Here is a 144179-nt window from a genome sequence, read left to right as displayed (position 1 = left end):
TTCAGATTATGCCTTTTAATGAAAGGTTGATTTGGGACACATAGCCTTCTAATTGTTGTCGCTTTCCTTGGGATGAAAGGACGTTTTAAAAAACAAACAGCAGCTTGCAGGCAGACTTGTAAAAAGTCCAAATGGCATTCTGAAATAATATTATAGTATAAAAGGAGGCCTTGCCTCCCTGTTGTGGTTGTCCTGTGTTAAATGATGCGTTTAACTTCCCATTCAGCTGCTTGGCAGGAGGGAGATGTCAAAGTAATTTTCACCTAACAGAAAGCCCCTGTTCAGAAGTCAGCCCAGTGTAGAGCAGCATTATTATGGGATGTTTTCCACCTGAGTTCTGGCATTCATCTCTTTTAGGTCCATATTGTATTTGTCAAGTCACTGAAAATCTATACCGTGTGGGGTCCCAGGCTCTTGAAATTGCAACTGAAGTTTGAGCTACTTTTTCACCTTGTTTTAAAAAACGAAAAGTTACAATATTTATAAACCACATTTCAAGTATAATGGGTCTCAAATCAGTTCATGATAATAAATTCAGATTTATGGGCAGATGGTATTGCCTTCACAATGATAGCTCTGGAATACCAGGCATCATCAATGGGAAAGAACAGAATCATGTGGCTCTTTCTTCAGTTCCCCTCAAAGGAAGTGGTGGCAAAGGAAAATCCTTTGGGAAAATGTTTTTGAGAGTACTCTTCCCAGTCCAACAGATGTTCCTGCTGCCACTGCTGCTGCTTGGGCAAATGGCATCAACAACTCCCATTCCTTAGAACTCTCAGGGGAAATGGCTGTGGGGGGTATCGATTGGTCAGAGATTGTTTGTTTAAAGCATTTTTGCCCTGTTTATTAGCCAAAAAGTTTCCCAGAACAGCTTACATATCAACAACAACAAGATAGTTCCTGCTGTCATGCTTACAAAAATCTAAACAACATGCAGGGATGTATGAATTAAATGAATGAATGAATGAAAATTTTATTACGGTCATCTGACCAGTATAAATAAATAAATAAATAAATAAATAAATAAAGACTTACAATTACAAATTATACAGTTTCCTAAGATACAGTTATTAAAACAAATAATATATTTAAATATTAAGTAATTACCTCTTTAAATTAAAATTAGATTAAAATAATCAAATTGTTCTTGATAAAAATCAAGGCATAGCAATTATTTAAGATATATATGTATTTATACTTCAACTATTCTAAGTACAATTTCCTGAAAACTATCTGTCAATACTGAGGATCGCATTTCTAGCTTTCAATACTGCTGTTGTAAATTTTGCCACCAGAAGTGTGGTCCTCGGAGAATTATCATTCAATAGATAGTCCAACTGGTCCATTTCAGATTTATACAAAATAAAATTTAAAAGTGGCATAATTATTTGTTGTCTCAGTTGATGATAAAATGGACATCGTAACAATACATGTGCATTAGTCTCAACCTCACCCTTTCCACAAGGACATAAACGGTCTGCATAAGGTATTTTATTAAAACGACCCTCAAGCAAAGCAGAAGGAAGAACATTCAGTCTAATAAGGGTAAATGCTTTTCTATGTTTATAAAAAGATAAATTGGAATAATACAGCATTGAGTCAAAAAATCTTGGATTATGTCTATATTTCCTCGCTTGAGTTAAATGTATTTGGAAATCTATGTCCTTAATACGCTGACGAATATTCGACTGTGCAGTTTCTAGGTCCATCGTTAATATAGTGTGGGAAGAAAAACCAAGTTCTTGCAATTTATTTTGGATTAACGTGTCCCATTTGTATTTATAGTTATCTTTTAAAATATGCAGCGCAAGGCCATTTGGTTCTAATATAAGTTTTAACCAATAGTTTATCCTGAAAAACCAAATTCTTGATTCTAACGTCTGGAACCCTGATTCTAAATGAATGACACAGCTTGGGATACAAGATGGAATAGCCATGATAGTTCTTAAAAAGGAATTCTGAATTGACTCCAATTCATTAAATTTATCACAAGTAGTAGTTAATATTCCATAAGTAAGTTGTGGAATAATTTTAGCTTTAAAAACCTTAAGGGCTGGAATTGGAAGTTGGCCACCTTTAGAAAAAAAGAAGAAGAATAGTGCTTTGGTGGGGTTTTTTGCATTAAGCAAAAGTGAGTTAAAATGAAAACGATAACTGCCTGAAGCTTGAAAGATGAAGCCTAAATATTTAATAGAATTTACGTGTTCAATTAATCGTCCATCTATATACCATCTGTGTTTAGATCTTTTTTTAGTAAATATCATAACTTTCGTTTTTTGATAATTAATTTCCAAAAGTTCAGATGAACAGTATGTTGAGCTAAGCCTGTTAAAGCTGTGCGTGTACCAGTACACCCAGTAGTTCCAGTTCGAATAAATAGAGACGCACCACCAGGAATCTTGTAAGATGAATCCTTTACTGATTCAATAGAAGCGAAGCAGTAGTCACAAAACACTCTAACTCCAAACGCCTTCACTTTCGATATACACCCCCCACACCCAGAGAAGTTCTCTCAAGGACTTTATAGCCTTGGCAGTTCTTTGCCAGCTGCAGCCTTTGGCTCCTGCACGGCCTTGAGCTCCTCCGTGTGTTTTAACCCTATACATGTCTTTGGGGAAACTTCTGTTGCACATCAAAACTACCAACAGTCCTCCACCTTTCCACAAAGACATACATTACAAGCATTTATACATGTGTTTCATGTGCTTATACAATGTTACATTCTTTACATAGTTTGCTTCATTTTAATATCACACATACCCATTTTGGTAATCAAGTTGTTGAATGTTTCCTCATTCAGAGGCTTAGTCAACACATCGGCTAGCATGTCTTTCGTGTTTCTATAGATCAGTTTTACAAACTGTTGCTGTACACATTCCCTTATGTGATGATATCGCACGCTTACATGTTTGGTATGTTTATTATTGGCTTCTGACACTGCTAGGTGTATACACGTTTGATTATCTTCATATACATGTATCGGTGTCTGTATTTCTATGTGTGTTTCTCCCATTAATAGTTCAAACCACCGTATATCGTTACATGCCATTGAAAGGCTTATGTACTCAGCCTCCGAGCTAGAGATAGCCACGACTGATTGTTTCCTGCTATACCAGTCTATTAATGACCCGTGAAACGTTATGAGCACGCCAGATGTTGACCTACGGCTGGACTGGTCGCCAGCATGGTCTGCATCTACATAACATTCCAAGTTGCCTTCTTGAATTACAGACAGAGCTAGCCCTTTATTTGTCGAGCCTTTTAGATACCTCAGCACCCATTTAATCCCATTCCAGTCGTGTTCCATGGGCTTTTCTACTTTTCTACTTAATATGCTGACAGCATTCGATATGTCGGGGCGCGTTGCCTTCGCTAAATACTGTAGCTTGCCCACAACGTGTCTATACTGTTCTGGCTCTTTACATACTTTCTCTTCCGTTTCGTGCTGAAAAGACACTGTCATGGGTGTCTTGACCTCTCGTTTAAATCTTCACCAGAGTTGGCTGTGGAGACCTTGTCCAAGTGCCTGGAATCTGTGAGTGGATGGATGGGAAGGAACAAGCTGAAGTTGAACCCCGATAAGACCGAGGTGCTACTCGTGGGGGATAAGAGAAGGTTGGGAGATGTTGACCTGAAGTTCAATGGGGTGAGTTTACCCCTGAAGGACCAGGTCCGCAGCCTCGGGGTTGTACTTGATTCCAGGCTGTCCATGGAGGCTCAGATTTTGGCAGTGAGCCGGGCAGCCTGGTATCAACTACACCTCATACGAAGGCTGCAACCCTACCTTCCTGTTCATCAGCTCCCACTGGTAGTACATGCCCTGGTCACCTCTCGATTAGATTACTGTAATGCGCTCTACGTGGGGTTACCCTTGAAAACGGTTTGGAAACTACAACTTATACAAAACGCGGCGGCTCGACTACTTACGAATAGTCGCCGCCGAGATCACATCACACCAGTGTTATTCGATCTACACTGGCTTCCAGTTGTTTTCCGGGCCCAATTCAAGGTGTTGGTATTAACCTTTAAATCCCTATATGGTCTCGGCCCAGTTTATCTAAAGGAGCGCCTTCAACGCCACCAATTATGCTGCCCGACAAGATCAGTCACACAGGGCCTTCTCTCAATCCCGCCAACAAAAACAGCTAGATTGGCAGGAACTAGAGAGAGGGCTTTCTCAGTGGCGGCCCCCACCCTTTGGAACTCCCTCCCACAAGATCTACGGCACGCCTCTTCCCTAAATGTATTCCATAAAGCCTTAAAGACCTGGCTCTTTCAACAGGCCTTTGGGATTTCCGGAGAGGGTTAACTTTTATGATTGAAATGCCTCCTACCCTGCACTAGTATTGTTATCGCCCCTGTATCGCTGTACTGTTCATATATTGTATTATTATATTTTACTGTATGGTGTTTTAACTGTTTACATGTATGTCGCCTAGAGTGGCCATCGGCCAGATAGGCGACACATAAATTAAATTTTATTATTTTATTATTATTATTATATTGCAGTCAGTCATACCACAACTGGCTAACAACTGCAATATTTTACCCTCCTGATGTATCATAAAACTGCCATCATCACCACGAATTACATTTGTTTCTAAGTAATTCTGTACTGGGCCTAAACATTTTGTGTCCACATGTTGTTGCAAGTTATCAGAGAAAAGCACTTCCTCTCCCTCATCTGTGTGTATATACAAAATATCATCCACGTAAACAAGGCAGTACGAGGTCTTTGTTTCGTGTTGTTTAACGTACACACAGGAATCAGCGATACATCGTTTGAACCCCATGGCCTTTAATACCTCATCTAGTTTTATATTCCAGCATCTCGCGCTTTGTTTGAGCCCATATATTGACTTATGTAACCTACAAACCAGCCCTGGTTGTGTTACACATCCTGGAGGGGGTTCCATGTAAATCTCTTCCTGCAATGACCCATGTAGGAACGCTGTTTTGATATCATAATGATGTACTCGCATCCCCTTTATGGCTGCAACCTTCAGTAGGAGTCTAATCGACTCGTGTCTAATCACTGGGGCGAATATTGCATCATAGTCTGTACCGTGTCTTTGCAGAAAACCCTTAGCAACTAAACGCGCCCTGTATCTTAACACTTCCCCTGTGCTTGCCCTTTTTCGTTTGAAGACCCATTTACGGCCTATTGCTGTCCTCCCAGCAGGCAGCTTTTCCCATGTCCAGGTGTTGTTACATGCCATGGCATCTAATTCCTCTTCCATAGCCTCCTGCCATTTGGCTTGTTCAGCTTCAGACATCTGACGGATCTCGTTTATGTTTACTGGGTCTTTTTCTATTGCATCCCTAGCGCAACGTGGGAAAGCCATATGCACAGCCATCACAGACTGTCTCTGTGAAAGTGCAATGTTCCCATTTTTAATCCTTTGTGCTTCCATTCTCTGAGTACACTTAGCTATGCTCAACTTAACTCGAAAGAGAGATTGCCTGAGCATCCCTTCTATGATTATTTTGCTTCCTCTACTTATCTCACATGTCATGTTTTGAAATGTCACTGTATATCCCATAGCATTAAGTTTAGATACTGACATAATATTACATTCTATTTCTGGTGCATATAACACATCTGTCATTACAGTGTTCAAAACACATAATTTCACTGTGCCTCTGCCCAATACCTTTCTGCGTGTTCCGTCCACCAACACCACGTCCTCTGTTGTTGGAACCAAAGTATAAAATAATGTTCTGTCCTTTAATAAACTATGTGTTGATCCCGAATCAATCACCCATTCACTAGAGTCAATATTTACACAGTTTCTGTCTTTTCTTTCTTTTCTTTCTTTTGTGTCAGCACTCACCAACTGTATCTGCGATTGCCTTCTCCTTTGCCTTGTTCGTTGTAAATCACAGTCTCTTTGAAGATGTGTAAAAGACCCACAGCTATAGCACGCTTTCATTCCATAAGACTTAGCGCTCCACTCAGTCCTTTCGATTCTCCTCTCTGGCTTATTTCTTTTCTCCTGTTCGATCGATTCCTGACGTCTTTCCCATTCCTGTATCAATTTTCCTGATACATATTGTTCTGTCAATCCTACATCAGGCATCGCCTCCAAGGAGCTTATTACATTGTCCCATGATGCATTCAAAGTTGATAGGATAATATATACTTTTTGTAACGGAGTGTGTACAACGTCTCTTTCCTGCAACTCAGCAAAAATCTTGGAAATAGTCATCAAATGTTCAGACATGGTCACATTGACCGTTAGCCTCAGTTGATATAGCTTTCTAGCCAGATTTATTTTGCTACTTGCCATTTTCCAAATGTGTGTTTCATGCAAAGCAGTCCAAGCCAGTTTCGCTGTTTGTTTATCTTGAATTAGCAATAGTTGTGAATCACTGACAGCCAGAATGATGTACGACTGAGCTCTTTCATCCAGTCTCAGCCACTGTGAGGGAGGCGGATCGGATGGGGTATCCTGCATTACGACCTGCCATAAATCCTCATTAGTGAGAAAAGCCTGTATCCTTAACCGCCAACTCAAGTAATTAGTCTCATTAAGTCGTTCTAGCGGCATTCCTGTCGAAAGTGATACTGCCATGCTGACCGACACTCTTTCACTGTGTCTTACTGGAAATGTTATCTGTCTGCTTCCTTCTACGACTCCACACACCAGCCATGAAGTCCGGCTTGCTTCCGCTGGTACCCGATGCTCTCCTTACTGGTTTCAACTGGAATTATACTGGGTAGTCTGGGCCCATAACCCTTGTTGAGCTAACCCTGTTAAAGCTGTGCGTGTACCAGTACACCCAGTAGTTCCAGTTCGAATAAATAGAGACGCACCACCAGGAATTTTGTAAAATGAATCCTTTACTGATTCAATAGAAGCGAAGCAGTAGTCACAAAACACTCTAACTCCAAACGCCTTCACTTTCGATATACACCCCCCACACCCAGAGAAGTTCTCTCAAGGACTTTATATCCTTGGCAGTTCTTTGCCAGCTGCAGCCTTCAGCTCCTGCACAGCCTTGAGCTCCTCTGTGTGTTTTAACCCTATACATGTCTTTGGGGAAACTTCTGTTGCACATCATAACTACCAACAGCTATTCCTGTCATTAGACGCTTTAGGCCAATAGGCGTTTTAGATAGGAGGACTAAATCATCCATGCAGGGATGTAGTAATCCAGGGGTGATGGGGTTCATGGACCCCTTATTTTGGGGGGAGCTAGGTCCCTCTGTACAAGCCAATTGGCATGAAAGGGGAGGATGTTAGCCATGAAAAGGAGTCTTCTTACTTGGCAAACAACATGCTTCCTAGTCCTTTCGTGCTGATTGAAACCAATCAGAGTCAAAGGAGGTGAGTCTATCACTGAGAAGACTCTTCTCTGTAGCTAATACACTCCTCCCCTTTCATGCTGATTGGCTCCTAGGGTGAGAAGTGATCTTCATGGCAAAGTACCTTGCTCTCCCAAACTCTAGTCCCACACTTGGCTTCATTGCAAAATTCTTAAAATCAAAGGGTTTCTGGAAACATTTAGCCCCCAGAAAGAGAGACTGGAGGGGAGGCTATCCACACAGCTATTTTATTCTGGTTCTATCATTCTGTAATTACAGAAGAGATGGTGAATCCTGGGAGTGTGGCTCTGAGGGGCTATGGTGTAACTGTCATGAAGAGACCCTGCACTTCTGAATTTGCCACTACATTAATGAAACAACATGACACAGAAGGAGAAGAGGAAAAAACAAACTCAGGCAACAGTTCATACAGATACAAAGTTCCTAAAAGGACCAGCTGGGATGGAAATAGTTCATAGAGAGAAGAAGTCAGAAGAATTTGGTGTCTCACAGAGCCAGTGGAGTAGCCCTGCTTCCCTTCTTTCCCTCTTCTGCAGTCTGGTGGAATAGTCACAGGCGGCTGAGATAGGTAACCACTCAGTGAAGCAGGTCTTTGGCAGAGCCAGTGGTATTGCCCTGCTGCAGTCTGATGGAATAGCTGCTGTCAAGTGACAATTGAAAGGAGAAGAAGCCCAACGCAGATGTATAAAGTCCTCATTCCAAACCTCTTACTGATGCTGTTGGTGGCAAAGGGGAATTGGAGGCGTGCGGGTTGTGTTTTTCAGCATGCTGTCCCCAGCCCAACAGTTGTTCCTGCTGCCATCACTGCTGTGAATTATAGAAGTTCCCAGTATAGAAATACTGCTCATTGTTTCTATAGGATTTGACAGCTGGTACCAGCAATGTCAGAGACGCTCCCTAGAAATGTAAATAACAGGAATCTACATTTCCCTGTTGCTCTGTCGGTGCACAGAAGACTAGCGGGAAAGGGAAATTAAGCACAGGAATGAGGCAAACAATTCCATTGCACTCCACTCTCTTCTGTTGCAGAATATTTCTGATCCACCCACCCCTAACTGCATCAAGCATCCCTGGTATTATCACACATATAATGCAGGAAATGACTTGTCTATACCCAATGAACTACAGTGGCATGGTATGGTAAAGGAAAGGGTGGCCTAAACAAAATGAAAAAAGTTATGGCATTTGTACCAAAATGCATTTGATATGTGTAAGCTGAGACATCGGAAGTGGCTTTATACTAGTTCAGTCTACTTGGGCATATAGCTCAGTATTGCCTACACTGACTGGCAGTAGATCTCTTGGATTTCAGATAGGGTTCCCAACCCTAACTCGAGATTATGTGTGTTGAATCTCAGACATTCTGCATGCAAAGCAGATGCTCTAGCATTGAGTCATGCCCCTTCCCCACTGAACCTTATAGCCTTTCCCCAGCATACATAATACTGTCAGTATGTGGAAGCTGGCTTCAACACAATTAGCAGATAAAACTTTTTATTCCTGTTTAATTGTAAGCATGTCTGCCTGTCATTCTGACACTTTGTAATTACTGTGCGGATCTGAGTAAATAATCGTGATGGCCACTGAAGACATTTGCCTCATTAGAGTTTTTAATAAAATCTTAGATGGTGAAGAAGAAGGCAAATTGATCAGAGGTTAACCTATAAAATAATGATAACCTGAAGGTAATTATTGAAGATAAGGAAGGGCTCACGTAAGATCACATAAGCTCCCTGCAGAGGCTTAACTGTATGTTATAAAAGGCTCCACGAGCTAGAGGGAGCCCCAGCTGACGAAGCGTCAAGGCCCCAGCTGACAAAGCGTCAAGGCGAGTTAAGCAGCAGAGTGAAAAGAGGGTAAGTAGCTCCCATTTATTCCATTATTTAATTGAAGTAAAACAGCTCAGAGCAATAACTAATAAGGGCAGCCCAAGGTCACCCTGAGCTAGGAGCCAAATCCTGAAAGAACCTATATCTTAGGAGACAGATCCTAGGAGAAGGAAGCCTATAGAAAGCTAGTTTTCAACACCACCCTAGCAGGAAAGCTTCAGGGGACACTGTAAACAAGGCTAAATTCCAGTCAGAGAGAAGGGGGAAAAGGAAACTCCACCGATACATACAGGGAGAGAGTCAGCTCAGTCCTTGCTAAAAAGGGCAGCTTCAGCCTTCCTGAAACACAACCACAAGCTCTGTTTCCCTAGGTTAAAGAAAGGTCAGGCTGTTCTAGGTGGGAAAACAACAAACACAAAAGACTTGCCTGGAAGGCGCAGCCCCTTGCTGAGATTAAAAGCAGCCAAAAGCTTAAACAGCCCAACCCCTCACTCAGGAAGGAAGCCTGAGAGAATACTAAAGAGTTAAGCCCCAGCTGATAGCCATCAGCCTCAAGTAACACATCATTGGCTGGCAGCAGTAGCTGGGAGGAACCAGCCACACATATAAAGTCAGAGCACCCTAGCGAGGGAGCCTGCTCCACGAGCTAGAGGGAGCCCCAGCTGACGAAGCGTCAAGGCGAGTTAAGCAGCAGAGCGAGTTCGGCAGCAGGGCGAGTTCGGCAGCAGGGCGAGGAGGCCAGGGCCCCCCACTCTGCCCGTCTGTTCCCTGACCTCAACTAAACCGCAGTCTCCAACCCATTGACGTAATAAACCTTAAACAAAACTATGCAGGTAAGAAGCCAGCAGGGGTGTGAGGGCTTTCCAGTGTTTTGCACCGCCTGCAGCATGTACGACTATCTGCCTGTTGGACAGAAGTCGTGGGTGTGCTCTCGGTGCAATGAGCTCCTGGCTCTCCAGGAACGACATCATTTCCTGGATGCCAAGGTGGCGGACCTGGGAAAGCTGAGAGAGGCAGAGAGGTGTGTGGAGGAGGCCTTCAGGGATGTTATAGCTGTGTCCCACTCCAACAATGATAGCTCTCCTGCTATCATGGACAACGATGGTCTCGGGGAAGGAGAGCATCCAGCTGAGGAAGAGGGAAACGATCCCTTAGAAGGGACCCATTCCTTGGGGGATGAGCAGCTATCCTCTCGTGCCGAGGATATATCTCCAGGGGGTGGAGGGATCCTTGTAGTGGGTGATTCGATCATTAGGAACATAGACAGTGGGGTGTGTGATGGGCGTGTAGACCGCAAGGTGTTTTGCCTGCCTGGTGCGAAGGTTGCGGATATCGCCTGTCGTTTAGATAGTTTGGTAGACAGTGCTGGGAAGGAGTCAGTGGTCGTGGTGCACGTTGGCACCAACGACATGGGGAAATGCAGCCGTGAGGTCCTGGAAGCAAAATTTAGGTTGCTAGGTAGGATGCTGAAAGCCAGGACCTCCAAGGTGGCTTTCTCTGAAATGCTACCGGTTCCACGCGCAGGACCAGCCAGACAGGCCCAGCTTCGCAGTCTCAATGCGTGGATGAGACGATGGTGTCGGGTGGAAGGGTTTGGATTTGTTAGGCACTGGGGAACATTTTGGGACAAGCCGGGCCTGTACAAAAGGGATGGGCTCCACTTGAACCAGAATGGAACCAGACTGCTGGCACTTAAAATTAAAAAGGTGGCAGAGCAGCTTTTAAACTGACTGAGGGGGGAAACCCGACAGGAGCTGAGAAAGGTCCGGTTTGGAATAAACCTCCCCCCTGGGATAAAGACCAAAGAAATGATGAAATTTTAAAAGGGGTAGGCCTAGAAGTAGGCATTGTGAGACCAGGGGCACAGCATATAAATTCAGAAGAGCAAAATTACCACAGGCCAAACCACAAGTGCCAAAGACACTTGAAGAGAGACACTGCTTACAAGTGCCTGTACGCTAATGCTAGGAGCCTCCGAACCAAGATGGGAGAACTGGAGTGCTTGGTCTTAGAGGAGAGCATTGATATAGTGAGCATAACGGAGACCTGGTGGAATGGAGAAAACCAGTGGGATACGGTTATCCCTGGATATAAACTATATCGGAAGGACAGGGAAGGACGTATTGGTGGCGGAGTCGCTCTATACGTGAAAGAAGGCATTGAATCCAGCAAGCTCGAAACCCCAAAAGAGGCAGACTCCTCCACAGAATCATTGTGGGTGGTGATACCATGCCCCAGGAGGGACTTAATACTGGGAACGATCTATCGTCCCCCTGATCAAAATGGTCAGGGAGACCTGGAGATGAGATATGAAATTGAGGAAGCATCCAAACTAGGAAATGTGGTAGTAATGGGTGACTTCAACTACCCGGACATAGACTGGCTGCATATGTGTTCCAGTCATGACAAAGAAGCAAAGTTTCTAGATATTCTAAATGACTATTCCCTAGACCAGTTGGTCATGGAACCGACCAGAGGGACGGCAACCCTGGACTTAATCCTCAGTGGGGACCGGGACCTGGTGCAAGATGTAAGTGTTGTTGAACCGATTGGGAGCAGTGACCACAGTGCTATTAAATTAAACATACATGTAACTGGCCAATTGCCAAGAAAATCCAACACGGTCACATTTGACTTCAAAAGAGGAAACTTCACAAAAATGAGGGGATTGGTAAAAAGAAAGCTGAAAAACAAAGTCCAGAGGGTCACATCACTCGAAAATGCTTGGAAGTTGTTTAAAAACACTATATTAGAAGCTCAACTGGAGTGCATACCGCAGATCAGAAAAGGTACCGCCAGGGCCAAGAAGATGCCAGCATGGTTAACGAGCAAAGTCAAGGAAGCTCTTAGAGGCAAAAAGTCTTCCTTCAAAAAATGGAAGTCTTGTCCAAATGAAGAAAATAAAAAAGAACACAAACTCTGGCAAAAGAAATGCAAGAAGACAATAAGGGATGCTAAAAAAGAATTTGAGGAGCACATTGCTAAGAACATAAAAACCAACAACAAAAAATTCTATAAATACATTCAAAGCAGGAGACCATCTAGGGAGACAATTGGACCCTTGGATGATAAGGGAGTCAAAGGTGTACTAAAGAACGATCAGGAGATTGCAGAGAAGCTAAATGAATTCTTTGCATCTGTCTTCACAGTGGAAGATATAGGGCAGATCCCTGAACCTGAACTAACATTTGCAGGAAGGGATTCTGAGGAACTGAGACAAATAGTGGTAACGAGAGAGGAAGTTCTAAGCTTAATGGACAATATAAAAACTGACAAATCACCGGGCCCGGATGGCATCCACCCGAGAGTTCTCAAAGAACTCAAATGTGAAATTGCTGATCTGCTAACTAAAATATGTAACTTGTCCCTTGGGTCCTCCTCCGTGCCTGAGGACTGGAAAGTGGCAAATGTAACGCCAATCTTCAAAAAGGGATCCAGAGGGGATCCCGGAAATTACAGGCCAGTTAGCTTAACTTCTGTCCCTGGAAAACTGGTAGAAAGTATTATTAAAGCTAGATTAACTAAGCACATAGAAGAACAAGCCTTGCTGAAGCACAGCCAGCATGGCTTCTGCAAGGGAAAGTCCTGTCTCAGTAACGTATTAGAATTCTTTGAGAGTGTCAACAAGCATATAGATAGAGGTGATCCAGTGGACATAGTGTACTTAGACTTTCAAAAAGCGTTTGACAAGGTACCTCACCAAAGGCTTCTGAGGAAGCTTAGCAGTCATGGAATAAGAGGAGAGGTCCTCTTGTGGATAAGGAATTGGTTAAGAAGCAGAAAGCAGAGAGTAGGAATAAAAGGACAGTTCTCCCAATGGAGGGCTGTAGAAAGTGGAGTCCCTCAAGGATCGGTATTGGGACCTGTACTTTTCAACTTGTTCATTAATGACCTAGAATTAGGAGTGAGCAGTGAAGTGGCCAAGTTTGCTGATGACACTAAATTGTTCAGGGTTGTTAAAACAAAAAGGGATTGCGAAGAGCTCCAAAAAGACCTCTCCAAACTGAGTGAATGGGCAGAAAAATGGCAAATGCAATTCAATATAAACAAGTGTAAAATTATGCATAGTGGAGCAAAAAATCTGAATTTCACATATACGCTCATGGGGTCTGAACTGGCGGTGACCGACCAGGAGAGAGACCTCGGGGTTGTAGTGGACAGCACGATGAAAATGTCGACCCAGTGTGCGGCAGCTGTGAAAAAGGCAAATTCCATGCTAGCGATAATTAGGAAAGGTATTGAAAATAAAACAGCTGATATCATAATGCCGTTGTATAAATCTATGGTGCGGCCGCATTTGGAATACTGTGTACAGTTCTGGTCGCCTCATCTCAAAAAGGATATTATAGAGTTGGAAAAGGTTCAGAAGAGGGCAACCAGAATGATCAAGGGGATGGAGTGACTCCCTTACGAGGAAAGGTTGCAGCATTTGGGGCTTTTTAGTTTAGAGAAAAGGCGGGTCAGAGGAGACATGATAGAAGTGTATAAAATTATGCATGGCATTGAGAAAGTGGATAGAGATAAGTTCTTCTCCCTCTCTCATAATACTAGAACTCGTGGACATTCAAAGAAGCTGAATGTTGGAAGATTCAGGACAGACAAAAGGAAGTACTTCTTTACTCAGCGCATAGTTAAACTATGGAATTTGCTCCCACAAGATGCAGAAATGGCCACCAGCTTGGATGGCTTTAAAAGAAGATTAGACAAATTCATGGAGGACAGGGCTATCAATGGCTACTAGCTGTGATGGCTGTGCTCTGCCACCCTAGTCAGAGGCAGCATGCTTCTGAAAACCAGTTGCCGGAAGCCTCAGGAGGGGAGAGTGTTCTTGCACTCGGGTCCTGCTTGCGGGCTTCCCCCAGGCACCTGGTTGGCCACTGTGAGAACAGGATGCTGGACTAGATGGGCCACTGGCCTGATCCAGCAGGCTCTTCTTATGTTCTTATGTTCTTAAATGTGAGCAGTGTGGGTGAGCAGTATTATGTTGACAGGGTCCACCTCCAACCCATGCTCATTCATTATATCCTCTCTGTGGAGAGCCCCTACATCAACCTCAGCTATCATGGCTTACGGTCAGGAAAGATGGGAGTTGGAGTCCAACAACATCTGGAAGATCACAGGTTCCCCATCCCTTCCCTACACTAGCTACATATGTTACAACAGATTCATTTAGGATGGGATGGACCCTGATGCCATAATACAACTGTCCCCTGTGCAGTAATTACACCCATTTACACCAGTGATGGTGAAAAAAGCCCTATACAGCTTGGGACAAGGATACCCAAAAGATCGTCTCACTTTGTATATACCCAGTTGATCACTGTGCTCTGCAAGGGAAGGCCTCCTACAGATACCATCTCATCAGGAGGTCCATTCTTCTCAACACATGAAGTGCACCTTCAGAGTTGTGGCACGTACTCTTTGGAATTCCCTTCCCTTAGATATCAGATGGGCGCCATCTCTGTTATCTTTTGGGCGCCTACTGAAGATCTTCCTCTTTCAAGAAGCCTTTTAAGCAGATACCTTTATCCCAGTCTGCATCTGTTTTTAAGATGTTTTGTTTTTAGGATGTTTTTATTGTTGTATCATTTATTGTTTGCCACCATGGAAGGAAGAGCAAGATATAAGTTTAATTAATGATCAATCAATCAATAAATAATCTACAAAGGAATTAGAATATTTGGATTTAAGGGTGCTTTCAGATGGAAGTTTATTGTGGTAGTTCTACTCATGCATACAGTTGTGATTGTGGTTGTTTGCAGCATCCACACATCAAAACCTTTGCCATTTGCTACCAGGCCAAGTTCAAGGTTCTAGTTTTGGTGCACAAAGCCCTATACAGCTTGGGACCAGGATACCTGAAAGATCGTCTTACCCCTTATATACCCAGTCAATCACTGTGCTCTGCAAGTGAGGGCCTCCTGCCGATACCATCTTATCAGGAGGTTCGTTCTGCACAATATAGGAAACGGACCTTTAGTGTGGCAGCACCTACCCTGTGGAATTCCCTCCCTTTGAATATTAGGCAGGCGCCATATCTGCTATCTTTTTGGCACCTTTTGAAGACTTTCCTCTTTCAACAAGCCTTTTAGGTTGAGACCTATCCCAGTCTGCGTCTGTGTTAGAATTGCTTAATATGTTTTTTAATAATGTTTTAACCCTTTTTAAAGTTGTTTTTTTTAATGTTTTTAACACTGTTTTGTTTTAATGTATTTTAAGATCTGTTTTTATGATGTTTTAAAGTGTTTTTAGCTCTTTGTTTGCCACCCTGGGCTCCTGCTGGGAGGAAGAGAGGAACCCAAATTAAATAATAATAATAACAATAATAAAAGCACCCATCTGGAAGCACCCTAAGTCAATTTGCCCTATTGAAAATATAGTATTATAGGGCTGTGCACTGCATTTGTAGAAATCACAAACCAAATCGGGCTGATTCTGGCTGATTTGTATCCTGTCTAGATTGGGTTGAAGCAGCTACAAATCTTTACAGAGCAGATCAGTTGGTGCCGAATTGATTTGTAGAGATTTGTACAGATCTGTAGCTCAAAACATTCTCTAATGAACCCAGAAAGAGTGTCTCCGAAATGGGGCACTTACAATATCATATAAGAAGAACACAAGGGTGGGGAGAGAGGGAGGAAGGCTAGAAAGATATCACCCCACCCAACACTCGCCGTTCACAGTGCTTGGAAGAGATGAAGTCTTAAAATACAAAAAAATATTTTGTAAGTTCTTTCTCTTAGAAATGTTTGGTGGGGGTTGGGTGGCATTTGTTCAGCTTATGTATGCTTTCTGTTCTTTTCCAATCAATCCCAGTCCCATTCTTATTTACATATATAAAAAAGTTTGTTGACTGTTGTTTTTTATTTGATTTGATTCTCATTGCTAATAATTATTATTAAACCTTGTGGGCATATTTAGCCATAGCGTTATGATATTATTATTTTCCAGTTGTTACCCACAAACAAAAGCTTGTGGCTTTTATTACACTTTTATTATTATTATTATTATTATTATTATTATTATTATTATTAGCCAAATAGACAGACAGCCAAACCTTGTGGGCATATTAGCCAGCATTCTGTGTTAAGAATCATCAACATCATCATCATCATTTCCAATTGCTAACCACAGTGAATGTTATTAATATTAAACAGTATTTTTATTTTCCCCTCATTCACTACTGATGTTGGCAACCTGCTCCCTATATGACAGGGTATTTTTTTTAAAAAAAGTTTTTGGAGAAAGCATATTTTAAATGTGGCTAACGTGAACCCCCCCAGAGTTACTCAGCTGAAATTTTGCAGAGTTGATCCCCTCGATAGGGGCTACCATGTCTCCAAATTTCATGTCCCAATGTGCATGTTGCCTCCATGGTACTGCCAGCCCATTACTGCCTAATACTACTTACTCGTGTCTAGTATCTCAAACCTTTAAAAAAAAACTCATTTTTTTCAAAATATTGAAGAAAGCTGCAGGGGAAACATTAGAGCATGAGAATTGGCATAACTATAGGGGCTATCAAGTCACCTATGTGAAAAAAACAAAGCTGTTATGTCCATTTTGATTTTAAAACATTTTAAACTTTAAAGATGGTTAGCATGAAAAGCCCTGGAGCAATCCACCTACAGCCTGATGGGTTTAATCCCCTATATAGCAGCTACCATATCATGTCGCTATGTCAAGAAACAAGAAATTTGTCACCATTTTGGTTTTGCAATGTAAGCCAATGAGATTTCCAGACATTTGTAATATCCTGATTGTGATTCAAATCTGAATCAGGCCAGATTGGGTCCACATCTGTCCAGACTCGATTGGGCCTGATCTGTATTTACAAATCGGAGCCACAAATGGGGGATCCATGCACAGCCATTATTATTATTATTATTATTATTATTATTATTATTATTATTATTATTATTATTATTATTATTTGTAATTCCCCTCACTGGATCGTCACCTTGTAGTGGTGAGTGGGCTTGCGTGGTCCAATGAACCCTTTGAGTGATGCCGCCGGGAGTCATGTACTCCCAGCAGGGTCACCCGTGGCGGTAAGGTCAAGGGAGAGGAACCAGACAAAGAACAATCCAAGAAAGTCCTCAACGGCAGAACAGGCAGAGGATAACAATGTGTATGTTACAACGGGTGTGAAGGCAGATGAAGGCTGCAGCAGCTAAAAGACTTCCAATCGTCGTGGTATCCCATGCCATTGGATCAAAGCCTTTTTCTGTCAAGATTGTGTGTTGATCATCATGTGCTGATCTCCCCACATAAAACAAATTCACGCACAGGCGTCTTCCAAGCAAATCTATCTGGAAACCTATGTCCTCACTGTGGGAGGCTGTGTGGATCCAGAACTGGCCTCCACAGTCACTTATGGACCCACTGTTAAAGACCTTATCTTGGAAGACAATCTTACTTGGCCAAGAGTGATCACCAATGAATGAATGAATGAAATTATTATTTTATTATTATTTGCTTAAGCTTAACCCTTCAATGCAAATTCTGAACTACCCATTTCTTTTGATTTCTCCTGTGGTTCTGTCCACTTCTCCAATTGTAGGTACAATGATCTTGTATCTCTTGAGGTTTTCCAAACCTTAATGTTCCACAAAGCACATGACAGAGATGTTTCCAGGTAAGGAAAGAGACATTTTACTTCTTCATTTATTGCTATAAATGCATCCCCCAAGCATATTTTATAAAAGAGACTTGGATACTACAACTATCATTCACAAAATAATATGGCTCCTAAATTCAGAACAGTATCCAGTATTTTCAGTTCTGCCATCTTTTCCATGAAAATGAAAACATTAATTACAGGAGAACACAACTCAACCAAAATCTCCTATTTCCTAGAGAGTATTATTGCCAATGTGACAGTTGTACCCCTCAGGTGTAACACATACGCTTCTATAATTATTTCTGACTTTTATGTGTTCATATGCCCAATGTAATCCCTGGATTATGAATTTTAAAAGCCTTATTAAAATAAACCTAGTTCTGTACTCAAGCAGGTAACATAATTTTAATGCAAGTTTAAATCATTGTTTTATAGTTTGTTCAGCTGTGCTTTCTAGCATTCTACCTTGCTGATGTATGTGTGCATTCCGTAAAAAGAAAACGCCACTGACAAAAATTGTCTCTCTGCTATAAAGCTTGGCTATCTTTTATCAAAATGAGGGAACTAACTGGCATAATTCAGTTTATGCTAGAGGGACATACCGTACTGGACATCTAGAATGCCCGGCTAATCAATTCACCTACAATCTATCACTTGACAGTGATGGAAAATTCAATACATCTGGCGTGTTTTTGCCAACTTAACATTGGCCAAATTTTTCTTTAAAAATATGCCTCTAGGAATGAGCATTATTATCCAAAATAACAAGTTGTTATTAATGACCCTGACAAGTAATTCCTTCATTATATACAATTCCATTATATCATTTAATGACAGATAATATTTTAGGGTGAAGTATATAACTAGTATGGGATCCCACCTGATTTTTAAATGTATGTTTGTGATACCTCCGTAATGAGAATTAAGAGTTCTGCTCAAGCATTCTAGTCAGAGTTAACACCAACACATGAGCTGGACGCAGGGCAGTAGCAGAGCGGGAAGCAAGGTTGGAGGAAAAATGTGATTCAATTCACATTTTAAGGTGCACTCACCTAGTTTGCACTTTCCAAAACAAGTTGCAAACCAAAACACAGCCACCTTTGAAAATTCACGATCTCCAAATTTTGAAATTCAGTCCTCTAGCTAAGTAACATGTACAAAAATGCGTATACTAGGGTAAAGTGTGCATAATAATGCATATGTTTGTGACAATGATATATAAAAATGCATTCTATTAGGGAAAATTGCATACAAGCATGTGCCTCTTAGGAGAAATTGATAGTAAAATGTTAAATTTTCATGTAAACTTTTTTCTAAAAAAAATGCATACTAATGTGGAGAACTGAAGTTTTGATTGAAAAAAAATGAGAAACTGGAAGAACCTGAAATTGACATATTTGCTCATCCCTAGCCTCTGGTAATGAGAAAACAATCTTTTGCACTAAGCTCCTGCACTACCAGTTCTAGGGAGCAATCCAAACCCAACTTCTGCCAGAATGAGCAAATTAGGATTTAGCAGATATCCGATTCAGCCAGGGTTATGCCTGCGTACATCCCCAAACCCTAGCTCAGCCAGAGATGTGCAGCCATACGTCCCTCATCCTGGCTTAGCCGAGGCCAGCATAAGTCCCACAAAATGAGTGTTCAAGGGGAATGGCAGGAGTGGGGCTGGGCAGGGAGTACTTAACGCTGGATATTAATTCCATTTAGCTCTGTCATGTGACCTGGCAATCTGGCAGAATTTACACCAGCAAAAAGGGTGGTGTACGTCAAACTATTCGAAAGGCTTCATTTTCCTTTGGTGGGCTCACTTTTGAACAGGGTTTAGATGATCTGTTGTATTATACTCTGGCTTCCCATAGTTAGGCTTGGTCCCACAATCAATCAGTCCTCACCAAGATAAGGCTCCAGGGTTTCAAAAATACCCAAGGAAAGGGCTATGCAGAAATTGCCAGAGATTTATTTTAACAGTTCTTAGAGAACTATTACGAAGCAACGTAAGCACCACTGTTTCTTTGCTAATGAGCTCATTTAAGAACATGAGCAGCATATGTCACTGTTATGGTGGTATAATATAAAGTGCCCCCCAGTTAATCTGGAGGAGGGGTTCTCACCTTTAACTGCCCCTAGAGTTCCCTGTGCTTATTTAAACAAACACAATCAGCAAAGGAATGTGTTGACCGGTGGCTGACAATGAAGCCATTTAACCAGCAAAGAATTTTTGACACAGTACATTTTGTGATAACATCAGGCTAATTGCTTAAATGACCTGATCTTTTTGTACAGTTGAGTTCAGTTGGATTCACTTTAAAAGTACTGTATATTCTAGGGTAATATGTCCTGTTGAGGAGACAAGAAATTATTTGTCTCTAATATCAGATTTACTGAAACAAGGCTGGACAAAACTGCATACGTTATGCATACTGTAATAACCAGGACTGATGCCAAAAGAGGTTCCCAAGGAAATTATCTACATTGGCCAGAAGGCAATATCAAGCCACAAGATTGCATAATAGTTTATATTATTAAAGTTAATAAAACAATTTAAGTGTTTGATATTGTGGCCACCCAAAATAAAAAAAAAATCTTTCTTTCATTCTTTCTTTTAAAAAATCAGTGCTTGGAAAAGTTACTTTTTTGAACTACAACTCCCATCAGACCCAGCCAGCATGACCACTGGATTGGGCTGATGGGAGTTGTAGTTCAAAAAAGTAACTTTTCCAAGCTCTGAAAAAAATGAATGATCTAACTTCTCACAAGAGTAAATGTTCACAACCAAATATGCCAGATTTTTTGGAACAAACCATTTATGTCACCTTTGGTTTGGACTTTTTACCTGTGATTTATTCACAATATCCGCAAAACAGGATAGACTTATTATGCACAAGCATTTATTTTATTTTTTAAAGACATTTGTGCAATAAAATGGTAGTTTATTGTCTAATCCATTTTTATTCTAGATTTCCCTAGTTGCTATTTGCCAGTGTGAATACATGCCGAATTTACAACATGATTTACAAACCCCTTAAGCTGAAGAACTAAGAATTAAACCAGTTTAGTCCCACTGAAATTAACGACAATAAGAGTATATCTACACCATAGACTCAAATTGGTCAAGTGAACTCTTGGAACTATATGGAATTGGGGGGGAGGGGAGCTAGAGATCTCTTATAGAGCAAACTTGGCACCATCATCAAAGCACTTTGACTTAACTGACTTGTAGACTGAGCTTTGTAAACAAAGACTGCACTGAACACCTGGAAAGACTGAAATAGAAATCCTAGTCAATTCATGAAATTATCAGAAATCAACAGTTTTAACCATTAGTAAATACTAAATTGGATACCAATCCAGCCTATCCCCAGGAAGGGAATGGTTCTTATATTCTTCCCAGCATAATGGGTAGTTTGATGCAGCTGATCTTACAGCTGATCATTTCTGTGCAATATGGACCTTTGATTTTAGCTTTTAAAAATGACAATGACAATGGCTGCAATCCTACATACTATCAGGCTTCTTATTACCTTTCAAAATAATTTATTATTGTTTATAAGAGCACCTAACATGCAGTAGGCGCTGGGATAAATATTAGGGGTGCTATCTGTCATGCTCGGAGGTGAGCCATTGAAATAATGGATGTTATTATTATTATTTTTTAAAAAGGCTCAAAGTGACTTAACAACAAAATAAAATACAAACAGATAAAACCATTTCAAAATTAAATTAAAAACAATGTTGATGGTGCCAGGCATGTTTCCCTGGGGAGAGCATTCCACAGACAGAAGACCACCACTGAAAAAACCTGTGCCTGCATTGCTGTGCTCTGCGCCTCCCTGGAATTGAGGCACACTGCGAAGGATTTAATAATTGATTGCACTGGCTCTGCTCTGAGGATGACTAACGCTGGATATCACATTGAGAAGTGTGGTATATATATTCCATAAATAAATAAATAAATAAATAAAATCACACCTAAAAAATGAGGTGATCAAAAAATGCTCCACTAACCTCAACCCCTCCAGTGTCTGGGGACATTATACCTAGCATATGTGTTAATCTCACTGGGATATAATACCATCTGTCTCTGATTTCCTACATATTATTTTCATCTCTAAGACACTTAAATGTTCGCACCATTGTAATTTTCTTTCAGTATAACTCCCTACTGCAGATTTTTTTAAAAAAAAATAGTGAGAAGCACTTATAACTGTCCAGCGACACAGCCTGTTTATTTTGAGGTTTATCTAGCCAATACCAAAGTTTAGTCAAGATGCATTTTAAATTTTTACTTTTAAAAAAATCTTCAAAGCAGGAACCAGCAGATAGATGGAGGATTTTTATCTGTTTTTCATGGTCTTCTCTACTGCATTTAGAAATTAATTGTGAAAAGGTTTACACATTGCACAAGAAAAGCAGTTGCAATACTAGACCTGGATCATGACCCGGGCTAAGTATTTTATTGATTTTGAAACATTAAAACACTGACATTAAATAAAAAAAACATAAGAGTAAAATACATTGATTTTGATCCAATCCTGCAAAGAATAACTGATAGGGTCATAGAATTATAGAGTCAGAAGGGACCTTGGAGGTCATCTAATCCAACCTCTTTCTCAGTGCAGGATCTGCAATATAGGATGCAGTCACAGGATAATGGACATAAGGTTATCTAGCCTCAACTAAAATACTTGCAGTGAAGAAGAACCCACCATCTCCCAAGGCAGTCTGTTACACTTGCTTTGCACTTGCCTTTCAGCCACCAGCTCTTGCCACTGGGAAGTTTCTTCTCACAGTTTAGCCAAAATCTGCTTCCCTGCAGTTTCCTTGTTGTTCCCTGCAGTTTCTACTCATTGTTTCTAATAATTCCTTCTGGACTACCAGAGAACAAGCCTGCTACATCTTCTTCATGACAGCCCTTCAGAGATTTAAAGTCAATAACGTGACTTTTTCCCTTAATCTTCTCTTTTATAGGCTAAACACATTCTTCCTCATAGGGCTTGTTTCCAGACCCTGAAGCATTCTGGCTGTCATAGTTCATAACAGCAGATGTTTTAGCCCTCTTTGGCATGTGTGGATGGGTGTATAGAAAGGTACTGCACCAGCCCATTATATAGGGAATGAAAGGTCAACACACACTTCCCATTTCCTCCATCCTGCCTGTCCTCTCTGCTCAGTCAAGAAAGCTGCATTGATACAAGTTTACCTATGGAAGGAATCACTGAATCAAACCTGTTAGTCAATTCATTTTTTGTACAATATATTTGCATTTAGTAGCAGATCCTAGCTATTTATGTTATTTCATGTATCCATGTCTATGCAACTTTTTGACCATGCTTTAAAATAATTCTCATCCACATATGGGAGCGCATCTTCAATTACACATTTGTTTTTAACAGCTTCTTGCTGGGATTAAGAGTTATCCTAGGGAAACATAACACCTAACACACCCTTTTGTAACCCTGTGTGTCCTATTGCAGTGGTTCAGAGTTCTGCAACCCTACATGTCTTCAACTAGGCTTGCCCAGTAGATTGTCCATTAGATCTTAGCAAATGGTAATTTTTCTTTTATGTTTGGAGTTTCAATTTATGCCACTCTTTCCAAGCAGATAAGGAATATACAACTATGGATATATTAATACTTAATTTAGATAGTATAGCTTTTGGCAGAGAACAATATCAACCTTCAAGTTGTTGTTGTTGTTATTTACTGTATTTTTAGTTGCTTGTTACCTGAAGTCCTCCACACGACTTACAACATTTTTTTATATCAAGCTTTAAAACCAGACAATAAAACAACACCCTTGGCAGCATACTAATAACAGACAATCTATCAGTCTATCAAATGCCCGGGAAAAGATACATCTTTATCTTGCACCAAAAAGATGTCAATGAAGGCACCAGGCAGACCTCACTGGGGAGCATATTCCACAGATGGGGGGCCACAACTGAAAAGGCCATCTCCCTTGTCATCACCCTCTGAGCCTCCCAGAGAGGGGACCTGGAGAAGGGCCTCAGCAGAAGATCTAAGGGTCTGGGTAGGTTCATATCAGGAGAGGTGTTCCAAAAGATTTTGTGGTCCTGAACTGTAAAACGTTTTATAGGTCAAAACCATCACTTTGAATTGGGCATTACTGCATTTAACATGTTTTTTAAAATACAGATAGTCACCATGCTCTGCAATAAGAGCTCCTGGAAAAGGAACAACAAATGTAATAAATGTCATCCCACATTGCCCTTTTCACAAAATTACCTGTTGTCACATTAGCCATTGTAAAAAGTGTAAATCTCATTTTATGGAAGAGACCATTTTTAATAATAGAATGTTATCAAAACTAAAAACAAACTTAGCTTTTTAACATTGTTTAGTACAGGAAGATCTAGCCTGTTGGCATTCTAATAAACAATAGTCAGATGTTCTTAATTGTCATTTGTCAATAACTAATTGGCTAGTGCCTGTGCCAGCAACTTCAAAGTGCTGTTTAATATGTGTAAGAATTTCCAACTTAGTAACAGTTTTCTGTTGTCAGGTTGCTACAAAGCAGCTTCCAAAAGCCTTTGTATTATTATCCAGTAGCCTTCCAAAGATACAGAATCTGAATAAGGTGTTAACATCAACAGTTGCATGTTTTCTATATGCTCAGAGTAATTTTGTTTGGAAACAGAGGTGAATAATTGAAACTTCAAATGCAAAGAAAATAAATAGCCAAAAATCTTTATAATCTGACAAGATCCAATCGATAATCAGCCCCAGATAACTAAGGGGATGGAATCAGTCTAGTGAGGTCAGAGTTTAGGCAGGGATGGGGAACCTGTGACTTTCCAGATGTTGCTGGACTCCAACTCCCATAATCCCTGACCATTAGACAGGCTGGCTAAGGCTGTTCAGAGGTGGAGTCCAACATTTTGAGGGCCACAGATTCCTCACCCTTGGTATAGGTGGATACTGTACTCAACTCTCGGACTGTGCGCATACACACCAATCCAAGATGTGTATCCACCTTGTTGGGATTTCTGAGCTGAGGCGCACTGCCTGGGATGCAGCTGCTTAAGCATCCTATTGCTTAATTTTCATTTGTAAATTAAGTACAATTTGACCATTTATTTTAAGAGAACTAACACAAAGGATTTTCCATATCAGAAGCTAATTGCTTTGTAACGGAACATATTTTACCCTAAACAGCTTATCCTGTTATTAAATAAAAGACATAGCTCTGATTACACTCTAGAAATGAACTGCAGAAGACAGCAATTAAAAGAACTCAGTGTTTCATCTGTGCTCTGTCGGGTGGGATGTTGAATGTAAGAGTCAATAATCAGTCTTTAAAAGCAAATGTTTTATTCAAAGTGTAAGCAAGAATAAATGATTTATAGTGGTTACTTGCCAGACATCCTGTGCAAATCTAGCATGCTCAACCCCTTCCATCTCTGAGCCATTTTCTTAACCAGTCATTAATCCATAGCTTTCAGTTAGTTTCCTACAAGTCACAGGGAAGGGAGTGTATTAGAGAGAGAACAAAAATTGAAGAGAGTGAAATGCCTGGCATGCATTGGACTAGTGCAGGAAGCCATTAGACATTCAGTGACCAAAACTGTGAAGCAAACTAAGAAGGTCTTGATCCTGGAAGGTTTCCATTATTGATTTAATTAGTAGTTAACCCTAGAGATGCTCCAAGGGGCCAGATGGAGCCCAATCATGTCATGTAAGTGCCATTCATTTCTATGGGAAATGACAAGCAAAAATCAAAGGTAGACATGTTGGCCCATAAAAAAAACAACCCCAAATCCACATTAGGGCAATACCTTTATTAGGCCAAAATGTTGGAAAATAGTTTTCCAGAACTCTTTATCAGGTTAGAATACCATTTTGTCTACCAAGCAAGAATATAGTGGGAAGGGGGGGGAGGAAAAAAGTTGACTAATATTGAAGCCATAGGTAGAGTCTGTGTTTATTCAGTCTTAAGAAGGAATGTGGGAGGAGATAGAACGAGCCTTTACTAGGTGCTTTGCAGATTTCAGGTTGTACCTAAGGTTGCTGGGAAGACAGTATATACAATGGTTGCACCCCCATTTTTTAAAATAGAAATCCAGCTGTTCCTCAGATCTGGCTCTATCCTTATGTGAAACACACAGGTTCCTTGGTAGGTGGAAAGCAGAAAATGACTTTGGTACCTTACAGGATCACATATCTCATTGCAGCTCTTATCATTTTAGATATGTTGAACTGAGCTGCTGTTCATAAAGCAGCATCTTTTTTATGTCAAACATCTAACTTCATAAGATGGACATTTGGCCCCCCAGGAAATGGGTTAATTTAAGACAGAGAGGTTTGTGCATGAGGCCTTCAGGGACATTATAGCTGTGTCCCACTCCCAGGATGATAGCTCTCCTGCTATTATGGAGAATGAGGACCTTGGGGAAGGAGAGTGTCTATTTGAGGAAAAGGTAAATCATCCCTTAGAAGAGACCCATGCCTTGGGAGAGGAGCAGATATCCTCTTCTGCCAAGGATACTTCTCTGGGGGGTGGAGGGATCCTAGTAGTAGATGATTCGACTGTTAGGAACATAGATAATGTTAGGCACGCAGACTGTAGGGTGATTTGCCTGCCAAACACAAAGGTTACCGATGTTTCCCATTGTCTAGATAGCTTGGTAGATAACGCTGGATAGGAGTCAGTGGTTGTGCTGGGGAAGCGTCAGTGGTCGCGGTGCATGTTTGCACCAATGACATAGAGGACAAATGCAGTTGTGAGGTCCTAGAAGCAAAATTTAGGTTGCTGGGTAGGATGCTGAAAGCCAGGACCTCCAAGGTAGCTTTTTCTGAAATGCTACTGGTTTCACATGCAGGGCCAGGTAGGCAGGCACAGCTTTGTAGTCTCAATGCATGGATGAAACAATGGTGTTGAGCGGAGGGGTTTGGATTTGTTAGGCACTGGGGAACATTTTGGGACAAGCAAGGCCTGTAAAAAAGTGACAGGCTTCACTTGAATCAGGATGGAACCAGACTGCTGGTGCTTAAAATAAAAAAGGTGGCAGAGCAGCTTTTAAACTGATTAAGGAGGGTCCAGTTCGGAACAAATCTCCCCCCTGGGATAAAGACATAAAAAATGATAGAATTTAAACAGGGTAGGCCTTGAACTTGGCATTGTAAGTGCAGGGGCACAGGATAGCATTTCAAAGAAGTCAAAGTACCACAGGTCAAACCAAAAGTGCCAAAGACACGTGAAGAGAGACACTATATATAAGTGTTTATATGCTAATGCTAGAAGAGTCTGAGCCAAGATGGGACAACTGGAGTGCTTGGTCTTAGAGGACAGCAATGATATAGTGAGCATAACAAAAACCTGGTGGAACAGAAAACCAGTGGGACACAGTTAGCCCTGGATACAGGGCCGGATTATCCATTAGGTTTAGTAGGCTAAAGCCTAGGGGCCCGGAGCTCTTGGGGGCCCGTGCTGGGCTGCCCCGTCCTGCTGAGAGGTAGGTTTAAGGTGCTCGCATGGCCGCCGCAACTTTCCCAACAGAGCCAAAGAGCTGCCGGGAGGAACGCGGAGCCAAAGGCGGCCAACCAGCCAACGCTCCAGCTCCTCTCGCCACTGCCTCTTCTCTCGCAGGCACCAGGCGGACGCTCCCAACTCTCCTCCCAGGTAGGTGCCGGGCTTGGCATTGCTGCCGAGGAAGGTGTGTGTGTGTCGGGGTGTGTGTGCGTGTGACCAGCGTGCTCCTGAGAACGTGCAGAATTCCCGGTGCCTCCAGGGCTGCCGCTTGCTGTTGGCATGCTCACCCGCGAGGTCGCTAGCCCAGGAGCAGTCGGCTTGGAGGGAGCGACAGGTCTTTGGTTGCGCCCTCACCCCAAAAGCTGGTCCAAAGCTGTGGATTCGGGGCTGTGTGCTGGTGAGCAAGACTTTCCCTTAATTCGGGCTGGTCAGTGCCGCCGCCGCTGCCTTCCCTAACTCCACACCCCAAGTTCCTAGCCCCTATGAGGGCTGCTTCTCTTTGCATGGAGGAGGGTCCACCGCTCCCCCTGATTTGCGCATCTGCTCCTTAGGAGAAAGCCAAGATTGTTTCCTTCCTTCCTTCCTTCAAAGCAGAGATGCCCACCCCAACAACCCTTTGGACCCCCTCCAGTCTCTGGCCGAGGATGATGGCGCAAGGCGAGCCCCTCTTCTCTGGCCTCGAGTGGGGCATTCACGGCCCCCGGTTGGGTGTGTGTGAGGGAGGAAAGGAGAGCGCTCAGCCACTTCCCCAGGCATTGGGGGGGACAGATGGCTATGTCTACCCCCAAAACAACCCTAAACAAGCCCCAAGGCAGAACCCCCTTCTCTGCACCCCCCTTGCTCCTCAACTACCCCCCCATTTGGGCGACTTGTGTGTGCATGTTGGGGGGGTCTAGCTTTCCAGAAAATTACCTGTTTGCAGGCGGGAGCAGTTTTGTAGAGCCCCCCTCCCCAATTTTCCTGCTGCTCACTACGAAAGAGGAACTTCGGGTCTCTTCTTCCCCCGCCCCACCCCTGCTCTCAGCCCACGCAGTCTCCCTGCTCCTTATTCCCTCCACATAGCCCCAGCACTTGATGAATGGGATTTCCCTGGGGGTGACGAAATGGGAGGGGCAATGTGGGCCAGGCCGGCCTGTGGGGGCGATCCACCATGAAGGATGATAAACTGAACAATTTGGCATTGATGCACATCAAACCTACTATTCTCAGAAAAACAGGTTTTTTGCCAATTATTGAACAAATTGTTGAGAGAGAAACAAGAAAATGTTTTCAATAAAATGTGTTTTATTGTGTTTACCATAATATTAATACTAAAAACATTATTGAAAATAATAATTACTAGTAAAAGAGGTAAGCCATGCTAACAAAATAACATACAAGTCTGTTAATAAAACTATATATACCATCAGTCCATTACCATTGTAAAGGGTTTGAGAAAAATATTGTCTAAGAGGAGAAGGGCCCCCCAATCAGCCTAGGGGCCCTCATCAGCTTAATCCGGCCCTGCCTGGATATAAACTATATCGGAAGGGCAGGGAAGGATATATTTGAGGTGGTGTTGCTCTATACATGAAAGAGGGCATTGAATCCATCAAGCTAGAAACCCCACAGAATTGTTGTGAGTTATGATACCGGCCCCCAAGAGTAATTTAGTATTAGGGACGTTCTATTGATCCTCTGATCAAAATGCTCAGAAAGATCTTGAGATGAAAAATTAAATTGAGGAAGCATCCAAGCTAGGAAATATTGTAGTAATGAGTGACTTTAACTTCCCTGACATAGACTGGCTACGACAAAGAGGTAAAATTTCTAGATATCCTGAATGACTGTGCCCTAGAACAGTTGGTCGTGGAGCTGACCAGAAGGACAGTGACTCTGAAATTAATCTAAAGTGGTGCCCAAGACCTGGAGCAAGATGTGTTGTTGAACTAACTGGGAGCAGTGACCACAGTGCTACTAAATTAAATTAAACATACATGTAAATGGCCAACTGCTAAGAAAATCCAACACAGTCACATTTGACTTCAAAAGAGGAAACTTCCCAAAAATGAAGGGATTGGTAAAAAGCAAATTGGAAGGAAATGTCAAGAGGGTCAGATCACTCCAAAAAGCTTTGGAGTTGTTTAAAAACACAATATTAGAAGCTCAACAGGAGTAGGAAGGTACCACCAGGGCCAAGAGTATGCTGGTGTGGTTAACAATCAGAGTCAAAGAAGGTATTAGAGACAAGAAGCTTCCTTCAACAAATGGAAGTCTTGCACAAATAAAAAGAAAAAGGAACACAAATTTTGGCAGAAGAAATGCAAGAAGACAATAAGGGATGCTTAAAAATCTGAGGAGCACATTGCTAAAAACATAACAACCACCAACAAAAAATATTTAAATGCATTAAAAGGGAACACTGGTAGAAAGTATTGTTAAAGATAAAATAACCAAGCATATAGAAAAGTGAGACTTGCTGACACACAATCAGCATGGCTTCTGAAAGGGTAAGTCCTGTCTCACTAACCTAATAGAGTTCTTTGAGAGTGTCAACAAGCATATTAATAAAGGTGATCCAGTGGATATAATGTACTTGGACTTTCAAAAAGCTTTCATCAAGGTACCTTACCAAAGACTCCTGAGTAAGCTTAGCAGTCATGGAATAAGAGGAAGTCCTCTTGTGGATCAGGAGCTGGTTAGAAACAGAAAGCAGAGAGTGGGAATAAATGGACAGTTCTCCCAATGGAGGGGCATAGAAAGTAGAGTTCCCCAAGGATCAGTATTGGGACCTGTGCTTTTTAACTTATTCATAAACGATCTAGAGTTAGGAGTGAGGTGGCCAAGTTTACTGATGATACTAAATTGTTCAGGGTTGTTACAACAAAAAGGGATCATGAAGAGCTCCAAAAGAACCTCTCCAAATTGAGTGAATGGGCAGTAAAATGGCAAAAGCAATTCACTGTAAACAAGGATAAAGTTATTCATATTGGAGCAAGAAAATCTTACATTCACATATACACTCATTGGGCTGAACTGGCAGTGACTAACCAGGAATGAGACTTTGGGATCATAGTGGATAGCTCAATGAATATGTAGACCCAGTGTGCGGCACCTGTGAAAATGGAAAATTCCATGCAAGGAATCATTTGGAAAGGTATTGAAAATAAAATTGCTGATATCATAATGCTGTTATATAAATCTATAGTGCGATCACATTTGGAATACTGTGTACAGTTCTGGTCACCTCACTCAAAAAGGATATTGTAGAGCTGGAAAAGTTTTAGAACAGGACAACCAAAATGATCAAGGTGATGAAGCAACTCTCCTATGAAGAACGGTTGCAGCATTTGGGGCTTTTTAGTTTAGAGAAAAGGTGAGTAAGAGGTGACATGATAGAAGTGTATAAAATTATGCATGGCACGGAGAAAGCGGATAGAGACATTTTTTCCCCCTCTCTCATAAAACTGAGATTATCATACTTTGGGCACATAATGAGAAAACCTGATTCACTAGAAAAGACAATGATGCTGGGAAAAACAGAAGGGAGTAGAAAAAGAGGAAGGCCAAACAAGAGATGGATAAAGGAAGCCACAGACCTAAACTTACAAGATCTGAACAGGGTGGTTCACGACAGATTCTCTTGGAGGTCACTGATTCATAGGGTCGCCATAAGTCATAATCAACTTGAAGGCACATAACAACAACAACAACAACAACATAACAGTAAAATTTGTGGATATCCAATGAAGTTGAATATTGGAAGATTCAGGATAGACAAAAGAAAGTACTTCTTCACACAGTGCAAGTTCTTCCAAGAGAGGCAGTGATGGCCACTAAGTTGGATGGCTTTAAAAGCAGATTAGACAAATTCATGGAGGATAAAGCTATCAGTGGCTACTAGCCATGTTGGCAATGCTCTGCCTCCATAGTTGAAGACAGTATGCTTCCAAACACCAGTTGCCAGAAACCACAGGAGGGGCGAGTATTCTTTGCACTCAGTTCCTGCTTGTAGGCTTCCCATGGTCAACTGGTTGGCTACTGTGAGAACAGGATATTGGACTGGATGGACCATTGGCCTGATCCAGCAGGCTTTTCTTATGTTGTTATCTTTCCCCTGGTAGATAAAAAAGCCAATTCTGGATTGACAAGACCTGTCAAGAACATCACATCTATAATTTGCAGTGGGATTCATAAAAGTTACAGTACATATAAAATGTTGTTTACTATCCTTCTAAAACTCTGGAGTGAGAACTTTTTAGGTTGATTTTCTGCTTCCAGGACAATCATAGCACATCATAAGGAAAATAATGTCACCTTGGAAACCAAGTGTTGATTCCACATTTGGTGCATTGTAATTCTCTCGCTGACTCTCTAATGCAACTGAGTTGTGCTAAGAATTCAGCTGCTAGGGTGGGCAAATTTTTAATATTAAAAATTCCTGAAAGGTTTGGAACAGAGATTAGTGAAATGCATTAAACCAATATGAAATAAAAATAAATAAACTGATATCTTCAAAGTCCACCTTGCATATTTCTAGCCCCTGGCATCACACCTCATTTAGTTTCTCAATTACAGGCAAAGTGCTGTCAGCAATCTGGGTTTTTTTTATATAGCAGTAAGATGTGTTAAATTGTTAGCACAAATATGTGCAAATGATTAGCCACTATAGTATTTATCTGCTCACTGTACAGAAAAACATATCTAATGAAAATTAGAGAATCTAATTACAGGCAATGTAGTTAAGAGATCATTTTCTCCAGGGTAAAGCAAATGCACCTAAGTATAGCCCTTATTATGAAAGGTTTAATATCTGAATGAGTTTTGTGGGGCCACAGACTAAGAACCCAATCCATAAACTAGTTGAACTGAAATAACCAGTTTAAATTCAAGTTCTGGAGCTTGATATAGGCATCTTGTGCAAAATCAGTACCTATGATGTCTTATTGCATTACAAAGGAAAACACTTCTAGCTTGAGGTTTGATCCAGCAGGAGGTTTTGATGTGATGATGCTCCACTTTGCATGGCTTCACACCTGAGCCAGGCAACTGGCCACTTCTGACCAGAGCTTGGAAAAGTTACTTTTTTGAACTACAACTCCCATCAGCCCCAGCAAGCATGGCCACTGGATTGGGCTGATGGGAATTGTAGTTCAAAAAAGTAACTTTTCCAAGCTCTGCTTCTGACCTATGCTGGGTACATATACCTCTAAAGCGGTGGTTCTTAACCTGGGGTGCATACACCCCCGGGGGTGTAAGACATTTTTTCTAGGGGTGCGAGGCATTGTTCAAGAGATTTTGGAAAACTGTCATTTATCTGTCATTAAAATAAAATAAAATTGAAATAAAAAATGAACAGTATTGTTATGAGCATGGGGGTTGGAATGGATGATCCCTGTGGGTCCCCCTTTTCAGCCTCTGATTTGGAATCCTGTGCCTTAGAATGAAGAACTTGCTCTGCTGGTCAGATGAGTCTATCCTTTTTTAAGCTAATAGAGTGGCCAGGTAGGATAATGCATCTATCAGTTGTCCAGCAAGTGGTGAATGGGCCAGGAAGACCCTTTTGTCACTGAAACTCTTCAGGAGAGCCTTCCCCCCCCCTTCCTGGCAGCTAGCAGAAGTTTGTGCTTAGAGTGTTTTTAGAATGGTCTATGGCTGGGGCTGGAGGCAGGCAGAGAGGCTATCCCTCTGCACCATGGCTTTAGGATGCCTCCTGCAACCCAGATGGAAAAGCTGGATATTGGACTGCTGATGCCTTGAACCCCTCCATCCTAAGCTCAGGTTGGAATGTGTGGAAATAAATAAACCCTATTTCATAAAGACACCGCAGTCTCCACTGACCTTCTTCCCAAAGGAAACCAAACCCTGGATGAATGCAGGGACCCCAGAAATCTCACCGCTCGGAGATTGGGGAGGCATGCAACAGTATTTTTTTCAGGGGGTGCAGGAGCATATTTTGGAAATCCAAGGGGTGCTGGCAGTGGAAAAGGTTAAGAACCACTGCTCTAAAGGATCCTGCAGTTACTTATTTGAGCACAGCCAAGTGTCCTGATCATACAGAACCCTTACACATGAGTAGGTGCTTGAGCATTTGAGTTTCTCTGCTGACAACTTTGCCTAACATACGTTTGCTGCAGAAAGAAGACCTGATGGCAGGCATAAAATTTTGGGTCTGGTCCACTCTCATCACAGATATGCCCTACAGGAAAATAATGTGTCAACAGGGCTATACCCTGCTGGCCATGTTTCAGTTCTTTCCTGAATCTTGTGTCTGCATCTGGTCCCTGTTGCTCTAGACCTTCCTGCATTCATTCTAGTTTATCCTCCCTCTGTGTCTACATAAGTCTTTCCCAACCTGGTGTCATCCAGGTATTTTGAACTACAACTCCTATCATCCATGACCATTGGCCATGCCAGCTGCAACTGATGAGATTATTAGTCCAAAAGATTTGGAGGGTACAAAGCTGGGGAAGGCTGGTCTACATCCTGTTCCACACTATTGTCTACAATACAAAATAAAACCTATGTAATAGTCATTCCTTCTCCCCCAGGGAACTTTGAGAACTGTTATGATCTCTAACAAAATTCTCAGCATCCATTACAAATTTAAGTTCTTAGCATTTTTTGAGAAAAGCATAACTAGCACAAAACTGATAAACATTTGAAATGTAGATACAGTAGGGACCCGCATTACGGCGTTCTGCTTTAAGGCATTCCGCTGATGCGGTGCCTTTCATTTTCAATTTTAAAGGGTTTTTTCCCCCTTTTGCAACGTTTTGCGCCGTTTTCGTGTGACGTGGCCCACTAAAGTCAATGGGGTTCCGCTTTACGGCATTTTCTTCTTTACGACAGGGGTCCAGAATGGAACCCGCCATATAAGCGGGGCCCTACTGTACACCTATAAACTACAGGCATTGGCTAGTTCCTGAGTGTGCTCCTGCTTTCCTCTTACAAACAAACTCCATGGCTGCTGGCCTTGTTTTCACCTCTCACTTTTGGATCACACTTCTCTGCTGATTCCAAGCTGCCCCAGACTATGCCTTTTTTCTACTTCCAGATGTCGACCATCAACCCTGGTCTTGCAACCATAGCTATGGAAAATAAACAATGTCTGACTACACCTTGGTTTGTGATAGGTGCTGACTCCTATGATTCATAACTTCATTGCATCAAAGCTAGACTTTTTCAATGTGCTTTACATACACTGTCTTGAAGATTCAGTGAGCAAACCAATTCATCTTTAGGCTGTGGTCACATGCCAAGAGTGTATTCTACCAGTGCTCCTACATCTGCATTACCTCCCTATATTTTTCAAGACCAAGCACAGTTGTGCTATCAGGGCAGGATTTAAGGGCAGAGGTTGAGAGCCCCACTGAGCAGAATAAGCATAGGGATCCCCAAATGTGGCAGGGCTGGTTTACCACATTTTGAAGTATACAAGATAATACACATTACCATTTGAAGAGGTCTTCATTCCCATAAGACCATTAAGTCTGGAGTCTAAAATTATGTTACTGTACCACTTATCAAACCAGATTGTGGTGCATATCTGTGAACAGGGCTTGCCAGAGTTTTTATTAATAACAACCACCACCACCTAGGGGACTATATCACACAATGCATATTTAAATAAGCACTTTGTCTCAATGTACACATATTAAAACATATTTTATCCTAAAATGTGCATTATTGTGCATTGTGGTATTTTTTTGTAGCTGAGAACTCAGTCAAAAAATTTAGAGAGATGTGAAATCAAAAAATCATTACATTCCAATCTGCACATTAGTCTGGGAGGTGTGGATCTGATCAGTTCACGTTGGCATTAGCATAACTCGGATTTTTCAAGCATCCTCAATAGTGTCACACTTTGCTGAGAGCCCCCTCAAACCTGGAGTCAGCCTTAGATGTTGCTTTGATTTTGAAAGGTAACTAATAACTTGTGGTTGGTTGGTTGTTATAAAAAAAGAGAGAGTTATACATCAGGTTCAGACATCAAGTGCCTATAGAGATGGTATGATGTATTTTGTGCTTGTTTTATAAGTGTATTTGTAGTGTTGTTTTAAGCTGTTCACCGTCATATTTTTTTCTTAATGTTGGCAATATAGAAAATTTTGCAAATCAGTAAAAATTTAGGGAGTAATTTCCTCTTATGTTGGTGGAACACATACAAGAAACTGTTGACTTTGACAAAGAATGCACAGAATGTTTGGAACTGCCCGAAGCAGCAGCAGCAAACAAACAAACAAACAAAAAACCATAGATTTATATATCCTCAAGCTGCAGTAGCGGTGAGAAGGAAGATTTTTTTTCCAAATAAATAATGTGTGCATTCCAATCTCTGAGGGGTGAGAGATTTCAGGTATTCCAGCTCTTACCCAGGGTACAGTTTCCTAGGAATGAAAGGCACAGGAGACTAGTGTCTTTATGATATATGGTTTTATTTATATGGATATATACAATCTGAGCATCAGGTGGAAGGGCTCACAGCATTAACACCCCAACAGATCTTGCTCCCCCACTTAGGTTTCCAGGAAGGCTTGTCACGGGAGAGTGGTAAAAATATGTCTGAAACTTGTCCTGCTTTAATAAATAAGCCAGTAAAAAGATCAGAGATGCAGGCATGGGTTAATCAGACACCCACCCAGGAACTTCTGTGATTCTCCCCAATACAAATCCCAGATTTGGCATATCTCGAAGGCAGAGCTTGGAAGTAACTAGTTACAAGTAACGAATTACTTGTAATTAATTACTTTTTCGAGTAACGAGTGGGTAATTCCTTTACATTTTGATTGTAATAGAACTAGGAGTAATTTTACTACTTTTGTGGAGTAATTGTAATGTTTCCAGAATTACTTTTGGGCATTACTTGGGGGGGCAGGGGAAGTCTTCTGCCCCTCTGATTTGTGGATGAAAATCATGTGCCTCAAATTGGGCTTCTGTGCAGTATCGCTCTTTCCTAGATGGGTAGGAGGCGATGCAGGAGGCAGTGGAGAGTGAGACGGGGTGGAGTGGAGAAAACAATTGTTTTAAAAAATGGGTAGTGGTGGTGAAGAATGGAGTGGAGGGAAAAAGGATCCGGAGGTCAAGAACATGAATAAAGGAGGAGGAGGAGGCAGCAGCAGAATGGAGATAAAGAACTGTGGAGGTGAAAGATGACAGTGTGTGTGTGTGTGTGTGTGTGTGTGTGTGTGTGTGTGAGAGAGAGAGAGAGAGAGAGAGAGAGAGAGAGAGAGAGAGAGAATACTGTGTTTGCGCTTGGCACACAAAGTGGCCTCCACCACCCTCTCTGGCTACTGTGCTGCATTTGCAGTATTTTAACTTTTTTGCATCTCAGGGGAAAATGTTTGCTTGGGTGAGTGTCCCTTAGTTGGTGGCAGGGCAGGGTCCAGGAGGTAGTTAAGTGACAGAGATTATGCTGGCTGGCTGAGTGGGGGGGTTGCACTTGGTTTGACGAGCAAAGATCTGGGTAGTGGCCTCAGCCTCCCTCCCCACCACCCTTACCGGTGGAGAGACCACCATTGCTATCTTATGAATAAAAATAATTATTCTACTACCTCTGTATGTGTGTGTTTATTTTTACTGTTGTTTTAGGCTTCTTAGATGTGCAGCAGCCAAGTCCAGCACCTTGTAGGCTTTTTTTTAAAGTAACTGAAATGTAATTGTAGTGATTACTTTGGAGGAAAAGTAAAGTAATCAGTTACTTTCAGAGCGATTGTAATTGTAACGGTGATTACTACTTTTGGGCCATGTAACTGTAACTGTAATTTATTACTTTTTAAAAGTAATCTTCCAAGCTCTGCTCGAAGGTATTTAGCTGGAGCATATCTTACCTCGGGCATGATCTTTAATTGAGCCAGATTGCCTACTCCTCCCCCCGCCCGAAGGGTTGATGTATTAAGAAATATAAAAACAGCTTCAGCAGCTCCAGACATTACATGAAATAATGTGGTCTGGCTCAAGGTGGCAACTCTTTGGAAAGGCAGGAAACAGCTGGTGTTTAGTATGAGGCTAGCTTTGTGCAAAAAAACCCGCAAGATGAACTTTGTATAGCAGCAATAGCTTATTTGCACTCTAAGAAGTAAAACTTTTTTTAGATTTAGTGGTTTGACGGCTACTAGGTGGAAAACCAATGTCTTATTGATTATTATTTTTTATAGGAAAGCTGTTAGCCTTATGTTGTAACAAGGTATTATGTTCAGGTAGTTTTTAGATAGGAGAGAGGGGTATATAAGGAGCTTCTTATATTGTAAGGGGCTCGATCTCTAACTTGGTTGTGAGTTCGAGACCCAGGCTTGATAATGTATACTTTTATATTGTAAGACCTGATCAATGCTCTTTTAATCATTCTTAGGGAAAGTATTTTCTGTATTAGGGATAAATAAAATAGAGTTGTATTATTCATGGTTGTTCTTGCTGGCTCTTCAAAATAAGTTGTCTCTCCAATAATACTAAGAAAGATATTGGAGGCTCTTTTATAAGGCCTTGATTACTCACAAAGGGAACCATTGTTCTTAGGAACAGTAACGCAATTTGGGGTACAAGTTTCTGAAGAAGAGGTTACCACAACAGGCTCCCCAAAGCCATAGCTTGAGTTCTTATCACAGAGAGCAAGTCTAGCCTCTTTGTCTTTCCAGCTCCCAACTCCAGATCAAGACTAAAACAAAAGGCTAGCTCCTGGGCTATTGTTCTCTTACCTAGAAGATGATGTGGCCTCTAACCAGATGAGAGGGAACGCCTACCCCCTCCTGAAACAGGATTGCCAGCCAGTTGCTCTTATGGCAAGATAGCCAGATCTTTAGTCATACAGATAGGATGCTCAACAGACTTGGCTGGGCCCACCATCTTAACAAAGGGACTGGTTTAACCAGTTCAGTGCTACATACTTGAATCTTAACAATACAGGATTACAGGCTTGGGCTGCTTTCACACTGCACTTTATTCTGTTATTCTGACAATTTCTTACCTGGTAATTTGGCATTATATTTGATCTTCCACACGACGTACAAGCTGCAGAATTCTAGTGGAATGTAGTGCAAGTTTAACACTAATTTCCATGATAAATGATACCAGGAATAATCTGTTAGCAAGGCTGGGAACCCAGAAGACTGTGGGAGTTTTTTCGCTAGCTGCAGTCACTCAAGTGACAGGCATCCCAGCATGCAGTGCATTCCCACCCTTTAGTCGTGCAGATTTTGTGGGTTTTTTTGCCTGATGAGAATTGTACCAGTATTCCAGTATCGGCGCAGATAGCAGCAATATTTCCTACACACACACCTGTGTTGATACAACTAAAATAATTTTAAAAGTCAGATCCTAAAGGGAGAGGGCTTGCATAGCGATGGGACAAGATAGTAGATCTCATACACAGTGGGGAACAGTGTGCATGTATATAATGGGTGGGGAACAAAAGCAAGCTGTGTGAAAGACAGTTGTGTGAAATTCTGGTATATCACCTGAAAAAAACTGCTACTCCTTAAAGCAACAGGTACTGCAGTGTGAAAGGGATTTTAGAAATTAGGACAGAAGCGCTACCATTTAAATCTGTTAAACTAACGCAATAAGCCCCATGTGTGAAAGTACCTTAGAGAGGACCCACAGATATCATCCAAACTATGGATGCAATTACACTGAGCAAGGGTATCATAAGGGAAAGGAAAGAGCCTGCTGCTGATTAAAGAAAAAGTCACAAGAATAGGAAGTATAGCTGTCAATTTCTCCTTAGGAAAAATAACAAGACACAAAGTCCTGTTGGAAGGCTGAAGAAATATATGATCCCTCTCCCCTAACCCCCCCCACTATTCCTTGACTTGGCTTAAGAAAGAACAAAGACATTAAACAGGCTTGCTTGGATAAGCAGCTTTACTGTTCTTGTCCAAATTCATATTACTTAGCAGTACATTTCATCTGTCATAGGGGATTTGTAAGTGATTTACCGGAAAGGTTAAACAAAGAAAATACAGTCCAGGTACAGGAACAGAATCTAAATGAAAAGGTGGTCTGGTTATTATTTGGGATCTCAAGGCCATGCCTGAACTAGGGATGGAAAGATCTGTCAATGTCAGTTCTCTCATTTTCTCACTTTTCTAATGTTGAAATTCAGCTCTCTACATTTCTGCAGCAATCTGCAAACTTTTTTTTTTAAAAAAAATCCTCATGAAAATTCTCCACCATTTTAGTGTGAATTTCTCCAAATAAACACATTTTTGTAGGCAGTTTGGACAAAGGTACACATTTTTGCAAGCTATTTCTCATCATATAATGCATTGTTTGCATGTTATTTTCACTCATATATTGATTTTTATGCACACTTTCTGCTAATATATGCATTTTTATAAATATTGTTTAGTTGGCAAACTGCATCCCAAAATTCTAATAAATGCAAATTTTGAAGGATGCGAATTTCGAAGGATGGCTGTGTTTCTGTTCTCATATTGTTTCGAATTTGCGAATTTGATACATTCTGCTTGAAATGCGAACTGAATCAAAATTCCCACCCATCCCTAGTCTGAATAGTTGGGAATGGGATTGTAATATGAGATAAGTACTGTACTTGAAATCTCCAAAATGCTAGGTAAAGTCATGAATGCATTGTTACATGACCAATCCAAAACTTCCTGTGAGGTTTTCCAGCTACGCAGCTTGGCTCAATGGCTGGAGATGCTTAGAGTTACCTAGTCTTTCAAGAACCCTGGAATGAGCACTTTGCTCACTCTTAATCTCTACAGTGTATGTTGCACACAGCAATGGGTCATATCCAAAGTAGCATGATCAGGCCTCTGGTCATGCAACAAGGCTTCTCCTTCCTCTCCTCCTCCTGCAGGTGCCCCCAATATCTGCTCTGGAGGGCAGACTGGGGGGGGGGCTGGAGCGAGAGAAGGGAAATTGAAAACCCCACTGCACAAGCAGATTTGGGCAGTGTCCAGAGAACTGGTTAGAGAACCAGCCCCCAGGACTATGGCTTCCCACCCTCTGTAGATATCTTGGATCATTCACAGAAGTGAGCATAAATAGAATGTACAACAGTTAGAAAGGTTAATACGTTAAAAATTAAAATCAGAGCACACATACCAGCCTGCCAGACAAATATCACAAATAATTACAGCTGTTGCAAATATGGCAAGGAACATAACATAACAGAAAACCTTTGGCTGATGTGGGTGATCTGGACTGGGTGAAAATACCACTCTGCTGGTATTCAGCCAGTGGGACAGCAAGAAGTTAGAGGCCCACATAGATCTGCTGTTCCCAATGACAGTAGGAGCCAAAACAGGGAATTCTGTGAGCATTGAAAATGGTCTTGGATCTCCTGATCCAAAACCCCATTGTTCCTCTGACATGACCACAGAGCAGACTCCCAACCTGTAACTAGCATAGGGGTAATGGATTTTTAAAAACCCCACTGGGATTTTTTTTAAAAAAAGGGGGGGAAAGCCCAGCTCTTAGCTCCAATCCTCCTGGCCCAAGTGAGTGGCAGGGCTCTCTGGGTATGGCATTAACTCTCTCTCTAACCTTCTCTTCTGCATGCACACACTGATTGCTAAGCCCACTATGAAAATGTTATACCATGGAGAAATATCCATTACAAGCATGAAGACTGTAATTATTATAGTGTAATTTTAAATCAAACCTACCTGGTAGAAAGTGTAATTAGGACTTACTTATGAACAGAGACAGGATTGTGTTGCACAGGAAAATGCAAAACTACATCCTTTTTGTAGCAAATAACTGCAAGTCCTAAGGCTGCAATTACATTGCTACCCTATCTGTAGGAGCATAATCCCCTGCAAGAGAGAGAGAGAGAGAGAGAAGTGGGTTCAACATTACTCCTTCCTGGCTCTCCTCCTAGTAGTTTGGTCTTGGTGATGGTGGGGGGATGATTTCCATTGGGACTGCAATGCACAGGGAGCTTTAACCCTTCCCTCCCCTGCCACAAGCCCAAAGGAAATCCTCCCCCTTTAATTGCAATTTGAAGGGGGGGGAAACACCTCCCATGACTGGGAAGTGGGAAAGGAGATCAAGGACCACAGGTTTCTCATGATATAAATATTGGATTAGATCAATTTAAAATGCCATTATAGGAAGCATTTAGAAGATTTTCATTAGCAAGGATCCCTGCTGGAAATTTCTGCTACAGCGCACAATTACTGGAATGGATTTCCAGTAGGATGGCTTCGCTCTATATCAGTCTGCTTATGCTTATGCTTTAAGAGCAACCCACTGTTAGGGAAGGCTTATTTTCTGGGATACAGCATTCTCTGGGGTGGTGCTCCATTTGTGCAATGCCCTCCCTTTACAGGTATGTCAGGTGCCTCCACTGTCATTTTGCTGCTAAGTGACAATATAATGGTTTGCTCAGTCTTCTATGTTTTTATAAATGACTGCTTTTAGCTGTCTCCTCTCTTTAGCTGTCTTTGCTGGTATTTTTAAAGGATTTGTGATTTTGCTGTATGATGTTTGTATGTTATATACACTGCCCTGGTATTGATGGCTATATATCTTTTACACAAAATAAATGAATGAACATGCAGCCATGCACCTAGGGACCAGCATTCCTACAACATTTACAAGAGCATCCCCCTCTGGGCCCTGTTACAATATTTTATCTTGTACATTGGTGAAATATACAGGAGATACAATACTATCAGATCAGGTTTCCTCCCAGACCCCAGGACATTTTGCATCTGGTATACATATCCAGAGATAATTTTGTCCTATTTTAATAGAGGGCCCCTCTGATTTATGTTAATGAACTTTGAAACCAAATTAGGTCTTTTATTTCCTTAATTACATTGAGAAGAAAGGCAGCCAAATGAGCCATCATTAGCATCAGGCACAATTTCCTGGACTATTTTCCAAACTGTCTGTATGATATTTTATCCTCTTTGCAACCATGGAGCCAATAAATAAATTGTTCAGGGCAAAGATAAAGGGCACATTATTATTTAAATACAAATTGCTTTGAGGATGTGTCTTCCAACAGAAAGAAATCTTTGAGCCAGGGATTTGAAATTCTGCGCTAAAAATCTCAAGTTTTGCCATTGGGATACTGCAACTGAACAAATTATTTTTATTTTCTTTCTTTCTTTATGAATTGCACTCCACAGAGGTGTCAAGCTGATTTACATGAAAACAGCTAAAAATACCTTTTGAAACAGAACAGACTATGCATCTGAAGTGGACAGTGGAACCCCATCCAGAGCAGGCAACTAACCAACTCTTGGAACTTGAAACCACTCACCCACAGAGCCTCTGTCTTGCCAGGATTCAGACCTTAGCCCTCATCCAGCCCACCAGACAGTGGTCCAGGGCCTGTACAGCCACCCCCAATTCCGATGTTACAGAGAAACAGAGTTGGGTTTCACCAGTGTACTGAGCCTCGCCCCCAATGTCCTAACAGCTGTTCCCAATGGCCTCATATTGTAGATGTTAAATAGCACTGGAGACAATCTAGTTCCCCACAGCACTCCATAGTACAAGAGCCAGGGAGCCATGAAACAGTCATCCAATAGTAACTCCTGGAACTGGTTCCAGGCTATGGTCTGAAGGCACATACGGCTAGCTCCCTGCTGAACCTACGCAGGGTCAGGTCTGGTCAGTGCCTGGATGGGAGACTGCCTGGGAACCATATGTAAGCTGCCTTGGGTTTCTATCATGAAAAGAAAGGCAGGGTATAAATGTAATAAATAAATAATAATAACAAATAACTCTCCCTGGAGATAATACCAGAACCACTGCAGAACAATGCCTCTGATATCTATCTCTGATTGTAGGTCTAAGGATCTCATGGTCAATGGTATCAAAAGCTGATGAGAAATTGAGCAAAAGTAGCAGGATCATATTCCCCCTGACCTTCTTCCAATGAAAGTGATTCATCAGGGCAACCAAGGCTGATTCAGTCCCAAACTGAACCCAGATTGGAATGATCAGGCCTGAACCCAGTTTGAAATGGGTCTGTATCATTGGTTTCCTCTAACAATGCCTGCAACTGTACCACCATGACTTTCTTAAGTATCTTGCCCCCAAAGGGTGGTAGTTGTTAAATATCGTTATGCCCAGGATGTTTTTTTCCAAGAATAGCCACACTACTGCCTCTTTCAAGGCAGCAGGCACCACCTCCTCACACAAAGACACATGCACCACATCCTTGACTCACCCAGTCATGTCCTCATCCCTGCCTAGCTTTAATCAGTCATGGTTGGCAAGGCCCATTTGCATAACTATTTGACATCAATGATTTATTGTAGTCATAGAGCCTATAGCTTGTATTCAGTGGCAGCTGGTGGTCCATGTCAGTGGGGCAGTGGAATCGGCTCCAGTTTTAGTTGCTTTGGACAGCTCTTTGAAAGTTCGGACTAAACCCGGAGCGGATTCCACTGCCCCACTGACACGGAGCCACCAACCGCCACTGTTTGTATTTGTATTTTTTAGCATGAATTAAAGGGTTATGTCAAAATAACATATTCCTGGGGGAAACTACGTATATAACAGGTGACAGAAGGAGGAAGGGTACAGTGCAGAGAAACAAACATAAACTTGGTTCTTATAAAACCTAGGACTCTCTTCCATTTAAGAAGGGCTTTTTCAATTGTGGCCCCCACCCTGTGGAACTCCCAAATGATCTCCGCCATGCCCCTTCTATGATAAGTTTCCGCCGGGCCTTGAAGACCTGGCTCGTCAGGCAGGCTTTTCGGGTGGGCTAGATTTTATCTTCATTGTTTTTAGATTTTCAATGTCTAGGTATTATATGCCTATGTTGTACGTCGCCCAGAGTGGCTGGACAGCCAGCCAGATGGGCGACTAATAAATTCTATAAATAAATAAATAAGAAACAGTTGCATGCAGTAGCGCTCTCAAGCCATGACTTTGAGGTAGAATGCCAGGGACCCACCCAGCAGAATGAGCAGGAGAGCACCCAAATGCAGCAAGGCTGGTTTACTGTGCTTTGAAGGAAGTGAAGTAATGCACATTACCACATAAAGTGAGAGGTCTTCCCCTGCCCCCTCTGCATAATACCATTATTTCCACTGTCCAAAATTGCTTAATTACACCACTGAGCATATACCTATACTTTAGCACAGGGGTAGCCAACATGGTGCTAATGTTTGCTTGCTTGTTTGTTTGTAACATTTTTATACCACTTAATATAATAATGCATGGCTGGCCCAAGACATTTCGCTGTCTGAGGTAAGGGCAAGATGACACCTCTCCCAATTCCTCTTACAGAAATGGACTGGATTGGCAGTTGAATCTTGGGGGGAAATTATTATTTTTTCCTTTCTTGGCCCTGGCACCCATGGTTCCTGAAAGATTATTCCCTGCAAGGGAGGGGAGTTGCCCACCACAGCAGTAGAGGAAGGTTTTAGCAGCCATTAGAAACCCCAAGGTTTGCAGAATTACAAAAATATAATTTTATCCAAAAAAATTGAGCTGGGAACTTAAAATAGCCCAGTGAGGACTGAGCATATTCAGTGGTCACTGGATGCTGACTGTTCTTGGGGTATGTGTGTGAGGAAATGGAATCTTAGGAGACGACATGGCTGGCTGGCTGGCTGGAGCTGGAATCCGAACAGGAGCATTCCATACTGCAGCATTTTGTTGGGGGTTCCATTTGTACTCATATTCAATTGATATAAGTTTGCTCCGTAGATATATCTTTGTTCCGTAGCCTGTGATTCATTTCTGGTCTAGACCAGCAAAGCAAAGCTGAAAGGAATCTTTGGATCTGCTTTTTGTCATTGACTTAGTTAGAAAAGGAACTTGGGAGACACATAACTTGCTGAAAAAATATGTGGTGTTCTTTTGAATCAACCTCTAGGATAGTTGCATTCCTGTTGAATAAAAGAAAACAATTTCTCACACAGTTGCTATTGGTACCTGTCTGCAATATTGTTAACTGATTCAAATGCATTAGCCCTCCTTATCATATATTCTAGTTCTAACATAAAACAGATTCTGGGGATGAGCCCCAGTGAACTCTGACTCAAATTAACCTGTAAGAGGCATTCTGATGCTCTTCTTCATACATTTTCTTCTGCTAACACTGCAAGAAGTACCACAGGGAAAGCTATGTCAAAACAATGATCTGTATACATTTTGACAGTCATCCCAACTCTGTCTCCATCTGCACATACATTTAAAGCAGTATTATACAACTTTTAACAGTCATGACTCCCCCCATAACATCCTGGGAAGTGCAGTTGTAAAGGGTGCTGAGAGTTGTTAGGAGACTCCTATTTCCCACACAGAGCTACAATTCCAGAGTTTCCTGGGAAGAGAAGTTGATTGTTGAACCACTCTGGGAACTATAGTTCTGTAAGGAGAATAGGGGTCTCTTAACAACTCGAGCAGTAGCTGCAGTTTCTGGGCCAACCTCAAGGACAGCCCCATATAGAACACACTGCAGTAATCCATTCTAGAGATTACCAGTGCATTGACAACAGTGGTCAGCTTATCCCAGTCCAGAAACTGTCATAGCTGTCTTACCAAATAAAGCTGATAAAAGGCACTCCTAGCCACTGAGGTCACCTGGGGCTCTACTGAACCTGTTTCTTCATGGCAAGTATGACCCCATCCAAAGCAGGCAATATACCAATAATTTGTACTCTTGAACCACTTTTCCATAGTACTTCTGTCTTGCCAGGACTCATACTCAGTTTATTGACCCTCATCCTGCCCAGTCCAGGCACTGGTCCAGAGCTTACACAGCCTCTCCTAATTCAGATGTTATTTCATTTACAGTAGGGCCCCACTCATATGACGGGTTACGTTCCAGACCTCCGTCTAAAAGCGAAACCCTCTGAAAAGCGGAACTCCATCAATAAAATGGTGCCTGGCGCCCAAAAAAATGCGGAACAAGCGCCGTATGAGTGGGGCCTTACTCTAATTGAAAACTGCCATATTAGAGGAACGCCAAAAAGCAGGGCCCTACTGTATTTATTTAGAAAAAAATATAAACTACTTAGTCAAAGAACTCTCTAAGCAGTGTACATAATAAAATTGTAGATAATTATAGCTAAAATTCACACAGCTATTAAAAACAAGTATACATAAAATAACAATAATTATAACAGATTAAATCAGCGAAACCTAGAATGAATATAGGTAACTAAATAATATGTCTGGATAGGCTTGCTGAAATAAAAAGCCTTTCAGCAGTCAGCAGAACAACATAGTGAGGATGGATGCCTAATGTCAACAGGCAAGGAGCTGCCACACTAAAATATCGACTCCTCACAAATGTGGAACAACCATTATGTGGCACTTGTAAAAATGCAAGTTCCACAGATTGAAACAGAAATGTGGAGAAAAATAGAGCTGGGTATCATCAGTGTAATATAGAAAGCAAAATAAAAGAAGAAATAGTTATGCCTTTCTGTAGAGCATGGCATAATCACATGTTATTAATATCACCCAGAAGGTCTAACACACTCAGATTTCTTTTCAAAAGAGGAAGCTTCTCAAAAGAAGAAACTTCTCTAAAGTTAAAAGGAAGTTGAAAAGGAGAGTTCAGAGGGTCAGATGTTTGGAGGGTAGGGATGGGGAAGAATTTAAGTTCAGTTCACGTATAAAGCCGAATCTATCAAATCCACACTTTCCAATGCAATGTGAGAACCATAGCACAACCATCCTTCAAAATTCATACTTATCTGAATTTTGTGGTACAATTCTTTAACTAAATAATGTTTACAAAAATGCATATATTAGAAAACGTGTGCACGAAAATGGATGAGATAATGGATATAGTGAAAATAACCTAAAATTGCATTATATTAGGAGAAATTGCTTGCAGACATGTGTACATAGTTGGAATTGCATACAAAATGTGCTTATTAGGAGAAATTTGCGCTAAAAGGCTGAAGGACTGGCATAAGGATTTTTTTAAAAAAAAATACAAATTCTTGCAGAAATGTGGAGAACTGAATTTAAGATTGGAAAAATGAGAAACAGAGATAGCCATAATTAACTGATTTGCCCATTCCAGTTTCATCCTTCTCAGAAAGATTATAAGGATCAGCACTTGGGGAAGGAGTTCACCTTCACCAACCTGGTGCCCTCCAGATGCTTTGGACTACAAGTCCCACATTTTGGCTGACACTGATGGGACTTTTAGTCCAAAACATCTGGAGGGCACCAGGTTGGTGAAGGCCAGTATAGTATAGAGGGTTTAGAATTCAATTAATAAGACCAGTTGAAAGAACTATGCACAATTGGCTTAAAGAACATGCACACAACAGTAATCATCAGATACCTTGGAACATTTTAATATCAGTTTGTTACCTACGCCATGCATAGTTTTAAAATCCCCTGATTATGAAGTACTTCCTAACATTTCAACAGTGCTTCACAGCTAAGGCAAATTCATTGTTGTTCAACTAATGATGCTGGTTTGCAGAGTTAAAACTTAGGATGCGTACACACCATACCTTTAAAGCACATTCAAAGCACATTTTCTCCCTAAAGAACCCTGGAAAGTGTAGCTTACCCCTTAAAGATCTACAATTTCCCCAGCACCCTTAACAAACTACAGTTCCCAGGATTCTTAGGGGATAGGAATGTGCTTTGTACATGCTTTAAAAGTGTGGTGTGTATATAGCCTTAAATATGGCAAAGAGGTACAACTGCAGATATAATAAAATGTGTTTTTCTCAGAGTATGAATTATACAGCAACAAGAGTGGCTGTATACTATAGCCTGCATGGATATTTCGCATTCCGCAATGTTAAATTGAAAATACCCCCATGCTATTCTGATGCTTCTCAGAAGCTCATTTCAAAACAAAATGTTACAAAATGTATAGTCCTGAACTCAGAAACACTTGCTTAACAACCCTCTAAGTTTTCATGGGGTGATACACAAAACACTCAGGGAGAATCTAAAGTTCAGAGTGTAAAATAATAGGGGGGGAAACCCAGACCCCTGTTAGACTTTTTCTGTCAGTGGTCCCATAATTTGTTGAAATTAATTGAAAATCAGCCATGTTCACAGAGTACCTGTAATCCTATTACTGACCTTGCCCCATATTCTGACTTTCATCTTCTTCAGTTTAAAAGTTAAAAAAAATGCATGGCGGAGTTTTAATTAATTTAAGAAATTTAACATTGGACTCTATGATAGCACAAGCATACTCAGTAAGAACCAACTGTCAGTGTTCTAAAACCAGACTAACAGCTGTTTGGCTTGGCTAATCAGGTGGCCACACCAGACCTTTATTCCACTTTAAACAGTCATGGCTTCCCCCAGAAAATCCTGGAAAGTGTACTTTGTGAAGGATGCTCAGAGCTGTCAGGAGACTCCTACTCCCCTGACAGAGCTCCAGTGGCCAGAGTGGTTTAACAGTCAGCCCCTCTTCTGGGCATTGAAGCTCTGTGAGGGGAATAGGGTGTCTCCTAGCAACTCTCAGCACCCTTCACAAACTACACTTCCCAGGATCCTTTGGGGAATGTCATGACTGTTTAAAGTGGAATAAAGGTCTGGTGTGGATGTGGCCAGTGACAGCTTTGGTTTAAATTTGGGTGGGAGACTACATGTGCCTGCTGTAGAATAAAAAGGTGGGGAAACCCTGAAAAACAAGGATACTGTTCACAATGTTTTCCTTTTGGAAAGTAAAGGGACTTTCCCTCTGCCAGTGTGCCCACCCATCCAATCTGCTCCCCTCGCTCCTCCTCCCCTCCCTCCCCTTCTCCTTCCTCCCTACCCCTACCCTTCCTTCCCTTCTCTCCCCCTTTTCTGCCCCTCCCCCTGGTCAGTTTCACCTATCGTAAGCATAATTGTGCAGGAGTAAATTCCACTGAACTCAAAAAGCATGCACATGATCAAACCTGCCCTACCCTCCTCCTCCCTCCTATCCCCTCCCTCTTGCCCCTTCCCTCCTCCGTCTTCCACCTCTCCCACCCAGGCATAAAAGTGTACATGCAGGGTTTTTTTTAATTACTTGCAAAAATGGTATATTATACATTTTATCTTTCAAATAATGTTTGAACAGAAGTTTTTGAAAAGTGTACATGCTGCAGTGTTATACGTTTCTAATTAAGGAGTCAAACACGTTTAAATTTTACTGGAAGAGGACAGTTTCTTTGTCTTATTCATAACCTGTTTTGAAAATCTTCCCAATATGAAGCTTTTCCGGGACTAAAGCTGCAATGCTAATTCCAGATACCTAGGAGGTAACTGCACTGAATTCAGTAGAACATACTTTTGAGTAGATGTTGTTAGGATTGTGCTGAAAATCAATGGGACTTTTGAGTGAACATAGAAAAGAACTGTGCTGTAAATCTTTCTCTCCCTCTCTGATCCTTTTTTTTTATGCAGGTAGGCAGGGATTACTTTGGTGTCACTGCTTTTATTTGTCAGGAAACTAATACTTATTTTTTTAAAAAAAATGTTCTGCAATGGCCAACTGGTTTTGACAATAAACTGTTATATGGGGTGTATGTATTTTTACATCTCCACTGTGTGTGTGTGTATGGAGTCTTTCCAACAACCCTGTGAGGAAGGGTTGGAAACCAAGAAATAAAGCCATTTAAAATCCAATAACCATAAAACAAATATAAAACAGTTGAAAAACAGCTTAACATGGCATGATTCTGAATTTTGGATTGGGTGAGTGAAGTTCCTTATCACTGAATTGCAGTCCTGTGCATGCTTCCCTGTTTGAGTAAGCCCGATTGAATACATTGGGACTTGCTTCTGAGTTAACATGCATAGGATTGCACTTTGGGGTGGCCATGGTCCCCCTCTGTTATTTTCACCCTGAGGGGCAGATTAGGCTGAGAGATGGTACGTAGCCCATGGTCACCCAGTAAACTTTGTATCTTATTTCCATTTTAAAATTTAATTAAAATGATCTATATGCAGGCAAAGTTTATGAAGTAATGCAGATCCACCTAATACATTTAAAGCACATCCAAACCACATATAAAGCACATGACCTCCCCCAAAGAATCCTGGGAAGTATAGTTTCCTCTTCACAGTTATCATTCCCACCATCCTTAACAAACTACAGTTTGCAGAATTCTGTGGTGGGATTCATGTGCTTTAAATGTATTATGTGGATCTGCCCTAGTATGCTGTGTGTTCATTAGTGAAATTAAAAGAACTATTTTAAAAGATACTTTTTTAAACAGGGCTGTAGCTCAGTGGTAGGGCACATGCTTTGCATGCAAAGGTCCAAAATTCAATCTCTGGAAGAGACTATTACCTGGAATCCTGGAGAGCCAATGCTAATCCATGTCAGCAGTACTGAGCTAGATGGTACCAAATGGCCTGACTCAGTATAAAAAAGGAAAGAGACCCATGGGCCACAGTGACTCAGAAATTTATTTATATATTTTACTTACAACATTTATATACTGCTTTATTGTAAAGAAAAACCTCAAAGCGGTTAATAGAAGGAATTAAAACAATAAAATTATTGGCAAAAACAGTTAAAGACAGGTATTTAAAAACATTCAAAATAATAAAATCAACACTGAGTTAAAAATGGGGAAAAAATAGCTTCTACATACCTGGGTAGGCTTGCCTAAACAAAAATGTTTTTAGCAACTGCCAAAATGATTACACTGAAGCCACCTGCCTAATGGAAATAGGCAAGGAGTTCCAAAGCATAGGTACTGCCACACTAAAGGATCGATTTCTTACAAGACCAGAACAAGTACTATGTGGAACCCGTAACATGGAAAGAGCACCTTGAACTTGGCCTGGTAGCAAATCAGCAACCAGTGCAGATTTCAGAGCAGAGGTATTATGTGCTGATAGGGTCTCACTTATGTCCGCAATTGTGCCACAGCATTCTGCACTAACTGCAGCCCCCGGGTCAGGTTGTGCTGCATAGGGATTTCTGTGACCTTGGCTAACTGGCTGCCAGCATTTTTTAAGTTTTGGTTAGGAACCCTGACTGGTTGTGGGATGCTGAGTTTCTGTCTTACTCATAGGAATCTTGTTGTGGTTGGTATGGTATTGCATTTAGGAAATCATCACTGTCTTTTTCTTTTTCTATTTGCATTTCATTTACCTCTGACCTTAGGTCAGCTCAACCCCCTTAAAGCCACTGATGATGCACCTTGTTATTTGCATGATGGCTTGTTTCTTGCTGAATAGTGGTAAAAGAGAATTCACACACTGGGAAGTGTGGCTTCAATTGCTGTTGTTCCCAATCTATTGCCTATGAAGGTAGACCAAACCATATGTTTTTTCTCTCTGTCAGTTACTCACTGGAATTGGGTTGGCTGTCGAAGTGAGTTTATAGCAGCCCACAGAGTATGCAGGAAAGAGTAGAGAATCTTCTTAATTGTTTCTCATTTCTCAAACCTCTCTCTGCGGTGAAAGGTCAAGTCCATAAAGATGTTTGGAGCAGCCACGTTAAAAGGTAGGCAGGGTATTCAGGCAGGGGGTTGCCTGCCCTGCTTTGATATGGATATCATTGCAGAGGATCCCTAGTTGACTTACCAACAGCACAATTCTAAGAATATCTACACAGAAGTTAATCCTGTGGAGTTCTATGGGGCTTAGTCCCTTAGTAAGTGTGTTTAGAACTGCAGCCTTCAGGGGCATCTATCTTTACTCCTGAGTGCTCCCATCTAACATCTCCATAACACTAGGCTTTCTTCCTACAACGGCCTTCTAGTGAATGGCCTGAGGGCACTTACAACCTTCTTGCCAGAAGCAAGTAGCATAGATTAAATGTTCCTTACCCAGGATCTCTAAACAGATAAGAAGGAATGATCCCATCACTTCATCTGGACCTGGAAACATCCTCATTTAGCTAAGATTTCTATCTTAATTTCCAATCGGAATATTTTTTGTTTGAGTGGTATGCTCCAAACAAGTGTGGTTGATGCTTAATGTATCGTGCATAATGACATCACTAGGGCCTGCCCCTATGACATCACTAGGGCCCACCCCTGAAATCTCAGGATTTGGGATGCTTCTGACCTGGCAACCGCACTCCAGCCACATTTCAGATATTTTAGGGCAGAGGTTAGTCAGAGGATTAGGAGAGTTATATATCACCTCTATGTAAACTAATACACTAATTTCAGCTACAGTTCTTGTAATTCTCGTTTATTCTCAGAGCAGTATAACAGGTAAAGATTAGGTTGAACATAACAATGTTCTCAAGCCTGGTCACTCACCTTCAGTGGAGAACTTCCAGCCTATTGTTTCCCATGTAGAAGACTATAGTGTACCACCTGGGCCTTCATGCAACAATATTAATGTTGATAAAATCTTGGACATTAATCCAGTGGCAGTGATTACTGCTCTGTTGGTACTCATAGAAACTCAGAGGGCTGAGAGACTTTAACAATCAGTTATAATTATTACAGGGTAATGACCCATGGTAAGTAAAATAATAATACAGGTTCCATTAAAAATTTAGGAAATCCTAATATTTTGGGATAGAATGCATTTCTTTTTGCCTGTGTACATAACTCATGTAGTTGCATAATCATTGCACTGTTACAGGAAATGAATTCAGGATTGCACATTTCTATATTCAGATTGACATTTCGCTACTACAAAGTGGTAGTAAAGTTTGTAAATGAAATTTTATTTATAAAAAGAGGAGAAAAATCTGTCCAATGAAAGTTACAACATGGCTTTGTGTAGAAAAGGCCTGCTTAAATGAGATTATGTGTCTCTAATCACTTCCCAGTTGGTATTTTGTTTTAAAAAAACTAAGCTGTATTGATAAAGTGATTATTTTGACCATAGAGGCGTTCATCAAAGCAAACATTTTTCAGTGCTGCCATTCCAACTTCAGTCTGTCACAGGCACAGAAATGGGAACCTGGAGTAAAGAAGGAGAGACAGTCTGTTCTTCAAAACTTTCCACCCATACCCACCCCCTTCTCTTTTTCTGAGTGGGATGGCTCTCTTCAGAGAGAGAGAGAGAGATTGCAAAGGAGAATTAGAGGGAAAGCAAGGAATTGAAAGGAAGCTTCCTATGTGCACCATCTAACCAGAGACAGAAACAGCTAAGGTTGTGTATGAAATCAGGGGGACATCATGAGCTCTATTTTTCTGTTTTTCTGCAGCCAGAGAGAGATGTTATGTGGTTACTTATTCTACATATTCTTAGCTCTTGAAGTGAATGGTGAGTATGCTTACTATTTTCTGTGTTGAAATAGATAGGTGGGAAACGCCAATATTTCTTTTTGTTAGCCTGTGTGATTTGAAACAACAACCACACACACAAATTGCAATAATTCTCTGATGAATTCCTGATGTTTTGAGAGAGTAACATTTCAGATGTCTTAGAAATGCAAATCTTAGATGTGTTTGACAGTTGTTACACTCTAGCATGCCAATGCATAGCATCTTTTTAATGATCTGTGAGTGTACACTCAGCTCAGAATTCAAAAATCCCTGCTCTGATCTTAAATACAGCTTCATACTGACTGTGTAGCTGCATTCAGATTTGGGGGCTCTCCTTGAACTGTTAAATAGTACACTGTGGTACCTTTTGACTGGTTTGGTATTTAACCCTTTGCTTTTTTGAACTTTTTCATTGGCTGATTTTTTAATATTTTGTGTCTCAAAGTAATGTGTTGAAGCTTGCCATGGGATTTTTAAAAGCCCACTATTCTATCATGAGAAGTCATCGCAAATGGGAAAACAGGCAGAGTTTCTCATTGATCACTTTTGTGTAGCTTCATTGTCTTAAATTATGCTAGCAGGAAGGGTGCTTTACAGGTCCTCTGATGTACCTGTAATTGCTTTGGAGATTTGTGGGACAATTGTACTGCATGATAATATTAACTCCAGCTTATGTTTGGTATAGCAAATAACTGGTAAGTGTGATTGCAAGTGCATGTGGCTGAGACAGTATATCAAATTCTATAATACTCAGGTTTGCTTTTGAACAATATATTTTATTTCAGTTTTCCTAATGATAGATAGATAGATAGATAGATAGATAGATAGATAGATAGATAGATAGATAGATAGATAGATAGATAGATAGATAGATAGATAGATAGATAGATAGATAGATAGATAGATAGATAGATAGATAGATAGATAGATAGATAGATACTAATTTATAACTATGGTTGAAACACATATCTACTGGGGGGAAAGGATCCCTGCCCTAAACAGAAATTATGGTACAATGTAATGCAAAACAAGTTAGAAAGAACATTTTTTTCCAATGGTCCTTTGAAATTTTCTAAGTGACCTATGCCATCCATTCACTTGCTCAAAGGCACAGGTTGGATCCAAAAGTTCTCTTCCTCCAACACAAGGTCCATTACAGAAAGGTTCTAGTCATGATGAAGGAAGCCTTTGGATTCAACCCAGTGCTTCCCCAAAGACATCTACATAATCTTGTACACCATGACTATGATCCCTTAGATCCCTTGTCCTCTCATAAGGTGCACCAGTTGCTCCTCTCAGAATAGAAACCCACAGAGAAAAATATAGCCCATGGCCATTCATACTATAGTGTGACACAAGCAGAGAGGAGCAACTGGTACACCTTATGAGAGGACAAGGGATCTAAGGGATCATAGTCATGCTGTACAAGATTATGTAGATGTCTTTGGGGAAGCACTGGGATTCGATCCAAAGGTTTCCTTCATCACCACAGGAACCTTTCTGTAATGGACCTTGTGTAGGCACTGGTTTCTATTCTGTTGGGAATTACTGGTTATGAAGGAATGTGCAAAAGCTTGGACCTAAATTCTCTCTTTGTACATATCCAAAATGAGTAGACATTAGACAATATTACCTAATAAAGCTGAGGGGGGGAATAAAATTGTAACCCTCCCCCTCAAAAAAAAATCAGGATAGATGTTTTCTGATTTATGTCAGATTGTCATATTGAATGTGAATAAAGCATAACTTGGGTTTATTATTCAATACTTAAGAGAGCGTAATTCAAATACAAGGAGTACAGACCTCACTGTGACATTAATTTCACTGGTTTTCTGTTACAATCCTTGCATTGTCAAATATGTGTCAAATATGGAATCACACAATTCTACAGCAAGGTTGCTCTATCAGACCACTTCTCTTAAAGGATGGGACTTGAGAAATTTACGAGATGTTTTTGAGTTGGAAATGGCTAAACATGCCTTACATTTGTTTGTGTGTTTTAGTGCTGGGCTGAAACTTGCTTCACAGATTCATAGGTCCATGTATACTCTTCCAAATTGGGGATCTATTTTCTGCAGTCTTCAGAAGAAGGGAGAATTTCTTAGAAATTTGTGGAGGGGCTGTGCTTAACTTAGATCACATCCATACCATACGTTTAAAGCACTATTATATCACTTTAAAAAGCATGGCTTCCCTAAAGGATCCTGGGAACTGTAGTTTGTTAAGGATGCTGAGAATTGTTAGAGGGACCCTTATGCCCCTCACAGAGTGGTTTTACCAATCTGTCTTCCCAGGGAACTCTGGAAACAGTAGTTCTGTCGGGGGAATAGAGGTCTCCTAACAACTCTCAAAGACCCTCCATGGCACAGAGTGGTAAGCAGCGGCAATGCAGCCGAAGCTCTGCTCAAGGCCGGAGTTTGATTCCAACAGAAGGAGGAAGTCGAATCTCCGGTAAAAGGGGTCGAGGTCCACTCAGCCTTCCATCCATCCGTGGTCGGTAAAATGAGTACCCGGCATATGCTGGGGGGTAAAGAAAGGCCAGGGAAGGAACTGGCAATCCTACCCCATATATACGGTCTGCCTAGTAAACGTTGCAAGACGTCACCCTAAGAGTCGGAAACGACTCGCACTATAAGTGTGGGGACACCTTTACCTTTAACAACTCTCAGCACCCTTTACAAACTACAGCTCCCAGGATTCTTTGGGGAACCCATGACTGTTAAAGTGGCATAATAGTGTTTAAAATAGTGTTTTGTTTTAATGTTTTTAATGATGTTTTGTTTTAATATATTTTAATGCCTGTTTTTATGATGTTTTATAGTGTTTTTAGTATTCTTGTTTGCCACTCTGGGCTCCTGCTGGGAGGAAGGTCGGGATATAAATTTAAATAATAATAATATATGGTGCAGATGTGGCCTTATTTACTGTACAAGGTGGCTGAGGGGTTCTTTATTGTTCTTAGCACATTTAAGTAGATGTGTTGTGAGAGCATGCAGCACCCTCATGCAGTAAAATAAAGTAGGTGCAGCCTTTCCCCCACATTAAAAATAGGAAAACATTTAATTGAACTTCACTCACATCCTGCTCTCTTCAAGGACATGCTTGATTCACCCACACCCAGCCCTCAAATGGTAAAAAAAGGGAGGGTATTGAAGGTTCGGCCCAGCACTAATTTATTTAGTATAACCTGCCCTTCATTGCAATAATCTCAGGGTAGGGTACTGTAAAATCCAATTTTAAACACAACAACACAATGTTAATGCAGCATCTAAAACAATAAATTCAGTCAACTACCTTAAACTGCAGAGTGGACACTGAGCTAACGATTAATAAGCCGCAAATGCCTGAGAAAATGACAGCATATTAACTTGGCACTGAAACATGAAAATTGTACCTCAGAGAGGAGGTCATTCCATAATTGGGGAGCCACCACTGAGAAAAACTATGCTTCTTTACTTTGATTCTTTGTTGTGAATATGGAATGTGCCTAGGTGCTCTGTTAGGCCCCATCCACACTATGCATTTAAAGCAATAGCATCACAGTTTAAACAGTCCTGGCAACTGTACTTTGTTTAAGAATGCTGAGATTGCTTGACCCCTATTCCTCCCACAGTGCTACAGTTTTCTCCTAGGTCTCTGAGTGATTCACCCCAATCTCCTGGTTTCTGGTTGGTGGGGGCACAACAACGGGTCCAGATCTCCCTTCCCCAGAGAGATTTAGGCCCAGTGATGCACCCCCCCCAGCTTCAGAGCCAGTTGCATTCAATGGGTGAGCTGGCTGGAGGGCCCAACAATGGGTCCAAATCTCCCCTGGGGAGATTTAGGCCTGTTGATGTGCCCCTGACCTCGAAGCCTGCTGCATTTGATCAGAGGGGCAAGAGGAACTTTGAACCATCAAATGCAACTGGTCCAAGGCTGGGGGTGTGACAGCAGGCAAAAATCTCCATTTAGATTTTAGGCCCATTGACACACCCTCTGGCTTTGGAAGTGGCTGAATCCCATTGGGGGTGAGGAGAAGGAGGAAGTTCCTCCTCATTCCCTGATGGGATGCAGATGGCTCCAGGAATGGCCCCTGAACATCACTAGGGTCTGCCCTGTGACATCACTAAGGCCCACTCTGAAATCTCAGTGTTTGGAATGCTTTTGACCTGGCAACCCTGTTTAACAATCAATCCCTCTTTGGGAATTGTAGTTCTGTAAGGGCAATAGGGGTTGACTAAGCTCTCAGAACCCTTTACAGACTACAGTTAACAGGATTCTTTTTTTTTTTTTCAATAATTTTTATTCAGATTTTCATAAAACATACAAGACAAAATCATAAAACATTCAAAGACAAAAAACAAAATCAAAAATAGTTAAAGAAAAAGAAAAAAAGAAAAAAAAAAACAAAAATAAAAAATAAAGAGTAAAATATTGACTTCCCATTTGTCAAAGATCAAATCAGTTATAAGTCTATAATATATAACAATCCTGTCTCTTAAGTCATATTATAAAATCACTTTCCTCCAATAGTTATCTTACTTAATCATCAAATCTCATAAACATTACTTTATTCTTTCCACAAAAAGTCAAAGAGAGGTTTCAATTCTTTAAGAAATATATCTATCAATTTTTTTTTCCAGATAAGCATATCGATTAATCCATCTCATTACTAATTATGATAATCTTATTGTCATAACCATAGTCAAAATAAACATTTCAATTAATCCATCACATCAGAATCTGTTAGGTTCAGTAATTTCAGTAGCCATTGTTCTATTATCCCTATTAGTTCCATTTTCCATCTTCCATCTTCAGTAGTCTTGTTAAGTCCAATAATTTCAGTATCCAATCTTCCATTATCAGTATTCCATAATAATCTTGCTGTCAAAGCCATAGTCATATAGTAAGAGTCTGATGGGAATTACCTCTATCCCAAATATTTTCTTGCCATCCATTCTGAATAGGTTGCTGAAATACTGCTGTAAAATCATATCTCTGTTCTTTTTTTCAAAATACACTGGGTCATCTCTTGAAAGTTTTTCCATTGTCACATGGCTGCAGTTAATTCCATAGATTTTCTCTATATTGGGCTCCATCACATCATTCCAGTCCAGAAGATTATCCATGCCATTGATAACTTTATCTCTAGAATCTTCATTAATTTCTTCAGAGATAACATTGAGTTCCAAACAATAGATTTTATTTCTAAAGTCCATAGACTCCAAATCTTGTTCCTGTTCCACGTTTGTTCCAATCTCCGGGATCTCCTCTCTCACAGGGACCCCTGTTCCAGTCTCCAGGGTCTCCTCTCTCACAGGGACCCCTGTTCCAGTCTCCAGGGTATCCTCTCTCACAAGGACCCCTATGTCTTTAATCTCCTGTGTCTCCAAACAATAAATTTTGTTTCTAAAGTCCATAGACTCCAAATCTTTTTCCTGTTCCACGTTTGTTCCAATCTCCGGGGTCTCCTCTCTCACAGGGACCCCTTCCAGGGTCACCTCTCTCACAGGGACCCCTATATCTTTAATCTCCTGCTTCATTTTACTCAATTCAATTTTCAGCTCCTTACAACCCTGTCGCAGGTTTTGTTTCGTTATCTCAATCTCATCCATTATTTTCTGAAACATAGTTATTTCCAGCTTCTCAGCCACTTTCTTAATTGCCATTTTAAAAAAAAATATAGGAAAACCACTTCTTATTTCAGCAACAATTGGGTTAATACTCCAAACTTGGTGACATCACAGTATAAACAGAGCAGACAGCCTTATCTCTCCATGCTTAAGTAAACAAAATGCAGTTCCCAGGATCGAAACAATTAATGGCGGTCGTCAGAAAACAGATTCGTCAAAATAAAATAGACCAAAAAGAGAGTAGTCTCAGACAATATAATATTCTTCAAAATAAAAATCTGGAATAGAAATCCCTCTTCTGTGTATATCTTTAGAATGCAAATCCAGGACAGCTTTTTGCAACAAAAACAGAGATAAGCTATTAATTAGTGAGTAGCAGAGAGAAGTTATGGCTCCCCAGTGAGATGTCAAAAACCGATCAATCTGGCAAATCTCTTTTAAACAGCAACAATTTAAGTCAAGTAAAAGAAAAATATAGAAAGAAGGGTGCTTGCCTGTTAGTGCGTTCTCTCTTAGAAGATAAGATGAACGTTCGCTTTTCCAGATAGAGCTTGTTGTTAAAAATCCGTCCCACCTTCGTCGGCTGGACCTCGTCCCATAAATTAATGAGATCTGGTCGTCCCAACAAAAATAGGCTTTGAGGTTAATCTCTTCGTTTCTCCCTACCCGGGAGAAGTTTAATCAGTCAAAAAAAGAAAAAATCTGACTGATATATCTGAATAAGCTTCTTTTGAGGCAGGAGCCCGTCTCAAAAGCAGGCACAGGCTAAGTCACCCTTCCCGGAAGTCACAGTTAACAGGATTCTTCAGGAGAAGCCATGATTCTTTAAAGTGGTATGATACTGCTTTAAATGTATAGTGCAGATGGGACATCTGCCCCCTTTGCAACCCTGAACCCTTGAAATGGCAGTGGAACCTTTCAGGTATAACATCTATCACCAGATGCTGTGAAAAGTAATTTGCTTAAAAAATCTTAATACTCTACTTTTTTGGTAGCTCCTTCCTTTTCTGTTTAAATACTATGTGAACTCTTATTTCTTTTGAAATAAATTCAGGGGATTGTATCCAAATGTTCCCTTACTTTGTTGGGAGGAAAATTTCTTCCATCAGAGGCAACTCTAATCAATGAATCCAACCCATGTTTCTTTTTAACTGCAATGATGTGCTTTGATTGACCTACCTATGGCAACAGCGTTGGTTTATGCTTGTCTAAGTTCCCATGCAAACTGACTTCTAGTTAATATTGAACTTCTTTTTATAAGAGGATTTAAAGTATTCTCAAGACAGCCCAATGAAAAATGAAGGTTTTGTTCATGTTTACTTTTGGGAGAAATGAGCTGGGGTACAAGGTCAAAAACCTGCTTTCTGTCACAGTTTGCTTTTCATATTCTCTGTCTTGTCCAGACAATTTTACCCTTCAGCAATTTCCAGTATTGTTTTAGATGACTCAGCAAGCACATTTTTACCTTTACCAAATCTTGTTTTAGATTCTAAAGCTCCACAGAAGTTATCATTATTATAAAAGCGCCAACATGGATCAGAGTCACTTGTAAAGCTGATAGCTGAACGAAAAGGCTACAACTAGAGTGATATTAAAAGAAAAAGAAGGAAATTTAGCGTCTGTGCATGGAAATATACAGAAAGGTTCTGTTCCCTTAGGAAACGCATTTTTACTAAGGCAGGGATAAATTCTCCCCCCCTTTCCCAAAAACATTACCACCCTGCAAAAATGGGCTAGTTTTCTGCTGCTTTCTTGGATGTGAGGGGAGAAATTTCTCCAAAATTTTTAGGAGATAGTTATGTCTCCCAGATTGGGAACTAAGACAGAAAGGGGGGAGACTTGCGAAAGCCTCTTCCAAGTCTCATCCTCTTCCTTTAATCCCCCAATCTCAGAGAATTAAAAGGAAAGCACGGGAGACTTGGAAAAGGCTTTGAGCAAACAGGAGCGCAGGAGCTGTCTTAAAGCCTTTGCAAAAGGTTCTTTGAAGTAGATCATGTGACTGAACTGCTTCAAAAGACGCTTTTGCAGAGCACTTTAATCTCTGTTTAGCTGGCAAGTGGGGATTAAATCCTGCTGCTTTGGCTGCACAATCTTGTTCCCTGCTGAAAACAGGATCACAGAGACAAAGCAAGATTAAACCCCACCTCCTGCCCATCACAGATGTCACTAGTGATGCCAGCTGCTGGGCGGGTGGGCATAGTTTGGGGGAAATGGCCTCATGGACCAATGTAGACCCCCTGGGGGCCATGATTGGCCTGGAGGCTGGAGGCTCCCCACCCCTGCTATGGAGAGAATGGCATACTGCATTCTATCAGCCACACTTCCTGGAATATCCTGTGAGCAACACAACATGACGTGAAAGATACTGCACTGGTTTACTTCCATTCTATTTATGAACAGTGTTTTGTTTAAAAGTGTGCCAGAAGCAGAGAGAGAAGCAAAGCCATTTCCTACTGATTGCGGAAATACAAGCAAGAGTTGTGTCCCAGCTGTTTATTTCAAAAGTCAAAATCTTATTCCTGTGGTTTCCACCAGAACTATACCTCTGGAACAAAATAAAACAGTGACTACTAAAGTTGTGAATAAACACAATTGTAGAAAGAATACAAGGCATTACAAGAATAAACATCTCAAAGCCTACAGTCAACTATGGCTATAGTTGGATACTTCTGAACAGAATTGATTCAGCTAACCATTTTTCACTCATTAGTGCCACGTCTGCACCATACATTTAAAGCACTATTGTTCCACTTTAAACAGTCATGGCTTCCTCCAAAGAATCCTGGGATCTGCAGTTTGTGAAGGGTGCTGAGAGTTGTTAGGAGACCCCTGTGCTCCTCACAGAGCTACAGCAATCAATCCTTCTTCCTAGGGGACTCCGGAAACTGTAGCTCTGTTAGGGGAATTGGGGTCTCCTAACAACTCTCAGCACAGCTCCCACAATTCTTTGGAGGAAGCCATGACTAGTGGTAGTGCTTTAAATGTACAGTGTGAAAGTAACCTCAGTCACTCACACATTCAGCTGGCTGTGGACTATCTTTGTGCAGTAGAAGGGTGGGCAGGGGTGATAAGATTTTTTGGGATGCAGTGTACTGTATGTGGATGGAACCCTCTGCCCCATTCACAAAAGAAGACACAAATTTGCATAAAATTTATACATGCTTTGTGTCATATGCACATTTGTATAATCTTTTACAGGTGGGGTGGAACGCCTAAAATTAAATCACAGGCCACATGTGAGTAATAACAGTTCTGATAGACAGAATGTCAACAAGTAAAGCTTTTCTCATAATTGTATTTCAGTACTAGAGAAATCTTAGCTAGTTTAATTTTTGCTTGCCACACAGCTGTTAAAAGCACAAGAGCCCTTCTCTCTTCCAAAGTGAACCCTAAACCACGCAAAGAATTCAAGTTCCATGAATTGTACATCAGTTATGTTACTTTAGATCTTTCACCAATTGATTTTAAGCTGACAAAACAACATTCAGTGCAAGATCAGGCATGGTATGTCAGATGAGGGTGTATCAAAAGAGTTTTAAGATTTACAGCCCATGCTTGGATAAATACAAGATTAAATTGTTAAAAAGCAAACAGTATATTCTAAGAGCTTTTGTTGTGGTTATTTATTAATTGTACCTTATAATAACTACATCAGTGTTACCAGCACAGGGCAGCTACACACATACCCACACTTTTTGGGGGGAGGAGTAAAAAGAGTTTGAGCCTTTGATAAGAATATACCCATTTTAATGTTTATTATGATTATGAAGTAACAATACCCCTAAGATCTAGACATTGCACATTAAGAGTGCCTGAGAGAAGGAAACAGATGGCCATTTTTGTACCATAAATGTGAAAAATTAAATGTCTATTTCCCTATTATTCCATATTTCCTTTATAAATGTAATGCTGTAATTGCCCTTGCACAGTGAGGCCAAATGTTTGCATATCAAGGCTGTTCCCAGAAGTGACATGCAGAACAGTTGCCTTTATTGCATCTGTTCTGCGTGTCATTCATGTGATCGGAGAGAACTACAACAGAACCTGCTGGCAGATATAGATGGCTAGAAGCATTGTAAGCTGCTATGATGGCATGCCTGAACTTCTGAGAAATTACCAAGTTAAAGTGCATCTGAAGAAACCTCAGTCATGTCTTAAGTAGAGCAATACCATTTGAAGAAACAGTCAAATAGTGAAAGATCCACAGAAAAATAGGCCTTTTTAAAATGCACCTTTCACTTGTCTTCTGTATTATCATATTGTTAAAATTGTGTTTCCATAAACTCTGGTGGTCAGAAATATCAGTAGATAATTCTTACGGCATGCTTCAACTGTCATAAAGAAGCTTTCATAATGAAAGCCTGGGAATCAATAAACCAATGAATGAATAAGCCAATGAGTGATTGATGGCACATTATTGATGCATCTTCAAATCTGTCAACTCTTCATTCTACATATGGCTTGCAATCCCAGTGATGATGGTTAGCTGTTCCCTTAGAACTTCCGCTGCTATTCATTTGAGCACAAACATTGCACATTTGTGAGAGAAAATGGAAGAATGTGCTCATCGAAGAATGCTGTGTGATCGCAGATAGGATTGTTTAATGCAGAAATTGTGTTGAAAACAGGAGTCTGGGCAGAGGGAAATAAACCGGTGGGACTTGATTGAATGAAGCCAATTGTCATAATGATTTGGACCATGGAAGGGGTCCTGTAAATTATATTTAATTAGTGTGTCTCCAGACTGTCAGTATTTTGTGGGAGGGATTGAAGAGCATGCCAGAAGTTTAGGTTTGTCCAATTAAAGTAGATTAAAGTGCTCTGTTGCCCTAGTGCAACAAATCCACTTTTTAAAAAAGGACTTTTTGCAGTTTGGAAAATGACAGGGAAATTCACTGAAAACTGTGGGATAAAAAAAGATTAATGGGAAGTTATGTAAACAGCCCACAAGCAAATCAGGATTAGAGATGGGGAGAAATTTGATTCAATTCTTGTTTGAAGCCAAATCTATCAAATTTGCACTTTCTGAAACAATATGAGAACCAAAACGCAGCTGTCCTTCGAAATTCACATTTATCTGAATTTTGCAATGCAGTTCTCCAACTAACCAATGTTTACAAAAAAATGCATATTTTAGGGGAAAGTGTGCATAAAAATGAATATCTTAATGAAAATAACATACAAAAATGCATTATGTTCAGACAATATGCTTGCAAAAATGTGTACATTAGTTAAAACATACAAAAATATGCTTATTAGGATAAATTTTCATTAAAATACTGAAGAATTTTCATGACATTTTTTTTAAAAAAAAAAACAAATTGCTGCAGAACTGTGGAGCACTGAATTCAATACTGGAAAATGAGAAACTAAGAGAATCTAAATTGACAGATCTTTCCATCCCTAATCACGATGAATGCTGGATGAATGCTTGTTGTCATATAACTGCCCCATGAACAAATAATGAACACTCAGAGAACAGCAGACATAGTCTAACCACCGCATAGGATTTGTGCAGGTGAAACTGGATGAAAGCTTAATAAGCAGATCATCTGGAGGAGCACATAATGACGTGTCCATCACTTTGATGTGCTGCTTCAGGGAAGCCAGGCTGTGCCCAGTGAACTAAGAAAGGAGACAAGGCTCTTGTCAGTGTCACAAGTTACAACTGACAATGAGCCTGAAAGGAAATGGAGGCCTCAACTTCTTGCTGATCAGTAGTGTTGCTACTGCAGATTAAGCTGGGGGCAGTGTGTCTCTCCCTCTCTTTATCCTGTAGTTGTAGCACTATCAAGAACCCTGATTGCATCCCTTGGTCACACTTGGGTTTCTGATGTGGGCCTGCCTTCTAAAGGTCAGGAGACAGCAGCACCCTATAATCCAATGTGACCAGGGAACTGGCTCTTATTTATATAGGATGGAAATAATAAGAAGAACCGGAAGTAAGAGGAGATGGTCATGGAAGAGCAACATTGTACAGGGACATTACCTCTAAATTACTAATCATTTGGTTGAACTAAAGTGTTGAAGAAGGTGGCATTTACACAGTAATTTTCTTGAGCACTGTATTTTTATAAAAGATGAGAATTAAAAATGCTAGCTAAAAGCAAACTTTTGCTCCTTAATTTTTCATCTTCCCTTTCAGCAAATGTTATAACTTCACAGACAAGGCACAGATGACATTGCTCTGTAAATGTTTGCCCTCACTTCTGTTTATGACCTTAACAAAAGTTCCTCATTCATTTTTTTTTCTTGGTTTCATTTCTTGATGGCTTAAGTCGGCTGGGTTTTTTTAATGTAGACTTTGAAGCCTATGTCCTTATATAGGTTGCAGGTCTCAAATTACTCATTCAAAGATGATCCCTTTTTACTTATATTAAAGGAATCCAGAATAAATGGTTTGAAAATTATGGTTGTCATGTTCACAAGTAATACCACTATTGGAAGCATTTCTCAACAACACATTCACATTATTTAAATCTTGATTCATCTTCACACATTTCTGTTCAGGACCAACTGAGTGGACAAGCACAAAAGGGAGGAAAATGAGGTAAACAGGCAGAGAGGTAGGGTGAGAATGTGCAGGCACTGGGGAGGAGCCAAATGACTTTTGCTGCCAACATGGTCAGACTGAAGAACAGGAACAGGCCTAAACATTGATATTAAAATGCAAGTGTCAACCCACTGTGATGCAGCTCTGAAAATGCAAAACCCATGCTGTGCCTCTGAATACCAGCTGCTGGGAACAGCAGCAAGAGACAGGCATTACTCTCATATCCTGCTTGTGGGGTTCCCAAAGGCATCTGGTTGGCCACTGATGGACTAGATAGAGCTTTGTTCTGATCCAGCAGGGTTCTTACCATCTTACATTTTTATAGAGATGGATGGCTCCCCAGGGTCATTTGACTTCCTGACAAAGGTGTGCCTAGAACATTTTGCTGCCTTGCCTGAAATACCTGCTATTCCTTCCTCTGAACAGCATTTGATGTTGTCATGAGTAGGAAACTAGCAGCTGTACAGTGTAGATTTGTTCTAAGTTAGTAAAATATGTTGGATTTCTCAATAGAAGTCAAGCAGGAAGATTATATAGGAAAGAACAATGTGTTCAGTTATGACCCCATGTGAATCAGAGTTTCATGCATTACTGAGACAACATGGGGTCTAATCACAGGGGAGAGGGTAGCCTCCATTGATTCTGATGTTGCACACACAGACATTCACATTTTGCTTTTGCATATGTATTATACACACACACAAACAAAAAATGTGTGTATGTTATATTAACATTCCAAATTCTAGAAATTCAGATGTGCATCCAAATTAACCTTAAGCACATTAACTGTTGGAAGCAAATTCCATTGGTTACTTTCCGTTAAACTTATTTTTTTTATAAAAATGTTTGTTAAGACTGCAGTCATTACAAATATTAGATAGAAAATTAATACAACTGGCACAGAATTATAATTAACCCAAAGTACCATATACTACTGTTTTGGTAATAATATGTGACACTCCTAACTCAATGCATTTGAACAGTTCAACAAAGAAACCTAAAATTTAAAGTAAGGCCTAGTCTCTTTCTGGTGTTTATTTTAAATAGCTCTTCATGCTACTTCAAGAACTGAAGATTTTGGATTTGGTATTGCATGTCCTCTTGGCTATTTCCCTTGTGGGAATTTCACAAAATGTTTGCCTCAGCTCCTTCACTGCAATGGGATAGATGACTGTGGGAATCAAGCAGATGAAGATAACTGCGGTAAGTTAACTACTGTTCCATGCTGTCTCTCACTATGGTTACTTAACAAAGCCTTTAGCACTTCATCACATTTTCAAGATGCTGTTTAGATGGAAAACTTGTTGTTTTTTTTTAAAAAATAGCTAAGTATCTTTTAAAAACATTCTGTTAGCCTCAGTCTGGTATAAGACGTTTGATTAGTAAGACTCTAAAATCAACTCATTAGCTATTTGATAAGAAGAAGAGCAGACTGCTTTTGTTTGTCTTGAACCTTACTCTCTTTATCATACAATGTGATTTATTATATGGAAAAGACGGTCATGAATACTTCACCATTGTCACTAATGTCAATAATACAGGAGAGATATCAATGAATAGGAATGATAATACCAATTTTTCCAACTACTCATATAAGTATTTATCCTATATTAGTAAGATATTGTAATATATGTAAAGCACACTGTTCTCTGTAATAATAAATGATACTCTAGTTAAGGGAACTTTGATGATTAAAACAGTGGGTATCATGTTTGTTAATAAAAATCATATTAAGGCTGGAATCCACACTTACTAGGCTTTAATGGATATAGAGGGACTGTCAAATAATCCTAGTCAATTACATGATAAATTGCATTGACTTCACAGGTACTTATGTCTGAATCAGTGCAAGACCATGACCGTTGTAGGCAGCCTTCTGTCCCATTGGTAATTACTGTTTTCAAATGTTGAGCGCCATCAGAAGTACCTTACTCATGAGAGATTCAAATAATGTGGTGCAATTATTGCAGAGATCCTGTGGTTTTGTGGATATACCTGGAAGACTGCTTTAAAAAGATAATGTGAAGAAGTCAATACTCTGACTAAAAATGGAGCATAGTATTCAGTGCTAGTCCTACTCAGAGTAAACCCACAGAAGTTAATAGAAATGACTAACTTAGGTTCATTAATTTCGCTAGGTCTACTCTGAGTAGGACTTGGTGGCATACAATCCAAAAAGCTGTATTGTAAAGAATGTAACACTCTGTATTACATTTAAAAACATAAAAATATAGGACAACACTCATAGGTTTTGGGGGATAAATTGTCTAAAGCTCAAGAAAGTCTCTGTCATATTAATTTGAGTATATTAATTTCAGCTGTAATGCATGTTTAAGAAGTTGCAGTTTTTCTGTGAATTCAACCTGAAACTGTTACTCTCTTCTGTAGGTAAAGTATTGAGAAGATTAATTACAAATGGCTTAAAGTTATAAAAACGTATCACTTTATTTCTGTGATGCATGTTTATTGATGTGACAATGATAAATTATGAAAGCATTTTTCTAAACAGGAAAACGAATATTAGATGTTCTTGGTGTGAATAACATATTTAAAGTTATTTAAAAATGAATGATGCCAATAATTTCACACTCATTCTTCCTTGTTGAAAGTACCTCTAGTTCTCCAGTCACAGACATGTATACCCAAGTATCTGCTTCCCATATCAATGTAATATCATGGGACATGATTCAGACCTTGGTCCTTTGGTCAGGTATGCTAATGAATAGCAGAGTCCAGTCCATATCCAATTCAGAAGAAATTTGTATAATATGAGAGAGTATGGCTTACAACACTAGGTACATGAAACTTTGAATATTGCTCAAAAACTAGAAGGGAAAAGTCAAATTTCAGGGAAATTTCAGTTCGTAATTTGAGGTCTTTCTTAATTAAAGCAATCCATATAGAGGTTAGGTCCTGATTGGTTAGCTGATGTCATCAATTTCAGGAGGATCATATTGTCAAATTGGAGATTGGATCCTCGCTGATGTTTAGTTTTAGGTGTCAAGTACAAATTTTGGGATCCCAATTTTGTTTGGGAAATCCAGCCTTGAATATTAAGTTTTAAATATTCAGTAGCCGAATGCAGAATGAAAGAATTTTTTAATTGAGAAGGTTTAATTCAATAGCAAGTGTTATGTAAAACACACCATTAAATATACTAGCAAATATACAAACTCATGAGTTTTTTGGGCTGGCTCTACTATTAAGCAGAGTAATAGGTGGCTTGAAGCTGGAGGCAGCAGCGATAGCTCCCTGACTGTTCCTTCGAAGACCCCTAACCATATTTGTGTTGGAAGACAGGACTGTATGCACTATGTAGCCTGTCCTGCATCCTCTAAAACTAGGTTGTTGCCCCCATTGTTATTATTGATATATTATTCAACTGCCAGTCTGGGTGACTTCTGTACATGGAATGGGGGGGGCACCATGGTCTCAGGCAACAAAATGCTTGGGCGAGCCCTGGCACGGGCGGTGGGGAAGACATCTAGCTGCAATCATTGTTATCTGCAAAAAGAAAAGGACTGTTTCCCATGGGAAGCAGAATATTTATTTAAAAGCAAATTAGTGACTGTTGTCCTTTTGACTAGAACCTCACTTACTGAGCTATGTAAGAAAACTGTCAGGAATCTAAATATAGCCCTATTCAGGTGTTCTTAAATTGTGCTCATGGAGTTATAAGCATGCGTTTATCCTGCCCTCTCTGCTCCAACCTTCCTGTGTTAAATGAGAAAGTCTGAACAAGGACTGTAAATGCATTCAGCTAACAATAGTTAACATCCTCTCCACAGTTGGGAACTGCAGAATCAGAGTTGCTGATGTGGGGAGGCTACTGGAAGATCAGGGACTCAACGCATGCCATTCTCAGTGGCCTTTGATTTTCCCCCACACCATAGCCTCAGTTCCCATTCTCTTATTATATATTTTGGCTGCTCCCATCACAAAGGGCTTCTCCCCAATCTGAACAGCAACAGAAGCCTTGGGAAAAGTTTAGAGACACAAAATGGCCTAAATTGTTTGAGAACAATCTCAGTGATTACACACATGGCTACCATCCCATTTTCATTGCAATTCCTCAAAACTGCTTCTTGGCAGAGAGCAGCTGTTTCTGGAAGAGTGCACGCTCACCCCTTTGAATAATTGTGGCATAGCTGAGGCACACAGCTAGATCAAGAACGAGGAAAATACAAATGGCTTTCTGTAGGGCAGTGTGTCTAGATTTTTAACTGTGTATAAACTGTGTATTTGTGTCTAATAAATAGTAAATCCATAGCTGAAACTGCTGATGAAACTGTTAACAAAACAATTTTTAAAAAGTTCCAGATGATGTTATTTATTTTGACAATGATACCCTAAAGGACCTTCATTCCCACCATTCGTTCATTTGCTTTTACAGCAGGGTTAGCCAACAAAGTGCCCCCACAACCCCCCAATGTATTTTGACTACAGTTCTCATCATTCTTGACAATTGGCCATGCTTGCTGGGACAGATGGAGTTGGGGTTTAATAGCAGCTACAAGGCACTACATAAACCTGTTTTATGGTCTGTTCTCAAACTCTTAAGTGGTCCATTCATTTCCCCTAAAACTGTGGGGGTGGGAGGGTTTTTTTTTAGAGGACTTTATTGTGCAAGTGTAAGAAGTCTGTGTTTTATAGTCCTGTGCTGCCATAACTCCTCCTATGTCTCATCTTAAGACAGAACTACACGTTGTGATAGACTCTTCATAATAGTGGCAGGTATTAAACCAGCATCCTTTTTTCATTATTAAAAGCTTGGGCAAATAAAATCATTTTAATCTGCCACCTGGTTTAGAACCATCTTTCACATTTTGCACCACTAATGTGGAATTGACAAACCTCCATAGTAAGTTACTGAGATTTGTGGAGTCTTTTTATAAGAACTCTGTTAATTGCCTGTTCAGCTATGTCTGACAGCAGTCACTGGGCCTATGTCTCCTCTCCCGATAACGGCTTAGATATAGGGCTGAGCCAAAATGCTCTCCCTTCTTGAGAGGATGGGCAAAGTGTTAAGAGCTGCTTTGGGGAAGGGGGCACTTACCTTTCCAGCTTTAAACAGGGAATAAAACTATCCCCTAAGAGACTAGCAACATAGAAGATGCCTTATACCAAGTCAGACCATTGGTTCATCTAGCTCAATAAGGTCGACACTAACTGCGACCAGCTCTCCAGGGTTTCAGACAGGGATCTCTCCCAGCCCTACCCGGAAATGCCAGAGATTGAACCTGGGCCCGGAAGCTGCAGCTAGTGCAAAATGCAGCAGGCTGACTGCTCACTGGGGTGGAATATTGCCATGTTACCGTGCTGTTGAAAGAATTGCACTAGCTGTCAATTAGCTACCAGGCTATGTTCAAGATGCTGGTATTGCTGTATAAAGTCTTATACTGCTTGGGACCAGGATACCATCTCACCCCTTGAATACCCAAACGAGCACAGCACCCTGCAGATCTCATCAGGAGGTCCATTTAGCATGTTGTAGGAACCAGGCCTTTTGTGTGGTGACACCTACCTTTGGGAACTCCCTCCCATTGTATACCAGACAAACGCAATCTCTGCCTTTCCTTTTCCAGCAAGCCTTTTAAGCTGAAATGCTGTCTGTATCTGTATTGAATTTGAACGTTTTTATATTTGTGTTAATTGTTGATGTTGTTATTGATGTTTTTATGATGTTAATTGTATATTTCATGGGAAGGAATTAATTAATTAATCAATTACAATAGATTAGAAAGCTACCCAAATGTGGTGAAAACAAGAGTATGTTGCCCTATATCAAGTAAATGCCTGTTTGTGGAAAAGGAACAAAGCAAGCTTCTAGAGTTGGGTTTTGTTGTACTTTTGACAATTAAAATGCATCACTGCCCCTGTATTTCCAGTGATCTTTGTCAAGAGAATTTCTCATTCATATCTTTTTCTCTCCATGCCTTCTGTCTTTTGGATGGTATTTTTTTAAACACTGTTAGCTTAACTGTGCATACGGATGTAAGAAGGCATCAGATTCTGTTCTGGACTGTTGTTTGTCACATGCAGAGCTGTTTCCATTCTGTTGCAGTTCGGCTTCCAACAAAAACTACTTTATTAATCTTGCTGTCTGCTGCTGTGGAATAATTACATAACTAATTGTACATACATACACCATAACATAACTAGGTTGTTATTACGTTATTCCACACCATTCATTTTGCAAATGAAACACAATGCAAATGGGGAGGGGAAAATGTAATCAATTATGTATCAACTGTAAACTGAAAACAACAGCAACGAATACCAATCATATTTGCTGGATTGATTTCTGTTTCAGACATGGTTCAAATAAGTGAACACTGGCAATTTCTGCTCTCAGTTCTGCTTCTGTCAGAATTTTTTGACATTCCTAACAGTGCACAACACCTAGAATATTTTCGGTGAGTTTATAAATATTAAACAATGACTATGTTAATATTTCTTCCATTATTAGGTGATAATAGTGGATGGTCTCAGCAGCTGGATGCAATTTATGATAAAAGAATGTCCCGATATGCCTCTCAGTTGGAAACTGATGAATGCTGTAAGTAGAAATGAATAAATTGCTCTCTTTGTTTTACTTTTCTGTTTTAGTTAGAGTTGTGTTCTGTACCGAGCCAGCAATAAAGATGTTTGTTTGCCTGTAGTAAGAAGTAAGAATTGGTTGATTCTACAGCTACTATGATGAGTAGAGCAGGTTTGGGTGCTTATTGCTAAAGGGCAAAATGAAGAGATACATTTTCAGATCTCTTTACGTTATCTACCTTAAGTTTCCCTTTGCTCTTTTAAAGAACTCATACTCACAATCATAGTGGCTATTTTTTCTTTTTCTTGGGTATTTGATGGCAAACTGTGAAAACAACCCTAGAGGAATAGAAACACTGCTGTGCACACTACAGTTAGACTGTAACTCAGCCTAATTTCTGATTTTCCCAATGTGTGCAGCTCAGCATGAGGCCTTTTCAGGGTTTCTGGGCAGAAAACTCAGCCCAGTAACCTGTAAAAAGAAATCCAATTGCTTTCCACAATTAGTTTCCAATTGCTTAGTTAGTCTTTTATATAGCAACCAGTTAAAAAGTTTTCCCATGATTGTCCCACATGAAGGAAAATCTAAAGGTCAGGAACAAGACTTAGAAGGAGGGACCCTCAAGGAGGAATTAACACTTTTTGGTACTTGTTCACTGTCTCCTTAACATCCTTCTTATGAAACAAAAAAAATATGCCAGTCATTTAATTCCTGTTGTTCGTGCTAATTTTCAGTTAACCTGACCTATATGTAGCCCATTATGGAAGTTAACACACTCTCACCCTGGAGGAGGAGAAGGAGGGAAGGCCTTTCCCTTCCCCTGGCCTTGCCCTCACATCCTCTCCACCAGTGGGGGGAGGGGAGAGATTGCCTGGTGCTATATACCTCCCCCCCAAAAAAATGCCCCACCTAGAAATGTGGCTCCCCCACATAACAAGGAAGGCTGACTACAGGGTTGGGAACAATCATAGGACCTTCTTAGCTGTGCCTGCCCATAACCTAGTCTTGGAACCTGTGGCTTTTTTAAACATTAGGTAATATTTCCATTGTGGTATTATATGGAAGCCAGACTCACCACTGTGTAGAAAATCCTTTAGGATCCATTATTCAGCCAATACATAATCTGCATCAGGAGAAAATGTAATGAAAAGCAATTCATTAGAACACGTAGAAAAACAGAAGACATGGATGATACTAATAATTATTAAAGAACATTGGCATCCAAAGGGGGAGAGAGAGAGTACATCACTACAGCCACAGGTACTTCAGACTATGGATTTATATAGAAATGAATGATTCTACTATTCAAGCTATCTCAGCTTGGTGATGTAGTATGATTCTACTGTACTAAACCAGGGGTGAGGAATTTGTGGTCCTCCAAATGTTGTTGGGCTATACATTTCATCATCCCTGGCCATTCACTGGACTGGGCTGCTGGGATTTAGAGCCCAACACCATCTGGAGGGCCACCGGTTTCCCATTCCTGTACTAACCAATGAATTGTTTATAACCATCTCTGTTTTCTCTCCACATCATCATCTATGCCATTATCTTTGTCCAGTGATTGACTCTGTGCCAACAGAATGCTTGTGCCGTGGGTTAGAGCTTGACTGTGATGATGCCGGTTTGCACATTGTTCCATCAGTCTCTTCAAATGTAACTATGATGTAAGTAAAGAAGAAGTGACTTTTGCATAAAGCCTTGGATCTCTGTTCTGCAGATGGCAGAGTTATTAGAGATAGGTTACAACTGGTGCGTAGCCCCCAAGCAGTAATAATTTGGTGGAGGCCCTTCTGACCAGCATGCCATACAAAAATGCTTCTAGGCAGCTTTCTGAGAACCAGCTTAAAGGTGGGTGTGAACAGAAACTCTAGAATGCTGTTATCGCTTTCAGATAAGATTCTTATTTGGAGCACACAGAGCACTGACACCTGCCATTTTGGAAAAAAGAATAATAGACATCAATGCTCCAGTGAGAAACTGGATTTTTTTTAAATTTTTTTAAAAGATTTTGTTTTGAAGCTGTCACTGGCACATGACTGCAAAAGCATTTCACTGGGTTTGTTTGCTGTTATCCCTATAGGAGTCCTAGCAGTGACATGATGGAAGAGGGATGAGTGGTGAAGTCAATTCAGGCAGTGGTAGGTGGCCGCTAATTGAACAGAAGCCACCCATTTTACATTTCATACTTTGTTTTCCTGCCTGGAGGTGAAGCCAGGAAAGCAGAAGTGTTAAGAATGGTATTAGATAATTATACCACATTTATTTCTTTATTAATTTTATGTCCCAACCTTGTCTCAGAAGGAGCCCAAGGAAAAATAAAAACACTAAATACACTCTAAAACATCTTAAAAACAAAAGACTTTAAAACATCTTAAAACAAAACATCTTTAAAAACATCCTTTTGAAAAAGTAGCTTTAAAAAGATCTTAAAAAGCAATTCCAACATAGACAGACTGGGATAAGGTCTCTTCTTTAAAAGCTTGTTGAAAGAGGAAGGTCTTCAGTTGGCGCCGAAAAGATAACAGAGATGGCAACTGTCTAATATTTAAGGGGACGGCCACAGGTTCCCCATCTGTGCTATAGGCTTGCAAAACATTTAAAAGGTTTTTGTGGGGGCTCCTAAAATAATGAAAGAATTCAGTGGGTGGGAGAAAAAAATAAAAGTTTCTCAAGTATTGCTCCAAGGTGAATGTCATCCTGCCTAAGGCAAATAGAAATACTTCTTCACACAGCAAATTGTTAAACTATGGAATTTGATGCTATGTGATATGGTCATGATCACCAACTTAGATGGCTTTAAAAGACATTTTAGGCAAATCATGGTGGATAAGGATATCATTGCTACTACAGTCCCCAGGCTCAGAGAATGGATGTTTTCCCTGTGGCGGACGAAAGGTAAAATAATTGATCAAATGTTGTATAAAACATTGAATGCATCTGGGAGCAACTCAGTAGGCATATATAGGTTTGTGCTGTAAGTCAACAATCAACTGAAGGCGATTTCATCCATTCAAGGGAAGTAACAGCACTACATTAAGAATCAACCTGAGAATTGTAAAAATGGTTTATGAGACTTAATCACTGTGAAAATGTGCCATTAAAATGATCCTGGAAGGTTTTGTTTGTGTGGGTGGGGTATTGCATGTAACCAAGGATGCAGCCTGCAGATGTTTATCTAGGACTTGATATGTCCTTTTTGCAAGAAACTGGGTTCACTTTTTAATGCCCCCTTCTTAATGCAGGATCTACTGAAGACCTTTTTCCAATCACAGAAGAGTAATTGTCTCATATAAGCACAATTAAGAGATGCTATAAGAAAATCTCTTGCTGAGTTCTTTGAACAACATATTTGCTATATTGTGAGGCCCTCTTTTTATTTATTTATTTATTTAATTACATTTCTAGACCGCCCTATAGCAGAAAGCTCTCAGGGCAGTGTACAACAAATAAAATCACAATTAAAATATGAGCAAGTGTGAAAAATATAGTACAATTATAAAAACATTAAACATGATAAAAATCTGAAATAGAATTGCCATTGAGTTTATAAATTAAGATCCATATTAGGTTTAAAATATTAAATTTAAAATGTTTAAAATGCCTGGGCGAAAAGGTAGGTTTTTACCTGGCGCCGAAAAGATAACAGAGAAGGCGCCAGGCGTATCTCATCTGGGAGGGCATTCCATAGTTCGGGGGCCACCACCGAGAAGGCCCTAGATCTAGTTGTTGATCTCCGGGCCTCTTTATGAGTTGGGACCCGGAGAAGGGCCTTCGACGTCGAGCGTAGTGAACGGGTAGGTACATTGCGAGAGAGGCGTTCCACCAGGTATTGCGGTCCGATGCCGTTTAGGGCTTTATAGGTAAGAACCAACACTTTGAATCTGGCCCGGAAACATATCGGTAGCCAGTGCAGCTGCTCCAGGACAGGTGTTATATGGTCAAATTTCTTTGTCCCAGTGAGAACTCTGGCCACAGCATTTTGCACTAGCTGAAGTTTCCGAACCGTCTTCACAGGTAGCCCCATGTAGAGTGCATTATAGTAGTCCAATCTAGAGGTTACCATAGCATGGATAACTGAGGCGAGATTCTCCCTGTTCAGATAGGGTCGTAGTTGGGCTACCAGCCGAAGCTGGTAGAATGCATTCCGTGCCACCGAGGTTACCTGAGCCTCAAGTGACAGGAGCGGATCTAATAAGACCCCCAAACTACGTACCTGCTCCTTTAGGGGGAGTGTAACCCCATCTAGGGCAGGTCGAACGTCAACCATCTGGGCAGAGGGCCCTCCCACCAACAGCATCTCAGTCTTGTTAGGATTGAGTTTCAGTTTATTAGCTCTCATCCAGCCCATTATCGCGGCCAGGCAGCGGTCTAGTACATCAACAGCCTCACCTGACGAAGATGAAAAGGAGTAGTAGAGCTGCGTATCATCAGCATATTGCTGGAAACGCACTCCAAAACTCCTGATGACCTCACCCAGCGGCTTCATATAGATATTAAAAAGCATGGGGGACAGAACTGAACCCTGCGGGACCCCATATTGGAGTACCCAGGGACTCGAGTAATGTTCCCCCAGCATCACCTTCTGGAGACGATTCCCGAGATAGGAGCAGAGCCACCGCCAAGCAGTGCCTCCCACTCCTAAATCCGTAAGTCGCTCCAGAAGGATACCATGGTCGATGGTATCAAACGCCGCTGAGAGATCAAGGAGAACCAACAGAGTTACACTCCCTCTGTCTTTCTCCCGACAGAGGTCATCATACAGGGCGACCAAGGCCGTTTCTGTACCAAACCCCGGCCGAAAGCCCGATTGAAATGGGTCCAGATAATCAGTTTCATCCAAGAGAGCCTGGAGTTGGCGAGCGACCACACGCTCTAGGACCTTGCCCAGGAATGGAACATTTGCTACCGGCCTATAGTTGTCCAAATTATCAGGGTCCAAGGAGGGTTTTTTTAGGAGCGGTCTCACCACCGCCTGTTTCAGGCAGGGTGGGACCACTCCCTCTCGTAAAGAGGCATTAATCACCTCCTTGGCCCAGCCGGCTGTTCCATTCCTGCTAGCTTTTATTAGCCATGAGGGGCAAGGATCCAGAGCAGAAGTGGTTGCCCGCACCTGTCCAAGCACCTTGTCCACATCCTTGAGCTGTACCAACTGAAACTCATCCAGTAAAACAGGACAAGACTGTGCTCTGGACACCTCATTAGGATCAACTGCTACAATAATGGAGTCAAGGTCCCGGCGGATGTTCATGATCTTATCACGAAAGTGTCGCGCAAACTCATTACAGCGGGCAATTGATGGTGTTATTGCGTCCTGGGGACCAGAGTGTAAAAGTCCCCGGACAACTTTATAAAGTTCCGCTGGGCGGTTAAGGGATGACTGAATAGAGACAGCAAAGTATTGCTTCTTTGCTGCTCTCACTGCCTTCACATAGAGTTTGGTAGAGACCCTCACAAGTTCATGATTACAGCCGTCAGGAGTTCACCTCCATTTGCACTCAAGCCGTCCCCTTTCTTGCTTCATCACTCTTAGCTCCGGGGTAAACCAGGGAGCCAATTGAGCTCTGCAACGGAGAGGGCGCACCGGGGCGATCGTGTCAACTGCCCGGGCCATTTCCGTATTCCACAGCATGGCCAGGGTTTCGACAGGACTGTCAATTCTATCAGCCAGAAAATTCCCTAGAGCCATCAGAAAACCCTCAGGATTCATTAGTCTCCGGGGACGGACCATCTTAATTGGTCCTCCACCCTTGCAGAGGGGAGAAGACAATGTGAGTCTAAACCTTAATAGGCGGTGATCTGACCATGACAAAGGAATAGATGTAAAATTCCTCACTCTCAGATCACCATCCCCTAATCCAGTGGCGAAAATCAAGTCCAGAGTGTGCCCCAACACATGCGTAGGGCCAGTAGCAAATTGAGACAGCCCCATGGCTGTCATGGAGGTCATGAAGTCCTGAGCTGCTCCAGATAAAGCGGCCTCAGAATGAATGTTGAGATCCCCCAATACCAAAAGTTTGGGGGAATGCAACAATAGATCCGAGACCACCTCTGTCAGCTCAGTTAGGGAGGCTGTTGGGCAGCAGGGTGGACGATACACCAACAGTATTCCCAGTCTGTCTCGCTGACCCAACGTTATGTGCAGACACTCTAGACCATTAGCCACCTGGATAGGGTGCCTAACAAGAGGGATGGAACTTCTATAGACCACAGCGATTCCCCCTCCCCGACCCTCGGATCTACCCAGATGCTGAACCGAATACCCAGGTGGGCACAACTGGGAGAGATTAATACCTCCCAGATCTCGGTAATACATGCCAGATCGGCCGCCTCATCCACAATTAGGTCATGGATGAGGGAGGTTTTATTATTTACCGATCTGGCATTGAAAAGCAGCAACTGGAGAGGCCCTCTGGCGTCTATATTCTTACGTGCAGGAAAACAGTTATATTTGGTTGGGGACTGTACTTTCTCAGAGGACTGTGCCTGCTTTAGTTTAGAAATAAAGAAATAGACATTGGAAGAAATGTAAAAGAGGGAAATGATGAGCAACTCCCCTCCTCATCAGTCAGAGTACCACTGATAGGTGGCCATGGACGAAACTGCAGCTGTTGAAAAAGCAAGCTATTAAATAATGCACATGCACACGTTTGTTTATATATTAATTTGTTTAATCTGATCACTTTTCTCTCACCCTTTCATATTTCTACTCACAAGGCGGCTTACGTTATATTGAACAAGCAATAAAATCAACCCATCTGGAATAATTTTATTTACAGAAATGCCTATCAGTTGCATAAGTTATATCACCTGTATTCATCCTGTGAAGTGGTTTGGTGTATGCTGTTAGTCATTCATCTTTTGTTTCCTTGTTTGTTGCTGTTATAGGTCCCTAAAAGGGAATCTGCTGAAAAAGCTTGTTGCCAATGGTTTCAAAAAATATCAGGATCTTAAATACCTGTAAGACATTGTTTTATCATAAAATATCAATCTATTGCAACATAATTGTTTTGTAATGTAGTAACCAAGGGTGAGTTCACACCTTATATTTCTCATGTGAAGTGACGGTTGAAACTATGGGTTGGTTGCTTACTTGAATATCTGACATGCTGTTGTTATTCATGGATCATTCTATCATCTGCTGGACAATTATCTTCCAGTGGGAGGCAAATTGGGAGGTAATAGCTGTATCAAGTGTTTGCTATCCCTCAAGCTGATTGTGTGAACTCACCCTGGAGCTACAATCCTTTACTCATTTACTTAGGAGCAAGCCACTTCTGAATTACTGAATTACTTCTGAGTAGACATGTATAAGATTGCAGTATAAGGTTGTGCTTCTAAATATCCCATGTACATATAAACCTTACTGAAGTTGATGGAATGTACTCACAGAAATGCAGTTTCAAGATCTGGAGTAGAGAGGCTTCTACATGAACTATAAGTTCATCTGTGGGTTAATGAACTGAACATATTTGTGTAGTTCATGTATAGTAATTGGAGCCTAATCTTTTAATGGTCAACAGTAATCATTCAGATTCTCATTCTCTTATTTGTAGTACGCTTATCCTAATGCAGATCTTACTATCCATCGTATTAGAAAGAAGCACAGTTTAGAACAGAGCAATACAACAAGGAATGGGAGATTTTTCTTACGGATGGGTATTCTTTTTTCTCCAAGACAGTGTTTAAATAAGTTTTAATTTAATAGTGATTCAATTATTTTTTAGAATGTGATTTCTGACCTAACGTATATGTATGGAAATTTAATTCTGTGGAGAGAGAGAAAGAGAATAAACATCTGATGAAGTGGACTCTAGTGCACAAAAGCTTATGCCACAATAGATTTGTTATTCTTTAAAGGGGCATAAAGCTTTTTGTTATTTCAGTTGCAATAGACTAACTTGGGTACCCATCTGAAAATTGGGTGTAGAGTAAAATGCAAGTGCCCTTGATTCTACATTCCTTTTATTTCCCCAAATGTTATACAGTTCAACCATACTTGTATTTTTGCACCCTCTTCTGGTCACAAATTTAAGGACATTTATGAATGTAAATTTTGTAGAAAAATATAGTAATGACATTTAAGGTGGCAGATATCTGAAATGAAGAGCACAATTGTTTGCTTTGGTTTGGTCATCCACTCAGTTTTCTCTTTAAAGCCACTGCCAAGCCTCCAATATTTTAATTATAGGAGGGCTACATTTTTAACATAGTCTTGAAATCCCCAAGATGTTGAGCTAAAAATGTTTAGCATATATCATTCATGCACTGTAAAGAAAAGAATTTGTAAAGAATTTGTAAAGATCTCCGGATGCTGCTTTTAAATGCCAGATCGGTCCATAATAAGACCTCTCTCATCCACGATTTAATTGTGGATGAGGGGGCTGATCTGGCATGTATAACTGAGACCTGGGTGGGTGAACAGGGTGGAGCTAGTCTCTCCCAACTGTGCCCACCTGGGTACTTGGTTCAGCATCAGGGTAGGTCTGAGGGCCGGGGAGGGGGGGTTGCTGTGGTCTATAGGAGTTCCATCTTTCTCTCCAAGCACCCTGTCCATTTAGCTACTGGTCTGGAGTGTTTGCACCTTGTGTTAGGTCAACGGGACAGATTGGGGATTCCGTTGGTGTACTGCCCACCCCACTGCCCAACTGACTCCCTAACTGAGCTGACAGAGGTGGTCTCGGATGTGCTGTTGAGATCCCCTAGACTTTTAGTCCATGCCGAGGCCGCCTTATCTGGGGCGGCTCAGGACTTCATGGCCTCCATGACAACCATGGGGCTGTCCCAATACGCCATTGGCCCAACGCATGTGGCAGGGCATACTCTGGACCTGATTTTTGCAACTGGACAGGGTGAAGGTGATCTGAAGGTAGGGAGTCTTACATCAGCCCCTTTGACATGGTCAGATCACCGCTTGCTGAAGTTTAGACTTACAGCGACTTTTCCCCTCTGCAGGGGTGGGGGACCTATTAAGATGGTTCGCCCTCGGAGACTAATGAATCCGGATGGTTTTCAGAAGGCTCTGGGGAGTTTTCCGGCTGATAAGGCTGGCGCTCCTGTCGAAACCCTGGTCGAACTGTGGCACACTGAAGTGACCCGGGCAGTTGACATGATCGCTCCTGAGCGCCCTCTCCTGGGTAGAGCTCATACAGCTGCGTGGTATACTCCGGAGCTGAGAGCGATGAAACAGCATAGGAGACGGCTTGAGTGCAGATGGAGACGAACTCCTGATGGATGCAACTTTGCACTGGTAAGTGCCTATACTAAGTTATATTTAGTGGCAGTGCGGGCAGCAAAAAAACAACATTTTGCTGCCTCTATTCAATCTTCTATCTGCCAGCCGGCGGAGCTTTTTAAGATTGTCCGAGGGCTATTACATTCTGGCCCTAAGGACATGATAGATCCATCTGAAGCCCGTTGTAATGAATTTGCCAGGCACTTCCAGGACAAAATTTCTTGCATCCGTCAGGACTTGGACTCCAATGTTATAGCAGTGGATTTAAATGAGGCATCCGGAGCACAGTCTGGTCATGTTTTGTTGGATGAGTTTCAATTGGTACAGCTCGAGGACGTTGACAAGGTGCTTGGACAGGTGTATGCGACCACTTCTATACTGGATCCTTGCCCCTCTTGGCTGATAAAAGCTAGCAGGGTTGGAACCGCCGGCTGGGCCACGGAGGTGATTAATGCCTCATTACGAGAGGGAGTGGTCCCTGGTTGCCTGAAGGAGGCGGTGGTGAGACCACTTCTGAAAAAATCTTCCTTGGACCCAGAAATTTTTAACAATTACAGGCCGGTAGCGAACTTTCCATTCCTGGGCAAGATTCTAGAAAGAGTGGTCGCGGACCAGCTCCAGGCACTCTTGGATGAGACCGATTATCTAGATCCATTTCAATCGGGGTTCAGGCCCGGTTTTGGCACTGAGACGGCCTTGGTCGCCCTGTATGATGACCTTTGTCGGGAGAAAGACAGGGGGAGTGTAACCCTGTTGATTCTCCTTGATCTCTCAGCAGCTTTTGATACCATCGACCATGGTATCCTTCTGGGGAGATTCGCTGATTTGGGAGTTGGAGGTACTGTATGGCAGTGGTTCTGCTCCTATTTAGCGGGTCGTCTCCAGAAGGTAGTGCTGGGGGAGTCTTGCTCGGCACCCTGGGTCCTCCAATATGGAGTTCCACAGGGGTCAGTACTATCCCCCATGCTTTTTAACATCTACATGAAGCCGCTGGGTGCGGTCATCAGGAGCTTTGGAGTGCGTTGCCACCAGTATGCTGATGACACGCAGCTCTACTTCTCCTGTTCATCCTTTTCAGGTGAGGCTGTCAAGGTGCTGAACCGATGCCTGGCTGAGGTAATGGACTGGATGAGAGCGAATAAATTGAAGCTCAATCCAGATAAGACTGAGATGCTGTTAGTGGGTGGTTCCCCTGACCAGATGGGAGAGGCTCAACCTGCTCTGGATGGGGTTGCACTCCCCCTGAAGGAGCAGGTCCGTAGTTTGGGAGTTCTTTTAGAACCATCCCTGTCACTAGAGGCACAAGTAGCCTCGGTGGCACGGAATGCTTTCTATCAACTTTGGTTGGTGGCCCAACTATGCCCCTATCTGGATAGGGAAAACCTTGCTTCAGTTGTCCATGCACTGGTAACCTCAAAATTGGACTACTGCAATGCACTCTACGTGGGGCTGCCTTTGAAGACAGTTCGGAAGCTGCAGCTTGTGCAAAATGCAGCGGCCAGATTGTTAACAGGGACTCGGAGATGTGAACATATAACTCTGATTCTGGCTCGCTTGCACTGGCTGCCTATATGCTTCCGGGCTCAATTCAAAGTGCTGGTTTTGACTTATAAAGCCTTACACGGCTTGGGACCACAATACCTGGTGGAACGCCTCTCCCGATATGAGCCTACCCGTACTCTGCATTCAACATCGAAGGGCCTCCTTCGGGGGCCCACCCAGAGAGAAGCCCGGAAGGTGACAACAAGAAAACGGGCTTTCTCTGTGGTGGCCCCCGAACTATGGAATTCTCTCCCCGATGAGGTACGCCTGGCACCAATATTGATGTCCTTCCGGTGCCAGGTAAAAAACTTTTTGTTCTCCCAGGCTTTTTAACAACATTTTAACAACATTTTTAACATCTATTGTAACACCTACACTTCCACTTACGCTCTTAATATTTTAGTAATCTTAATTACTTAACATCTTAACATCTTAACATCTTAACACTTTTAACTGATTTAATACATTTTTAATATTTTTTAGGCTTGTATTGTAGTTGTTTATATGTTTAATTATGTTCTACTACTTTTGGTATATTATTTTTAAGTTGTTGATATATGTTTTTACTTGTATATTGGATGTTTTTATGTTGTGCACCGCCCAGAGAGCTACGGCTATTGGGCGGTATAGAAATATAATTAATAAAATAAATAAATAATAAATTAATAAATTGTAATGATCTTTCATTGTAATTATTTTCACAGGTACCTTCAAAATAATAATATAAGTTTTGTGTCGGGACATGCTTTCAGAGGACTGTATAATTTGACAAAGCTGTAGGTATTTTCCTGCAATTCTATAATCAATATATTCCCACTTAAATAATTTTAATAGTAACTTCAGTAGTTGTTATCAAATGCAGAATGCAACTGTTTGATTTCCTTTGGTCACCCATTCAGTTTTCTCTTGAAAGTTTCCATCAAGCTTCCAATATGGTTGTCATATATGTAAACAAAAAGTGTCATCTGTCCACTACCAATAAGAGCTTCCAAAACCACCCAACTAATTGGCAACAAGAAGGTATCAACAGATAACCCATGGTGTGCTGCTATGTGATATATGCCTAGAACAGAGGTAGGGAACTGAATCCATCCAGAGGGCTGGATCCAAACCTCCCAACACACAGCCATTTTGACAGGTGGGCAGAGTGGCCCAGTCAATCACCTGATGTCACATGATTCAACATCAAAGGAAGAACAGGAAATGTGCACTTAATGTGTGCTCCCTGTTCTTCCTACGCAGCTTCCTATGCATGCACACGTGCGGCCCCCCATGCCTCCCCACCTACCTGTCTGCTGTCTTTTACCATTGCCCTTAACGAAGATGGCGGCCGCGGTTTCCCTAAGGGGATGGTGCCTCCGCCACCATCTTTGTTGATAGCATGCGTGCGTGCTACGTGCATGCATCTCTGCCATCAACTAAGATGGCAGCAGGGGCTTCAGTACCTTAGGGAAACCGTGGCCGCCATCTTCGTTAAGGGCAATGGTAAAAGCCAGCAGACAGGTAGGTGGGGGGACGTGGGGTGTGTGTGTGGGCCACAGATCAGGGAAGGGGAGCGGAGGGATAGCTGAGGCGCCCCCTGTAGCTCCAGGGGCTGTCGGGCCAGTGCCCCACCTGGCCGCCCTTTAGAACCAGCCCTGCCCATAACTTCCTGCTGAAAACCTGTAACTTTTAATGCCACAAATGTTCTGGCTTGTTTTTGTCTTGCTTTCATTGCCCTATAGCCCATCCCGAGAGCAATAATGTTGTAGCACTGGGGAAGCATCACAGAACAAACTAAAGCAGAATAAATCCAGTACTAGTGCACTATTATTGTGTCAAGAACATGTTGCAGAATACACACGCAATAAAACAGCAGTCTGGAGGGGGACAAGGTTTCAAACACTACTCTGAACAACTTGATGGAAGGATGGAAAATACTGTAAATTAATAACCAAAAATTGCCCAATGACTTTCTAACACTATGGTCACTTTTGTGAAAAATAACAACTAATAAGTATAGATAATAGTAATAATAATAATTTTATTGGTCTTGTTTCAGATATCTAAGTCACAACAAGATAACATTTTTGAAACCTTGTGTCTTTGAAGATCTACATAAACTTGAATGGCTGTATGTACTGGCTTTGTGTCTGATTAAGGCTGAAATCCAATGGGGAAATAGGGCCAGTTTGACTCAATGGAATACCTATTAATGATGAAGGGGGAGAGGGTGCTATTTTAAGGAGGAAATCCTATATAACAATCTGGGTTTTATCTGAATGCATAAGATTGCCCTATAAAGGAGGTAATCTGCAGTGCAATGCACATCACAGCTCTTTCCCATCTCCTGGCAAGCACTTTGCCAACAACATGGAAGGGATCTCAGTTTTGCAACAAAAGATTGTTTTTCCCAAAGGGAGCGCTATCCTTTTGCACAGAACTTTGTACCTCCTGAAATGGTTAGGAAAAAGATGAAACACCATGAAAATTTGGTGCAGCTCTAAACAACAAAGATAGTTGCAGTTTATCCAAATTGTCTTCCTTGAAGCATTCTCAGTGAGAAAAATGTTCACTTGCATTTTCATATCTTTAACAAATGGATCTAAATCTTAGTCTGGTCAGAATATATGTTTTGACAGGCTCATCTCCCTTCTCTATTCCTGCTCTTAGCTTGGACTGTTCCTATACACTATGTGAAATGGATTGAGGGCTGACACCTATAACTAGAACTCGTGACATTCTTAACATTTTTATTTATAGAGAAGTTCCATTTTTACTGGTATCTGTGATTTAGAAGCAACAATACCGAGTAGGGGACATTAATGACATAGCTGTCAGCATTTTGAAGAATAACTGCCTGACAGTTTTTCTGTTGTACCTTTTCATATGAAGTATTGCCTTATGGGATCTGTGATATACTGCAACTTCATAATAATGTTCCATGAACAGTCACAAATCACTGCAAAAACTGACAAGAAAATTGTTCAAGTTCCTTTGCCTTCCAAAAAATCTATTTTGAATCTCTCTGGAAAGAAATTGTTTCTGTCATCATTTTGAGAGATGAACAGAAGAGCACACTTACCTGGGAGTAAGTCCCATTGAATCCAGTAGGACTTACTCCTGAGTAGACATGCCTAGGATTGTGTTGTAGATTGCCAGGTTTGCATAACCTGAGATATTAATAGAGACCTGTTTTATTTGCTTCCCCTCACTTTTTTTTTTTTTACACATAAAGCCAATTCCACCAAAGGTTTTCTCTTGCAAGGCAGTAGTTTCAGAAGAAAATTGCCTCTTAGAACCAAATCATTCATTCACCTTCAGTGTGGTCACTGCTATGTGTGCCCATCAGAACCACAAACTGAGATGATCCAGTTGTTTTCATACCAAGAACTCTGCATGAACTGGCTTTCTCTGCTGCAAAGGTCCCAAACGCCTCACTTGCAGTGATGTGAAAATATATCATTGATCAGTTACATAAGAACCCAAGGTCACAGTATTGACTAAAACATAGTGATTAGCACACTGGAAGAGGTTGGAAATCCATTTTTATCCTAAATGGATACAGCTTAAAAATCTGGGGAAAACAGGTTGCTTTGAGATATCATTTATTTTTAGCCTAAAATGCACCTTTTTTTATTTACAGCATAATTGAAAACAATACGATCAAATGTGTCTCATCACTAACCTTTTATGGGCTAAACTCACTGATTCTCCTGTAAGTATTGAGAAATTCATGTAAACATCGTTTATAATTTTAAGAATTATGAAAGCAAAGAACTATGTTGAATAATGTGTGTATATCACTTTCCAAGTAAAGGCTCAACCCAGAGATTAAAGTACTGTAATCAGTAACACTTAACTTTCTACCCAGTGGTTTTTCACTTCAGAGGCATATTCCAGTCTCTGTAGCCATTCTTATTTATTCATTTATTTGTATTTATTTATATTTCCATTTATAGATCGCTTACTATCTGAAAGATCTCAAAGCGGTTTACAGTAGAATACACAAGGTACAATAAAAAAGTATCAAATTAATTTACAAAGCAAAATACATGAACAATATCCATATACATAAACACAGTATAAAAGCCAGAGTAGGCCACAAGGGACCCAAGTGCAAAAAATTCAAACACTGGAATTCCTTGCATAGGCAAGGAATGCTTTGCTTAATTTTAACTACAGGTTTAGCTTGCAAAGTAGCATAAACTTGAAGATTTGAGTCTGGAACTACATGTTTGGCAGAATCTGGGATCTCTGACATGAAGTGACAAAGTTGTAGAAGGAAGGGCAATGAGAGATGTGGCGCTTAGATTTCTTTATTTGCTTTCTCTTAGTCTTCCCTCTGTACATACTGCAAAACTTCTAGCCTCAGTTCTTTCAGCACGATTGCACCTGTGGATCACGCTGCTATGTATACTTTGCCCTGCCTTATGAGGATTAATTTAACTGGAAACCCCCTGTGGTATCGTTCCCTCCTGCAACAACTTACTGAAGGGTCAGAATAGCTATCTTTTTTAATGGTTATTAATTTCTCAGATATAACAACTATGAAGAAGACTAATAGAAGAAAAAGAAAACTCCAACCAGCACCATTCTATTGGTCTCTGTCAATCTGTCCAGCTTCACAGAGCTCATCCCAAAGTATCTCTCCATAGAAGCAAATGTGTTCCAGTTTGTTGAAAACCATGTTCCTTTGTTGCTACTATATGCAATAAATCTTGACCAAATATCATAAAATTTGTTGGTCGCTTTTCATTTCTGCTTGAGTGTAATTTGTGGATCAGTATTTCCATTAGGACTAATTGCCATGTTTGTCTGGTCCATTTCTTCATTAAGTCAGTGTTCAAAGTCCTCCAGTTTTTAGTAGGCACCTTTTTTGAAAAGTCTCCTGTCATGCCTTCCTCCTAAGAGTTTTAGAATGTGAACTGTATGAAAAGGAACAGCACAGAATGGTGAGAGAAAAGAAAGTCAGTTACAGAGAGACTTGTGGGGAGACCAGAGAGAATGAGAGAGCAAGCAACAGAGTGAAGAAATGGAAGACAGAGATCCGAGGAAGAAAGTAAAGGAGAGAAGAAATTCTTCTGATCTTAACATCATTATTACTGTTAAAACAAACAAAAAGTTGAGGGGACAGTTAAAATGATAATTTGCTGAAATGAAGTTAATTAACAAATCTAAATAAAGTTTGAGTGGTTGCTCATAATTGAAATTGCTTATTATAGAAAGCAAATGTTCCCATGAAATTTTAATATTCATGCTTTGATAATCTTGGCAAATGCAAAAGCTTGTGGTGCTACAATAAACTGTTGTTTATGGTGCTTGAGGACTCATATAAAATATTCATTGCAACAAACTTTTGTTGCAACAAGGCTATCATTCAGGACTTTCTCTTCAATTTGGACTCCCATTTCTAGACTTACCAGAAATTACTCTCTCATTTAAAGAGTACTGTATTTCCTACAATGCCCCTTCAAATGCACAGATTGCAAAGAATACTGGGTTGTATCCAGTGCTGCTGTTCCATTTACACAGCAGACTTCCACTCGTGCAATGCAATTTTTTCCTCCTCTCCTGCAATTGGGGAAATTACTCCGACACTTCCTTTTGAATATATTTACCCCGAACTAGTTGCAGAATCATGGACTTAAGGATTCCAATCCCAAATTAACCTACCTTACGTAACATAATTGAAGCAGTGTGCCATTCCAAGTGTTGTACTGCTGCCCCTTCATTGTCCATTTGAAGTCCAAGTCTTGCACTGGCACTCTTCTTCTTGAGCAAATTATTTCAGAATAGGTGAGGCCGAATGCCACTTGGAATGGCAAAATCAGTTTGATTAGTTGCTTATGATCATTGTCTTTTTCTATGCAATTAGTAGCATGTACTGTGAGAAGAGATAAGCATCAAATTTGTTTCCATTTTGATGTGATTTAACAGAGATCTATGGCACACCCGTATATTTTAGCCTGACTGTTTGAACTGTTCATACTGACTCAAAGGTAGGGATAGGGAAGAAATCTGATTCAATTCAAATTTTGTATTTTCTGAAACAATATGTCAACCAAAACACAGCCATCTTTCAAAATTAATACTGCTCTGAATTTTGCAATGCAGTTCTCCAGCCAAGTAATGTATACAAAAATGTATGTAGTAGGGTACATTCTGCATATAAATGTATATATTAGTGAGAACAAGGTATAGAATGAACTATATTAGGAAAGGTACTTTGCAAAAATGTGTATGTTAGACAAAATTGCACACTAAAAATTGTATATTAGGAGAAATTAACGTTAAAATGTTGATGAATTTTCATGACTTTTTTTTTAAAAAAAAGTCACAAACAGGTGAGGAAATACAAAGAACTGAATTTAAGATTGGACAGAAAAGAAACTGGGAGAAATCAAAATTGACAGATTTGCCCATTCCTACTCAAAACATCTGTCTCCGCCCCCCAACACACCAGACACAGACAACAACACCAGATAACAACCACAGCTCAGACCCAGAGTTTTCACCAGTTTTATCCTTCTCTTTATGCCGCTCAGAATAGTTGAGAGAGAAGAGAGCTGGGTCAGAGCCATATGTCCAACAGTGAAGTGGTGCACCCTCATGTAGGGAGTGTACTATACTACCTATATTTCTATGTGGGGTGGTGGGTTTTGACACATCTTCACATTTTAATCAAATGCATATGAAAAACATACCACATTGAAAGCGGTTATTTTAAAATAACTGCTGATAGCTAAATCCTATTGAATCAGGTCAGAGTTTTTTTGGGTTTTTTGTAAAAATGAGTATTCATATGAATATTCCAATATTCATATCCTGATAAAAGTACGATGGGTGCCCGTACAAAATGGTTAGCATGGGCAGGGGGGAAAAAGGTGATGCCACTCTGTACTGGTCACAAAAACAGTACTGTCTCTAGTAACCATGTTTCCAATTACCATCAGTCTAATAATATTCTTTTTCTTTCTCTAGAGTTCTGATGAATAATTCTCTTGCCCAGTTGCCTGATAAACGTCTTTGTCAACATATGCCAAGGCTGAACTGGCTGTGAGTTCATGTTTTCCTAGAAATGTTAGATTGAGTTTGAATCAAAAGCGTATCATTTCAAGTTGATAAAGATTTTGTACAGAAAAACAATATTAGTGTTCCTATTGATTCCAGTGAAATTTCATTGTACTGAAATGTGGCTTCTACTACAGTAGTTCTGGAAGGAAAAGGAAAAGATTACATGAATGACAAGAATCCCACCACATTATTAGTGCCATCTGAAGGATGTTGCTGAATTAACAGAGTATTTCTTTTTATTCCCCAGGGACTTTGAGGGTAATCATATCCACAATTTAAGGAACGTCACTTTCATCTCCTGTAGCAGTTTAACAGTCCTGTAAGTTTAAAGCATTGTTGTTAAGTCAGAAAGAGACATTAAAGATTCTAACAGCTTGCCTGCATGGGCCTTCCTGGAGAAGGAATTGCAGAGAGATGGCACTGCTATGGAAAAGAGTCTATGCAACCATCAACTCAGCCTAGATTGCTGTGGGCATATGGAGCAGGGCCTGGCCTGAAGCTCTTAATAGGCTTAATGTGGCCCTCTATATATTGATGGATGCTCTACTACCATGATCCCCAGCCAGCATATTGAGTAATTCAGGGTAATGGGAGTTGTAGTCCAACAACATCTGGAGGGCCACAGGTTCTCCATCCCTGGCCCAGAGAGAGTACAAACAAATAGAGAAAGTCACTGCAAAACAGACCAAAATACCTTCTATCTTTTTCAGTGTTTTGAGAAGAAACAAAATCAGCTCTCTAAATGAAAACAGCTTCTCTGCTCTTCAGAGATTAGCTGAACTGTAAGTAGACATTCCCCTGAAATCAAATGCACCACTTTATTGTGACCACATCTTGTAAGCATATATTTTATATCAGTGTAATAAAGTATGTTGAATCCTACAAGCACTAGAGACAAAGAAGAGAAGGGATGAGGCCTTAGGACCAAACTAGATGATACATGAAATGTGTGATTATAGTGTGTGTGTGTGTGTGTGTGTGTGTGTGTGTGTGTGTGTGTGTGTGTGTGTGTGTGTGTGTGTGTGTGATGGGAGTGGGGGAGCATGGCACATAGGAGGAGGGATTTAAAGAAGACAGAACTGGGGTGTTCCTTAAGATAGAAATATTGATGGTAAAATATGCAATCTGTTAAGAACTAAATTCTGGGGATTTTTCGGCAGAGACTTGGCTAACAACAAGATTGAATCGCTTCCTCCACACCTATTTAAGGATCTGAAAGAACTCTCACAACTGTAAGATTGCAATAAGTCAATTGTTCTATATATGTAGATCATTAAATGTGGAAAACTGAAATTGTGTTAGAATGAAAAAGTATCCTACATATCCTGCATATTATGTGGAAGATTTTTTCAAAATGGCTGTGCACAAAATTCTTCCTTAGATGTCTACCATGCGGAATTTAACAAAATGGCTTTCCAAAATGATAGGTTGCATTCAACTAACTTTTACTCAGGGAAGACCCATTGAAATTAATGACCTAAGTCAGTCATGGCCATTAATTTCAATGGGTCAGAATAAAAGTTAGTTTATATTTATATTACCCATAGTTAGTAATCTTAGGCTGCAATCTGCACTTACCTACTTACCTAGGGTTCAGTGGTACTTATTTCTGAGCTGATTTATATATTAGGAAATCCCATTACTTCAGGGCATACAAACTGAGATCTACACTTACAATGAGAAATTTCAAAACTATTTCATATCCCAAAACAGAAGATAAAACAAAGATTATTTACAGGGCTGGCAGTAGGTATGCCGGGGCCCTTGGGCACCAGCCTGCCCCGGGCCACGGCACACGCACACAGGACTGGTCCCAAAGGGCAGCCAGGTTGGTGCCTGGCCGAGGGCCCCTGGAGCCACAGATGCAATTGTGTGCACATCCCTGTGATCAACCATGATGGTGGAGGAGGCATCAGGCCCTTAGGGAAACTTCGGCTGCCATCTTGGTTATTGGCAGATTTGCGCCTGCAGGACGACGGGCCCCGGCATTCCTGGCAACCAGCATTTACTTCAAGAGGTAGGCAGAGCATGTTGCAGGTGGCCGCTGTGGGTCTGCACGGCAGTGGGGGGTGCCTCAGAACTCCCTCCCATGATCCACACCACAGATCACGGAAGCTACTGCTACCCATCCACCCTAAGGAGGAGCCCTTCAGGTGCTCCTTGGGACCCAGGGGCTCCTTGGCCAGGGCCCGACCTAGTCACCCTCTAGTGCCAGCCCTGATTATTTACTTCAATTAGGTCTCTGCCAGTTTAAAAAACTACTCTTTATTTATAACTGAATATACAGAGTGGGTAAAGACACAAGTTTCTTATAGAAATGCCACTTTAATGAAGTTTTCTAGGACAGTTATTTTTAATGGTCATTTGTTGAATCTGTTGTCACAAGACTTGTTGCTGCCAATATTAGCATTTATACACCAATTCATTTCATTTTTTGGCAAATGAGTCAGAATAATATCTAATACACATGATGCAGCAATAATAATTAAGCTATGACTTACACTGTTCTTTTGACAGGAATCTTTCATACAACCCAATCCAGAAAATTCAAGCAGGCCAGTTTGATTATCTTATAAAACTCAACTCACTGTAAGTGTATCTCTTGCTTTTGAGCAATCTAAAATCAGTTAAATCTATGCATTCTAGTATTTAACTATTCTGTTTTGGTACAAAGTAATTTTGAATTACGAATAAAAAATGTGATGTGACAAAATTAACTGGAGATGGAAAAAATACAATATTTAATGTTAGAGGGTTGTATTCAACAGTGTCCTACTCAGAGTAGACCCATTGAAATTGATTACCCTAAGTCATGTCTATTAACTTCAATGTGTCAGCTCTACACTGCGTCAGCAGTGCCGGTTGGGGGCTGGAAATTTCTGGGTGGTTGGCAGGGAAGCAAAGTCCTTAGCCAGCAGTCTGGCCATAAATCTGCCGGGTCTAGGAGGAGGGGAGCTGATAAGGGCCAGGCTCGTCCAAAGTGTACTTGCCAAGTCAGGAGTCCAGAAGTGAGGTCAGTAGAGGTCCGGGATCAAGTGCCAAGGGGTCAGTCCAAAAGAGGGTGCCAGGAAACTAGGAACACACAAGCCACGCCTGACGTTGCAGTCAGCAACAAGGTGCAGCCAAGGTGTGCCTTATCAAGAGCAGGGTTGACAGCAGGTGTGAGCCCTCAGCGTTTGGGCCTTAAGGAGACAGGCCTGCCTCTCTTCTGCCTGACCTTCTGCTATCTACGTTCTGCAGGTGAGGGGGGAGTATCCTGTTCACTGTCTGTGTCTGGCTGCAGGGCCTCTGCTGTAACTGGGGTGCTCTGCAGCTGAGGGGCAGAAGGAGCTGGATTCTCAGGAGGCTCCTCCGTGTGTCCTTCTGAGTCTGCTGCTCCTGGGTCTGCTGCTGTTACTCCCGAGTCGTCCTCATCTGAGGAGTCCTCTGACGGGGCCATGACACAATGGTTCTAGCCTAGTAGGACTAGCATTGCCACTCATAAGCCTTATATTATAATCCAAACATTTATTAATACACTTTAATTTTTTAGAGATCTACCAATCAGAAACCATATTGAAACAAAGGAATTTTGCTATATTTAAAACATTTCCAAAAAACATAATCAAATAGACCAGTAAGCAATAAAGGCCCTCTCTAATACTGTAGATAGGATTCTCATGCAGCTGCTATCCTACCAAGTGCCTTCACTGGATCTGTAAGCCAATTAAGTCAGATATCATTTTGATATCACAGACGTCAATATGAACTGAGCTGAAAGGCTAATAATCACTGTATTCTGTAGGTAGTGCATGTCCTTTTATTTAGCTTGTCCATAAAATACACTTGACCTAAATAGATAAAATATACTGAAAGATTAAGGTTACCTGTAGTTTTCCCATCAATTTTTTATTGATAATATCCTTAACTCTGTTTCTAATGTTTATAGAAGCCTAGAAGGCATTGAAATTACAAATATCCAAAGAAGAATGTTCAGACCACTGAGAGATCTTTCCCATATGTAAGTATAATTTATAAAAAGCTAGTAAATAACAAGGATAGATACCTAACAATCATCTCCCATAGAAAGTTAGCACATCAGGGAGACCTACTTTGGGCGTCTTTCATGTAGCTGGTGAATAATGTTTTATTTAAAAGAAATGTTTGCTGAGGGTTTTATCCTAGCTTTTTCCTATCTTTTTTTGCCTCTATAGGATTGCTACCCTATAGTGTAGATTGTGAAGGGTGCCAACAGTTATTAGGACACCCGTATTCCCAACATAGAGCTACAGTTCTCAGAGTGGTTGAACAGTCCGTCCTTCTTCCCAGGGAACTCTTGGAACTGTAGCTCTATGAGCAGAATAGGGGTGTCCTAATAACTCTCAGCACCCTTCATACCCTTTGACTGTTTGAAGTGGAATAAATGTATGGTATGAATGTGGTCTTAGTTTAGTTAGCTAATGTATTTTTACATTGTTTCACACATCCCGAGACATCCTGAAGATACAAAATGTATGAAATACATAAGATTTTCAATAAAACAGTGTAAATATAAAATACTGAAAGTGTTTGTGCGAAGAAAGGTAATGTAAAACAGCAGCACAAAATATCCACCCCTCCACAAACCAGTAGCCACCAAAACGCCCAATCACCAGTGCTAGTCAAATGCTTGGGAGGATAGAAATGTATTTGTCTGGACCTGGAAAGATGATAAAAATGGTGCCAGGTGAGCTTGCCTGGGGAAAGCATTCCACAATCAGGGGACGATCACCAAAAAGGCCTGTTCTTTTATTGCCACTTTCTGAACATCCTCTGAAGGGGCATACAGAGAAGAGCCTCAGATGTTGATTTCAGGGTCTAGATATGTTCATATGGGGAAAGGCAATCTATGAGGTATTTGGGTCTTGAGCCATGTAAGGGCTTATTGTTTACTATAAACAGAAACCAAATGGAATTATTTGGAAGAATACAAATTTTAATTTAAATAAATAGCTTTGAGTAAGGAGATGGAGAAATTCTGCGTGTATATATATATGCACATGGTATTGAGCAACCTGCTCCACTTGTGAAGCAGCTCAGTGGCAGAGCACATGCTTTGTATGCAGAAAGTCTCAGTACAATAATTGTTGTTTTAACTGTTATGCTGTTTTAATGGGCTTGTCTGATTATATATTTTTGTAAGCTGTCATGCTGACACGCATGGGGGCCAGGTGCGGCAGCAGGATAGCAAGCAAGCAAGGTGAGGGAAGCAAGGATGGCGAGCGAGCAAGGGGTCAACGGGTGAGCCAGTGGGTGAGCAAGCGGGGGGTGAGCGAGCAGGGGACATTGACAATACAGGAGGCTGGTAAGTGGTTGAGGTGGGTGACTGCAGCTTGGGCAGGTGGGAGGCTGGGTAAGCTGCCTAAACAGGGTGGCAGCGAGCGCCTGGGGACCCATCTTGGAAGTTGTTGCCTGTGTGTGCGTGTCGTGTGTGTGTGTTTGATGCGCAAAGCGTACAGGGGTAAAGCTCCTAGTTTATTATACATTTTAATGAATGCATAATCTAATTAAATCATTTTCCTATGTATTTTAATTATGGGTATTTTTATAATCTTTTTTATACTTATTGATTTGCAGTTGGCTGTTATTTGTTTGTGAAGCTTCCTGGTATTTCTTCTTGAAATGAAAGGTGGTATATATGTTCTTCAAAAAAAATCCACAGCATCTCTAGGAAGGGCTGGGAAGGACTCTTGTTGGGAGAACAGCTGCCAGTCAGTGTAGACATTACCGCATTGCTAGGTGGACCAATGGTGTCTGACTTAGTACAAGGCAGCTTTCTATGTTCCATTAGCAACTTGTGCTAGAACCCTGCATGAAGAAAAATCAAACTCCAAGCTTCTTCACATAATAGTTCCTTCTATACTTAATGCTACCCAATTTCTTCTGCAAGAGCTTATCCATCTCTGGACATAGAAGTGGGAATGGTTTAGTGCTTGGACACACTGCTATCAGAATTTCTGTCAAAGCTGCTACCAATTTCTGCAACAAAGTGTAAAATCCTATACATAGATGTTAACTAATATTCATATACATGAATATGTAATGTATATTTAACAAGCGTAAATAATATGTAAGTAAACTCAGTAAATAAACTTGAGTCTGAATCCTAGCAAGACAGAGGCACTGTGGGATGGTGGTTCCCGAGTTCGGATAATTGGTCAGTTGCCTCCCTCTGAAAGAGCAGGTCCATAGTCTGGGGGTCCTGGATGCATCTTTGTCACTAGAGGCCCAGATGACCTCCGTGGCTAGGAGTGCCTTTTACCAGCTTTGGCTGGTAAGACAGCTGCAGCAATTTCTGGACTGGGATAGCCTGAGCACTGTTGTCCACACACTGGTAATCTCCAGGCTGGATTACTGTAATGCGCTCTATGTGGGGCTGCCCTTGAGGTTGGTCTGGAAGTTGCAACTGGTGCAAAATGTGGCAGCGAGACTGCTCACTGGGGCAGGGTATCGCCAACATGTCACCCTGTTGCTGAAAGAATTGGACTGGCTGCCGATCTGCTACCAGGCCAAGTTCAAGGTTCTAGTTTTGGTGTACAAAGCTCTATACAGCTTGGGATCAGGATACCTGAAAGACCGTCTTATCCCTTGTATACCAAGTTGATCACTGCGCTCTGCAGGTGAGGGCCTCCTGCAGATACCATCTTATCAGGAGGTCCGTTCTGCACAACATAGGAAATGGACCTTTAGTGTGGCAGCACCTACCCTGTGGAATTCCCTCCCCTTATATATTAGGCATGCACCATCTCTGTTATCTTTTTGACGCCATTTGAAGACTTTCCTCTTTCAACAAGGCTTTTAAGTTGAGACCCATCCCAGTCTGCATCTGTGTTGGAATTGCTTTTTAGTATTTTTATACTTTTTTAAAAAACAATATGTTTTAACCCTTTTTAAAAGATTTTTTAAAGCTTTTAAAAAATGTTTTTAAAGTTATTTTGTTTTAATGTATTTTAAGGTCTGTTTTTATGATGTTTTAAAGTGTTTTAGTACTTTTGTTTGCTGCCCTGGGCTCCTGCTGGGAGGAAGGGTGGGATATAAATCAAATAATAATAAGAAGTATAATTCAGGTCATTTTCAAGCTAGTTCTAACAATATTTGTACTAGTTCAATGAACATATGCATTGTTTATAAAGCATACAGTCCCATGCACCACAACTTTATATTTACATGCCCTCTGCTTTTTTACTCTCCAGATATTTTAAAAAATTTCAGTATTGTGGCTATGCTCCTCATGTACGCAGCTGCAAACCAAATACCGATGGAATCTCATCCTTTGAGAACCTGTTAGCCAGCATTATACAGAGAATATTTGTCTGGGTTGTGTCTGCTGTCACTTGTTTTGGAAATATCTTTGTCATCTGCATGAGGCCTTACATTCGATCAGAGAACAAACTCCATGCCCTATCGATAATGTCACTCTGCTGTGAGTATTTCCCTTTCATTAAATATTTATAAAAAGGATTCCAAGCTTGTTGCAGTCTAACCAACCGATATAAAAACAGAGTAAGATATATGCTAAGAGTGACATCCAACTTGTACTCAGCATAGATCCATTGAAATCAATGTATCTACTCTGAGTATGAATAACATTGGATATGTCAGAGCCCCAAAGCCTAACTCTAGCCAGACCCAATAAGGTCTTGGAACACTTGCAGAAATTGATATTCAGGAGCCTTACAGAGAGATTTCCACACTTGTGGGGGAAACCACTGAGAACGTCCTTGTTATCTAAGATATGCACCAGGAAGCATTCTCAGATGATTTAAGGGATTGTGATGGGACACCCATTCACTACATTTGTTCATTCACTTTCTAACACATCGTTCTATATTAGGACATTATAGCTCAATCTTAAAACTGTATTTGGTGGTAGGCGCTGAAGGCAGCTGAATTGCCTTATCTTATGCCCAGCCAGGTTTGAGCCAGCAGGACAGAAGTGAGGATGGAGAAATGCTCTGTGTTTCTCCACCCCTTTCCATGCTGATTGATTTTCCTATTGGGAGGGAGAAATTTAGTCATGCTCAGGAGTGTGACTAAACATTTCCCTGGTTTGGGTATCAATGGATTGGCAGATCAATGACTCTGTCCAAGATGCTTTATATTGGAAGAAGGTGGAAGAAGAAGCTTTTGATCCATCAGATCTCAGCAGCTTTGTGGAACATCTTTTTGGCTCCTCTAACAATAGAGATCTGACATTAGTCGGGCCAGAGCTTCAGGGGAGTTGGTGGTGGGGAGTGAGGCTCCAACATCAGATTTCTCTCTCTCATGTCAGAGATCTAGTTCCAAAAGGGATAGATTCAATCTATCCTCTCAGGGATTATAGGACTGTCCCCTAAACTAGTTTGAAGTTAATGTAATATGCTAGCTTATTCCAAAATTGGTATCCATAATTTCCTAGTTAGGATGAAACAAGAAATTATGACTAATTAGACTTCCTGGTGTAATCATGACTATAGTGAAGAGCCTACATCCATGGGTAGCTAATAGCTTGACTTATTAAGCCTCCAAACAGGGACATCACACTGAAATATTTTCTCCATTATTTTCTACTTCATAAGCTTCTATATGGAATATGAAAACAAGAGTGATAAATATAAGGGCATTCTCTACAGGCTATATTTTGAACTCAAATAACCACCTGTCTGAAGGATTACACATTACAGTATCAAAGGCCTAAATTAGGAGTATAGAACCTCATGCTTTGGGGCCCAATACAGACCTCATAGCCCCTCTTTCTGGACCTTAGAAGTCTCTCCAGGCTATACCTCTTCTCCTGAGGCAACACCCTTCACTGTTCCTGCTTTGCATCCTGAATGTTTTTGCCTGGCTAGAATGTGTCCTTGAACTCTGCTAATGCCTTTTTCTTGCCTAGATGGAGGATAAAGAGGGGTGAATAGAAATTAGTTTACTATACAAAGGTAAAAATTACATTCATTGCTGTGCCCACCACTGACATGTGGCCCTCAGAAGGTTGCCCAGAAGGATATGTGGCCCTTGGCCTAAAAAAGGTTCCTCACCATGGCCTAAACCCAACACTAAGTTAACCTTATTTAAGCCTGCTGATATTAATGGTTTAAGCTTGCCTCGCTCTGTACTAATTTAGGCCAAAGGTTATTTAGATGTTAAAAGCATTGATGAGATTACTACAAATAACATACACTCACACACATTTTCTCCATAGGTGCAGATTGCCTCATGGGTATATACTTATTTGTGATTGGAGCCTTTGATCTGAAATATCGTGGGGAGTACAATAAGCATGCTCAGTTATGGATGGACAGTATCCACTGTCAGCTGGTGGGATCTTTGGCTGTTTTATCCACAGAAGTATCCGTTTTATTACTAACCTACCTGACTTTGGAAAAATATATCTGCATAGTTTACCCATTTAGATTCTTGAAGCCAGGAAAATACAGGACAATTTCCATTTTAGTTCTGATCTGGATTATAGGGTTTGTTGTTGCTTTTATTCCACTGAGCAATAAGGATTTTTTCCAAAACTATTATGGCACCAATGGGGTATGTTTCCCTCTTCACTCTGAGCAGCCTGAAAGTACTGGAGGGCAGATATATTCTGTCATAATTTTTCTAGGTAAGTAAATTCCAAGTTCACCCTAATTTATAAGGTGAGAGTAATTGATTGCCTACACATCGACTTTAGCTCAGATATACTAGTGTTACAGTCCCTGAATCATGCCATAAATTTAATAGTCCTTTTCAGACATTCATCCATCAAGCTAGATTGTGTAAAGACTTAATTACACGGATAGTTTAAGTGTGTACGACCAAACTCCCCCCTTCAGATCTCAGCACAAGCAGGGAGGTGGAAAGAGACAAGCAAGGACATCACAATGGCAAGGCCAGCAACTGTGGCCAGCTGTCCCTCTCACTCCATTTTAATGTAGTTTTAAATTTAATTAATTTTATTTTAAAATTTAAAATTAGCTTTAATTTTAATTACGAGAGAGAACACCTGAACTGGTCTTCTTTTTTTCCCCTGCACAAAGGCCAAACTAGACACATATTTGCATTTAACATGCAGGTTTTTAAAAATGCAAAGTGCTTCAGCTGGGGTGTGTTAACAGGATCAGAACAGGCATGGGGAGGGAATTTTACCCTTTTCTACTCGACTGCGGTCTGGAGGAAAATTCATCTTCTGAAGCTACAATGCACTATGGGGATGGCGGGAGAATCTTCCACTGGAGCCAAGCAGTTTTGTTTTTTGTTTTTGCTTTGCCTTGATTCTGTAATTATCAGTGACCCCACACACATGCATCAACTGAAGCAATTTGCATTTTTAAAAACCTGTGTTAGATGCACATCATATTATTTGTAGTTTGGCAGGAAGACTCCATTTTAATATGCCTATATCCTATATTTGGGTGTTCAGCTTCAAGTCTGATTCATCTGTTAATCCGAATTCTATACACACAAGAATTTTTACAATTCTCATTTTACAATTCTGAATAGATTCATTTTGAAATCATAATTTATTTATAGGTTTAAATCACTTACATGATTGTGAAGAATTTCTGTAACCAACAAGATGCTTGAACCATATAACCTGTGTAGAAGTTTGTTAATGGTATTGTAATGGTGCAATCCAAAAGACATTTACATTGACACACCATACCTACTACACTGTAGTCACAACGCTGAGAGTTTGAATTGTAACCTGGCACAGCAGATTCCTGTAACACAGTTTGTCTTTTGCAACAGGTGTTAACTTGATAGCGTTTATCATCATAGTGTTCTCCTATGGAAGTATGTTTTATAGTGTTCATCAGACAGCAATTACTGCAATGGAAATCCGGAATCATGTAAAGAAAGAGATGACCCTTGCCAAACGTTTTTTCTTCATTGTATTTACTGACGCATTGTGCTGGATACCCATCTTTATACTAAAATTGCTTTCCTTACTTCACGTGGAAATCCCAGGTACTGCCAATTTCCTTTCCAATTGCTCTGTTGCATTTTTTTTGTTTGCAGCAGAGAACTCAGAAGCTATTGACTCCTGGACAATAGGAGAGGGCAGATGGACAAATATGAGATAACAAGTGCCCTGTGGATTAGGGGGGGAGTGTACTATCCTGACCCTTTATGCATTCCCATTCAGGCGGCTAGCCACCTATGCCTTCCTTCAACATCCTATAAAAGACAGGTGAGGGGAACTTTTGGTACTCCAGATGTTGTTGAACTACAAACTTCCATCAGTTATGAATATTGGCCATGCTGGTTGAGGTTGATGGGAGATATAGTTCAGCAACATCTGGAGGACCAAAGGTTCCCCATTCTGCTATAAGCTGTAAATTTAACAGTGCCATTTCATCCCACTCCTCCTCAATTTTGTTTTTTTTTTCAGATACTCAACATTCCATGGCTACTGAGCATGCTCAGTGCTCATCGGGCAAGATTTTTTCCACTTTGTTTTTTGTTGGGGTTCCCTCAAAAATGCTAATACATCCCTTTTGTTTCTCAGTTGCCCTGTTTAGCTCCAATCCTGTCAGCACGCAATCGCTCTAGTTTGCTGTTGAAGGAACTGATGTCTATTCACTCTAATACATGTTAGAATACCAATCAAAACATCATTCATTCTTCTACATAAGTAAATTTCTTCTACCATTCTATTCTTAGCAAACGTTTGACAAGATTTGCATATACCTACACCAATAATAGCTGGCCTTTTAAGATCTCATAGCATATACCTTGTTAGATAAAAATAGATATGGGCAAAAATATGTGAATATTCTTTTCCCCCCTCTAGGTTCTATTACTTCCTGGGTTGTGATTTTTATATTACCAATAAACAGCGCCTTGAACCCTCTTCTCTATACATTAACCACTAGGCCTTTCAAAGAAATGATTAATCAAGTTTGGCAGGATTACAAACAAAGAAGATCCTCAGGAAGCAAAAGCAGCCAGAAAATGTATGGCCCATCATTTATCTGGGTAGAAATGTGGCCAACAGAAGATACCTCACCAGAGTTGACAAAGCCTGCCCCTTATACAGATTCCTCTGAGGGTTAAATAACTAGACATTCAAGAAGACTGAATATATTATACACATGAAAATGATTCAGAGTCTGTTAGATGCACTAAGATTTGCATACTATACTGCCACAAAAAAAGCAATGAAGAAAAACTCTAGGCGATGGAAGCATCTCTAAGCATGAAGAAAGAGAAACTGCTGAATTTCTACAATATACATCTTAACAGTGTTTGGGAGAACTAGCCATAAGAATCAGAGGGGAAGGGTAGAATTCAAGGAAAACTGCTAATGCTGGTGTTTTTGTAGTGGGTATCAGTGGAAAAACAAGATGAAAGAAATGTGATCAGAACCAAAAGACTGCTTTACATTTTATGACAGTTCTAAAACAACTTTTTGAGTTGCAAAGTTATGGTAGCAGTGGTTCTCAGTGACCTGTATTATATCTAAACCATTTAGGCAGTATTTTTAAAATACCAACACAAAAACTGAAGTGTCTTGAATTATTATGTATAAGTGGCTACTTTTAGTTCTGTAGGGCTGAAAACAGTCTGTTTCTTTGCAGTACAGTGTTTCTGTATGAGATGCAGCATTTTTCTGATTTCAAGTTTGCAAGTGAGGCACGTATAAAGACAGGAATGACAATGGACTTTTTGGTTTGCAAAAGATTTCAGAAACGTTTGCACTGGATTCCTTAAGGGATATAAGTATAGAAGTTGTATAATTGCACTTTAATGTTCACACATTTTTGGAATATTTTGAACTTTGCTATAAATCTTATTTCATACCCAGTTTTTACTAATATATACATGTGTTTGCAAATAAAGCACTGCCTGAGGAACCACGATACAATAATGATCTTGTTTAAAATATATTTAAACTGCATATTCAAACACTCCTATTTATGTTTAACTTTACTACCGGAAATGTGGATATTTCAGAGTTCATTAGTTTTAAGCAATACAGAAAGTTACAAAGTAGAGGGGTTTATATTTTTTGAAGACCAAAGCAGATTAATGTATTTAAATTTTCTTCAGTGTGGGAAGACAAAAATAGAGTTGCCTTGGTGTGGTTTTTTTAAATTTTAACCGAACTTCAAAGTTTGTTTTTGTTATGTGCCTTCAAGTCGATTACGACTTACAGCGATCCTATGAATCAGTGACCTCCAATAGCATTTGCCATGAACAACCCTGTTCAGATCTTGTAAGTTCAGGTCTGTGGCTTCCTTTATGGAATCAATCCATCTCTTGTTTGGCCTTCTTTTTCTTACTCCCTTCTATTTTTCCCAGCATTATTGTCTTTTCTAGTGAATCATGTCTTCTCATGATGTGTCCAAAGGATGATAACCTCAGTTACATCATTTTAGCTTCTAGTGATAGTTCTGGTTTAATTTGTTTTAACACCCAATTATTTGTCTTTTTCACAGTCCATGATATGTGCAAAGTTCTCCTCCAACACCACATTTCAAAGGAGTTGATTTTTCTCTTATCCACTTTTTTCACTGTCCAACTTTCACATCCATACATAGAGATCGGGAATACCATGGTCTGAATGATCCTGACTTTAGTGTTCAGTGATACATCTTTGCATTTGAGGACCTTTTCTAGTTCTCTCATAGCTGCCCTCACTAGTCCAAGCCACCTTCTGATTTCTTGACTATTGTCTCTATTTTGGTTAATGACTGTACCAAGGTTTTGATAATCCTTGACAAGTTCAATGTCCTTGTCATTCTTAAAGTTACATAAATCTTCTGTTGTCATTACTTTAGTCTTCTTGACGTTCAGCTGTAGTCCTGCTTTTGTGCTTTCCTCTTTAACTTTCATCAGCATTCGTTTCAAATCATTACTGGTTTCTGCTAGTAGTATGGAAACATCTGCATATCTTAAATTATTGATATTTCTCCCTCCATCTTTCACACCTCCTTCATCTTGGTCCAATCCCGCTTTTCGTATATGTTCTGCGTATAGATTAAACAAATAGCTGATAAACTACATCCCTGTCTCACACCCTTTCCGATGGGAAACCAATCGGTTTCTCCGTAATCTGTAAGATATGCAGTAGTCTCTTGTGCAGGGTATAGGTTGTGCATCAGGACAGATGCTGTGACACCCCCATTTCTTTTAAAGCATTCCATAGTTAAGTAAGACTATCTCATTCATTCATTTGTTTCTATTCCACCCTGCATAAAAAAATGATATAATAAATCAGGTTGCAATGCAATATACAGTATAAAATAAATTATTAAAATATCGCAACAAAACAGCATAAAATAAAATAAGGCAACAGATTTAATACATCAGTTGATAGATCTCCTGTTTAACACAGTCCCCTACAAAAAAGCCTGGGTAAACTAGTATGTTCAGCTGGCTCCAAACAGTAACTAATGTCTGCATCAGCTCACCACACAAAAGACCCAGTTCATGCTCACATAGTGCCCTTGTCCAATCAAAAGGACCACAAGAAAGGCCTCTCCTGCAGAAGATCTTAAAGCATAAGGCAGGTTGGAACAGAGAGAGGTGGTTTTCAGGTATCTAGGTCCCAAGTCATAAGGATGTTAAAAGTTTGTCAACACCTTGAATTGGGCCCAGTAACACACAGCCAGTCAGGGCAGAGCCTTTAACACTGGTGGTGTCATGTGTTCCCACCTTCCTTACTCAACCAGAGTCCTGATGACTGCATTTGGCTTCAGCTGCAGCTTGCATCTGCAGGAGTTGCTTCAGACAGAACACATTAAAATAAACGAACCACCAGATTACCAGAGCACAGATTACTGGGGCTAGGCTATCATAGTCCAGGAACAGTCGTAGCTGGTGAAAAAACCAGAATTGAAGACAGGCACTCTGAGCCAGTAATATCACTAAGCCTCCAAATGACCTGAGACTATCCCAAACTTCAAAGAGAGTGCAACCCTGTCAAGGAGTTTAGGTTGCCCATGTCTTAGGCTCTGCTTCAAAGCCCTGCTTAGATGCCTACCTGCAAAGACAATTAGGTTGGCAGACACATAGACCAGGGCCTTCTAGTTAGTGGCCCGTTAACCTCAGTTCCGCTTGAAATTAAGCAGACTGTCCCTCAACACCTTTAAATGGGCCCTAAATACTTATCTTTTTATGCTGCTTTTAGCAGATAGTCTGTCTGCTTTTTGGTATGGCTATGCTAGTGTATGCTGGTTTTAGTAATATTTTGTACCATTTTAAAATGTGCTTTTAAACTTTGTTTTAAAATTGTATAACTGTATATTTTTGTAAATTGCCTTGGGAAACAATTGTTTGAAAAGTAATCTATTTTTTTTAAATAAAGAAATTAATAAAACTTTTGTTGAGTTTACTAGAACTGAAGATATTCAGTGGTTTACAAAGCAAAGGAGAAAGATGAAAAATTCAATGTATTTTCCTTCCAATTATTAAGGCACAATACTGGATTTAGATATTATAAAAGTGGTAAATTCTGGGCATTTTCATGATGTTTGAGAAGGCAATGGAGGGGCAAGGAATAATAAACATGAGGATCTTTATTTAGGACTCAAAACTTTGATGCGCTTGCCCGTTAATAGATATCTAAAGGCCAAGTATACAATATAGAGAAGTTACATGTAGACAAAGTCTTTTATTGAATTCCTGATAAAATTACTTCTGCACCACTCTCATTTAATTGGGATATCAGTTTAACTATTTCAAGTGTTGTAAGCCCTGTTCACATGTTACTTGTGGATGGCAGGCATCATTTGAAGCAGTAGCAGTATTATGCTTCTTGCCATGCCTCCACACTAGCACTAAACTGCATTAAACACAGTTGTCTGCAAGGAAACGCCCATGTGGGAGCAGCTGCTTGTACTTAAACAACTACACTAATAAAGTAACATCTGGGTAGAAGTATGGTCCTGCTCCACCTTGAAACTGAGTACCTTACATACAAGTAACACATGAACAGGGTTATAGTGTATCAAATACTCTAATAACTTTGATTGGGCATTTACTTCATGTTACAGAAGTAATCAATAGATTTGATTCTTGTGCATGGTTTTGCTCAGCTGCATGAATTTGTTCTGCTACTTAGCTTTGACCAGAACAGTTTTACTAAGGCTGAGAAAACAACAATAGTCCTTCAGTAGAATTCTGACTCTACATGCCTACTATTTTCAACAAAGTCTTCATATCCATAGACCTAAGAACCCACCTCAACACTCTGTGGAACCACAGGTAACCAATATTTGGGTACTGGCAAAACAATACTGTGTAGTTAATCTGAAATGCTAGAGAAAATATGAGTCCTTCCAGTGTTATGCCAATACACTTTATTAATATAGTAACACTGTAATTACATTGAATTAGAAACATAATTATTTGTCTGCCTCTTGCTTAACTTACTTCAATGCCATGTATCTTGGACAAGAACAAGAGGCGCTTGGATTAAATCCAGACTGTTAGTTATGCTTACTCCCCAATGAAATCAAACAATGAATAATTTGTCCTAGCATTTTCAATGGGACCTAATTGCAACCAACAGCATGGATACAACCCTTGTTCACAAGTAATATTCTTTCCTCGATTTATACCCAACTATCAGATGTACATATGCTGATTATACATTGGTGTATACATTTTTACTCTGTATATAATTATTGAAACTACACAATAAATAAGAACTTGCATCTTTTAGCAGAAGGTAAAATCCTATGTTCGGGCATGCATAAGAGTCTTCACACTTTTTGTGTCAGAATGTGCTCTGATCACATACTCAGCACAGAAAAATATACAATTTAAACGCTTTTTAAGATACTGAAACTGTCAAAAGACTAAGCAAAATAGGAACAGCCACACCTATGTATAGGGGAGAACGCATTGGATGTTACTTAGTGTAAGATAGAACACACCTGGTTCTCCTTACAATTAAACATTTTAGCCCAACAGTCCATATATCTTATACCATGAGTTCTATAGATGTTACAGTCACCCACAACTAATAAAATCCCAAGTTCCAGTCAAATGAAACCTTAATCATAATTTTAATCTAATCTCTAGAACTTTAAGGAAAATGTTAAAGCTCATGTACTGGGACATGACTGAAGGAACAAGTTCTTTAGCCTGGTAAGCATGCTCCAATGCTTTAAGGCAGCTCCTTTGCTTCCATTACAAAATTTAAAATTAATAATATTCCTTTGGAAATTTAAAACCAAGTTTGTTGTTCCGCCTCTCCATACGTAAGCAGTAAAGCGTTTCATGTTATTGGTCCATCTTGCCTTTGGTTTCAGTATAACAGTTAGAACAGTAGAACTGAATGCATGTTCAAATCACTCAGTGGGTTTCAGGGAATCATATCCCTCTTTTAGAAGGCCTCGCCATGTTTTAAGAAATCTTGCATGTTCTGTACACTTGGATGCAAGTTCTTCTACTTGGGCTGACACTGCAGAGGTAGCCTCCAAAAGCTTGGTCAGTGAAAATGCTGCCTGCAAGAAGAAAGAATATTCAGTGCCTGTGGCAGTTTATTGTTATCAGAGTTCCGTCTGTACCTAAGATAACCTTAAGATAACTAAAATGTCATCTTGCAGCTACCATAACGAAAAGCAACTGCCTTCTTTCCAAAGACATTGGAGAAGCCACTGTTACCATTGTGTTGTTGGAGAAAAGGCCTTCTTAATTTGTTTTCATTTTTGATCCCTACTATTGTAATAAATCAGAACCCCAATAGTTTTAAAATATAAAAAAGCCCCACTGGTTAAAACTGCCATAATTCAGAGCTTCGGTTAATTAATCTATAGAATTAACCAACTACAGTCCTATTTGAGATGGCATAACTTCAGAAATATTTTGTGTCCCAGAGTTCCAGCCACAATTCTGTACTCTTGTATTTGAACTACAAAATATGCTTTCATATATTTTAGAGAAATAAAAAATTATCATATCTCAAGTATTTTTCATGCCATGAGTTAAAAGATCATACAATATTAGGCTTTCAAGCGTCAGAAGTATAAGTTGCATCTCACAACATCAGACTAATGTTTCTGGAACTAGTTACAGTTCTCATATGGAATTAGTTACAGTTTGCAAGTGAACTGTGAAAGGCTAATCTAGGCAGAAGAACTGGACATAATTGTTATTTATTAATTCTAATTTTATCCTGGTTTTACACTATATTTGTAGCATTCTGGCTCCTCCCTCTTTTCCCTTGGACAGTTAAGAGCTGCAATCCCAGGAATGAGCATGCAGCCAGACAAAAGATATCCTGAGGATGAAGCAGAGGTCCTAACTACATGTACATTTTGTCATATTATGTAAATTTCCTTGGGGATTCTTCTGGACTGAAATTAAGATCAAATCAGATCAGCAGAACAAACATTCAAATGTTGACAGCTTCCAGAGGTGCAACCATATTAGCCTATCGCAGCTTCCAGAGGCATAACAAAGCTGAGCAATGAATATAGCAGACAAGTAGCTTTATTGAGTAGTCCATAATCACTTCACCACCAATTTCATGCCAGACAGACACAGCAACATCTACAGCAAGTTGTAATTGTAGGCTACCAGTTCACTTTATTGCAATGTTCTTATATCCTGTTGTCATTAAATTTGCAGCTCTTGGCAAATCATAGCAGTCCCTTGATTAAACATGTACTGAAATGCAACTGACTGAAATACTGGAATAAGCAAACAATAGAACTGCAATACACATGAACCCTTCCACGGTTGCAGGTTGATTGCTGAACCACCACTAATTTGGACAGCATCAATTGCTTAGAAGTACAATGGCTTACTGTGGCCCCAGCCAGCTGGGTTACAGAACTCTCTCTAAAAATGCCTGGTCTTTATCCTTTTCTTTGCATATTTTTTCTCCAAGAAACACATATGAATACTGTTGCAGATAATAGATGGCAAGTGTGGAAACAACTACAGTAGGGCCCCACTTATATGGCGGTTACGTTCCGGACCCCCACCGAAAAACAAAACTCATTGCATAGAATGGCGTGCGACGCCCAAAAACCGCTGTAAAAGTGGAACAAGTGCCGTATGAGTGGGGCTTTAGTCTAATTGCGTCTAATTGAGACCACCGCATTAGCAAAGCGCCATAAAGCAGGGCCTTACTGTACTATTAGTTACATACTGAGTATCAACCAGATGCGATTTCCCTGCAATGGAGTCCTAGGCCTATTTACTGGGAGCAAATCCCACAATACTCAATTATGCTTACTCCCAGGTTAGTTTTTTAGGCAGTTTTCAACTGTTACCTCTGTTGATGATTGAACGCTGCTATTTTAGTCTTTTGTTTTATTTTAACGATACAAGATTTTATATTTGATTATGTTTTTCCCCCTTTGCAAGTCCCCCTTGGCTGTTTAACAACAACAATGTAATAAGGATTACAGATTGCACCCCCATGCTGCTTCACAGGCGATTAGCCACTTACACCCCCGCAGGCACAAAAAAGCCCCAGAAAGACTTGTGTTTCCGTGTGTAGAGACCCTAACGGCCTTTAACGCAGACGCTAAAACGGCGCACCAAAAGGGCTTTGAAGGGTGGCCCGCTAGCCACTTAACGGCACAGAGGCGGGAGAGCAACGTCCTAGCAGAACAAAAGCCCGAAGGGAGAAGACTCACGTCGCCAAGCTGCATTTCCATCATCTCCAATAGCCCTTGAGGTGGTTCTGCTAATTGGGCCAAGGATGGCATTGCCCGGTTGGGACCGCTCCTAGGACCGGAGATGACAATGGACGCCTCAGCCATCCTTCACAACTCAAAATAACCGCCACTTGCCCTCTCGCTAACTACGGCTAGCTGACTCGCGCGTGAAAGCGCAGAACCACGCCCCCCTCTCCAATGAAAACGCCGCCGAACAATCAAGGCAGCTTGCTCACCAACCAACCACTACCTATTACTATCGCAGTAATGCAACCCCCGTCGAATTGGTACCTCAGCCTTGACTCCTAGAGATAGAAAAACTGTAGAGTTGTCTCAAAGCTTTACTAGTCTAGGGAAAATTGAAAGTCACTATTGACCATGATTTTCTGTAGATGCAGTGTGATGTTGCTCTAAATCCTAGAATGTGCATTGTGTGTGTGTTTTAAGGCTGTTTGCTATGGAAGTCAGTGCGGAAAAGAAGTTCAATTTTACACCGGAAGTTAATAAGAACACTTTGTTGGTATATCGTTCTTTTCTCTAGATCTATTAACTGACTAGATGTGGGGCAGTCCGGAGCTACTCTTCCCAGCGTGCATTTCGACACTCCCATCGCCCTCAGTCTGGCGGATAGAATTGTGTGCGACGTAACCCGGTCTTGCGTGCGACGCATGCTGGGAATTATAGTTTTTTTTAATGAGATGTTGCTCGGAAAGGTCGGTCCCATTTCCCAACGTGTATACTGCAAGTGCCGTGACTCCGACGTGAGATTGTGGGCGTGAGTGTATTCTGTTTGCTGCAGCTGCTAGAGAACTGGAGGAACATAGGGCGCTAGCTGTAAGCTTTCAGGGGGCCAACGGAGAAAGTCCCTTCGAACAAACAAGTGAGGAAGAAATAGAAGAAAGTATGTGGGAGACCTCCTCCGCCCCCAGAGACTAATCGTTTGTTCCCTTGAAGCGTCAAGAGTTTGTTTAACTCTTTTTGGCTAAGCATCATGCTCTTTCCTGCCTGTAAGGTTTCCCGTCAAGGTAAAGTGCATTTAAATTCTGCTTTCTGGACGTGCTGTGGCGGGTAAGTTTCCTGGGATAGGAGGGAAAACTGAGGGTTTTTTCCCTCTCAACCTCCATGACTTTTGCATGATTATTTTGCTTGTTAGCAGACAGTGTAGTTAAAGAACTTGATGTAATTGTATTGCTTCCTTCTTTATTTAATGAATTTCATTTATTCAGTATCAAATTCTTGTACTATATGTTCTACACGTTAGGAATAAATCTTCATTAAAGCTTGATATAGAGAAAGGGAGGGAGGAGGGAGGGAAATTTATTAATTCCTTCCCCTTCCTATCTCTCACTACAGTTCCGTCTCTTGAATCCTACTACTAGAAGTGGGAAGCAGAAAAAGAAAGAAACCTATGGTTTCTTTTTCTGGGGACGGTGTGTGTGATAAACTTCGGTCGCTTTGGCACTGTTGTGTTGATTTGTATTTATAGAAGGTGGGACAGGAGTGTCAAACAGTAAGCAACTCTGTGGGTCAGAGGTGTTGCCAGGGTTTGGTTTTCAGCCTCATCTGGCAAGTCTAGGAAAAAGGGAAGGCTGTGACTTTCGTTTGGGCAAACAAAGGTCATGGGATAGGGGGTGACAATAAAGCAACTACAAAGAAGTATTTGTCTCAGGTGGGGTGGGCATTGGGCTGTCTGTGCTGGCCCACAGCAAGTATTTGTTTCTCTGAAGCAGACCCCTGGTGTGCCTCCCCTTTCCTCTCCCCCTGCTGGCCAGAAGTAAAACTAGGACAAAGGTTACCTATAGGGCCTCTTAAAAATGTTGTTTTGTTTTGACAGAGATCAATCCTGTTGTGGGAGGGAGACTCTTAAGATTCCTGCTCCTGTCTAGGCAGTCATTGTAGTACAACTATAATGTGTTGAGGAAAATCTTTTGGGAGGGGAAAAAACATGAGAACCAGCTTAGAAGGAGAGAGATGGAGGCCTGAAAGTTCTTGCTGGTGTGTGTTGGTCTCTTTCCTCCACTTTTCTTCCATCTCTTCCTTCCCACTTTAACTGAGACATGACAGGAGTCTACCTGGAAATCGTAGCCTCTGACTTGGGAGCTCTTACTCGAGGAAGTGGCTGCCAGTTAAGGAGTAAGAGGATGTGATGGCCGGCCACGTATAGCACAGGAATAACTGCTTCCTACCATCTTCAGAAGCCTACATGCCATTATCAGTTCTTTAGGCCCCACTGATGACTGGGCATCTGAACTTTTGCATGCTGTTATAATATTATTTTTTCTGTGGGAAGGGGCTGTGTGATAAGCTTTGATTACCACATTTTAGTACTGGACCTATACTGGAGGCTATGATAATAGCTTGCAAGCATAAGCAAACGATTGGGACATTCTGAAGCAGAACAGCTTGACTTCTCTTTACATACTATTAATGTTAGTTGCAAAGAATTTGCTTTCATATGTGTTACCTAGAGGTCCATTAGGAAGTAGAAAACATTGACTATTTATTTATTTATTGTACTTATATACCGCCCCATAGCCAAAGCTCTCTGGGCGGTTTACAGTAACTAAAAACATTAAAACAAATATACAAATTTAAAAACACATCTTTTAAAAACAATTTAAATCACAAAAAAATTAAAACAATTTAAAAAACATGCTAAAATGCCTGGGAGAAGAGGAAAGTCTTGACCTGGTGCCGAAAAGATAACAGTGTTGGTGTCAGACAATATCGGCTTGAGGGTGATAGTAGTTCAGCCAGATATTGTCACTGGACCACGTGTTAAATGTAACTGTTGTTACAGATAGTGTAACAGATAGTCCATATAGTCTGCTTTCAGACAGGTGGCATCGAGTGCTAATTAGCAGTGCTCTTTTGCTGTAAACTACAGGTGAAATTGCAATTGATTTCCCACTCTGTTGGGAATACTACACTTTTTTTGTATGTTTATCCCTCAATGTTCTGTCCACATCAATGGGTGGAAAACAGGGAAAGTCCAATTCACCTGAGTGGCCACTTGTAGCTGTATACAGTCAGTATAATCTTGGCAGTGGGTGCCATTTTACCACCTCATTGATTTTTTAATCAGTCTTTTAATTAGTGCTAAAACACATCCAGTTATAATTATTTAAAATTAAAGTATTATGAAATGCTATTGAAATGAAAGAACCTAATAGCACAACACTATAATCGGGCAATAATGTTTTGTTTTTAAATTGGGGGGGGCACTGCTTTTCCAGTGTCTACCATTTTAGCAAGGTGATGACCAGAAAACAGATTTTGATCTCTTTTTAAATTAGTTTTATTTAATTATAGGGTTATGCACTGTTACCCCTTTGTTTTAGTTGTATTTTGCTAGAGAGAGAGCTTGAAAAGCATTTTAGTACAAATACACAGAGTGATAATGTGGTGCCCACTGCAATGGTTATAGTGAATGTGTGCTGAGCCGATTCACTTGACCAATATTTCAGTGTCCATGTCAAACACCTGCCCTTTTAAAAAGATGGAAGAGTAGCACTACTGACATCTACACTTGTGGAGAGTGTACTTTTCTTCTGCTCAGAAAAAAAAGACTCTGTTGTCTGAGAAAAGATGGAAGAACCACAGGGAAAATACAGAATGACATTATGTGGAAGCATCATAAAAAGGGAATGAACTGAAGTTTGAGAAGTCTATGTTAAATGGCTAGTGTGGAAACATGCATAGTCAAATATGGCCTTGTATAAGTACCTCTTTTGTTACATCATGGTATTGATTATAGTGACAAAAATTAGGGTCCCTTGCTTCTCGTTTCTCCAGGGGTACACATGCATGCATCTCATGTTGAGGATCAGACACTTCCTGCTTTAGTTTTGGAGTCAGTTGCCAAAATAAAAAAGAACTCTTATTTTTTTTCTGTGTGAGCTATCCGATAACAAAGTACATGTGTATGCTATTATAGAACACACACATGCAGTAAAGCACCTTCTGTGTGTGTGATTGCATACAGGAAAGTCCCTACTGAGTTTGTTAATGAGCGTTTGAACTTATTGGTAGTGGACCACATTAACCTCCTTACATGTCATATATGCCAATTGCTTATCTGGATTATGGTTGTGCATAAGCAACAGCAGATATTCAGAGGTGTGGGAAATCTGCAAGGCATTAGTGAGAGCTGTGGTGATGTGTGGTTTCTCTTTGAAAATCAGCTTTTTAGCATGGCTCTAGATACCTAATAGGAGACAGCAAAAAACATAGGACCTGAAGCTGACCTAACATTAATGGGTGGTATCCAACAAAGTAGTTCCGTTAGTGCAAGGATTTCCATTTGTGCAATGGAACTTCCACTACATATGTTCCCCCTCCCCAAATCTTCTCTGGAGGGTTGGGGTAGTCCCCATAAGAGATACATGGAGTAAATGTGGGGTAGGGGAAGTTTTGTTGCACAAATGGAAATCCTTGCATTAACAGAACTACTTGGATGGCACCCAGTGTAATTATTATATCTCTTATGGCTGCCTGTGTAAATGGTTTACTATTTATATAAATTCTACAGTATATGGGTAGATTATATAGTAGCAGGATGTTTGTGCCCTTATTGTCAAAGTTACAGAGCTCAAATAAAAAGTGAATGATCACAAAGCAATTTTATTTCTTTGCAACAGCACATCGTTGTCTGTACACCTTGAAAACGGTAGGACAAGATTGTCTTCTGCCTTTGTGTGCAGCAAGATGGGCTTCTTCCACTGTGCCACATATCACAACCCATTATACCATTCACCCCCGGGACAAAGACAAGCGATGGGAAGGTAAATGACAAACATTTAAATAAAATATATTTGTAGGATAACCAGACTTGTAAATAGCTACTTGCCTGGTCACCTGTGGTGTCTTAAGAGTTACTTAGATGTTAGCAGGTGGTGTAGTTATATTTTTGGTGGAAACTCTGCAAATTTGTACCTATCTTTATAGCTAACAATTAACTTTGTATTGGTTTATTACTTTAATTGTGTTTACATTGTTGTAGGCAAATAGAAATAGTGTTGCAATGTTTTCTAAATTGAGACTGAGCAAAAAAAAAGTTCGGACAGTTGAAAATAAATCCACAACCTGTAGCAGTCGTGTGTGTGATGCGTCCTTCCCTGGCTCTCCCTGTCAGGTTCCTACCTGCTCGTGGTTACTGCCTGTCTCTAGGCACCACCAGGGACTCCACCAGTCCGGACCGCACTCTCTTATGGTTTACCTATCCGCTCTAGCACAGATCTCAACAGATCCCCCTGCTAGGCAACCACCAGTAACGTCCCAATACTAGTATTCCCAGAGACTCTGAATACTGGTATTGTTATTCTCTTCACCGCTGCCACCATTTGTTACAGTTCCCCTTCAGCCTTGGTCATTACCTTACCCTCCCTTCTGGTCTGTGAAACTCCAGCGAAGGATCAGGCCTTTGGTAAACCAAATTAAGTATTTATTAAAGATAACAAAGCTAACAAGATTAACAAGATTTCTTCTTAAGGCACATAAGCATATGGTTTTACTCAATACTAATCTGAACTCCACCCCCCTCCTTCTTCACTCTCTCCTGGCAAACAACTCTCTCAAACCCCACCAAGCAATCCACTCTTTCTCTTCTCCCCCCAGATTCCACAATTCACCACCTCACATTCACCCAGATTTACCTGTCATCCTTTCATTTATACTGTCAGCCATTTTAAACATTCAGCCAATCATCAAGCATTCTATTGCCCATTCACTCCCCCTCCTCTTTCACTACTTACCATGTATACTCTAAACAACCAGCACTTACCATATATACACTAATATATAGGAACATCACAGTGTGCCACTGTGATTCGGAGAGTAAAGATAAATTTGCAAGCAAGTACCTGTATCTGAGTTGATTCTGCACCATGGATACTTTATTTGTGAACCCTGATAGCTCTGAAGTCAGTGACTTAACCATTGTACTGGATCTATACAGCAGCATATTTAACAGGACTGTGTACAGGTAGTGGGTATATTTTCACACTAAGTAACAACTCAGAATTTGGAACCTACTTGCCCAGTTAGTCTGCTTGCCCTCTTTCTCCTTTCTGTCCAAGAGTCTGGATGGAATATTTATGCTTATTGAGCACCACTGCTGTGCAACCAATGTCGTTTTGCTAACACAATGCCAGTAATTGGTCCGAACAAACCCACAGTTAAAAGATACTATTTAACTTCTATTCCATGTTTGTCTTGTCTTGATTCAACATGTTATTTTTGCCACTTGAGGCTGTAAGCTCAGAATTCAAGGAGGGAGGGACAGTTGCTTTTGATAGCAACAGTCTAGCCACCATTTGATTTTCTTATATGGCTGTCTGTTAAAAGGGGTGAGCATGGAAAGATTTGCAGAAGAAGCTGATGTTGTTATAGTTGGAGCCGGCCCAGCTGGACTCTCTGCAGCTATTCGACTCAAGCAGTTAGCTAGTGAACATGGCAAAGAAATTCGTGTGTGCCTGGTGGAGAAAGCTGCTCAGATTGGTGCACATATACTTTCTGGGGCTTGCCTTGAGCCACGTTCCTTAGAAGAACTTTTCCCAGACTGGAAAGAGCGAGGGGTAAGAGCTTAATTTATGTGTTTCATCTGTACATCTCAGATATAGTTGTCTATAGCTTAATCCCAGGAGTCTTTGAATCCGGAAGGAAAAGGGAGCTCCTTCTAGCCGTAATTAACCTTTTTGAAAGTGCACATCACCCCTGCTTTTTCTAATTGTTCAATTTTTTAAAACTGTTTTGAGCTCCACAGCTAGTCTCATATTGCATGTCTGGTCCAATTTAGGGTGAATCTATAATAGTAATGTTATTCGAATGTCTTGATAATCTTGGGCGTCCAGGTGCCCAGGCGAGGCAACAGAGGGCAACCCCACTGCTCCTCCGGGGACTCCAGGGGTGCCTTGCACGGAACTTCCTCCTCCTCCTCCGCTGTCGCTGCCCATGTCGCCCCCCACTTCGGGCAGCATCCGAGTCTAGCTGGGCAGGGTGAAGTCGGTAAATTCAAACTCAGACTCAGAGCCCTGGGTGTCAGCGCCCAGCAGCTCGGCCTCCTCCGCGTCTTAGAAAGTCAGCACCCGAGGGCTGGGCCCGCATGCCTCCACGCCCATGGTGGTCAGGGTGGTATGGCCGTGGGCCAGGTACAGGTGGTGACAGCTGACCCTGATCCTCTTTGAGTGATATCCAACTAAGTTGTCCTCAGAGTAGACCTTGTTGACATCCTACCCCACTAGGGTTGCCAGGTTCAGGGCCTGAGACTGATCTTGTATCTTTAGGAGAAGAGAAGGAACAGGTTCGTAGTTTGGGAGTTCTTTTAGAACTTTCCTCTTTTCCCAGGCATTTTAGTATGTGTAAAAATGTTTGTTTTTAAATTTAAATTTTAAGCTTTTAAAAAAACTGTTTTAAATATGTGTTTCATTGTATTTTATGCTGATTGTTGTGAACCGCCCAGGGAGCTCCGGCTATGGGTGGTATATAAATTTAATAAAATGAAATGAAATGAAATAAGGGAATTGAGTTTTTCATAATATATTTCTACCTATTTTTATTTCATTTCTCTTAGGCTCCACTACATACTCCTGTAACAGAAGACAAATTTGGAATATTAACAAAGAACTCTAGAATCCCAGTTCCCATTCTCCCAGGTGCAGTTTTTTGATAAAAATGAAAAACTGCTTTGTGTAAAATCTTTTGTTTGGGGTTGAGGTATAAAGTGCTTGCATGAGTTATCGTTTCACTTGCAAATAAAGTGGCTAACCTGTGGTCCCTTAGATGTTTCTGGACTACAATTCCAGTCATCCCTGACAATTGGCTGTGCTGGTTGGGGTTGATGGGAGATGGAGTCCAACAACATTTGAAGAGCCACAGGTTAGCTACCCATGCTATATAATGTAGAAATAGTGTGTCACTTCATCATAGTTCATTCACTGTAGTTTATAAATTGTGGTGAGGAGAAGCTTGTAAATTGATTGTGGCAAATAAGAATCACCCCCATGTAACTAGACAGAGATGCCTTTGTTAATTATAAAATAGTTTATTTTTATACTAATGGACTGAAACATAAGCATATGTTAATGTAGACCAGGCAAACTAGTAACACATCTTGTGTGGCGTTAAGATTTGTGAACACAGAGCTGATTAAAGGATGTATAATTAATAACTTCATTGTGCTAGTAAGGTGAAGAGCATGGTAGAAAGGAAACTTTGAATCAGTCTTCTTCTTGTGCTTGATGTGTGATGTCCTTCTTCCTTCTAACTAGGTCTTCCAATGACTAACCATGGGAATTACATAGTTCGTCTAGGACACTTTGTGAGCTGGCTGGGTGAACAAGCAGAAGCACTTGGTGTTGAAATCTACCCAGGTTATGCTGCAGCTGAGGTAATGTGCAGCAATTGCCATTTATGTTTGTGCGCATGTAGGAAATTTGTCAAATGAATCTACAGTCAGTTTAGATAAAGTAATCACTACTTTATATTGTTCGCAGAATTATATAAGAACATAAGAGGCCTTCTGGATAAGACCAAATGTAAGTCTAGTCCAGTATGTAGTTTCCCAGAGTGGCCAACCAGGTGTCTCTTGAGAAGCCCACAAACAGGACTGGCAAATCTTTTTGCATCTTATTTGCTTCCTTAAGATTTCAAGAACTTTTAGAATATTGACTGTAGATATTGAAGTAGAAATTGTCATATTTACCAGACAACTACAAGTAGGTGCTGCATAAACAATACAATTATACATCTCTGACTTCAGGTTCATATTAACTATAATGCTGAAACCATAGATCTTTATTTGATTTCCCCCCCCCGTAGGTTCTTTTCCATGAAGATGGCAGTGTGAAAGGGATTGCCACAAATGATGTTGGCATCCAAAAAGATGGGGCACCCAAGGTGAATGCTTGTTTACTTTTTTTTATTACAACATGGTTTTCAACCTTATACCTCCTCATAAAATGGACATTGTAAAGCTGCTGTTATATGATTGGTGCTAAGAATCATGTTATTGCTTTGGACTTGCAATTTAAGGTAGGAATTGAAGTAAACACAAGATAATATACTAAAAATATATGGATCAAAGTTCCAGGGTTGAAATGGGCCACAGAAGTTGTACGATGGAAGACATTGCTTAAACAGAGGTTTTGGTTATGGGACCAGACTTTCTGCCACAAGAGTTGCTCTGAAGAATCAACAGATGTCAAAACATGTAGAAGAAAAAGCAGATGATTTACAAGTGTTTGAGGACAGAAAACAACTATTTTTCAACACATAATGAAGAAAAATGAAAACACTTCAATATATTCTTTAAAGTTTGGAATAGATCAACTTAAAACATTGATGAATAATAGAACAAGCAGAGTGAAAAAGACCATGGCTTCAAGGGCAAATTAACACTTTTTGCTCCAGGTGTGCTTCCCCCATTTATAGTAGTGTTTGTGTGAAGGGAAGATTCTGCAGGACACTTGCATTGAACGTGATACATATCCTTGTGTGTTGGGAGATGCACATCACCCTCTTATATTTTAGTGTGTTCAGCACCTATAGACTAGTGTGCATAAGGCAAGTATTTTTGCTGCACACAGTTTAAAGTGACCCCAGTGCAAGTAGGTAAAGAGCTATTGATCTGCAGTCTTGTCCTTTCTAATGTTTTAAGCCAAATCTTTTTCAGCCTAAGGGCCGCTTAGAGGATCTTTCTAGGGGCTACATACCAGTGGTGGGACTAGAGGCAATGCTTGGTGGAGTAACAGTTGTGACTCTTAGCTTTTGTATAGTAGGCTACATTCTAGCCACACAGACATTTCCACACAAACACACACTGTTCTCCATCCAGGCAAGCAATAGGTTTTATTGCAGTTCAAGAGCACTTCTCTGCCAAGCAAAAACATTAAAATAGGGTACAGAGCCAGTGAGGGTTTGGCCTGAGGAGAGGGGCATGGCCTGAGGGGAGTCCTGAGGGCTGGGTAAAGAGGCCTGGAGGGCAGCATTTAGCCCTCAGGCCTGAAGGTCCCTACTTCTGTCTTAGGAACATAGAAAGCTGCCTTGTACTGAATCAGGCCATTGGTCCATCTAGCCCAGTGTTCTCTGCAGTGACTGGGAGCAGCTCTGTGGAATTGGGATGCTGGAGATTGAACCTGGGATCTTCTGCATGAAAAGCAGATGCTGTAAGGTGTCCCTACAATGTGGCATAAGGAAAATACACTACATAATTGTGGGGTTTTTTTTGTAATGGCTTGCCAAACAAACTTCACCTTAAGATGTATATTATCTGTGTGATGGTGGTATATTATCTTCTGTTGCAGGCTACATTTGAAAGAGGCTTGGAGCTGCATGCCAAAATCACAATATTTGCAGAAGGTTGTCATGGACATCTTGCAAAGCAGTTATACAACACATATAATTTACGAGAGAGCTGCCAACCCCAGACTTATGGCATTGGACTTAAGGAGGTATTGCTGAATTGTTGATCGTTTGTAATCCAGGATTGCTCTCTGAATTCTGTCATATAAGCATGAAGGCTTTTAGTTTATATTGTACATGGCAATATGAAGGTGTGCAGAATAGAATTTGTATTTTCAGAATAGAAATTGTATGAAAATATGGGACAGCCTAGCTGACTTATCTAGTCTGACAGCATAGTGCTGTTGCTTCCTGAATAGTACCTTGATCAGTATATCCATTCTAGATCTAAAGGATTTCTGCTGCCACATTTTTTCTCCAAAACTGCTTGTGGCTTTCTTTGGCTGAAGTCGTCATGTTCCAGTTTCAGTCACAGCATTCTTTATTCATGTAGACGTTTTATTTAATGAATAAAATTTGTTGTTTTTAAATAGTTCTGGCTTATAAACAATGTACAACTAAAGTGTCCCAATGTTTACTTTTAAGGTCAATATTTAGCCTTAAGAGTAATTGCCTGTGTCTCTGAATAAAGGGAGAATCAAGGCACAGCCAAATTGGAAAAAAAATCCAGGTATCACAGGTCAGACTGTAGGCTTCATCTCTGTATTACGGCTGTTTTATTTCACTTTTGTAGGATAGCTTGTCTTCCATAGTAGAATGATGGCTAAAACCAGTTTCAAAATAGTGTTGACTCCATAAACTGATCCATTTATTCTTGGTAGTAGTACTGTCCATCCTGATCCATCCTAGAAAAGGTACATTATTAACAGCGCTTAGAAGTTTGGAATAGTTCTAGTAGCAGTGTGCATGTAGATCATGTTATATTCATATATAAACATAGAGGTTTAAAAATGTAGCATGCTATGGTAGAACATTTATATTAAGGTAATTGCTTATGGATTACCTGTCCTACATGAGGACTACAATCTTTTAGAATTATTTTAATAAGCATGAGTGTGATCTGGGGCTTCACTTTTAGCAAATTCATTGTAAATAATTAGTGTACTATAAAAGATCTGGGATTACAAATGGGCGTAAATAATAGCATGCAGTAAAGAGTCATAAGTGAGAAGAAATTATGTTTTCCACCCAAATAATTTTCCACATACAAAGAGTTACCGATGTAGCATCATTTGATAGTTCAGCTGTTTGCTCACACCAATAGGTTATAGATTGAATATGGTGCTGCTATAAAGGTTTTGAACATGATTTATTTTTTTTACTTTTGTTGCTTTCAGCATTGACTTGTATTGTGTAGTGTGAAAAATTACAAGTAGTACTCCCTCTTTAAAGTCTTTGTTGAATTCCTTTGCCTTTCTCAATTCTAGCTGTGGCTTATTGATGAAAACAAATGGAAAGCAGGAAAAGTGGAGCATACTGTTGGCTGGCCTTTGGACAGACATACATATGGAGGCTCATTTCTTTATCACCTAAATGAGGGTGAACCACTAGTAGCTTTAGGGTTTGTGGTAAGTATGTTATATTTGCAATGAAACTTTACTTTTGAACTTTTCCTCCTCCTTGCTGTAAACCACCCAGAGAGCTTCGGCAATGGGGAGGTATACAAATTAATAAATAATAATAATTGCTAAGTTTGGTATGACTGAAAAATAGCCTCTTGGCCTACAAGGCAGTACCAAAATCATTGCTTAGTATTATAAAAGGGAAGTGAGTTGTGTGTTCATGGCATTGATAAATGCAATTTTAGTGACCTTAATGATACTTGTTGCCATACTTCATCTCTCTTTAGCTTTTGCTTATATTCTACATTGCAGAATATTGTCAGTGTTTAATTTCAATAGAGTGGCAGGGTTCAAGAACTACCTTGAAAAACCCTTCTGCCTGATGCGTGAGGTTTGATTAGTCCCAAAGTACTGGCCATACACATTTCAAATTGGAGCTTTTCTCAGGGACAGATTGTTATTAGTATTATTAATAGCTACTTTCCCCCAAAAAAACCTCAAAGCAACTTACAACATTAAAATCAAGAATAAAAACATCCAAAAATACTCACAAAATACATAAAAACAAGATCCAACTCCTCCTCACCTGACAATAAATAGAAAGAAAATTAAGCTCCAAAGGCCTGTTCTTCTCAGTTCTAGGCAAAAGAGTGTCATCTCACAAACTATGGACTTAGGTTTCGTCAGCAATTTTGGTTTCTGTGATTTCCATTGCTACAGGAACAGCCCTTGTATGAACTGTTTTCCAACACAAAGCACATGATTGTGTCCCTGTGCATCTGTAGGAAAAATGCTGTGTACCTAAGGTATTGTACTGAAGCATAATGCTGTTATGTACCAGCTGGATATGTTTATAGATCCTCTTGTGTTTTATCTTTATATTGTGATGTGCTTGTGGCAGTGGAACTTCACCACAAGCAGCATCTACAGCTTTCAAGAGACAGCAGCAATGGCAGATAGATTCTTCCTGTCTCACAGACAGGGTGTGAGTGGGAAGTGTTGGATAGAATTCATCATCCAAAATGTTGGCTACAGGCTTCTAGTCCATTGTACTGATTTGATAGAAATAACTTTCTTTGGTAATTCTTTTAAGAAGGTGCTTTGGCTGTCTCCAGCCGAAAATTACTTTTAGACTCTCAAAAAAGCTTGATGTGAGCTGATTTCTCCGCTTGTTGCTATTGTCAGTACATCTCTAGCCGCTGATATGCTAGACCTGGTGGTCTTGTTTTCTTGTACATATGCAGATTGTATCTGGTTGAAAAACTAGAAAATAGGTCCAACCTAGATGAGAATAAGAATACTGCAGTAAGGTTTTGAAACACAGTTCTAGGCACTGAAAGGGCTCATCCTGTCCCTGAAAGCAGCCACGTGTACATGAAATTTTGTGCCTATGGGTCATCCACAGAACCTTATATTTGATCCTCAACAGTTGGATTCATGGGCATTAACAGCTCACTGGATCCAATTGTACAGATAACTTAATCACACAAAAAAGCTGCATTGGTCTCATGAGAATTAATTCTGTGGCCACAAAATATAACACTGAAATTCAAAATAAGGTAAGGATACCCAGATGTAGTATAATGGGGAAATGAGGTGTGTGCTTGAAGCTTATGATGCCTTATAAGTAATAAAATACAAGGTTTTTTTAAATAAAGTGTTTTCCCTTTATGTCTTATAGATTGGTTTGGATTATCAAAATCCTTATTTGAGCCCATTTAAGGAATTTCAGAGATGGAAGCACCATCCAAGTGTACAGCCTACTTTAAAAGGTGGAAAGAGAATTGCTTACGGTGCCCGAGCTCTCAATGAAGGCGGTTTCCAGGTAACATTTTACTAGTACAAGGTTGTTTACTTGAACTTCTCTGTTGTGTAAAAAAAAACTAGGGCTGTCATCTGATCAAAGAAATCTTAGTCAATTAATTATGATGTTTGTTTCTTGATTAAATATGCTTTTTTGGGGGGAAAGCAGTAATTCTAATTAAAAAACATGCCTTTTTCTAGACAATACAGAGACTTATGATAGCAGGCATTGTTCTGCAAGGGGTACCCCCCTTTCTCTCTTAGAGGGAGGAGTGCGCCTTCTGAGATAAACCTTGCCATCTGAGATTTTTAGCCATTTTAAAATTGCTGTCCTGTTAACCTGGAATATGTTTTAGTTCATGTGATCTAACTTATTGACTAAATGCAACATTGTTAGCACAGATAAAATGGCCTAATTGATCCGTTGTTGAACAGTGACAGATGTTCAAGATGTCATTTTTAAATGTTAAAATATGAGGGATTACAAACACTCCTGGGAAAAGTCACAACAAGCCCATCCATGAGTAAGATTAACAGACTACATCTTGGACCTGTATGTTACCGCATAACTGTACAAATTTTCAAGAATTTTTTTTAGCTTGGTGGTGAATACCATATTCTGATTAGCAAGCTAGCTAAATGTGGGCTGGATGAAACAACTATCGGATCCACAGTTGGCTCCAGAATTGTACTCAAAGAGTGCTTATCAATGGTTCCTTCTCAAACTAGGCGGAAGTAACGAGTGGGGTACTACAGGGCTCAGTCCTGGGCCCAGTGCTCTTTAACATTTTTATTAACAACTTGCATGAGGAGGTACAAAGTATGCTTATCAAATTTGCAGATGATACAAAGTTGGGGGGCATAGCTAATACCGTGGAAGACAGAAAGAAAATTCAAAGGGACCTTGATGGGCTGGAGCATTGAAACAGAATGAAATTCAACAGGGATAAATGCAAAGTTCTACACTTAGGAAAAAGAAACCAAATGCAGTTATAAGATGGGAGATACTTGGCTCAGCAGTATGACATGTGAGAAGGATCTTGGAATTGTCGTTGATCACAAGCTGAATATGAGCCAACAGTGTGATGTGGCTGCAAAAAGGCAAATGCTATATTAGGCTGCATTAACAGAAGTATAGTTTCCAAATCGCATAAAGTACTAGTTCCCCTCTATTCAGCACTGGTTGGGCCTCATCTTGAATACTGTGTCCAGTTCTGGTCTCCACACTTCAAGGATGCAGACAAACTGGAATGGGTTCAGAGGAGGGCAACAAAGATGATCAGGGGACTGGAGACAAAGCCCTATGAGGAGAGACTGAAAGAACTGGGCATGTTTAGCCTGGGGAAGAGAAGACTGAGGGGAGGTATGATAGTACTCTTCAAGTACATGAAAGGTTGTCATATAGAGGAGGGCCGGGATCTCTTCTCGATCATCCCAGAGTGCAGGACATGGAATAATGGGCTCAAGTTGCAGGAAGCCAGATTTTGACTGGACATCAGGAAAAACTTCCTAACTATTAGAGCCATATGACAATGGAACCAATTACCTAGAGAGGTAGTGGGCTCTCCGACACTGGAGGCATTGAAGAGGCAGCTGGACAGCCATCTGTCGGGAATGCTTTGATTTGGATTCCTGCATTGAGCAGGGGGTTGGACTCGATGGCCTTATAGGCCCCGTCCAACTCTACTATTCTGATTCTATGATATTCCTAGAATTAAATTAAAAAGCACATCTGGTGTGGGTTGATAAGATGTTGAGCTTGTAAGGTTTCTGAATTCGTTTTAAATGAAACATTTTAACCATAAAACTGCACTAATAATATAACACCTTATTGTAGCTTTCATAATATGTAGATAGATCCCTACTTTTGATCCAAAGCGTTTGGGCTAACCCCACAGGTTTTTGAAGGGCAGAAACAAAACTCCTGTGGATATGTAACACTAGTTGTGTGACTCTTCAGCTTGAAGCTTTACATGTGTTGTAGGTCATGTTTTAAGTTTACTGTTCTCTCTGCTAAAACCTGCTAGTTGAACATTAATTTGCAACTGCTGCAGTATTCCAGGGATAAAGTTTTTTAATCTGTTTCCATAGCTTTAAAGAATGTCCTGCTGCATCTGTTAAATACGTCCAGAGAAACAGCAGTATAATGCCTTAGAGCTAGAAAAGTACAAATGGTTACAACAACTAAACCTTTTTCATACTTCAAGTGTATTAGTTGATTGTAGTACTCCAGAAGGAATGCAACAATGGATTAGAAATACTTGGACAGTACTGGCTGTTAACAAATCTATTTGTAATGCCTCCCAGATCCTTGGATATACTAAGTTTGTGCCTCTTGTTAATATAACAGTTGAAAAATGCAGTAGCTTCCTTGAAAAATTGAGGTTCATAGATGCTATTCTTAGTATTATATAGTTAATAATAGCTTTTAGGATCCTTTATCTGCTATTCTATATCTTTCTAAAGCTGTCATCACATTAGCACTCATGAGACCTTGGCTGGGTGGATGAGCAAGTGAGAGAGGGGGGAGTGATTAGTTAGGCAGCCGGAGGAGGCGCTGCCATCACCACTACTGAACTGGAAGCCAAGCTGAGGGGGAAGACCGAGGGGAAGCGCCAGTGGTGCTGCCGCAGAAGACAGCTTGGACAGGCAGCGATTATCCTGGACATAAATATCTCCTTTGCTGCATAGAGTCTGCATGTCGTCCCCTCCCCCAGAGCCCCTTTCCCCTTCATATATCACAAGCCAGGCCTCACCTATTCCCCCACCCCACAGTGCTGCAGCACCTTTCCCTTCAATTATGTATCACTTTATATACATGGAGTGTATGCAAAGGGGGCTGCAGAACAGAAGCAGCTATGGGTGCTCACACACAAGAGAGATGGAAAGTAGTACCAAGTTGTTTGCACATGTGTGCATGTGAGAAAGAGGGGGTATATTTATGCACATGTGTTTAGGGGGGGATGCATATTCTGTGCATGCTTGTGAAAGACAATTGGTGTTTGCCTGCATGTGTATCTGGGAGGGAGGGATATGTGTTCATGTGTTTGTGAAAGAGGAAGGGATGTTTGTTTGTGAAAGAGGAATAGAAAGTTAACCTGGATTCCTTGAGTGGAGGGAGGAAAGTAGAGTATACCAAGTTAGACCACAACAATGTAGGAGGAGGATTCATGGTGAGGGAGGGTGTTGGGAAGTAGGATGTACCAAAAGAAGGGAGAAATGGGAAAGTGGGACGTATCAAGGATACATAATTGGGGGATGGGCTAATGGACATGTACCAAAGGTGAAAGGGGGGGAGGGGGAAGAGGAATGTCCCAAACAGGGAAATGGAGGGAGTGTACCAATGGCAGAATCACTGGGTTGCGAGGGGGGTGGGAAGAGAAAGAGAAGGAAAATGGAGTGTACTAAGATCTGTCATGAAAAAAACAGTGGGGGAGGGAAAGGGGCTCAGCTCATATTCACAGCAAAGCCTCTTTTGCACACAGGGAGCTTTCCATGGTGTCTTGAACAAGGGATTGGCAGAAAAAGAGGGGGAATAAAGAGGCATGTAGTTGAAGTTGAAAATGTGGGTACAAAAGAGGCTGTAGAATATAGAGGTGGTGGCTTCAGAATTGGAGGGAAGGTGAAAAGGAAGGTTACTCAGTTACAGTGTGAGGGGGGGAGGGTAGAATGAAGATCCAAAAAGTTTCTGTGAAGGTGGTCTGCGTGGGTTTTTTTTCAGAAAACAAGGGAGGGGGAGGAGGCATGGACATGGGAGTGGAGATGAAAAAGAAGATGCAAAGTGGGACTACTGTATAGAAGTGGCACCAGAAATGAAGTTGGGAAGGTGAAAAGAAGGCTTAGTAGCTGTATGGGGTAGGAAGGGGATGATCTAGAGGGTTATCATGCGGGATTGGCAAGCAAAGCAAGCAGGGGGGCAGCATCCCCTAGTTTATATCATATTCAGGAACTATATAACAGAAAGGCACAAAATCTTCCTAAGTGGGTAGTGTGCTTTGTTCTCTTCTATATGTATTCCCGTTTTATAACGCAGACTGGACAACCACAGACATGTTGGCCCTTTAATCCCTTGTTTGAAATACAGCTTGCCCAAATTAAAAATTCAATTATGTTAAAACAGTGTTCCTTAAACACTGTGTGGGACAAACAGAGGCAATGCACATTTTTAATGTCTGGATTGGCTGTTTAAAAACCAAAAACAGTAACAATACTCCTGGCTTCTTTTTGAAGTGGAGTATAGTTCTAGTGGAGTTTAGATTTGCAAATTCCTTACTACCATAGTCCCAATTGCAACATTAGAAATGAAGAGCTGAGTGGAGGTTGTTGAAGTAGTACCGGGAGAATGTGAGACAAGGAGATGAGTTTTCTAGTTTGCTGTAGCAAGATACAGATCTTGCAGGTTTTGAAGAATTTCATGAAATCTAAAAATGGTATATATTGGATCTAGTCTCCTGGATAAGTGGATTATGCCACACACTGTAGCTGGTTCTAGCATCTCAGTGTACACATAGTGATTTGGGATATATAAATGAGAAGGCATGAATGCTGGCAGTGGACTGTAATGGGGCCATCTTGGTAGTGGCTCCCTTTGTGGAATGCCCTTTGTGAAATAATTAAGTCTTTGCTGTCCTGAACTGTTAATATGGATTTATGCTTTTTAGGAAATGCTGTGTACAAAGTGGGAATGCACTTTTGTACTTGTCTATTTAGGTAGTTGTAGGGTTAACTAGCTCAAATGAGGTGGTGTGGCTGATCACATGGCCTGGCCTGGCAGTGCACAACTATCAAAGCAGGATAGTCACCATTGCAAATGTGTGGAGAGTCACATCCTAGTCTGGACCATTCCTGTGACCTACTGGGGTGGGGCATATGACAAGGAAAATTTTATTAAGGTATAGCCATTAGAACAAGGTGTGTTCTTATGGTGATAAGGTGGCCAGGAGAGACAGGCAGAAGTTTGCTGAACCTGGAAAGAAAGCTGCAAGGAACAAAGATGTGATTCAAGAGTAGGATTCTCCTGAGATCCTGGCGAGTCTAAGGACTGTTTAGGCTAGGGCAAGGAAATTGCTTTTATCCAGCTTTATTTTGGTTTTGCTCCAAAGAGGAACATACTGTTTTTCTGTAATTTGTCCAAAACGATATTCTGGGTTTCCTGTAATTTTTTTTTGTGTCAAATATGGTAGCATTTTTTCTGTATTGCCTATCTTCCCACAAGTCTCGTATTTTTTTGTTTTGTTTTTAGTAAACTCTTGAATTGTTCATAAAGGTGGTATGGTCTCTATTTTCACCACTCATGCCACCATTATACCATGCTACCTACCTCAAGAGGCTTTTGGGAGATCTAAGGTTTTTATTATTGTTACCATTATTAGGCTGATTAATAAGAGCAGGCTATAATCAAATCAGTCACCACCACCCCCAATTTGGTGGCAGCATACCCTTAAAGGGGGGAAGGGTGGGCAGATACCAGAGGGGTACACTCTGTATTGTGGCCAGATCTTCCTTCCCCAAGCGGCTGGGGACCCAGGGTGTCTGGGTGTGGCCGTCGCACCCTTCCTAGTCTTGGTCTCTGACTTTAGGAGAAATTTAAAATCATTGCTATTTATCCAGACATTTGATGGCTGAAAGACCTGTCCCTGGCCACCCTGAAATTATTAGTGTTGGGAGCAAGTGATTGCTTTTAGGAATTTTTAAACTGTTTTTAGAAGGTTTAACTGTTTTTATCTGATTAATACTAACAAACTTAAAAATGGATGATTTCATCCATTTTTAAAGATTGGGGGTTTTTTGCTCCAAAAATAGTCTTTATTAGTAGGCATGGATGGTTGCTACATTCCTAACATCAACTGATTTATCTCCTCAGTCCATACCTAAGCTCACTTTTCCTGGTGGACTACTTATTGGCTGCAGTCCTGGTTTCATGAATGTCCCTAAGATTAAAGGTACACACACTGCAATGAAAAGTGGTATGCTAGCTTCAGAAGCTATTTTCAACCAATTAACAAACGAGAATCTCCAATCAAAAACACTAGGTAAGATCACCTCAGGAAAACTTGTGCTTTCTGGTCTATGACATTCCTAATACCAGTGAGATCTGTAAGCCCAGTAAATTGTCACTAGCATATTAAACTAAAACAGCCTTGTAATAAGCCAACAAGACACTAACTTGCAAAATCTTCTTAATGGCTCCTATGGCAGCCAACTTGGTTTCTGTGCTGCACTCAGAAGAAGGGCAGAGTGCTCCATCCTTCTTCCACCAGTCTTCTCATTCATCTGCATACAACTTTTTGCTGCTTGTGGCCAATATATTGCCATTATTACATAATGGAAATAATTTGCAATTCAGAATACCTTTGTCTGCTTCTGACAATCAATTTTGTCCTATAGAAGAGAATGCATCCTGCCCTTGAAATATCAAATGATACTCTGGGTGAGATTTGTCCAAAATGGAAATACTTTGCAGGAGTGGGTTAAAAATGTATGGGATGTATATTTTCATTGCTTTACAACATTTTTTAAAAAAAGACCATGTAATTTCCATTGTAATTGCTATGTCTGAAATAAAATATTTCACATTTGTGTGCCTCTTAAATGCAAAGTTAAAATTCTTAAAGTTGTCACCATTGACAGGGGGAAATGCTTATGTCCAGCTGTTAAACATTTAACCATTCCCTGTGCAATCCCGTGCATATTTATTCAGAAGCAGATCCTAATGAATCCATTTGGGCTTTCTCCAAAGTAATTGAGCCTTGGATTGCAGCCTCAGAGCTATAATTCTGTAAAGTACTATTTAATTTTATTTTTTATCAGAACAGGTGTATTGTTCTTCAAAAGCCTGCAAAAAAGTTAACTCTTCAAGTAATTACTGTAAAATATTAAAAGTACACAGTGATCCATACTTATTCAAAGCTGTATTCCACTCCTTTTTAAGTATACATTTTATTATAGCACTAATCAAAGTATAGTTCTGAAAAGTTTATATTTTTGTTGAGTATAAACCACTGCTTTGCGGCAAAATGTAGAAAGCCTGGCTCTTGTTTGTATCAGTAACCATCTTCCTGAAATAGAATGACTGTAGTATAGTATTCACTTTCTGAACTAAGTATTTAATAAACTGCCCTTTATTCTCAGGGCTTAATGTGCCTGAATATGAACACAATCTGAAGAAATCATGGGTATGGAAAGAGCTCTATGCAGTCAGGAATATCCGTCCTTCATGCCATGGCCCCTTGGGTGTGTATGGCGGAATGATTTACACAGGCATATTTTATTGGATACTAAGAGGAATGGAGCCTTGGACCCTAAAACATCCAGGTAGGATTCTAAACTAGAATCATCTGTGTAATATCCAACACTGCAACATGCAACTTTCCCCTCCTCTCTTTTCCCTGCAGCCCCCCAAATCTGTTTTGAGGGCCCAACCCTCTTTAGTGAAATTTTGGGCTCCACAAGGCAGACTGCAGTGGGGAGGAAAGGAAGGGTAACTATTCCACAAGAAGGCTAACTCTACTGTGCAAGTGGAAATATGTCACACAAGCAGGCCAATGCCATAGGACAGGGGAAGCAACTAACTTGCGTCCCTTATCCAACCCCTTCTGCAAGAGTTGTTTTGGTGACCTCCAAAACCTACCCATATTTGTCAGTGAACTTTTTTTTAAATGACTGTTCCTATGGGCCCCCTGCTATAATGCCAAAATGGTTTTTGTGCCCCTCTCAAGATTTGTCCTTTAAAAAATGAAAATTGACTATGACCACTTTTGGACTCCAGCCACACCCACTCTGCCATATGCTCCCACCCCACACTTGGGTTGATTAGGGGTTAATACGGCTCTCTGCCAGGTTAGCTGCCCTTGTCATAGGATGCCATACACTGTATAAAATGTACGTGTCCTTTTTAGTTGTGGAACACATAACATCAGTAGAAATGTTTCTTTTTAGAGAAGCAAAAGATGGCATTTCTGTCAAGATGAGATTGATATGCTCCTTTAAGGTAAAGTTTTGTTTATATTTAAATGTTTTTCCCTGATGTTTTAGGGATGGATTCGAAGCAGCTAAAGCCAGCCAAAGACTGCACACCTATTGAATACCCAAAACCTGATGGAAAAATCAGTTTTGACTTGCTTTCATCAGTAGCTCTGAGTAGTACGAATCATGAACATGACCAGCCAGCTCATTTGACTCTGAAGGATGACAGTGTTCCTGTCAATCATAACCTAGCTATATATGATGGACCTGAGCAACGATTCTGCCCTGCAGGTACCTAACACAATTTTTGTAAAGAATGGAATCAAAGTAGTATTTTGCTCTATTATGCAGCTCTCCTATAGTTGTCATCTGAATCCCTTGGTTGTTGAGGGATTTTTTTTCTGAGTTCTACTGTGCTTTTAGAATTGTTACTTCTTGCATTAAAGGCCATTTTTTCTTTTGCAGGAGTTTATGAATATGTTCCTGTGGAAACTGGAGAAGGATTACGGTTACAGATAAATGCTCAGAACTGTGTCCATTGCAAAACATGTGATATTAAAGATCCCAGCCAAAATATTAACTGGGTTGTACCTGAAGGTGGAGGGGGGCCAGCTTACAATGGAATGTAATCTTGATCAAAACTGAAAGAACATCCTAGCTGCAGAATCGTATGGCTTTGGTTCTGCTACCTTTGTTTTTAAAAGAGCAGTTATTGATGATTGAATGGTCCTCCATGAGGTTAGCATTCTATTGAAGGCTGAACTTCGTAGTGCCTTAAGCAGTAAATATAATGATCAGTATTGTCAGATACAATAGAAATGTACACTCAAATAAGCCTGCTCTGTCAAAGTCGAATGCAAGCTGTGTGAGTACATTCTGCTGTTTACCCAACTTTTCTAGATTTCCAATGTGAATAATTGATGTGACCCCAGAATAAAAGATATGAAAGTGTATATTCTAAATTCTGTCTTCCCTTCAGCTTTTAACATCTGAAGGCTAAGTTTCAGTGAACTCAATTTTAAAAATTAATCTGAAGACTGCTATCACAGACTTTAATGTTACACAAGGAACAGAGCAATGCTAGCCAGAAGCAATTTGGTGTAACTTGATTTAATAAAGAATGCTTTCCCTACATGATGATTACAAATTCAGTTTATTTCTTCAACACCACTTTAACAGCATTTGAATTTTCAGTAATGAGTTATAGGTGGGGACTAAAAGGGGTAGAAATAGCCTGCTGAAGTTAAACTTTGGGTATGTTACCAAACTTTGTTCAAATTGTTTGTACTTGATCATTCTGAAGCTTTACTAAGTCATTTTTCATATACTTTTTAGGTTAAAATGCTACTACTGTTAAATATCTTACTATTTAACTTGATAATGAAAGATGTTTGAGTTTATATGCAACCTCAAGAAAATCCAAGATGTAAACACATGAAACAGCATCAGTATTGGTGACAGTCAATAACACATTGTCACTACTACTTATACTAACCCTGCCTTTATCAGTGCACAAGTTAAGAAGAAAAAGCTATCTTGACTTAAGCAAACATCTTTGCATAAGCTGCCTTCTCTTTTTCCTTCTCCTTCTTTATCTTCTGCTTAATTTTCTGTACTTCCATTTGGATAGCTGTGGAAATAAAAAAAGCCTATGGTTAGACTTGCTGTTTTATGCTTTCACATGAAACTGACTTTTTTCAAAGTAACCTATTTGGAATATAAATTCCCATTCCATAAATTCTTCTTCCCTAGACAGAGTTGATTTAAGAATCAGCTAGTCAAAATGCTGAAAAAGAAGGAGCAGTGATATGGCTTGTATAGCATGTCATGAATGTGAATTTCATGGTAGCTCATCCCCGCTCCGCACCCATACCCCAAATGTAAATCTGGATACATATCCTGGCTCAAGCAGCAAGAAAATGTTTTCAGTCTTCAGGGAGCTTATCTAAAATGCTACCTTGTCCATATTACTAGAGAGAATAAAGTCTGTCACTTTACCTTTGTCTTGAGGTGCTACACCTTGAGCCTTCTGAAGCTCAGCCTTTAAAGAAAAATAAGAGTTAAGCAAAATATTCATGTATGTCTTGCTGCAATGTTTAAGCCAAATCCAAAGCTTATAATTACCAATGCCTGATCATAATCTTTTGTTCCTTCCCAAGCTTGAGCCCTTCTGTAAAGTGCTTTAGTATTTGCAGGATCTATGGCCAGAGCCTGCAAAATAAAAACAGTATTCCTGATCAATCTTAGATTCAGTAAGTGAAACCAACTACTGTAATAATTTGAGCAAAAGCATTTCTCTAAGATACCATTTCCTGAGAGGTTTTTAGTAAGGAAACAACTCATACAAGCTTTCTTAGATTTATTTCAAACAGAACCCATTTTCTTATCAGACTAATTCAAGTCGCTGCATAAATTAGCTACATAATATTCCTGTAAGCCGACATAATATAAAATGGTTGTTAAATTTTCCTCTACACAGTCCTTTGTGGACATTCTAGCATCTGTGAATTTAACTTGTTGCTGTACTATGCTGAACAATCAGTGTGAAATAAGCCTGAAAAAGAGCTGTACATTATACTGACACCTTGTGGCCATACAGATAACCAGTTTCCAGCTATCTAAGCTCAGCTTGCTTTGTCACCTAGCAACTGTTGATTTCTGGGAGATATATCCAAAATACTAAAACATTTTATCACAAAACTAAGAATGCAGTTCAATAAAGCTGCACTAAAGCAATCTTAACACAGAAGAAAGCTAAAAATCATACCAAGCAGCAGGAAATACAAAGCTAAAGAATTTCAGAGAATACAACACCTATGTTAATACACAGTAAAATGCAGTGTTAAAAGCATCACATTGTAAAAATCCTGCAAGAAAGGGTTGTGCTTAGTGCCAAAAAAAGACATTTTAGGTGCTAGGCAAGTCTCTCTTGGGAGGGTGATCCATATGAAAAGGACCACTACTAAGAAAGCCCTTTCTGTTATAGCCACCTGCTGACCCTCAGCTTGTGGGAGCATTCTGCAAGACAGGCTTCTGGAGCACAGGTAGGATACTTCACATACTGCAGCCCCATAAAGGGTTTTAAAGGTCAGAACCAGCACTCTGAAGTGGGCCCAGAAATACTGGGGAGTCAGCAAAGATGAAGTACTAGCATGATGTGGGTCACAGGTTGAGCACTGAAATGCATAAATGTTCCATGCTTGACCCGTTACATTTAAATTCTCTTACTACATGTGTTGGCATATTGGCATGCCACAGATCAAAAGCCCAAGGTCGTGCATCCCAGCACTGAGGCATTACATATAAATGCTAGGAGCATTTAAACATGTCAGAGCAGGTATTGAACATTTTAAAAGGTAGGCACTTTACCCACAGGTAAACTGGACTTGAGAAACACCTCAACAAAGTCTTCGTGTTGGACAAAAACTGGGATAAGGGGACAAAGTTGTTTAAAGGCTAAAAGAGAAGCCTGTATGATCACTTTAGGTTATTAGTTTTAAAGTCTTCATGAATGCTGGTCCAATGCAATAATTCAGAAAAGACATGTATCCACACAAGAAGAGGGATGTTTTGCTATGTACATTCTTTTAAATAAAAATGCACATCATAAATAATGGTTTGTTGGCTTCTACTTTATCCATTGTTCTGGGCCAAAATATGAGCTAGTTACCTTAGTACAGTTTTCAATTACATCTTGCCACTCTGACAGTTTCAGTTTGCAAGCAGCAATGTTAAGGTAGCAGGTCAATGCTACAGCGTTCAACTTTGCTGAATCTGCCTCGTCTACTACAGCTTTAGAAGCTTCAATGTACCTGTATAAAATAAAATTACCAAATTTGTTTTATAGTATCACATGTGTCCTAACTTGCAACACTGAATGAATGGCTGGCCAACTAAAACAGGTAAATGAGCATTGTTCCTATATGTTAAAACAAAATGGGTTGAAATCAGACGATGTTAAGTGCACAGGTGCCACTGCAATCAATGTGAAAAGCAAGTTACGACTTTGGTCCTATTGATTTCATTGGGATTTAGGTGCAACTAACTTGGGCTGAAGTCCGACCTAACCCAATTTATCCAGCAGCGAGCTCTACTGAATTCAATAGGGCTTAAGTCTGAGTACACATCCTAAGGAATTGCATTTTTATGTCTATTTACCAGTAGAGAAAAAGTGCTAGTGTCTTCCCATTTACAGTTTTTTTTAGAGAAGTTCATAGTAAAAAAAACAGCTTATGTTTCTACACACAGTCCCAGATCTAAGCACCAATAATAAGTATTTGGACAAAGTTAGTACAAGCAAAATTAGTTTAGAACACTATATAACATTACCTTAAAGACTTCCTGTATTTCTTAATTGCCATAGCCCAGTTTTGGGATTTGAAGAAAGTGTTGCCTATATTTTTTACATCTTCAGCTACAGACACAATCGTGGGAATCTACAAAAAAATTACAAGGAGACATCTATTAAAAACTAGAAAAGGTACCATTTGTCACCTTGGAAAACATTTTCCTGTCAGCACTGCAGGTGTTAATCAGGCATTCCAATCAGGGCTCATATGTACATCGAAGAATGCAGTGACACCCATATTGTTTTGTCATAGGCCAGAAAAACACTTCACTCAGACCTGCTATATATTTTTTCAATTGTAATATTAAGGGATTATATAGACTCTGTCTGATGAAAAACTTGGATTAAAACCTATTTGGCACTTAAGAGTAAGTTAAGAGGAAATGCAGCTTTTGTTCTATGGGATTTTTTCCTGATACAAGAACTCTTTAGCATTTTGTCTTGCTGTATGACCAATTCACAGGACCCTCTGCTATACACGCTCTCTCCAAGTAGCACATGAATGATTATGTTTACCTCATGTATGAACCAACCAACTGAATATCTGGTCTTGTGAAGACCCAATGATGAGCTGGCTGCTTGTCAAGAGCTTGAGAAGCCCCTCACACAGCTTTACAGGCATTACTGGTCAGGTCACTGATGGTGCCTACAAACCCCCTTTCAGCTGAGCCATGACTTTACCTGCCTAGTACCTTAACATGCCCCACACATTATATATAATGGCAGGTGTAGGTCAGGTGGGTGTGACTTGGCCAAAATGTCCTATGTCCTCTCAGGCCAAATGGGGAGGCCTTGCAGGTCTAATTAGGCTTGCAGGCTCCCCACCACTTGCCTCCATGGACACATTGTAAATGTGAGACTTAGGGCTCTTCTACACGAGGGTTTGCAATGTGTCTGGTGCTACTTACATCCCCTTTTAATTTGCATTGTTCACATGACATTACTGGCAAACAGAAGCTGTAACGCAGCTTTCCCCCTGTAAATCCATACTAACCCAACCCTCTGATGTGAAAAGGGAAGGAAAAAATGTCTCCATTTCATATCTTGCAGATGCTGTGCTCCAATGCTTTTAGGTGGGTGTGTCAATCATTCCCCTTTCCACGCCTACCCCCTCCTCCTCCTGTATTTCATTTCCTGAGGGCTGAAGAGTAACTTTCGGCTGCTCTCTCCCATTCTGCTGGCATTTTTTAAGTTGCTGCAAATGGTACCTTTCTTTTCTTTCCCCCTAACTTGTGTGCAAAAGCCTAACACTGCTCAAACAAAGATTTGTATTTCAACTGTATTGTACCAGTGAAAATACGAATGACCACACTTCCGGGTTGCTGTTTTTTAAAATGAAACTAACTAGTAGAACAAACTGAGCATGCTTGGTGCCAGGAAACCAGAGCAAGTGGAAATGTTAAATTAGAGGGTGTGGTCACTAGGAAACTGCGTGATTGATCCTTCCCCTCCAGCGTGACTAGAAAACACTGTGTTTGCAGCTGGCATTGAGCCCTTATTGTGGACGGTGCAGATAGAAAACGGAACTAAAAACAGTGTCTTTAGTATGAAGTAATGTTCCCATGTGGATAAGCCCTTATGCACAATCACTTTTCTTTTGTATAGGCAAGATACAAATTGGTTCATACAAAATGTTCGATGTATAAGGTATATGAGTTTACAGACTTGCAGAGAGTGTCGGTAAAAATTTTCAATTTCAATACGTTTAAGAATTGAGTGACGGAAGGAAATGAACCATTGAAACAATATACAGTCTGTACATTAGCCCGTATCTCAGAACATAAAATGTATATCCATCTCCAAGGCCACTGAAGACGACTTTGTGTCAAAATGTGTTTGGCTTTGTTACACATTTTGCATTTCATGGGCATTGAGTTATGTATATTAGCCATTGTTAAAAGTTGCCCTTTATGTTCATATTGACATTGTTTTGACCGTATTATATATTTCGTTCTTCATTATGTAAGGGCATTGAGTTGTTTACAAATATTTTTTGGCCACTTCTGTACTATTATACGAGAACACCTATAAGGATTTTATATGGTTTGTACATATATTAAATTTTTGATATTATTTTATAACCTTGCAGTTCATGCTTGTACCTTAACCATACTAGTTGTAGGCCTAATCATACTGTATAATGCAGTGACATGTATAGGGTTACAAGAAATGCTTGTTTGAAAAACTCAACCCTTCAGTCAGAATGGCAGAGCTGAGCATAAAAATATTTACAATGCCTTGCTAGATCCAACACTGTCTTCAGTGACCAACTAAGCTGCCATGGGAAGTTCACACGCCATGCATTATGCAGAGCTGTTGTTTTTGTCCCTTCTGGTAGTACTAGCATGGCACACAGATATTACATATTTTCCTATCCCTCCACTCTCAAACAGGGCTATTCTACCACCAACTCCGTAAGAAAGGATCCTAATGACATTTTATATGCTGAAGTTTAGTGTGATATTACTTGTAAGCTGCCTTGGAAAGATTTGGATTAAGAATATATATAATTACAGTAATACCTCGCATTAACGTACTCAATGGGACCAGAGCAAGTATGTAAACCGAAAATGTCCTTAAAGTGAAGACTACCTTTTACAGTAAAACTTTTTTTCCCTCTCCTTCATGCGGAGCCTCAAAGCCCCGCACTAAAGCCTCTGCTGCTGCGCTGCTGCCTCTCAGCTGATCGCGATCACGCCTCCCAGCTGATTTGCAGTGGCGCGATCGGGTCTATTTCCACCCCCACACGCTAAAGCCTCAGCTGCTGCGCTGCCGCGCCTCCCAGCTGATCGCGATCGCACCTCCCAGCTGATTTGTGGTGGCGCGATTGCGTCTATTTCCACCCCCATGTGCTAAAGCCTCTGCTGCTAAGCTGCGTTTCTGGAGAAATACAGGCATATGGAGCATGTACATTATAGCGAGGCGACGTTAAGTGAAGCGACGTTAAGCGGGGTATGCCTGTATATATGGCCTGAACATGGAGGACAGTACCACCACTACTTAGCTTCTGCCAATGAAGACCCTCTGAGCATTCCATCCTCAAAGCTCTATAACTGCCACCTTGGTCACAGCATTTGTATGTTAGCAGCTGATGAAGGCGGAAGCTGAAACGTTTTGTTAATACAATAAAAACCTCTGTTTGGTTAATCACAATTACGTTCATAAATATATATATATATAATTGAAATAAAATAAATGTTTACATATAATGGCTCAGAGCAATTAATACAAATATTCTCCATGAGTTTGTATAACCTTTTTATAAAGTCTTTTTAAGCTAGTGGCCTCAATCCCCTTATGAGAATTCCATAATTATATGCTGTGTGAAGAAATGCTACTTTTGGGGTTTTTTTCTGAACCTATTGCTAAGATAGGTTCATCTGTTTCCTTACAACTCCCACTTCATCAGTAATAATGTTTCTGAACCAGCAAAGATGTGCACTGTATGTTGAAAAATGCAGTTTTAACACATTACTACAGGGGAACAAACTGGTATACATACATCCTTCAAATCCACATCAGAATCTTCAGGAAAATCTGTGTGAGTATCACCAGAACCATCAGCAGGTGAGATTCTCCAGTTATCTCCTTCCTTCAGTTCACCACACTCTGCAATAATGCACAACTGAAAAAAAGAATATGAGAGAATTAAACGCAGCTTTGAATAGCAGTTTACTTTGAATTTTCAGAAAACATGCAAGTTTTCCGTTTCCTATTGATTTGAAAGCGTTCAATTCAGCAGTTTTCCATTTACGATCACAGAATTTGCTTGAAGTGCCAGTTTAATCATGTGAGTTAATAGATATGCATAACTATTACAAGGGATTTTACATAAATGAAGTCTTAGTCCAATTTCAGCCACCTGTCCATCACCTTTGGTTTATTGCTCAATAGCTAAACTCACTCAGTACGGCTTCCTTTTGCAATGCAGCTGTTTTTACACCTCCAGAATAATTTATATATAACTTGATAATACTTTGAAAGGATTATCTTAATGCTGTCCTAACTTACCTTAGCAGGTTCTTCCCCCTTTACTTCAACATTTTCTAGCAGCTTTACAACACCCATGCCTTTGATCACCTGGCCGAAGACCACATGCTTCCCATCAAGATGAGGAGTTGGCACAGTTGTGATAAAGAACTGGGAGCCATTTGTATTGCATCCTGAATTTGCCATGCTGAGCAAGGCTGGCTGATCATGCTATATAAGAAGATATCAGTGTGTAATTCTGATTAAAATTCATTCATTCCTAGGAGTGAAAATCATGGACATCCTGCTACGAAACAAGAAATCATATGGAAATTGGCTTGTAAGAGTTTATACTAAGCTGTGTCTTCAGTATATACAATGCCAAGAAAGGCTTGCACCCATCCAAAGGACGCTTGGATGCTCAAAAACTTAATAAAGTAAAATGAGATATTCACGACACTATGAATAATTTCATTATCTTATTACCATTTATGTATTTTATGTTAGAACTCAAGGTAGGATTACATTCATAGTAAGCAGGGGTTTAAAATATTTCCCTCAGTTAAGATACTTGTTAAGTTTCAGCTATGTACAATTATACTACAGCTAGAGTTGTTCTTTTCTTATACAGCTATATATTTAAAAGATAAAGCCACATCTTGTTGGGGTAGAAATATAAAGCATTCCTCATTTTAAAAAGTTACATTTTAATTATTAGCAAACTACCTTGTAATGAAAGTTTTCATCTTCAAATTTTTCTCCATATATGCTTTCTCCACCTGTTCCATTTTTATGTGAGAAATCTCCACCCTGGATCATAAATTTCTTAATAACTACAAATTGAACACACAAAGATGAAAGATGGCATTAGACCGGACAATATTCCAAAGTGACACCCAATCCAATCTCGTGTAATAAAGGAATTATAAATCTTTCATTAACCAAAAACTTCACAAAGACCATTTTTTACTATATACTATGAGCATATACTCATCCAAATTACTCAAATCCATATTCTAAAAGGTGTACCAGTTTTTCTACTGGGAATTATTTCAACCAATTTAGGCTATGGGTGCAGTCCTTTAAGATTCCTGTTTCTCCCCTTTACACTTGTTAGATGCAGTGCACCAAAGGAGCCCTCGCGTAACTTCACTAGGTGGAGAGCTGGGAAGCAATAAGGGAAAGGGTGCACACTCTCTACTCCCAAAACAAACCCAGTACACTGTCTGTGTGCATGTGCTGAAAAGGGGGGGGAGAAAAATAGGGCTCTGAGCCGTTTTGATCATAGCCCATTTTCTGTACTTTTGGAAAGAATACAAGAATGGAATAAAAGATTAACTCCATATCAGTTTCACCCAAATGAAATATACAGTCCCTCTAATGCAATGTTTTCTGTGCCATTATCAAAGATTACAATTTCCTTGCTTAAATCTCCAGAAATATAAACAGCCTTTATCTTAGGTTAATATAACTGCAGGGTCAAAGCTCAAACAATATTGGATGCTTTCACCAAAATAAACTACGGCAATCATTTTAAAAATGGGGCGGGATTGTATCCAATTATGACTGTGTGCTGCTGGATAGCAGTTTTAGTTACACAAGGCAGGGAACCCAGTTTTTTGCCAATCCAGAGTTCTTTCTGTCCCTCTGAAACAGTATGATTGCCCTAGTTTATTTTGGTGACAGCACTCCTTGCCACTGAAGCCACTTGGGCCTCCACTGACAAGAGATGGATTAAGAAGCACTCCCAGATTACAAAGCTGCTCCTTCAGGGGAGTGAAATTTCATTCAGAACAGGTCAAACATCTGGACGCAGAAACCACCACCAACAGTGCCTCTATCTTGTCAGGATTCAGTTTCAGTTTGTTGATTGTGTGCTATCAGGCTGTATCTTTTTGTTATGTATTTATTTTATTGTTTATTCATAAATTATACTTCACTCTGCATGTTTTGTTTTAAACTAAAAAGTGAGATATCTAATATCTTTTTAAAAAGAAATAAAAATAATTAAAGCAACTGTAATCTTTACTTCAGCAAGCCTAAACAAACAAAGACATCACAAACTTACTTCTATGGAAGGGGCATCCTTTATAATGAAGAGGCTTTCCAGTTGCAGGCCCAATACCTTTTTCTCCAGTACACAATGCACGAAAGTTTTCAGCAGTTTTGGGCACAACATCTGCAAACAATTCTAACACGATTCGGCCAGCTGGAATGAGAGAGGTCTATAGCTTTATTTTATTTGCATCCTGCCATTCTCCAAGGTCCTTAGGGTGGCATACCATGAATTCATATACTGTATTTTCACAACACTTGTGGAACGTCACAGATATAAAGGGATTTGAACCCAGGTTTCCCATCTAGCAATCAGGGTGCATAAAAATCAGTGATTTAATCTTTTTAAAAAGTTTTTTATATATAAAAATCATTAATAGTAAATTTCAGCTGAGCATCAGGAAAAACATCCTGTTAGAGCAGTACAATAGAACAATTACCCAGGTAAGTGGTGGGCTCTCCAATGCTAGCGGCATTCAAGAGGAAGCTGGACAGCCACCTGTCGGGTATGCTTTAACTTAAGATTCCTGCACCGAACAGGGTGTTGGACTTGATGACCTTATAGGCCCCTTCCAACTCTACTATACTATGATTCTATGAAATGCCTCTCTCATTCAGTTCTATCTTATTACATACATGCTAAACCTACACTTAGTCTCATAAAAATGAATTAATGGCTCTATCACACACACATTGAGAGTTACCTACCAGTCAAACATGGGCATTCATTTCAGTTTTTTGTCTCATGAAAATGGCTCTGCCAGCCTAACTACCAACTCTTGACTTGTTGGAAGTTCTGGACTTTCTGTTTCACTGACTAAAGTTATATGTAGAAAGCCAAAGGCTGAATGAGAATGGGATTGTTGTTCTGAGCATATGTGGTGGGGGGGTTGGTCACAAAAGCGAAACAGGGCAGAGACAATCAGACTGCAAGCATTGACTCTTGATGGCAGCCATTAACATGGGGCCATCCCTTCTTTCTGAAGCTAAGTACACCTGATATGTACCATGTTATGAATTACTTCAGTTCCCTGCCAATGCATTGCAATTTAGGGAGCTGCAACTTCAACTTACTTTGCACAGAAAGTAGACCAAAATCACAAAACAGAATTTAATGGAAGGTAAGTGCATTTGGCCTACAGATTGTCTGTATTAGATATCATAATTGCCTTCTGTGGTTTGCCATTCACAAGAGCTAGGCCCCAAAACTAAATTATTTATTATTTTCACATGCTAACAGAATCTGGCCAGTCAGGATTTTGGGCTAAATGAAGTGATGTGACCCAAGGGAAATATTTTCACAATATTTCTGTAGCACAGTCAGGGGAAAAAAAGAAGTCGTTCTACAGCTTCCCCCCCCCTTTTGGCCCCAAGCAACAGAAGCCGTACACGTTCCTTGCTGTTCAGGGCTTGAGGGCCAATTTACACAACCAACAGCATCAAGCGCTGAAGCTTCTCCTGGGCCATACCATCCTAGGCTGCAGATGAGGGATTCGCCTGTCCTGGCACGATTTTTACAGATTATATATGGAAAGTCATGGCAGGCAGAACAATTTATTCTAATTCTGTTTGTGCAGTAAGGCCTTCTGTTGTTGTGGTGGTTGTTTTTAAAAATGAGTAAACTTTGCGATGCTGCCAACAACTGCAGCCTAAAGCGGTACAAGCCCCCCCCCATTTTTTTTTACCATATTAGTACTGCCGCGCGTTACAAACTGGCTCTCGGTACCAAGCTGAACGCGGCAGAGTCGGGAAGCATCGTCAATTAGCGCTCGCAGCGCGATCTGCAGGGCAGTCTTCCCTCTCTCCCTCCCTCCCTCCCTGGCCATACAAAGGGCCGGCTAGCGCGGCTTCCTCCCGCCGCCCGTCCTCATGGCTGAGGCAGAAACTGCAGAACATTGGACAGCAGCACACGTTGTCTCCGGCCTCTGGTTCGTAGCCTGCCCCCGAAGAGGCCTCAGTCAGGCCTGGCCGCTGTTCCAGGAACGTTCCGTTCCTCAGGCCCGCGCGCCGGGGGGCGGCAGGCCATGCTGCGTCCGGGGCACGTACCAAGGCCGTTCCTCGAGGAGGGCGAGGGCTCATTCTGGCCACGAACCTCACACGCGCCCAACTCCCTCCCGCCCCCACCCCCCTCACCCACCCCCCGGATGCACGCGTCCTCTCTTCTCCTTTCTCTCTTCCACCACCCGCACCTCGTTCGCCCCCAATGTCCACATCGAGAAAGAGCTGGGGGTTGCTCGGGCTGGAGGGCTTGGAGAGCGGAGACTCGTGAGACATGCCGCCGGTTGCCGGTGACCGAAATGCAACAGGACGCTCTTCACGCTGCTTGGTCTGCAGCTCGGCCTTCCGCAGCGGGGCTCCGGCGCACGCTGGCTCCGCCTTCCTGCTTCAGGAGAGGCGGGAAACACTCCGGCCCTCCCTCTACCGCATCTCCAAGGCGAGCTTCGGAAATGCGCGGCTCCCGAATTGAAGCTGTGGTGTTGCGTCTTTCCAAACCCAACGCATCCGAGTGCTTTTCTCGGAGGTCATCTCGCTGTCTTCAGTGCGGCTTGTTTACTCACTCCTAAGGCAATATGCTAAGAATTGCAGTCGTAGTTGCAAAGGTTTTTGCACTTTGCGGGGCAATGGGCTCTGTTTCCTCATCACTCCCTTGCATCTCACCAGCACTTTCAATGTACCTC

At 40.6% G+C, this 144179-nt stretch overlaps 4 protein-coding genes across 7 annotated transcripts; 2 read left to right on the top strand and 2 right to left on the bottom strand.

Annotated features, from left to right (window-relative positions):
- Positions 1-53157: 53157 nt before the first annotated feature.
- On the top strand, positions 53158-105141 carry RXFP1 (relaxin family peptide receptor 1). Of its 3 annotated transcripts, none has more exons than XM_061584464.1 (18): positions 53158-53346; positions 66561-66716; positions 71983-72072; positions 73616-73721; positions 78943-79014; positions 83536-83607; positions 84873-84944; positions 86457-86528; positions 89795-89869; positions 90135-90206; positions 90598-90669; positions 91048-91119; positions 92405-92476; positions 93816-93887; positions 97099-97328; positions 99087-99497; positions 100625-100843; positions 101670-105141. In XM_061584464.1, the coding sequence occupies exons 1-18, from the start codon at positions 53259-53261 to the stop codon at positions 101930-101932; spliced, it is 2286 nt and encodes a 761-aa protein (XP_061440448.1). In that variant the 5' UTR covers positions 53158-53258; the 3' UTR covers positions 101933-105141. The 3 variants fall into 3 exon arrangements, with proteins under 3 accessions (XP_061440448.1, XP_061440450.1, XP_061440449.1); XM_061584466.1 differs by having other exon boundaries at positions 101752-101851; XM_061584465.1 differs by lacking the exon at positions 90135-90206.
- Positions 105142-106165: 1024 nt separating this feature from the next.
- On the bottom strand, positions 106166-109950 carry C9H4orf46 (chromosome 9 C4orf46 homolog). Its single transcript, XM_061584394.1, has 2 exons — positions 109480-109950; positions 106166-107334 (listed from the first exon to the last, which is right to left on the bottom strand). The coding sequence occupies exons 1-2, from the start codon at positions 109603-109605 to the stop codon at positions 107179-107181; spliced, it is 282 nt and encodes a 93-aa protein (XP_061440378.1). The 5' UTR covers positions 109606-109950; the 3' UTR covers positions 106166-107178.
- A 139-nt stretch (positions 109951-110089) lies between these two features.
- Positions 110090-134743, top strand: ETFDH (electron transfer flavoprotein dehydrogenase). Its single transcript, XM_061584390.1, has 13 exons — positions 110090-110525; positions 114141-114284; positions 115846-116075; positions 117071-117152; positions 117768-117886; positions 118318-118395; positions 119802-119948; positions 121227-121367; positions 123043-123186; positions 129028-129196; positions 130296-130478; positions 131199-131420; positions 131595-134743. Exons 1-13 carry the CDS (start codon positions 110492-110494, stop codon positions 131756-131758), a joined length of 1857 nt encoding a protein of 618 aa, XP_061440374.1. The 5' UTR covers positions 110090-110491; the 3' UTR covers positions 131759-134743.
- PPID (peptidylprolyl isomerase D) lies at positions 132266-143910 on the bottom strand. 2 transcript variants are annotated; one of them, XM_061584391.1, is made up of 10 exons: positions 143691-143909; positions 141515-141655; positions 140173-140279; positions 139489-139677; positions 138980-139102; positions 135459-135565; positions 134800-134941; positions 133254-133340; positions 133128-133170; positions 132266-132759 (listed from the first exon to the last, which is right to left on the bottom strand). In XM_061584391.1, exons 1-10 carry the CDS (start codon positions 143773-143775, stop codon positions 132671-132673), a joined length of 1113 nt encoding a protein of 370 aa, XP_061440375.1. In that variant the 5' UTR covers positions 143776-143909; the 3' UTR covers positions 132266-132670. The 2 variants fall into 2 exon arrangements, with proteins under 2 accessions (XP_061440375.1, XP_061440376.1); XM_061584392.1 differs by lacking the exon at positions 141515-141655 and having other exon boundaries at positions 143691-143910.
- Between the last annotated feature and the right edge of the window lie 269 nt (positions 143911-144179).

The sequence above is a fragment of the Rhineura floridana genome, chromosome 9 (assembly GCF_030035675.1).
Source record: "Rhineura floridana isolate rRhiFlo1 chromosome 9, rRhiFlo1.hap2, whole genome shotgun sequence".
Taxonomy (NCBI): Eukaryota; Metazoa; Chordata; class Lepidosauria; order Squamata; family Rhineuridae; genus Rhineura; species Rhineura floridana.
This window is presented reverse-complemented; position numbering and strand designations above follow the sequence as displayed.

Bases quoted from the DNA above. Each gene is read 5' to 3' on its own strand.
- RXFP1 (XM_061584464.1), top strand. From the start codon at position 53,259: ATGAGCTCTATTTTTCTGTTTTTCTGCAGCCAGAGAGAGATGTTATGT. The intron at 66,717-71,982 runs GTAAGTTAACTA...TTCCATTATTAG, and splicing joins AGCAGATGAAGATAACTGCG to GTGATAATAGTGGATGGTCT. The intron at 90,670-91,047 runs GTAAGTAGACAT...ATTTTTCGGCAG, and splicing joins CTTCAGAGATTAGCTGAACT to AGACTTGGCTAACAACAAGA.
- C9H4orf46 (XM_061584394.1), bottom strand. From the start codon at position 109,605: ATGGCTGAGGCGTCCATTGTCATCTCCGGTCCTAGGAGCGGTCCCAAC. The intron at 107,335-109,479 runs GTGAGTCTTCTC...TTCTTCTTGCAG, and splicing joins TGGAAATGCAGCTTGGCGAC to GCAGCATTTTCACTGACCAA.
- ETFDH (XM_061584390.1), top strand. From the start codon at position 110,492: ATGCTCTTTCCTGCCTGTAAGGTTTCCCGTCAAG. The intron at 118,396-119,801 runs GTGAATGCTTGT...CTTCTGTTGCAG, and splicing joins AAAAAGATGGGGCACCCAAG to GCTACATTTGAAAGAGGCTT. The intron at 123,187-129,027 runs GTAACATTTTAC...TTATCTCCTCAG, and splicing joins TCAATGAAGGCGGTTTCCAG to TCCATACCTAAGCTCACTTT.
- PPID (XM_061584391.1), bottom strand. From the start codon at position 143,775: ATGTCTCACGAGTCTCCGCTCTCCAAGCCCTCCAGCCCGAGCAACCCC. The intron at 141,656-143,690 runs GTGCGGGTGGTG...CTCTCATTCCAG, and splicing joins GGACATTGGGGGCGAACGAG to CTGGCCGAATCGTGTTAGAA. The intron at 133,171-133,253 runs GTAATTATAAGC...TTTTCTTTAAAG, and splicing joins AAGATTATGATCAGGCATTG to GCTGAGCTTCAGAAGGCTCA.